The sequence below is a fragment of the Notolepis coatsorum genome, assembly GCF_963971535.1.
Source record: "Notolepis coatsorum genome assembly, chromosome: 1".
NCBI classification, from domain to species: Eukaryota; Metazoa; Chordata; class Actinopteri; order Aulopiformes; family Paralepididae; genus Notolepis; species Notolepis coatsorum.
The window spans coordinates 34,090,667-34,234,845 of NC_140165.1; the positions used below are offsets into that span (position 1 = coordinate 34,090,667).

General features: G+C 43.2%; 2 protein-coding genes across 2 annotated transcripts; one reads left to right on the forward strand and one right to left on the reverse strand.

Annotated features, from left to right (window-relative positions):
• The first annotated feature begins 4,773 nt into the window (after positions 1 to 4,773).
• igfbp2a (insulin-like growth factor binding protein 2a) lies at positions 4,774 to 90,604 on the forward strand. The gene is made up of 4 exons (XM_084335861.1): positions 4,774 to 5,239; positions 82,690 to 82,871; positions 89,107 to 89,247; positions 89,756 to 90,604. Exons 1-4 carry the CDS (start codon positions 4,831 to 4,833, stop codon positions 89,912 to 89,914), a joined length of 891 nt encoding a protein of 296 aa, XP_084191987.1. The 5' UTR covers positions 4,774 to 4,830; the 3' UTR covers positions 89,915 to 90,604.
• Positions 90,605 to 93,653: 3,049 nt separating this feature from the next.
• Positions 93,654 to 107,890, reverse strand: igfbp5a (insulin-like growth factor binding protein 5a). Its single transcript, XM_084327718.1, has 4 exons — positions 107,115 to 107,890; positions 99,697 to 99,908; positions 99,310 to 99,429; positions 93,654 to 97,920 (listed from the first exon to the last, which is right to left on the reverse strand). The coding sequence occupies exons 1-4, from the start codon at positions 107,449 to 107,451 to the stop codon at positions 97,783 to 97,785; spliced, it is 807 nt and encodes a 268-aa protein (XP_084183844.1). The 5' UTR covers positions 107,452 to 107,890; the 3' UTR covers positions 93,654 to 97,782.
• Positions 107,891 to 144,179: the final 36,289 nt, after the last annotated feature.

The window sequence follows — 144,179 nt, forward strand, 5'->3', positions numbered from 1 at the left end:
CCATAGGGGTGGGGTGGGGTTTAAAGGGACAGTTGGTATTTTTGGACATTAAGTTGTATGAAATACTTGCCAGTAGTGTAGTCGATGCAAAGCTATTAGCTTACGAGCTTTAGACAGGCAGCAAACATCAGAAATGGGGCCTTGAAACCAACACGTTTTAATCCACACCACAACATGCAGGCAAAAGGGTTACCTATTTCTAACGCAAAATCATTAATGGTCTCATTCTCCAAGGATTTACGACAAAAAGGGCTTTCTCTTAGGGAAATTTGAGACCTTTTCGGGACGATTTTGGGATTCACCAACCGTCCCAATAAAACATATATAATTAATATTATATTATAATATATTGTCTATATTCATGTCTTGCCCGAAAAGGTCTCAAATGGCCCTAAGAGAAAGCCCTTTTTGTCGTAAGTCTGTTGGAGAATGCGAATTGTCCTCCAGCATTTCATTGACAGACCTGTGAAACAGCTCCAGAGCGTAGTAGCTGCTTTTTACAAGATAGCGCTACTGTAAGTGATAGCAGAATCCGAAGTGCTGGAGGATGACGTTTTTGTGTTACAAAACAGGTAACCCTTTTGCCTGCGTGTCACAGTGTGGACTAAAACCAGAACCCCCAGCCCGCGGGACTCGTAAGGGAGGTAGGCTAATGGCTTTGCATCCACTAACAGTACCTGGCGGGTATTTCATACGACTTAATGTCCAAAAATACAAACTATCCCTTTAAATAACTGACCTTGGTGGGGATTGCATTGCACACATGGTCAGATACCACGGCCTGTTGGGCCTATTAGCCAGTGGCCATTCCCAGACACTGAGCAAACGCTCCCTCCACCACCGCCACCCCCAGGCTCGTATTTATAAAGATGTCGGTCCTTCCTCACCCTCTCCTTCTCCCCCCCGTCGCTGGTTTCACAAGATGACATATGAGGTTCTCTGAGCAAACACGCCTCAGGGCATCATCCCGTGTAACACACCCCGGAGATAGAAGGCTCGTTCAAGCGTGCCCCCCCCCCCCCCCACACACACAACACACCCCCAAGGTCAGCCGGGATGCCGATCGTGAATGGGTCCAAATAGCATCGAATCAAGGGGGGGGCACCCACAAAACAAAATAATCTGCCTTTTCTACCTGCTCCTCCGGCCCGGCTGCAGTATGGGGTTACACATGCCGCGTCTATTTCGGTGCCCTTGGATAAACACCGATTAGTCTACCGCACTGGACGGGGTTAATGGGAGCCTGTTCGTGTGTGTAAGCACGACACCTCAAGGCTTGGCCCTCACCGATCGATAGGAAACATTACCGCGCGCCAGCACAGTAACATTACTGTACGTACGCAAACCTGTCTGTAGCGGCCCGTCCACTTTTAATTGAGTGTCAATGGACATGTCAGCCGCTGGTGGGGAAGTCTCTCCGTGCGAGGAATGCTCTGAACATAGTACTTTTGTTTGTTTGTTTGTTTTATGCACTCCGGGAGGCGGGGTGGGTGGTGCTGATAAAAACAAACAGGCTACAGTAAGTATGTACAGTAATGCAGGCCTCTTCCAGCCATGGATAAGGATAATATGAGAGCCTCTTTTATCCCCCTATTGACTTTCATGATACTGGGATTACGACTTCCAAGTTTCACCTCTGTTTTTGTAATTGTTCTATACTATTAGTTATATTTTATGTTTTGGGATTTCTTTTTTTCTTTTTATACATAATTTCTTTTAAGTTTTTTTTTTATATAATTTGATATAGTGGAATATAGTGGCTTACAAACAATATTGAGAAATGGAGACACATCACTGTGGCCCTGTCCTGAGGGCAAGGGACAAAAGTCAGTCCAACTGACTTTATTTTACGTAATTTCAATCACTTATTCCCATTTATCATCACATTATAATTTCAAATAATATCAATAGAAATGTGGTTCTGCCAAATAATCTACTCACTGAGAGAAACTCACCGCTCATTCCTCGCTCCACAAACTGCAGCCAGGAGAGATGACACTGGTGTCAAGAGACAATCTCTGAGGGAGATCCACAAATCATGTTCAACAAAGATTCGGCTCAAACAAGGGACTAAACACGTTTTTCAACTATGCCACAATAATGTGGAACGCCCTACCCACAGCCGTAAAATAATGTGAATCCCTACCCTCCTTCAAAACCGCTCTCAAAGAGCACCTACGGGTGGCTGCAATTCGAAACTGACCCCGGTAAATGTCCAAACCAAAACCCACCCACCCACCCAACACCCTCCAGTTTCTTCCCCCTAGAATGTATTCTCTTTTAGAAACTCTGTCTCTTAAACTGTACTGTATATTTCAACAATTCCATAGGGGTGGGGTGGGGTTTAAAGGGACAGTTGGTATTTTTGGACATTAAATGTCATGATGAATTGAAAATGGGGGACCCTGATGTAAACAAGACGAAAGTATTTTTCTGGTCTGCATCCCCTTAACAATTGTGTGTATTGAGCCGTACTGTATTGTACCCATTCTGCAATCTGTTAATAAAGTTTTCAATCAATCAATCAGTCTTGCTCATGTTTGTCTATTCGCTGAAGCTTAATGATTATGAAGTAGTACGTGTTAGTGTTAGTCGTGTTAGCGTGTTAGTCAGCTTCAGGGCAACTTTGTGAATACGGAGGGTAATGTTTAAGTTTAAGTTTAAGTTTTTTTACCCAGGGACAGTGCACATGAACCCTTTCACTGCTACTCTACCGAAGGGTTAACCCTTTCACTGCGACACTACAGAAGCGTAACCCTTTCACTGCCACACGACAAAGGGTTAGCCACCGTCTGTAGTGAAAGGGGTTAACCTTCTGTAGTGTGGTTGTGAAAGGGTTAATCGACATCTTCAGTTTCCACATCAATGTAAATGTGCCAGAATTAGCTAATGAGCTAGTTTTCATCTGTAGTCCCTGCCTAACAGGCATGTCTTTATGGTGTGGGAGGAAAAGGAGTACCCGGAGGAAACCCATGCACACGAACATAGGGAGAACATGCAAACTCCACACAGAAAGGCCCCCTGCTGGGGTTGGAACCCAGGACCTTCATGCTGTGAGGCAGCAGTGCTAACCACTGTGCCACCGTGGTAGGGAGGGTGGTGGGACACAAAACGAATATAAATCAGTATGGAAAAATCTGCGATGTTAGAGATTCATTCCAGAGTCAGGCCGGATATGAAGTCATTTGAACTGAGCTGAGCCAGTCATGGCCCAAAACTGATCCGGATCCGCAAACCAAATCCGTGCCTGTATTGGCCTGTTTTTGCTAAAAATAGACTTGGAGCAGTTCTGTCGTGATAATTTTAATTTGATATTTGTGTCCTATTGATGATTCTCTGGAGCATATGCAGACAATCACATCCTTTGAGCAAACACAAAGTTCAAAAGTCAACACTACTGTAGATACTGTCACATACTGTAACATACAGCCAGGTATGATAAGAATGAATTAGAATTCATAATTTTCAGTGGTAATGATGATGATAACGATGATGATTGTGATGATGATAATGATGATGATGATGATGATGATGACGTAGCTGCTGATGATGATGCAATAAACTGTTTGCCATCTTTATAGACGGTTTCAACTTCATTAACATAAACATTCTAAATGAACTACATTTAATTTCCTTTCATCTATTGATATTAGCAAACACTGCAACTGGGAATAGACGTAGGTCCAAGCTGTTCCCTGGCAACGAAATTCAGCTGCAAACCATCCTTAGGCCTTAGTGTCATGCTGTGGCATGCTTTTATTAACCCTATAGGCCTACAATTCTGACTTGACCTTTCGATAGACCTCTTGGGAAGAGAGCAAGCAACGGTTATTCTAACACAGGCAGCCGCTCTACATGAAGACGGTTTGTATCAGACCTCCGCCATGAAGGCGTAAACCCACAGAGTTTGTTCACACCTAGCGTGTTGTTGGATACTTCGCTCTCCGCCACGACGTTCATTCGCTTGAAATGAAACGATCCCTTCACACACTGTTGGATTTATCCTACTTTTGCATTGGGACACATGTGCACGTATACACGCACCGGGTGCACTTTTGCCGTTATGCTTTCATGACATAACATTTTGTCAGTGAATATGAAGTTGCAGAGAAAACGTAGGTTGAAACACTATAGGTAATCAAAGCTCCGCCAGTGACCAGTGGTGTTTCGGGCCGGATAATGACTACCATGCCGACGTTATTTATAGTTTTAGTCATTTCTGTTGCTTTTTCATCATGCTAAATTATGACTTCTGTCAAGAATAACCTCACATCTGGTCATTCGTGCTGCAGAGCCCTTGTGCAGAGCTCTGCGTGTAGTTTGCAGCGACATATAAACACGAGGCATTTAGTGTGTACTTGGCATTAGGTGTAGCAGAGGCTTGGGTGGAACAACACTGCAGCGATGCCGTTGCCATGCTGGAGGCACACATAGCCCAAATATCTTGGTTATATATTCCCCCCCGGCTTGATTAATGGATGACTGAATTGGTTGTGAGGTGGTGATGGAATGCTCAGACCCCTGACAGCTTCACATATAGGGACCAATGGTTCTTGACCTTTGCAAACAACAAAACGCTGCCTAATAATGGGCTGAAGTCCTAATAAGAGGCAATCACAAGCCAAACAGGAGATGGTTGGATTTTTTTTTTTTTTTTTGAAAAATCTGTGAAGCACGTGCAATCTGTTCAGAAAGGTTGCATTCAGTCCGCAGACTAAATCTGACTATTTGTAGGACCCAGCAGACCACCCAGACCCAGGCGGCTTCACCTGTTCGCACACACACGTCTTCCCTGTGTTACCTGGGGGTTGCCTATGTGTACCATCGCTCATGGTACAGTACGGCAGCATGACCAGAAGTCTCATGCCGACAATGAACTCGTACGTGGGCTGTAGCTTGCTGCTCTTCTCCGCGGCGTTCGCCAGCGCCTCTCTCGCGGAGATGGTGTTCCGCTGCCCGAGTTGCACCGCGGAGCGTCAAGCCCTGTGCCCGAAGCTGCTCGAGACTTGCGCGGAGATAGTGCGCGAACCGGGCTGCGGGTGCTGCCCCGTGTGCGCCCGGCGAGACGGCGAGCTGTGCGGCGTGTACACGCCGAGATGCTCCAGTGGTCTGCGGTGTTACCCGAAGCCCGACTCCGAGCTGCCACTGGAGCAACTGGTCCAGGGCCAGGGGCTCTGCGGGCACAAAGTAGACACGGAGCCCACCGCCTGGAGCCTCGAGCACCGGGAACATACGAGCGGTCAGTTCCTTCCTGCAAACCTTTTCTATTAATTTTTAATAAGACTGTCTAGACTGCCAGTGGGTTACATTCAAGGGGTAGATGCATTTGTGGTTTACATGATGGGAGATGCATTGCACGGTCATAAGAGGGCAGTAAATTAGCCTAATTCCACCACACTCCTACGCAGAAAGTTGGACGACGTTTCACTGTCAAACATGTTTTGCAGGCTGTGACGTACAGGCGCAGGGACAGCTGCGTATAAGTGTGTAATTACTATTCCACTTAGTCCTGCAGACTGACGTTATATCTTTATATATACATTGTGATTAAAAGTGTGAAGTAAAGGCGACGTGATCTATATTCTATAGGCACATCAAATGTGTGGTGAGTGAGAGAATAGTCTGGCTACTTTGTTGAAACATGCACATTCACAACATTATTAAATTGGGACTCACTGACACATACTCTCTCTGATTGTAGTCATTTTACCTTCCACACACACGTCATTCACACTTTGTTACAGAGACATAGCCTGATGCTATCTGCACGTATCATATATGGGCTCAGTGCTCACTGATTTGCACAGGGTCATGAAAGAGGAGCTCTGGTGCAGGTTGTGAAACAGCTGCTCTTCTCTTTCTCCGTCTCGCTCACGCACCTCGTTGTAAAAAGCCTACAGCAGCCTGTAATAACGTCTGTGTTTACACGTGTGTGTGTCCCTCATCTTTGTCCTCCCCGTGAGCCGCCTTGTGACAACTGTAGATCTACTGGGAGTGTAAATGCTGCACAAAACAGCCCCAATGTTAATGTTGACATTCCGTCAGGACTCAGAGATGGGCCGGAGAGAGAGGTCTAGAGCCGTGGCTCTCAGTCTCCTTTGTGTCGAGGGCGAGGACCTCCGGATGGTTACACACCGGGCCCCGCAGACCCCCTGTTTGACGAGACATCGTCTCAGGGACCCCTATCTGATCAGATTGTTGTTGGACTATGTCCAGAATTCTCTAGCGGAGATACAGCAGTGGAGACAGTGAAACCTGTATGATCCCTCGTATATAGATTTTCCTCACTGGCCTATAACCTCTCGTGAATGAAATTTATAGCGATATTAAACTATTCCCACTTTGTCTGGTGGTGGGACCCCCCCTGCAGCCCCCCCCAAGGACCCTCTGGGGGCCCCACGTTGGGAACCGCAGAGGAATGCCTGAATTGATTGGCAACGTGGACTTTAGGCTTTGACCACGAGCTGCTGTAAAGAGAGGACGTCAGCGGGGGACTAGTATACAGGGTATAGTGAGTGACTGGATACATGCAGACTGAAAAATAGACTATTGCACTGGATCAACTTGTTTGTGTGTGTGTGTGTGTGTGTGTGTGTGTGTGTGTGTGTGTGTGTGTGTGTGTGTGTGTGTGTGTGTGTGTGTGTGTGTGTGTGTGTGTGTACAGACACTATCCATTGGAAGCTACAGTCCAACCGCAGGCCAGTCCACTCTAAGTCGGTGTTGTTGATATGAGGTCATTTTTTATTTGCGAATAACGATAAATAGTCCTAATATTAGAGACAGCGTGTAAACATAGTCAAAGAGCAATGCTCTGGAAGTAATCAATAGGATTCCTTTGACATAATCCCCATACTTTATCAGAGTTGACCATTTAAAGTTAACATAATGTTTGGCATCGCAACCCTCCGGCTGCGATTCCTAGAGAGCAGAGGAAGCAGTGCAAACGGTTTAAACAGGCCCAGCACATTTAGATTCCATTTGATCCGATTAGATTCAAATTTATTGTCATTATACAGCACACGTACAGTACAACAAAGATAAGTTTGGCATCCAACCAGAGTGCAAATGTAACAGTAAAGTGCAATAGTAATATACAATGTACAGGTGAATATACTCTATATATAAAATATATAAATTAGTACTAATGAGTAATAGTGCTAATCCGATATATACAGAGTTGTAGTATTAATATGTACAGTGATTCAGGTTTGAAGACACTATAATAGTAAGTCTACAGTACATCAGTACAGACAGATGTGGATATATACTGTATATATACGGTAAGAATAAATATATATATATGGTATATACAGCATTATTGTACATGCTATCATCATAACATTATATATATTAGGGCGGCTGGGTGGCGCAGCGGAGATTGCGCTCGTCACCAATGCAAGAGACTCCGGTCTCGAATCCGGGTGTCGGCAATGCCTCCGGCTTGGGCCGGCCGTCATACTGGCTCAATTGGCAGAGCCAGCGGGTGGAAGTCGATGGGTGGGGATTTGGACGTTGTGGACAGCGACTCCTACAGGTCGGTTGGGGGACGCCTGCACAGCAAAGACAGGAAGTGGCGGGGATAGCCTCCCACGCGTTACACCTCGCCAATGAGAGTCCGCGCTGGCAGGTGAAAAGATGTGACAGGCTGCCTCCTCGTGTACCGGAGGGGACACCTGATGCAAGGCTTCTATCCTCCCTACAACCGACCAGTGGGGGGCATAGTCGAGCAACGTTCAAGAAGAGGGGAGAATTGGAAACACGAAATTGGGATGGGAGAAAAATAGAAAATAAGGAGAAAAAGTGGATAAAAAAAAATTATATCTATTATATGCAGGTATATTCTGACAGATATAAGAGGCCCATGACTCGCACCTTGTGATGCATTCACGACAGGATAGCTTCCCTTTTTTTTTATCTACTTTTTCTCCCCCTTTTTTCTGTATTTTTCTCCCATCCCAATTTAGTCGTTATGCCAATTCCCTTCCTGGTCGTTGCGCGCATTTCCCCCCCACTTGCCGGCCTAGGGAGGGTTGATAGATACTATCGCATGTCTCCTCCGATACATGTGGAGTCAGCCAGACGCTTCTTTTCACCTGACAGCGAGGACTCTCACTGGGGGAGTGTAACGCGTGGGAGGATCACACTACCTCCCCCAGATCCCTTCCCAGGCGCCCCGGCCGACCTGTAGGAGTCGCTGTTGATAGCTTCCTTTTTTATCACGTAACTTCAACTATTTATGTACAGTATCTGTTTTAAATATGTGTCACTCAAAATGTTAACAAATTTAATATACATTTGAAATGTGATTCATTAGACTTAAAATAAAGAAGCGCATGTGTGAAAATTATTACAACTAATTTCCCAGCATTAATGAGGAGTTCCTACATACAGCATGTTTATTGGAAGGCATCAACATAAGACATGTTATTCAGTTTAACTAGTTGAACGTAACATTTTCTGTACTATGGACCGGAAATAACGATGCTGATATCTGTGTTTTGATTTTAGGATTCACTATGTCCAAATTACATCATCAGTTCTAGGGCAATATTCTAAAAACAGTTAGTGGGGGGTGACTTTCTGGAATGCCTTTTTGCTACCCCCCAACATGGTCAAGCTGTCAAGCATAGACAGAACGGTGAGTTTTGACACCAAAGAATGATCATTAGTCGTCCAATACCCAGCCCCCCCCCACCCGCCACCCCCCCCCCCTCACAGGCTCACACACACTGATTTGAAATCCAAACTGAACTAAACCACCTCCCAATACAGCTTAGCTATAGAGGTTCAACAAGCTGGGATTTTTAGTGACAGTTTGACCCAGTGATGTGTTCCAAATCTGAACGTAGTGATTGGTTTGCAGATACTTCGCTCAAATCGTCGATATTTGCTGAGTGGGGGGGGGGGGGTTGCTGTAATCGAAAACAGGTGTTCCAATCAGAACCACATCTGTTGGTTACATAAAACTCACTCAGCTGTTAGCTACATCAAAGGCTTTCACCAGGCTCTTGCTGACTGTTAGTGCAATGGTCTAGTTAGGGCCAGGCTTGGAAAAACGAGCTGGAGGAGGTACTGTATTGCTAACAGATTTGGATGGTTATGAGCAAGTTACAAAACTAACTTTTCAGTCAACCAGCCATTGTAGGGGAGAACGGGGGACGTTGTCACACTTTTTACTCTAGTGTGAATTGCTCATAAACAAAACATCTTTCAATAGTCATTCCTACATTAAATTGAAGCTTAAGATGTTGCCTTGAAATGTGTATCCCTCTCATTTTCCTACGTATTGTAACAAAGAGTTAATCACCTATCAAAGACACTCTTGACACATTGTGACAACCAACCCCATCATGGGGATGGTTGTCACACACTATGGGGTTGGTTGTCACCATGTGTTTTAAAACTTTGAATGGGAAAATCTTAAAAAGAAGACAATATTTAGATTTCAGATAATGATTGAAGAAGTGCGTCTTTAGTCGACGGTGAAAGATTGGATGGGTTTCGGCTGTCCTAACTGCGGTGGGTAGTTCATTCCACCATTGTGGGGCAAGGACTGAGAATAGACAAGAAGGCAGAACAAAATTTGAAAGTTTAATTGCATTGACAAGTTGACAAATACATAACTTAATGCATCTTAATGAATATAAACAGGAAACACATCGTTAGGCCATCCTATATAACAAAATAAGAACACAATAAATCGGCCTAACAATAATAGCCTACACAACATGTGACAACCAACCCCAAATAAAATGTGACAACCAACCCCAACTGGAATGTCTTGATAGCATCAAGGCTAACAGCCATCTAACAACTAGTTAGCTAGCTAACAACAATCTAAACTATAGCTATCCCTTCACACTTTTTAAGGGTAATAATTGTTTCATTATAAACCAATTGTGTAAAGCCTAGAAGAAAAATACTGAGGAGCGGAATATTTACAAATGGAATGAAAAACACAAAAAGTCCTCTCACCTCAAATTCAGCTGTTTCACTCCAAATATGACAAAAATTTAGGTGAACTCTGACCCCAATTCTGGACATTTAAATACCAAAGTATGGGAGACAGGATTGAAATATAATGAATGTGACAACCTACCCGTGTGACAACGTCCCCCGTTCTCCGTTAGTAGTGAATCCAGAATTTGACCAGCAATGATAATTTCTTAGTATCCAAACTGTTTTTACATTTTATATATGTCTTTGTCTTTATAGAATAGAATGGAATAGATTGACCGAATACAATCCACTGGGTAATCATGATACATACATTTTACATAAATGTGTTATAAATGTTGATTATCCATTTGTGTCGTGAGCCTGTTAGCTGTATCAGGTTATCATACAATGTGTTAATGTATTATAATTAAGGCTGTCAATCGATTAAAATATTATAATTATATATTATATCTAAATCTATCTTAAACAGATATTTTTCATGTTTTAATACTCTTATCAACATGAGAGTCAACAAATGCTTGCTTTATGCAGACATTTAACACAAAAGGATGAACCTCATGCATTGTAAATTTGCATTAAATTCAAAACAGAGTGATGCACAAAATAACTTAAAAGAAAATAATAATTCAAAACAATGAATAAAGTGTGTGCATGAAATAATAGGGGAAAGAAAACATTAGGAACGTGTTACATTCACCCACACAAGGGCTGAGGACTCACACCCCCGCACCCCCCCTCTCTCTCACACACACACACACACACACACACACACACACACACACACACACACACACACACACACACACACACACACACACACACACACACACACACACACACACACACACACACACACACACACACACACACACACACACACACACACACACACACACACACACACTCCCTCAGCTCTCATTCTCTCTTGCCCCTTCCTCATCTCTCTCACCCCCTCCCCGCCCCTCTCCCTCTCTCTCTCTCTCTCTCTCTCTCTCTCTCTCTCTCTCTCTCTCTCTCTCTCTCTCTCTCTCTCTCTCTCTCTCTCTCTCTCTCTCTCTCTCTCTCTCTCTCTCGCGTTAATAACACATTAACTTTGACAGCCTTAATTATAATGCATTAATGTGTTATAATGTGTAGGGAGGCAACTTCTCTGTGCTGCTGAATGAAGTCCATTCATAATACGTCTGCCTTTTCTGAAAGGTCATAATAAGTGAGATGTTTGGTTGTTTGGAATGAGAAAACCATGTAGACTCGAACCAATAATTTAATGGTTGAGTCAAAATGGTCCTCACTATTACGAACGTGACGCGATGACCGTTTAGACTCAAGAAGCCAACCTCACCACCATATGGATTTACTGTATAGGCTGGATCTGTTGAGACTGGCAATATCGGCAACTGTTTTTTCCCCCTGTCATCTTAAAGGAACATGCGCTTACTGTCTTCTTCAGAGTCAGACAAAAAGATAGATACCAATTTCCTCTCCAGTAGAAAGCTATCTGGCAGCAAGCCAGCCTAGCACAAATTAATGGAAGCGGATACAGACTACTAGGCTAGCTTAACGACAGTGGTGTTTTTTGTCCAACAGCTATAGGCTAGTGGTCCTCATCCGTTCTCATTAATTTGTGTTAAGCTAGGCTAGCATGCAGCTGGATAGTTTTCTACTGAACACACAGAGAGGAAACCTATCTTCTTGTTTAATTCAATTAAAGAAATCGTAACTACAATATTGTATCTACAATTACATTTAAAACATTGTTTGTTTTTCAACCATATCTGTTGACAATATAATTTCTTTATATATTGAAGGCTACATCCTGCTACCTTTTTCAGCCTCTTTATTTCAAGGCAATATTTACAAAAACTAAACTAAAACTAGTAATTTCCTATACAAACATGTTTCCTACTATTTATGCATAATAATCATCTGTTCTGTGCGCACGCGAGGGAACATGTATGCGCATGCACGCGCGGGAGCACGTGGCGTCATTTAAACAGAGTACAGGCAGTTCTGATATTACGACTGCACCCCTGGGTGCCACGATACCATAATATTGCAATTATTTTATTTTCTACGATGAGGTTCGATAGATACTGTGATTAGTGATGCACCGATGTGAAAATTGTGGCCGATACCGATAACCGATATTAATATTGCTGTTCTGGCCGATACCGATATTTACCGATGTCGATATCTCTGTATATAAAAACATTTTTTTATGATAATCAAATAGAGCTATTTTCCAAAACGCATAATTTTTTTTACTTTTGTAACTTATTTTCAGAAATGACTGATATTTTGAAACTATTTAAGGTCAAAACATGTAAAAAGAAGAAAAAAAAGATAATTTTTTTTTTTTTTTTTTTTTTTTTTTAATATCGGCCCTATCTTGATATCGGACCGATACCGATGTGTAAAAAAACGGCCATATCGGCCGATATTATATCGGCGGCCGATATATCGTGCATCACTAACTGTGATGTATTTCGATTAATCACTCTTTTTCATTTGACCACGACAAAAAGCAAAATAATATGGAAACTTTATGGCAATAAAATGTCTAAATCTCGTGCCAATTCTCCCTCCCCTGTCCTGATAGTTGCTCGCATATGCCCCCCACTGGCCGGTTGTAGGGAGGATAGAAGCCTTGCATCACATGTCCCCTCCGATACATGTGGAGGCAGCCTGTCACATCTTTTCACCTGCCAGCGCGGACTCTCATTTTGGCGAGGAGTAACGTTTAGGAGGCTCACACTGCCCCCGCCATTTTCCTGTATTTGCTGTGCAGGCGCCCCAACCGACCTGTAGTAGTCGCTGTTCACAACGACCAGACTACCACCCTTCGACTTCCCACACGCTAACTCTGCCAATTGAGTTAGTATGACGGCCGGCCCAAGCCGGAGGCAACGCCGACAGCCGGATTCGAACCCGGTGTCTCTTGCGTTGGCGACGAGCACACTGTCCGCTGCGCCACCCAGCCGCCCCCACCCCTATATTTCTGAAAGGACTTCAAGGTTCCTAGGATCATATCGTATAGTCATCATGTAAACGGCCATGTAAACCTTCAAGTAGTAATGGGGAAAAAAACACAAACACAAACCTTTATTTAATCAGGATAGTCATTAAAACCTGTTAAGCTGTAGCCCTATTTTCAGAAAATCCACCTAAAAGTACATGCCCAAGTAAATGGAAGAGTGCTCCACTTCTACAAGGACAATTTGCATGTTCTTGGTATCTTGGTTCTTGGAACATCTATGGACCTCAGGGAATGTATTCCCAGTGTCAGAAATATTGTGTCTGTTACTAGGCTTGAGTAAATAAACAAAGGAGAATATAAATTATAATTTTTCTTTGCATCTTTGACAGTGAATAACGTAAGGTTATGTATATAACCAAGTTCTATGGATACTGGTGACGCTCAGCGTCATCTGCACGCACTTCACTTCGTGCACGAGCACTGAATAAAAAATTCCACAATGTACCTTTACATCCCAACATTCGTCTGGCCACACCCCTATCCGCTTACCTTCATAAGCAGGTGTGTGGTCACCTACTCGCCTCCTTCCCAAACTTTCACCACAAGGCGAGATCAAGGGCCGCAGTGGCGTCCTGACGCTGAGCGTCACCAGTATTCATAGAACTTGGTTATATACATAACCTTACGTTCTATTTCATACTGGCTGCCGCTCAGCGTCATCTGCACTACAGGAGCTGAGCGGGAGCCTGAAGCTTGACAAATGTACCCCACTGAGGCCCCCCACAACCATCAGACCGGGGAGGACCGAGCCCCCCGACCCTCCCTAATGGAGGATACCCTCCCTATTGGAGGACGGGAGGGAGACGGATCCGACCGTGCGAAGAGGAACTCAAGCAACTCAGCGCACAGGGTGAGCAGATCGTGGCTTGACCCCACGACTACGCACACGCACAACCCGCATGCCACCAGGGAACGAACGGAAGGAACAACCCTCGTTACTGCCCCCAAAATCACGGAGTCAAGAGCAAACTCAACCCTGTGGCAAGGCCGTAGCAGCGGAGCGCGAAGGAAGACCCAGACCCACTGAAGGGACTGGATCCCCTGGAAAAAGGGGGCCCGGAGAGGTCAATGACGCCAGGCATCAAGACCCCACCAGGCGGTCACTTAGTGACACCGCCCCCCACATCGCCAGCGTATTCGGATAGGGCCCCCCAAGAGCGGGCCCTTTCCCCCCAATAGTACACCGCCTGGCACACTGACCCTGCAACACAGGCAGTCAGCATGGCCGTAAAGCACTCAAAAAAGGTTAACCAACGGAAGCAGGCAGCGCACCGGGGAAACCAGGCAGCAGGCTGTAGACCTGAGCCTGGAGCACTGCGGACGAGACAGGCGCCAAAGGGGTCAACTGAAAACAGCCCCCCCGGCGGAAGGGGCGTATGCTGGCGTTGTTGAGCACCATGACAAAGCCTCCATCAAAAAACCCCCACCCAGAGGGGTCGAGGCAGAGAAGGCTGACACGATTGGCAGACGTCATGAACGTGCAGGGGCACACTCAACCGGGTAACCCGGGAGTTGACTCTGCTCCAACACACCAGGGAATCAACCACCCTCTCGGTACACAGACGGTGGTTGTTCCTATAACCCCTCAAGAAAAAAGGGTTATCCCAGGCCTACGGTTTCAACAAAACATTACTTCGGACCGGGCCCGGCGGCTCGGGAAGCACACAGGGTTACCAGAGGAGGTCCAGAAGACCACCCCAACAGCCCCCTCTTCGCCATGCGTGAGAGAGGAGCGAAAGAAAGGAGAATCAGCCCCTTATGATAGTGCCAGGTACAACGTGTACCCAACAAAGGATCTCCATAACGCCTAGATCTGCATCCCCGGCGGACAACGGGTTAACTGACCTGGACCAGCGCGACCAGAACCAGTCCCGTGCCCTAACCACGCCGACATGCCCACTCCAGAAGAGGGGGTAGGTATGCGTGTCGATCTAAAACATGAAAAGAGGGCGCCACCCAGACGGTCCCATTTGTACCTCGCTCAGTGGCCCACCCCAAGGGCGTGAGACCCCTCTACCTATGTTCTGATCTATTCCGTTAACATCCCCCAGATATGAACGAAAATTCATCGAGACAACCTAGTAAACTGGCGCTCGGAAGAGACAAAACTCCATCCCAGTTGCCTTATAAAAACGCTGTTTTAATAACGAGCAACCAAGGCGTACTAGCCCCCTGCGTGATTCTTAACAGAAACACCCAGAGCCAGCACTATGTACACGTCGAGACCCAAACACATCAATGGATAGTCTAGCAAGACACATTGTTCCTCCAAGTCGCCTGGGAGAACGACACGGAGCCGTCGTGCTTCATGTTCTTTCCTCTTTTTATTTAATATAGTCAAGTTAGACCGCGCTCACAAGTTCTCACACTGGGTGCTGTAATCCCATAAAGTTCAGTATATCAAAGCAGGGTAGCCGGACCAGCACTCACAGGTTCAATGTTTTTTATTGGCAGCCTGAATCAAAAGCAGACATGTTTCGGACAATGTCCTTCATCAGTGGTATGGCTAGCCTATTTTTATTTAAAAAAGAAAGAAACACAGACTGACATGAATCCCACGTGACGCAGCTGAGAGTAATTTTTTTTTACATTTTTACATCCCGCCACCCTCGCCACAGGGAGGAGACGGAAATCCCCAGAGAGACTTCCCACGCGAGCTGTATAGATTGAAAAGAAATATTGCAACATTGAGCTATGTAACACTTGGGTCAGGGCTCTCCGAGGAGGAGGCACTGAACCAATACACACTCAATAATCGAATTGAATCGAATACACACACAATAGAGCAGAACTCCTTTTTTGAAGTTCTACTCACCTTGACAATCTGAGGAGGAGGCTCTGAACTCTGAGGAGGCTCCCTCACTGGGAAGGAGAGTCCGAACTCACAGAAGGCACTTCTCCCTTCATAGCATGCTACATGAAGCATCTAACAGCCTCACATAGCTCATGCGCTAACCTGCTACCTGAGTTTTACTAAGGAAAAACACAGAACAGAGAGGGCCCCTTTAAGAGCCCCGGTCCAGACTTACACATGTGCTTCTGTGGGCCAAACCTAACCCAGTTGTAGATCACAACGACACACACAACCCTTCATCACAACAAAAAATGGCAAAAGTACACTCTTACTATAGAGGAACGCCGTTTTTCATAACGAGAGAAGACAGAAGTCCTCGATTATGTATTGGCCACAGGCCTTGCTAAGCACACATGATAAGTGACCAACAACCTTTTCTTTAGGAAAAAATAGTTTCTCAAGCAGAAAGCACAACCCCAGCAATTAAGCTGAGGGTTACATCGTATCCCCACAAACACAGTGACACAATATATTGTAACCAAACATGTCTGAGAGGAGGGGGGGAAGCCCCAGGGAAACCGGGGGGGTCACCCCTCCCATCTTACCCTTGATACGACCAAGGCGAACAGGCACCTCTGTTAATGTGTGAACATGCTGTTCATTGTCATCACAGGCTGAGAAAAAAGATTCATTCCTCAATCACATGTCACTAAGCATAGCTTTACAGGTTAATAACCCTCTTAGTTGTGAGTTCACCAACCAAACCAGTTCATTTTTACACATGTAAAAAACAACGCCGATTTACTACAGAGAGAAGCTATACCAGTGACAAGACAATTCACACACAACACGCGTCGTATCCTCAATGTATTGCAGCAATACGTGTTTTGGAAACATCGTTATTACAAAACATTTAGAAAGGAAGAAAAGAAGAAGTGTTTAAAGTCCGGAGGACTCCTACCTTCACCCTGAACGCAGGCCAAGAGAACAGCAACACTGGTTAACGGGACACCGAGTTGAACCCAGCATCTCCTGCGCCGGTGACGAGGGTATGTCCGCAACGCCACCCAGCCGCCGTTCTCCATGTTGACGAAGTCCTCGCTGGCACTGGCACCCGGGTGTAGGGTCGACTAACATCCTCTGTCAAAGATGACGTCGTAGTCAGAGTGTTTAAGGCATGTTATAGTCACAGAACGTTTCAGCAGTGTAGCATTAAGCTAACAGCCGTCCGACTGATAGCAACAAGCTAACGTTTACTAGCCTGGTGAACACAACAAGCTAGCGCCGCAGCTAACAGCTGACTGGCTAACAACAGTAAGCCACAACTAGCACGCCAGCTAAGCAGCTATCACCTGAACTGTACACAACGACATAACAAGCCACACTTCAGACAGGCCGCTGTCCAAGTCCCTCCCCATCCTAAGAGGGAAAAGAAAAAGAAATGTCAAACACAGTTTTCAACATACAGCGGAGCCAGCACAATTCCCATCCGGGCTGCAGCCGACTTTGAGCATGGAACTCCCGATAAAGAAGATCTTATGACCACATTTCCTCGTTAGAGTGTACTTCCACATTTATGGATGGGGCCTGCACGGGACAGAGAAGCCTCCGCTCGTCCAGAGAATCCCGGGTTTTTCCCAGGTCTTGGTCGCGGCCCACTAGGTTGACCATCATGGGCGTCAGACCAAGATCCTCCGTCCGTTGCTTAAGAAGCCGAGCAGAGGACCCCAGTCCGGAGTCGGTGTTCGTAAAATTGTCAGCTAACCCCCATAGCATAAACAGACAACCAGAGCTCGCAAGCAAAACAATACTCACCCCACCCGGAAGCAAACCGATTTCTCACAACAGCCGGTCTGGACTACAGTCGGGCAGTACATCAGCGGCACGAGCCCCTAATACGAAAAAGCCGGTGGAGGTCAGAATGATCATCATCTTCCAGACACTCCAGTGACGAAGACAATATCGCCGTATTTTCTCGAAAATAGTGAGAGAGAAAATAAAGATATGATGTCAACGTATCTTCCCGTTCCAACTTTCTTCAGCTAACAACCTCGTCAAGTGTGGGATCTACCGAAGGCACTTCCTTGTGGTGAAAGTGAAGAAGGAGGCGAGTAGGTGACCACACACCTGCTTATGAAGGTAAGCGGATAGGGGTGTGGCCAGACGAATGTTGGGATGTAAAGGTACATTGTGGAATTTTTTATTCAGTGCTCGTGCACGAAGTGAAGTGCGTGCAGATGACGCTGAGCGGCAGCCAGTATGAAATAGAACACCATGCTAAAATTGCGGGTGATCAGATTTCGCTCACTGAGCTCATTCAGCACCTGCTTGAGATCAAGTGTACAAAAGATCTAAGCAAATGAATAAAGGGAAGATGATTAAACAGAAGGATTTGTAGATACAGTACTGAATTCTGCCATCCGGACACATGCTATTTGAATTATAATACATTTGAATATAGAATATAGAATATCAGACCTATAAATGACCTTATTATGGCCAAATCATACATCTATGGATAGGGCCAAATCTCATCTTTTCAATAGAGTTGTTCCGATACCAGTATCGGAAATAGCCTAAAATTGGTATCGGCGAGTACACGTAAAATCTATGCTCCGATCCCATATGACGTAATTTATCAACAACACGCGGTATCCTCCTGCTGAGAGTGAGCATTATAAAACAAACGTGTTTTTAATCGACCGTGAATTAAAGTGTCAATGCTGTTTGTCATTTTAACAGCAGATACTTTCTTAAATGCCATCGACAGAGTGGTGTTGACGGGGAGCTCTGATGTGTTCGCTTGCTGGTGTTAGCATTAGCTGAAGAGCTAGCTGAAAAGCTAGTTTTAGCTTAACGTTACCTTGGCTAAAGTTGGAGCTATTCATAATCCAGCAATAATGGCTGCAGACCTGCAAGCAAAGTACAGCAAGTTGGCAAAGGAGTATTCCAAGGTAAATCACCTTTTCCCCAGTAATGTTATTGTCTTTCCATCTAGCTCACGTTAACTGGCTAACTATATGAATTGAAAATGGGGGACCCTGATGGAAACAAGACAAACGTCTTTCTCAGGTCTGCATCCCCTTAACAATTGTATGTATTGAGCCGTACTGTATTGTACCCATTCTGCAATCTGTTAAATAAAGTTTTCATTCATTCATTCATTCATTCATTCATTCACCTAGCTCATGTTAACTGGCTAATCTAAGTGTCGTCACTGATCGACCTGTCCCACACATGCACGCAATTAATGACATGTTGTGGACAGCCATACTGGTGACAATGTTTAGCTTTTAGTGCCAAAGGATAAGAGTCTGAGGCGGAGTCTCAAAAGAGAATGTTGAATATCTATTGTGCATTAAAAATCACAACAGCGCCTCTGCTACTAGCTAACTGAACCAGTGCAACAACGTATAATGTCCGTGCGGAACCAATGTCCCAACAACCTTTCCGTGGGTGAACTCATTGAGCATAGTTGTCAATTAATGATACTAATACTACCGGTAATCTATACAATCACCTGTTGTTGAATAAATACCATTACTTTCTAGTTATTAGTAAAAAACAGTATATATAAAACAGTAGCTGTAAAAAAAATAAAAAAAAGTTTTATAATTTATATAATATAATATATATATATATTTTTTTAAATGTATGCACTGGTATCGGATCAGTATCGGTATCGGCCGATATCCAAAGCTTAGGTATCAGAATCGGATCGGGAAGGAAAAAATGGTATCGGAACATCTCTACTTTTCAATGGCAGTGTTAAATCTGGATTTAGTCATTTCCTCACGTGACTATAGGCTACTCACTTTATCCCGATGCAATGCACAGAGAATTCACATTATTCAGAGAATCTTTTTTAAAACATCGGTAAACAAACGTAGTGCTGAAAATATACACTTTGACTGCTGTTTTGATAGGGTTAGGGTCTTTACTCTTGGCTACATTTGAAAAAGAAACACAACATTAATTAATACAGTCTGTATTGATAAATTTTTTTACGACAAAAGCAGGATCCCCCAATTGGGGGACCCTACAGCTTAACAGGTTGGAAATACAGGCATGGAAACTTGCCTTTATTTATCCTCGAAGAAATTATTGAGGGCAGGCCCTCCTTCACATTGATGTCGAGACTGAAAAAGACACTGAATAATACATTTACAAAATAAACAATATATATATAAAAACAGTTGATAAAAAATAAAATGATCAAAATACAAAAATCTATTAAAACAGGTACAACCAACGACAGAATGGTTTAAAATCATGGAAGGAAAGGGTTACAGAGTTCGTTTAAGGTATTTTGTAGAGAGTTCCAAGTTGTCGGAGCAAAGAAACTACAGATCTTCCAAGCTCAGTATGAACTCGAGGGGCCTGCAGCGAGAGCCAGTCATTAGACCACATGTGGTCCAGTACGGTCCAGACGACCAGTCTAGCATAGATGTGATATAAGATGGCAGTTTCTCAGTAAGTTGTAGATAAACAAATACATATGTCTATCTCGTCTTTCAGACAGCGAAGACCACCCAACATCTTCATACAGGATGCAGTGATGAGTGCTATAAACATCACCAGTGATAAACCTAAGAGCAGAATGATGAACAGCATCCAAGGGCTTAAGAGTAGAGGCAGAGGCATTCCTATAAATCACATCACCAGTAATAAACCTATACGAGAAGAATGATAAACAGCATCCAAGGGCTTAAGAGTAGAGGCAGAGGCGTGCCTGTAAATAACATCACCATAATCCACCTTCAACAGCTTCAACAATCCTTTTCCAACAAAACATGGGAAAGTTAGTTATATTTCTATACATTTTTTTTTTAAATTGACAGCATGATATTTGAAAGTGAATTTGTCATCTCTTCAGATACCAAGGTATTTATATTCTGTAACTCTCCCAATACTGGAACCTTGTACAATGGAAATATGGAAGTATTTGCTACCAATACCTCTAGTTCTAGAGAATATAGACTTAGTTTTATTATGCATTCAATACAAGTTCAAGATCATTAAGTGCAGTTTGGAAAACGTTAAAGGAATGTTGCAGAATCTGCAATACAATACAACACAATAGAAATAGGAGGTATTCTATACTATCAAGTAACCTGTACTGTACTATACTTTAATGCAACAAGGTGTTCATTAACGCTATCGTTGTAGACAGATTTAAAAAGCCAGGAACACAGATGACTGACTGTAGATCAGTATACATGCAATAGATCAAATCATGACATGAAACTTTCAAATACTTAAAAGATGTTTATTTCTTTCAAACTTCAAAGGTCTACCGCGGCCACTTCAGAATGTTGTGCAATAATTATGGTTCAAAATAATTATGGTTCAAAAACAAATTAATGAAACGCAGGTGGGTAAAGTTTCACGTCATGGAGTAATTTCCTCCTCTCTTCTCTCTCTCTCTCTCTCTCTCTCTCTCTCTCTCTCTCTCTCTCTCTCTCTCTCTCTCTCTCTCTCTCTCTCTCTCTCTCTCTCTCTCTCTCTTCTGTGAATTCGAGAGGTTCATGACATTGGCAAACACGTTATTGTTGACAAATGACTGGAAACGAACTCCTTGCCTAACATTAGACATGCAGTCACTGGGAGAGAGTACGGCAGATGTACTTTATAACTGCCAGCTGCCGTAGTAGCCGACACTTGTGAATATATCATGGTAATAGCCGACACATGGAGCCCTTGGCTTGTGTTGTGATAATGTGAATATATAGCATGGTAATAATGGCCTACACATGTGTTGTGATGCATGTAAATTATAGCTTGGTAATAGCCCACACATGGAGCCTTTGGCTTGTGTTGTGATAATGTGAATATAAGGAAGTACACGCTCAGTGCACTGTATCTGAAAGGAATAAGCAAGCATTTATTATTATTATTATTATTATTATTATTATTATTATTATTATTATTATTATTATTATTATTATTATTATTATTATTATTATTATTATTATTATTATTATTATTATTATTAATATATTATTATTATTATTATTATTATTATTATTATTATTATTATTATTATTATTATTATTATTATTATTATTATTATTATTGTTGTTGTTGTTGTTGTTGTTGTTGTTGTTGTTGTTGTTGTTGTTGTTGTTGTTGTTGTTGTTGTTGTTATATATATATATTTTTTTAACAAACACATAAATATAAACATAACAACATAAAATTAGATATACAAGCATTAATTAACAGTGTACATCCAATGAAATTACCATTTAAATAAATGTATTATATAAGATATACACCTAATACTTGCTATCTAATACCCTACACACATATGCTCTCGCTCGCTCCCCCCCCCCCCCGGGGCCCCCCTTGGATAATCCATCTATTATCATTCGCTCCTAACCAGGCACTACCATTCATATGCTAGCTTTTATTCTCTCCACCACTTCTAACCACATTGTAATTTTGGATTCACTGAGACCCAAAATTCTTGCTGTAGATATTTCTAGATAAATCACTTCGAGATATGTAAGAATCCAGACCTTCCGGCAAATTTTTTCCAGTTGAAACCATCGTGATGCTATCAGCTTTTTAGCCGCTGTGATACCAGATAAAACCAATCTCTTTAGCTGTATAGGGACTGCAAACTCAAAAACATCATTCAACAGTAATACAGAGGGGTGTACAGGTATATTCAGAGTTAAGAGATTATTATTATTATTATTATTATTATTATTATTATTATTATTATTATTATTTATTATTATTATTATTATTATTATTATTATTATTATTATTATTATTATTATTATTATTATTATTATTATTATTATTATTATTATTATTATTATTATTATTATTATTATTATTATTATTATTATTATTATTATTATTATTATTTTTGGATCATTCCATTTGGGCTGTGGGGGGTCTGAAGGAGTCGACTGAAGGCTTCTTTTCAAAGCATGCAATTGGTCCACTGATGGATACATCTTGATATTTGTCTAGTGTGTTCATTAGATGGGTGAAATCCTCTTTCAGTGCCTCTGTGCCCGTTTTCTTAGGCAGTTAGCCTTGCTGGTATGAGCGCCATTAGCGTTAGCCACGCTTCTAGACATCTTTGCTTTTGGAAAGAATAAAAAAAAACAAAAAAAACATTGATATTCTTATTTTTTTATGCATTCGACTAAGAGGTTGGCAGTCGATTACTGCTCATTTAGATCGATTAGTCGACTATTCGAGTAGTCGGGGTCAGCCCTAGTCTCTATGTTATCATTGCATACATGTCTTGTCCCTTTTTAGGATAATATGACAAAGATACCTGTCCTATAAGATTCTCACAAGCTTGTGCCAGTGACCACAAATGAAATGTTACTTACTATGTGTTTGATGTTACTTACTATGTTATTTACTATGTACTTGATGATAAATATAATCACATCTGATAAAAACAGGGTATAGGTTTCTTGAGAATTTCCCCAATACTAAAATACTAAATATATAGTATCTCAATATAGGGCTGGGCGATATGACCAAAAACGTTATCGCGATAAAATTATAAAATTATTTTCATATAATTCGATATTGATAATTATCGTCCATATAATGTATGTCAAGTTTAATTAACTTCTTATGCTGCTGCGAATGTCTCAAGTCGAGTTGATGTCGTCATCAGTCCGCGCACGTTAGCAGTTAGCCGACAAGCGGAGTATCTCATGACAATGAATATGACACTAAAATACTCTCTTCCGCCACAATATATTGAAACGAACTGTATACCCCACACTACTATAAACGTGGCCTCAGAATTCAAAACACACACATACTCGGCACGTAAATATATAAAACATCGCCGTGCAAGCTAATTAGCCTAGCAAGCCTTGTTGTTGATAAGCGGTGTATTCCATGACAATGTGCTAAATATGACTAAAATACTCTCTTCCGCCACAATATATTGAAACGACGTCCACTGTATACCCCCACTACTATAAACATGGCCTCAGAATTCACACCACACACATACTCGGCATAGGGCTGGGCGATATAACGATAACGATAAATATCGCGATATATTTTAATAATCGATATCGAATATCGAAATTTAAAAAAAAGTCGAAAAATCGTTTTTTTTTTTTTTTTTTTACCTGCAACAGGGCAGTTTTAAAACCAGAGACAGTGGACAGACTTGTCTTTCTTGCCTGCAACTTAAAGTAATGGCTGTGCTTGTCCAAATGACAATACTGACCAAATTCAGATTTCTTTTTCTCTTGTCCATTTATTTTGTTTGCTTTCTAATTTAAAATACATTTTGAAACCGTCTGTACACAGTAGGCTATGTGTGCTAGCAGAACTAGACTCCAGTCACGAGTCACAGTGCACATGTGCGGTGGTTTGTCCACCAAAAAAGCGCCAAAAGATCGAAAATAAACTAGCAGAGCCAGAACTGTTCAACTCCTCTGGAGCCACAGCCAGCAGAGAAGCCGGTTTACTTTAGCTTTTAAACCAGCTGCAGCCTGAGAACTGGAGTGTGAGGGGATGTAACACTAAAGATGGCGGCAATGACAAAGAATTGCTGCAAAATAAACATACATCTGTTGTTAAAAAAAAAAAAAAATATATACTTATAACAATTAGATAATTATCGATATCGAGAAATAAAATAAAATTATCATATCGTTATCGCGATATGATTTTTTTCCATATCGCCCAGCCCTAACTCGGCACGTAAATATATAAAACATCGCCGTGCAAGCTAATTAGCCTAGCAAGCCTTGTTGTTGAGTGAGTCCTACCTCCTTCCGGGTCTAGTTCGCTCTCGGCCATCTCCTTCACTGATTGGTTGTTAGCTGTTGTGCGTAAGCACGTCATCACGTAACGTTGGTTGTGTTAGTGAGTGTGCTGAGCCGAGGCTGAACGGAGCCAAGCTTGGAAAATCGATATATCGAAACTTTGCGACCACGTTTCATGTTTATTTCGAGGAAATAATTTATCGCGATAGTTATCGTTATCGTTTTATCGCCCAGCCCTATCTCAATACATGTTTGTCTAATGACCCCAAACTAATAGGCTTAAGTATGTACTGCGGAATATAATGGTATATAATCAGATCAGCATATAAACGGTATGAAGTGAACATGGTATTCAAACCTGTGTCCAGAGGGAAATAAGATGGTTTGGTGTGATCACGGCACTGTGCTTAGAGTTAGCTATGTGGTTTCTGTCCGTTTTACAGTGATTCATCATGGCACCAGCCAAACATGTGGGCTGAGTAATATTTGTCAAAAGATCGATTTTTGAAATACAACGGAAAATGTGAAATCCTTTTCAGTCGGGTGGGACAAGGCCCAAATGAAAATACCATGTACTGCTTTTTCCTTTGTACCTGCAGGCGTCTCTAGTGTGTGTGTGTGTGTGTGTGTGTGTGTGTGTGTGTGTGTGTGTGTGTGTGTGTGTGTGTGTGTGTGTGTGTGTGTGTGTGTGTGTGTGTGTGCATGCGTGCGTGTGTGTGTGTGACTGATTGTAGAAGACCTCAGTAAGGCTCAATTTACTAGCAATGTGAGAGGATAGGACGGTCTGGCGACCAGGTGTTTCAGACTTCGGTGTTGTTAACTGACAACTGACACTGACATTGTTCTCCGACATAACATCCAAGGAAGAATTGTAAACACTCGCCCCTGCGGTAGTAATGCAACAGACACGGGACGCTACAGGTCTGACACCATGGATACCTTTGTACTGTTCCTCTTTTCAAACGAAGACAAAAAGGCCGGCCCACTGGCGGCCCAGGTTCACAAATCCCTCCGTTGAAGAATCTGCCAAAAGCAAAGCTCAGTCAGGCAACAAAGCTGAGGTAGTGTGTTATAACACAAGATAAGATATCCCTTTATTGATCCCCTTGGGGAAATTCAGGCATCATAGCAGCATTGGATTTGGGGGAGGGGAGGTACAGGTATGGGCAGGGTAATAGTAGAAAGATTATAGGCAATACGATTTTATCTGAATATAGAAATATGAGGAAAATAAAACAGTGTAAACAAAGGTGCAGATGAGGGTCTGTATGCCCTATCGGTTATATTATATGTTACAATAAATATAGTCAATAAAACATTTCAGTCTGAATACATACTATGAGTAAAAGTAAACAGTATACACAAGGTGCAGTATACACAAGGTACCCTAACTGGTATGATATACGTCATACGTGTTATAACTGTGTTAACAGGTTGTGTCCTGTTAAAACAACCTTTGACTACAAGCCTCTGTTATCTTCCTAGACCTAAGCTGATCATTCCTCTTGAATATTCCTCTCAGCCAGTGCTGCATGGGACTTGCTAGAAGCAGTAGGGCTCAACAGCCAAAGGCCTAGCTTTTGGTTTGTTATTTTCTTGGTTTAAAAAAGTTAAGTGTCCTTATGTTGTTTCGAGGAGTACGGAACACCCCTTGGGTCAATGGAGAGGGGAAAAAAGGTTCCATGTGCGAATCTGTCCTCTCGGATTAGACATCTGTGTGCACGGTTTATAAAGCGTGACCTTGGATATGTAAACCAAGCCCTTGGATTATGAATCCATGCCCACGGAGTTGTAAAGTGTGCCCTCAGATTTGCGAGGGCACAGTTTACAAATCCATGGGTATGGATTCATAGCATCACCATTTATATAAACTACAGTATAATATAGTCTACTCTCTACATTAAATGGTTGTCAAGCCCATTTGTATGCAAATGCTATTATAATTTATTGTATTGCTGTCTCTGTTCAGCTAGTAATGGATAACCTCCAACATTCCTTTGATACTCAGGACGCTCTCATTAATCTTAAACTGGTGCTGAATGCTGGTAACACTAAATCTATGCAATGTTCTAGATCCATTATTCAATCCATTATTATCTCTTTGTTTCTGGGTATTTTTCTCTATTATAATTGTTTACGTATATCTACTTTAAACTGATGCACTGTTGAGAGAGTCAGTGAATATAAATATCTTGGCATTTGGCTTGATGAAAAGCATACTTTTAAATACCACATAGCCTATCTCATTGGCAAACTGAGACAACAAAATGGGGTTATTTTACAGAAACAAATCCAGCTTCCTGGAATGATCTTCAACTCACACTAAAAATCAATACCCCATTATCCTCTGGACAATTTAAAAACATGATCACAAACCTCCCTACCTCAGTGTGTAACTGTTCCTAATTTAAAAACACGATCACAAACCTCCTTACCTCAGTGTGTAACTGTTCCTCATTTAAAAACATGATCACAGACCTCCCTACCTCTGTGTGTAACTGTTCCTAATTTAAAACATGATCACAGACCTCCCTACCTCAGTGTGTAACTGTTCCTAATTTAAAAACACGATCACAAACCTCCCTACCTCAGTGTGTAACTGTTCCTAATTTAAGAACATGATCACAAACCTCCCTACCTCTGTGTGTAACTGTTCCTCATTTAAAAACATGATCACAAACCTCCCTACCTCAGTGTGTAACTGTTCCTAATTTAAAAACACGATCACAAACCTCCCTACCTCAGTGTGTAACTGTTCCTAATTTAAGAACATGATCACAAACCTCCCTACCTCAGTGTGTAACTGTTCCTAATTTAAAAACACGATCACAAACCTCCTTACCTCAGTGTGTAACTGTTCCTCATTTAAAAACATGATCACAGACCTCCCTACCTCTGTGTGTAACTGTTCCTAATTTAAAACATGATCACAGACCTCCCTACCTCAGTGTGTAACTGTTCCTAATTTAAAAACACGATCACAAACCTCCCTACCTCAGTGTGTAACTGTTCCTAATTTAAGAACATGATCACAAACCTCCCTACCTCAGTGTGTAACTGTTCCTCATTTAAAAACATGATCACAGACCTCCCTACCTCAGTGTGTAACTGTTCCTCATTTAAAAACATGATCACAAACCTCTAGTGTTGTCACGATACTGGAATTTCTAACTTCGATACGATACCTTGAAAAGTATCGATATTCGACACCATTTTCGATACCACAGGGAAAAGAGTGAATTTCTTTATTATTTTTTTTTTTTTTTTTTTTTTTTTTAGCTTTTGTTGCTGGTCGATTCTCCTCACCTTCTCTCTGATATTATAAGAGAAGAGAAATATAACACTTTTAAAACCCTTTGTTTTAGGGCTGGACGATATATCAATTTTTTTTTATCTCCGATTTTTTTATTATCCGATAATACGATTTTAATCGATTTTTTTCTCTTGAAAACTACAAATCATTCAAATAACCTTTGTTTTTATTTGACAACAAAAATATCAAACTAAGATGAATTTCCCTATTGGGATTGAAGTGCAAACCTAACTTTCACCAATCTTCATTTAAAAAAAATTTAAAAAATTATATATATATAAAAGGTTACTCTTGATCAAACAAAGATGAATGTCCCTATTGGGATTAATAGTGCAATAACTTGCTTTTTCACCAAACTTCACTTAAAACAAATAAAAGGTGCCTCTTGATCATCAAACAAGAATGAATTTCCCTATTGGGATTAATAAAGTGCAAATCTAACTTTCACCAAACATCACTTTTTGTAACATAAAAGGTGACTCTTGAAATTACGGTATTACGGGAAATTAGTATTGAAACTGTTTTAAATATTCAGAATCGATATGTATCGAAAAATCGATATTTTTGACAACACTACAAACCTCCCTACCTCAGTATGTAACTGTTTGAACAACTTACTACTTGTAATCTCGATGGCATTATCGATGAGGGTAAAATCTCAATGTCCATTTTGAGAATAAATAAAGGTTTCAAATAAATAAAGGTTTCAATCAATAATCTGAGGGCACGGTTTATATACTGAGAGTACAGGTTGCCTGTACGTTAATGCCAAGCAAGCAGTGCAAAAATGCTTCCGCATTCGTCACCGCACGCTAGTGCGGTAAAGCGCCCTTCTTTTCAGACAAATGCTACCGTGCGTGCACCGGCGGCGGCGTGCTCGCTCAGGTGCGTGCGTGCGCCGGCGTGCTCGCGCGAGGTGCCCGCGCATGCGCATGAGATCCCGCCCGAGCGGAGCTCAATATATACAAGTCACCGCCCCTTATTCAGTATCTAGCAATAGCTCAATTGGCAAGGACACATGGCTGTGGATCCTATGGCTTGTTTGCTGGCGAGTTCGAATCCCATCGAAAATATTTTTTAACGTGATTTTTTTTTAACGTGTATTCTTTCGCCGGTTAAGGTTAGGCATGGTTAAGGTTAAGGTTAAGGTTAGGCATTGTTTCGGAGTTGGTTAAGGTTAGAACGGTTAAGTTTAGGCGCTGTTAAGGAGCTGGTTAAGGTTAGAGTTTGTCAAAGAGAATGGCAATATAATTTCTATGGTTAAGGTTAGGCATGGTTAAGGTTAAGGTTAAGGTTAGGCATTGTTTCGGAGTTGGTTAAGGTTAGAACGGTTAAGTTTAGGCGCTGTTAAGGAGCTGGTTAAGGTTAGAGTTTGTCAAAGAGAATGGCAATAGACAGCCTATTTCCGCGCGACCTGGGCGCTGGGCGGCGGAAAATGAAAGGCGCATTACTGCATGCCACTACGGTAAATTTTTGCACTGCTTGCTTGGCATAAAGCTACACGCGTACAGGTTTGCACATGGATCTTTCTTTTCTCACAGCTGAAGCAGCCTATTTCTTCTTTTTTCCAAATAAATTATTTTCATTTTCCATTTGTTTTAGTTTTTTAGTTTTGTTTTTGGAAACATATCCCATATGCTGCAACATTTTGACTGGTGAAAATAAAAAAAAATAAAACAAAAACCCAGCTGATGATGACAGATGATGACAGATGCCTCTGTGACTCCTTCTTTCACCACTTGGCCTCCCTGCAGTGTCATTACAGTCTGGATAGATGGCATCTGGTACTTTTTAAAGGCCCAATCAGTGATCCAAATGTAAAGAAACGGGTAACCCCATTGCCAAAAATTTGAATGGCAACGCATCTTTATCGTTCTCTAGTTGTTTGACTGAGCTTTTGATACAAGGACTAACGCTCGACAACAGGTACATATAATTTCCTTTTAATTGTGTGTTTTGTGGTTGTTAAAGGTTTGTTTTTCGTTGGAAAATATACCCCCCAAAAATAGGTCCATATTTACAATGGGTTAAGCTAAATCCAAATAGCATGTATTCCATCTACAGATCAAACTCGTTAAGAAGAATGCACTGTATGTGAATACAGCCCATATTGAAATGCTAAACAAAAAAAAGAGTCACTCATTGGGGCTTTAAAACTTAGGAATGAGAGTAGATGTCTAGGTGACCTGTGTTCTACATAAAAGAAGGATTGAACATCTGTTGAAATAGGCCAGCCAAACCTATTAAAACATGATTAAATGAGGGACAACTTGTTGATTCTGGACTATAGGGCCACGTAGATCTCCGCTTGTCTAGTCTTGCATTTCCAGACCTATCTCCACACTACAGTATGTTTATAGGGCTGCGCCAGCGCTGGAGAGAGGTCTGGCAGAACCAATTATAATTGTGCACTAGGGGGTGGAGGGACTTTCGGGGTTGTTTGTATCTCTCAAAACAAATCACAACTGTCTCTAGGGCATCACTAAGCCCAAAATAGACCTCTTAAGTATTGTCATCATTTTGAATAAAAAAAACTAAAACATTTCCAATCTTTGCCGATAATGTTTTTCTTTCCTGTTTACCAGTCATTTTGTCCTTTACAGTGCATTTTGGGGTGAGAGGTAAAGTAATTTCTACCGGACAATTATATGTTTTGCTAACTAGTCAATTACTGTATCCCTCCCGGGCAGCGTGTCGAACTGTCCTTGAGCAAGACACTCAACCCCTAATTGCCCCCGATGAGCAGGTCGGCACCTTGCATGGTTGCCTCTGCAGTTGGTGTGTGAACGTGTGAGTCAATGGGTAAAATGTGAGGAACAAATTGTAAAGCGCTTTGGATAAAAGTGCTATATAAATGCACCATTTACCATTTTTATTTACCATTTATCCTAGAGATGAAGCGATATTTGAAGAACTTGTTCAAGGTAAAGAGCCTGTGTAAACCACAGACGAAGCTAGTTTAATAACACATTCATTTTCCCATGGCTGTGGTAGATGGAGGAAACCTTCCTCCCTTATTTGGGCAGCAGAATGATGACACATGTGAGAGGTCTATGCACCCTGCAGAGGTCGGGAGGAGGAGGGGGGGGAATGTTTCTTTGTCAAAGTTTTCCATTATGAGATTGTAGCTTGTTGTTGGTTGAAAATGGTAAAACTAAAAACAACAACCTGGAAGGAGTTGGAGAATTCCGACTGAAATAGTCGATCAATGGGAGGCTTATTATGCATCGTCCACATGTTGTGAGTAAAACCACCAGTTACCTCTGTGTGACTGTGCGCATACGGTCCGTGCAACGGTCTGAACCCAGAGTCACGCATTTCCAAGATTTCCTACAGTAACAGCGTGGATGGATGGTGTCGCCGAGACTGTGTTGCAATGTGTTGCACTCTGTTCTTCGGAACGCATTTAATCGCAAGAACTACGAAGATCCTGACGTTCTCGGAGGCCATAAGCGCCTTGAATAGCACTGAAATCAGTGTTGAAATTGGCTTTAAGTCTTTTGGAGCTGATCATTATTCCATCCTCCTAAACATCCTTGATATCTATCGAACCATCCCTCTATCCTTCCATCCATCCATCCATCCATCCATCCATCCATCCATCCATCCATCCATCCATCCATCCATCCATCCATCCATCCATCCATCCATCCATCCATCCATCCATCCATCCATCCATCCATCCATCCATCCATCCATCCATCCATCCATCCATCCATCCATCCATCCATCCATCCCTTCCTACCTTTTCATACAAACTCCCTTCACCCTTAAAACTTGTGTTTTGTTCATGGATGTTAATTGTCACTTCTAAACTGGGTTCACATGGTGTTGAGTTGCATTTAGCTTAGCTGGACCTTCTCAAACGGAGTCTCCCCACCATGACATATATTTATATATATATATATATATATATATATATATATATATATATATATATATATATATATATATATATATATATATATATATATATATATATATATATATATTATAAATATATTATTTTCTTTGTCATTAAAGTTTTCTTTTATTGAAATAAGTACAAATAAACCTAATTATTATATTTAATTTAACCATATGACATAAAATTATCCTAGGCCCACACAATTGGAATATAATTATAGAATTCTATTATATTATTATTCCTATATATATTATTATAGTTACAATTTTAATAAAATAATAAATACAAAATACAAATATATCACTGTAATCCAGTATTGTCTGGAATAGTCCAGTATTTCAGACATCACAGTATTCCAGTATGAGCAAGAAAGTGGTCCCAACTAAGACATCTTGGAAGTTGTCACCACCATCATTGATTCTTGCCAACATTTGTTCATGTGATTTTATCTCCAACATAGAATCTACCCGTTGTTTATGATCTGGAGAGGCTCTGTTTGGTCTCCCAGCAGGCGTAGTCTTGGTGTCACAGTTACATTGGAAACCTGACCACTTTCCGACCATGTATTCTACCTTCTTCCAAAATTGACATTCCCAGATTCCTGTTTCTTTCTACCATTTCCACCATAATATCGGCCGCCAATATCAGTAAAATAGCTGGATCGGGTATCGTCAAAAAAAGTTTTATTTTTTTTATTTATTTTTTTATAAATATGAAATAAAATAAGAAATAACCATTCAGTACATTTATATCTATGTGTTAATTTGTTACATTTAGTTTCACTAAGTTAGGAAAGTAATGTTTTAAGTCAAGCCTGATGTTGCCTTGCACAAAAGAATGATCCCAGTCTCTTCCACACAGTGAGGCATACAGTTTATTAATTGAATGAATGAAGTTTATTTTCTGTCTTTGTTTACAACAAATCAAAAACACACTTGTGATCCTTTACAATTAAAAAATAAATAAAAAAAGTGTATACATTTTTTCTTTTTTAACTTTTGGGGGGGGGGGATTGGACAATGGGTATCGGATCGGTATCGGTATTGGCCCAAACCCAGGTATCGGTATCGGGACTGAAAAAGTCGGATCGGTGCATCCCTAACCTACAGTAGTAGGAGTCAGACAGAACCTCTGTATCAATGTATTTGTCTAGCTTTGTTGATATATTTCCCAGAATTAGATACAAGTTGTAACCAGGCTGTGCTGGCAAGTGCTGACGTGGGTGTATTCGCAATCTGGTCGGCTGCAAGGCTCATTCTTTCCATGTGCGGCTGTTTGGCAATTTGGTGGCTCGAAGAGAACCCTCTTGTGCCGAGATGGTGTGGTGGAGCTGGGGGGTGTCAATACAGATCTGCTAGCGCAGTACAATTTTGGTTTGCATTTTGGTATACAATTCTGGATGCACTTGCATCTCAGGTCACCAAATTACCAATCATAAATTAGATTAGATTGACAAAAATAGGGCCCCCTGTCTCATCGCTCATGTCACACCATAAATCATTCTGCCAAATGATCTTCAGATCTTTTACAAATATATTTTTGTAACATGTTAAAGACTTCATGGAACATGCGGCTTTATGTGACATAGTAGTACTTCCAAACATTTCTATCACTGGGTTCTTGTCTTGACTAAATTGGCCCTTAGTGATACAGTCTCTAATTTGCAAATACTTCCAAAAATTACCCTTTCTCTCCAAATCATAGCATTAGCCCAGGGAAATATATAAACATCCTATCAGAAACCAGGTCACTTATCTTACATATTCCTTTCACGAACCATTGTTTCCAGTAAACAGACCCCCCCAATACATGTAAATATGCTTATGCTTGTGGGTTGTGCCACAAAGATCCATAGGATAGTTTTAGGTATGACACGCACCTCACCTCAAACTGCTTTGGAATAGTACTGGGTTTGAAGAGCCATAATGTAGTCCATTGTGAAAGAATGTCCATAGGATTGAGAGGACTTACTAGCTCAACTCTGAGTCTGTTCCCCTCCAGTGCTTGGCTATACTGTAGATATTTAAAATGACAGATTATATAATCATACATTGGGGAGAGCCATTGATCCTAGGTCTCATCTTTGACAATTCTATCAAATTGCCAGCTGTGATGGTATATTAATAGGCAACATTATAGAAACACAATTAAACTGGGGAGCATCATCAGATACATTTTCTCCCATAAAGTAAGTTGACATTTTTCCCATTCATCCAAATTCCTCTTTATCTTCTGAAGTAGTGGCTCCATATATTTGAGAGCATTACTTAATCTGAGTTTAAGTTTGGATTTAACTCAATCCACAGGTGTTTCATACCTGTGGGAATCCATTTGAAATTAAATTAACACTAGATTGGCATGTATTTGATCACTAGATATTTGAGCTTTCAATTTGTGCCAATTTAGAATATGAGTCAATAGACTCAAGCAACACTGGCATAGAACTGCCAGAAAAGCTTGTACACAGCCGCCCCACCCCCCCTTGCACACCATTTACTCTTGCATCAGCCAGCGATTCCAGAACTATCGCAAAGAGCAAAGGGGAAGGAGCGCAACCCTGTCTAGTCCCCTTAGAAAGGCAGAACCATTTTAAAAAAGTGCCCTTTTGTAAGAACAGCAGCTCTCATGTACCAGGTAGGGTGTCTGTTTCAAATGCCCCCACATAAACATTTTGTAAGAGATGCAAGGATATATTTTCATTTGTTTTTATTGATAAAATATCAACAAGTAGCTATAATCTCTTCTATATATGAGCATCCAGCTTTTCTTTTTGCAAAAAGAGTAGACAGTTGAAGACACTTCTTCAGAGCTACAGTAGGCATGCAGGAGGATGTTAAAAAAACCTTGTTAACCTCTTAAGCCCAAGCGGACATCACGCCATAAATCCATCTCTACAGAATGTATGAATTAATGTTGCGTTCTATTTTCAAATGAGTAAAGACCCTAACCCTGTCAAAACAGTCAAAGTGTATATTTTCAGCACTACGTTTGTTTACCAATGGTTTAACCTGTTAAGCCTTAAGGTCCCCCTATAGGGGGACCCTGCTTTTCTTTATCATAAATCGATCAATAGAGACCGTATTAGATCCCCAATTATCAGATCATGGGGGATCATTGGAAAGCCACAATCATTGGCTACAACCCTGTGCAAAGATTTTCGAGATCGCCAAATGATTGACGGAGCTAGAGCCCCGGGAGTCGGGGGTGGTAATGTGTACTTTTGCGTACTTTGGGGCACGCCTCACATATCGGCATGTAACTCGAGAACCGCTGAACGGATTTTGTCACCTGAAAGGGCAATCGACAGGCAACAAATAGGGCTTTAATTCTATCTATATATTGTATTAAAAGAAATGCACACCCGAGCCACTAGAGGTCGGCAAAGAATCGTCCACATGTGGGCCCTTGGATGTTAAGAGGTCAATGTTTTTAAATATTTTTTTTGTAGCCAAGAGTAAAGACCATAACCCTATCAAAAACAGTAGTCAAAGTGTATATTTTCATTTTTACCGATGTTTTATACGATTTATCGGAAATACAAATTTATCGGAAAATGCTAATTATCGTAAAAACCGCAAGAAATTACTAAATCCAGATTCAACCCTGCCATTGGAAAGAGGAGCATTTTCCCTATCCATAGATGTATGATTTGGCCATAATAAGGTCAAGTTCAAGGTCAAATATGAATTTATAATTAAAGTCGATTATCATTAATTACTGTATCTACAAATCCTTCTGTTTAATCATCTTCCCGCGGTTCATTTGCTTATATTTTTTGTACACATGATCTCAATGAGGTGGTGAATGAGCTCAGTGAGCATTTTCTCCTACCCGTATCAATTTTTGATCATCATCATCAAAATCATAAATCATAATTAATCATAATTAATTTATTCATTACAATTGAATAATTACTAGTAACAGACACAATATTTCTGACACTGGAAATACATACCCCCAGGTCCCTAGATGTTCCTAGATACCAAGAACATGCAAATTTACCTTGCAGAAGTGGAGCAATATTCCATTTACTTAGGCATGTACCTTTAGGCGAAAACGGTCTACAGATTAACAGGTGTAATTAGTGAAATATTAGTTATAGAAATCTAGTCAGAAAAAGGTGAGTATTGATGCAAGGAAATGACGCCACCATTTTGTTTGTAGTCCTATGAGGAGAGGAGACCCAGGACTTTTGATGGACTTTCGAATAAATAAAAAAAACTACACTTCATTTCATTCACGATTTGTGAATCATGCCTGGTGATACTAAATCCAGATTGAACTCTGCCATTGGAAAGGGGAGATTTGGCCCGATCCATAGATGTGCGACTTGGCCATAATAAGGTAGTTTATAGGCCTGATATTCTATATTCTATAATCATATTTTCAAATTGCCCAATGTGTCCGGATGGCAGAATTCAGTACTGTCTCTACAAAATATCCTGTTTAATCATCTGCCCTTTATTCATTTGCTTAGATTCTTTGTACACGTGATCTCAAGAAGGTGCTGAATAAGCGCAGTGGCAATTCTTCATGTCTGGTCATTTTTAGCATGGTGTTATTCACTGTCAAAGATGTTTTTTGTGATATTCTCCTTTGGTTCATCACAATTTACTCAAGCCTAGTAACAGACACAATATTTCTGAGATCCATATATGTCCCTAGTTACCAAGAATATGCAAATGCCCTTGTATATATGCCCTTGTAGATGTGGAGCAATCTTCCATTTACTTTCGTATGTATTTTTAGGTGGATTTTCCGAAAATAGGGCAAGGGCCTAAGAGGTTAATCTCCTTTGATGAAGTTACTACCCCATTACCCCTTTTAATAATTGTAATTGTGTTAGCATTTTGTTGTTTCAATTGTCTAGCTAACAGTCTGCCAGGTTTCTCCCCATCTTCGTAAAAATTATCCTTCATCTAAACAAAGCCTACTTAACCTTTTTTGTTAATATGTTAATCCAGCTGCAATTTCAAGATGCAAAGGTTTTACTGTCTGAAATGGTGCCTTGCCAAGTCATTCTCCAAGTCACATCTCTCTGATTCAAATGTCTTCACTTGCATTTTCTAATTGCATTTTTCGGCTTCGGCTGGACCTTTCCCAGACCTTCCCTGGAGCTGGGTATTGGTCTCTTGCGTGTGCTTTGGTGGATTTTGGTTGGTCTTCCTCGTTGGGCTCCCTCGGTTCGCTGGCTGGTTTTTGGGGTTCCTTGCGTGGGGGGCACGCTGTGGCTTCTGCTGTGTTCCGGGGTGTCCCGGGGGTCCCGCTGTGATCTCGGACCGCCCCGATCCTGCGTGTCTTCTCATTTGGCCGCTGTTGTGTCTGTCTGCTTGAGTGTTTGCGGTCGTGTCTCCTTTGACGTGGCTGTGGGTCCTGGGGCATGTGGCCTTTAATTAATTCCCCTGTGGAGTTTGGGGGTGGGGGCATGGGATTTGCTGATTGTCCTCGTGGTGGCGGGGCCACTGGGACCGGGGGAGATGGGGCGGCCCGCAGGGGTGGCATTCCCGTCGCCGTCCATGGCTGTTTGTGTTTTCCTTCGGTCATGGCGTGCTCTATCTATAGGGTGTGTCTTAGATGGGGATGTGGTAGGGATTGATGTGTGGGGTGTTTGGGGGACTGACTGTTCCGGGGGGGTTCACATGCCTTCGAGCGCCATTGTACTATTGTACTAATTGTATGCCTATTCTTAAGTCTGCACATTTACATTGCACTACTTTTATTGTCTTCTATACCTATCCTTATGTCTGCAATGTAGGGCTGTCTTAAATACTTCGAAGCTTCGAAGCTTCGTTCGATGGCACAAGCTTCGAACATTAAAAAAAAAATCGAAGTTTAAAAAATAAAATAAAAAAATCAAATTTTTTTCTTTCAAATTTTTTATTTTATTTTTATTTTTACTTCGGTGTGTGTGTGTGTGTGTGTGTGTGTGTGCATGGGGCCATTGGGTGGGGCCGGGGGACAAATACACTGGAGGAAAGTAACCCAGCTCAGCACTGCCCAAATTATATCATCACTATTGCCTGTTTGAAGGATATCATCCTCAAACACATATACACCACCTACATGCCTATTCTCAGTCCTTGCCCCACAATGGTGGAATGAACTACCCACCCCAGTTAGGACAGCCGAATCCCATCCAATCTTTCGCCGTCGACTAAAGACGCACTTCTTCAACTATTATCTGAAATAAAATTTAAAAAATTAAATAAAAAAAATCTAACCCTAACTAACCTTACTGTCATGCACTTGTCCTAATAAACTAACCTACACTGTAACACGCAACACTTTGATGAATATTGTTACTCAGCTGATAGAGTTGTACCCTTCCTGATGACCTGTCGTACAGAACTTGTAAGTCGCTTTGGATAAAAGCGTCAGCTAAATGACTAAATGTAAATGTGAATGTAAATGCCTTGTAGAATTCCACACATAAGAAAGAAAGATACTGGGATGAATAAACAAAATAGGAAATAAAATGTAGAAATGCATGCAATACATAAATAAATATGAATCTCCATATATGAAATAGAACATTTAGATAAGGTGCTACTGAGATGTTTTGGTGAGTTCTTTGTTTTTTTGTGGAAGTAGCCCTTCTTAAAAATGCATGAATAATACTGATAATTGGTCTGTAGTGGAGTCTACAAGGTCTACATTGCCGGACCATGTAGAATCCGGACCTTGTAGACTGACATAATTCTGTGCATAGTTTAGTCTACACAGGCCATATTTCAAATAATCAAAATCTTACTTCATTCATCTTAAACATTCTTGATTTGGGGGATTGGTAGTTCCCATGAAATCTGAAGTTGTTCAAACGACAACAGCGATCCACCTTGAATTAAATCACACTGTGTTGGCTGCGTCACAGTCACGAAAGGGGCTACTTAATTCATTAATCCAATCCACTTTATTTATAGAGCACATTTAAAAACAACAAAGTTTACCAAAGTGCTGTACAAGTCCCACAATATAAGATAAAAAAAGAAGAAAAAAAACATAATTTTTTTTAATTAATGAATAAAAAAAAATTAATTCGAAGCTTCGAATTAAAATCGAAGCTCGGCCCCGAAGCTTCGAATTAAAATCGAAGCTCGGCCCCCGAAGCTTCGATTGCCAAAAAAAAATTCGAAGGTCAGCCCTACTGCAATGTATGCATGTTTTTTTATTCTGTAAATTTGTGTGCTGATTTTAGGCCTATGTTCATTTTATACAAATTGCTGTGGTGCACTCTGGACTGCGGCCCATGTTTGAAAAGTACTACAGTATATAGATAGTTATTCATATTTATTATTGTTATATTGTAGAAATGTATGCATTGAAATGTCTCGATGACATGAGGGTGACCTCAATGGTCTTTTCGAAAATAAATAAAGGTTGATGATTTTCTTTTTTGAAGAGTGGGCAATGCTTTTCCCCCTTATATACTGTATTGTATACCTCAGATGCTTCCCATACAGAAGCCATCCTCTGACAAAACATGGTATTGAGCCTCCAACGAATTATTTGTACAACATCAGTATTTAAATCAACATGTGACTCAATGTGTAAGGTTTATTAACCTTTATGGCTGATTAGTCCATTACATTTTTGTTATTAAGACCTCCACAACAGATTTAAAGAGTTTTCTCTGAATTATTGCATGTTTTACAGACTTATTGGTGAAATCAACTAATTGATTAGTCAAAATGGTCCTATGTCAGCTAAGAATATCTTTATAGTCGAGGAACAGCCCTCCTAAGATCCATACTGTATAGATGGGTTTCTCGTCCACGTTAGACTCAGTCTGCACGCCAATCAAGGAGGCAAAAAGGAACGTAATCTAAGTCGGAACAAGATTTAAACAATCAATCCATACCAAAGCTAGATGTGAAAGACTCACACTCACAGCCATGCTGATTTGGCTAAATGACATCCAGCCGTTTTCATTTTGCCATAGTTTCTCCATAGAGCCCTGTTGTACTTTTAGTCAGGGGAGTGCCATGGTTTCTCCATAGAGCCCCATTATACTTTTAGTCAGGGGAGTGCCATGGTTTCTCCATAGAGCTCCATTATACTTTTAGTCAGGGGAGTGCCATGGTTTCTCCATAGAGCCCTGTTGTACTTATAGTCAGGAGAGTACCATGGTTTCTCCATAGAGCCCTGTTGTACTTTTAGTCAGGAGAGTACCATGGTTTCTCCATAGAGCCCCGTTGTACTTTTAGTCAGGAGAGTGCCATGGTTTCTCCATAGAGTGCCGTTGTACTTTTAGTCAGGGGAGTGTCATGGTTTCTCCATAGAGCCCTGTTGTACTTTTAGTCAGGGGAGTGTCATGGTTTCTCCATAGAGCCCCGTTGTACTTTTAGTCAGGGGAGTGCCATGGTTTCTCCATAGAGCCCCGTTGTACTTTTAGTCAGGGGAGTGCCATGTTTTCTCCATAGAGCCCTGTTGTACCCAGCATCTCCTGCGTTAGGGGCGAGCGCCTTGCCCACTGCGCCACTTAGCCGCCCTGAAAACAATATGTTTATAACGTCTATATCAACTGAACTCAAGGGCTCTGCTAACATCTGGATTGCAGCTCTATTCCTGGGTGAAGGTTTACCACTCACCGTGCTCATATAAATCATACCTGAAATCACCAGCCAATTTCACATCACAATATTCGTTCTTTGTTTTGACGGTATAAAAGTATATGATGGTAATTTCTTATGCGATATGACACCTTTTTATGGCTTAATTTTATAATACAATTGTCGTGGTGCCATTTAATTTCAAATGGTCTATTTTATTTTTATTCTGTCGCAAGAAAAAAATTTAAATATTTTAAACCGTAATTAATAATGAATAATAAGTATAAATATGCCAAAACCTTCCTCTTTTTTTATTTGATTCCCACATCCATTTATGTTCCACGATAATATTAATATACCTGTTGTCCATAATTGCCATAAGTGAAAGTACACTGTGACTGCAATTTACCATCTGCCACCCATCCTGGCAGAACATGTACAGTAATAAAAAAAAATATTCAATAGGTTATTATCCAAGAAACTGGTAAGTCATAATGCAATAATCAAACAACATGAACAAATAAAACAAAACCCAGACATGTTGGCAGAGCAGGCCGTTTGACTATGGACTGGAGTACAATATACAGTGATGAGTGAGAGCTCTACCATGGGTAATGTACCTCAAAGCTCCACGATACACAGTATCCAACATATGAAGACAATGAACTGATGCATTCATATACAACAGATCACAATAATCAGGCACAAATGCTGATTATTCAATCCAGCTTTTGTCTTTGACATCAGGAGAAAAACAAAGACTTAAACACTTCAGTATGTATATGAAGCTTAAAATAGAAGTGATCATATAAATATAAAAAAATATTTGGGATTTGTTGACCTTGGCAAGTTTCTTTTCCAGCATTCAGGACAAGCTTCAGTTGATAGAGATGAAGATGAGCCTTCACTCAACATTGTGCAGGTACTCAAAAGCCTTATTGAGGGTCGATGCACAACAATAAAGAACAGTGTCATCTGCGTGAAAAGGTAAAGCTGAGTTTGGGAAAATTTCTCAAGCAGTTTATACAAACAGTAAATAAAAGTGGGCCCAGAACTAAACCCTGAACTAGACCCCTCACAAACTATCAGCACTTCAGATGTAGGACCCTCAGACTGGATAGCCTGCATGAGGTAACTGACAAACCAACTTACAGCATGATCAGGAAAAAAAAAGTGTTAACAAGCCACTGTATCGGAATATAATGATCCACCGTATCAAAAGCTTTAGATGAGTAAATAAAAGGGACACACAGTGTTGCTTATTATCTAAAGCTTTTGTGATGTCTTCTACAACCTTCACAGCAGCAGTAACGGCGCTATGATCTTTTTCTGAACCCTGACTGATAGCATTGTTATGCAAAACAGATAGAAAAAAAAATCCTGTGCCACCTGGCTCTTGATATAACATTGTTAGCTAACAAGGGGCATTCATCTGAACTTGCGGGGCTGTCCAGACGCAGCCCGCAGGACTGAAATAGCCGCAGCTAATCCCCCACCCCCAGCCTCTTCCAAAACACTGGTATCTGTGCCATCTCCCCCCAGGCAACGACTTCACCCGCACCTATGCCAAGAATCTCCGCGTGCCTCTATCGAGTTCCTGAATAAACTTCTCTCTGTCCTAACCCCGCCCACCCCCCCCCCCCCTCTCTCCCTCTCTTCCTCTGAACAAGGGTGAGCAAACAATGTCTGAGATGTTATTGAGCTGACTGTGACTGTGAAGAGGGGGGGGGGCTTTGCAGGGGACAGGGCTTCTCGTCTCTGGGCCTGGCTGGATACTTCTGTACAAGGCGACTGACTAAACATTCATGAAAATGTACATGTGAAAGGGTTAATGGACTAATCTAAGGACCGGCCCTAGTAGAGCCGGTGCTGCTCATACTGTAGGGCCCGCCTGGGACTGACTTAATTCTGACTCCATAGGGGCCCCGTCAGCTGGCCCAAATTGCACCTGGCATTTTTGTTGGAGGTCAGCTTAGTACACTGAAATCCCATAAAAACTTATGAACACAACCAAAAGCCTATTTTTAGCCCTTTTGTTATTCTCTCTAGAAATTACTAGTTGAATTAGAACACTGCAGACCGTCAAGAACGTGAAGCGAAGCTTTATGCACGCAATCTTGCACGCAATCATGTAGGGTAACGCTTAGTCCAACAAATAACTTAAAATGGTTCTAAAGCTGGATAATATTGTTAGGAATAAACTGAGAAGGTAGTCGGTAGAACAGACAGGCCTGTTTGACTGCCAAGTAAGATTTGTGTGGAGAAAAAAAGGAAGAATTAAACAAAGACCAGTGTTGCCAAGTTTAGGTTTAGTTTTATAGTGAGCTACACAAATATATAATGTTTTCTTTGCTATGGGTATTTTTAGCTTCCTTAGCCTATTGTTTATTCTTAGTATAGGTTTGATTTCAATGTTTTCTGTGTGTGTTTGTGTTCGTCCGTGCGTTTGTTTTGTTCAGCAAGGATTGATATTTATAGATTCATTCATTGTTAATTTGGCTTATGACTAGTGGATTGACAATTGGTGAATCGATAACCAAAGATGCATGAAGCCAGGGGTACGGGGTAACTGTACATTGGATTATCCACGAAACCTTACTTGGTCCCAAGAAGAGGGTCTCGTCTCATGTATTATTGGGTTAGGACATTTACTGTACATTGGAGGGGGTTGGGTTAGGACATTTACAGGGGACAGTTTCGAATTGCAGTCTCCCGTAGGTGCTCTTTGAGAGTGGTTTTGAAAGTGGGTAGTGATTCACATTTCTTTACAGCTGTGGGTAGGGCGTTCCACATTGATGTGGCATAATTGCAAAACGTGTTTTGCCCCTTGTTTGAGCCGAATCTGGGTTTCACATGATTTGTGGAGCTCCCTCTGGTGTTGTGGTCGTGGTATTCACTGACCTTTGGGAAGTAATTTGACATGTACATGGGTACCTTAGTCGTGTAGTGTATCTTGTAGATCAGGCCCATTGCAAGTTGCTGTACTCTGTCGTCTACTCTAAGCCATCCTAGGTTGTCAAAGTGGGCAGGGGTGAGGTGGGTTCTAGGAGTAAGGTCAAGCAGTAGTCTGACCAGTTTGTTTTGTGATGTTTGTAATTTTGGTTTTAGCGCCTTTGAGGTGCTTTGGTAGTGTACCATGAGGTGCAAGCATAGTCGTAGTACCCTTGAATGAGTGCTCCTGCCAGAGTCTTCAGGGTATTCTTGTTTACCAGAGAGGAGATCCGGTACAAGAATCTAGTTCGTTGGTTGACTTTTTTTTTTTATCACTGTAACTGAGGGGTACAATTCCCTGACTGTATTGAGAGTATGGTATATTAAACCACTACTTAGTTATGTACTTTAATTACTGGCCATACAGTACATGAATATATATGGTGAACACCCACACAAGGCATTGACACATACAGTTCTATTTGGAGGGTATTTATTATTATCAGCAAGCAACGTTAGGTTACAGATTGAGAATTATACTCGCGCTTGTAAGGCGAAGAACACGCGTAAAGTAGGTCAAGAGCGTAAGTCAATGAGAATAGTAAGATGGGTCTAACTGACGCCACCTGTGGCATAGCAATTACATAAGGCACACTAGTACCAGCTGGAGACACTGGGGGGTTCCCTCTGGGTGTAAGGCCGGCAGGGGTAGAGGAATGTTCGGGTACAAAGTCTGGGTCAACGAGGAATAAAGAGGCTCCAGCTACGGGAGTCGGTACATGTACTCCCTTGATCGGCAGACAAAGCAGCAGTTGTAATCCAAGATGCTCGAATAGCATTGACGACAGCCAGCCAGCCTCCTCCTAGAGGCGGGCTCGAGTGATGATCCTCACGGGGGTAAATCCCAAACGATAGTGGAATCCACGGTACTCTCCTCCAGCGGTAACGGTACCAAAGCAATATAATCCAACCAGAAAAGGTTCTGCAATCGCCGGTGTAGATTCTCCTGTGCACTATACTTCACATTAAACTAGGTTGAACTTGACGTTACTTCACTAAACTCTGACACTTTTACTATCCTATTCGCACATGTTCTAAGTGCTCTATTTAGACGCAAGGTTGCTCACTTCACTTGGTTGTTGACTCGTGGTGAAGGGTTTACTAGTAATGAACGAACTGCTGCTGTTTACACCTGCGCCGTATTTATACGTAAGGTGACAATCTAGTCCCAACCTGGTCACTCTGGTCCTGAATCACTGCACTGCCAAAGGCATGTTGTAACATGTCCCAAACTCGCCCACTGCACCTGTCTGAGTACGAGACTGCCTGGAGCCTGGGGGGGGTGTCCAATAGGAGAGCGCATATTACTCTGGTTTGTACGCAGGTAAAGGGATATTCCGTGTATATATACAAATAATATACAAGGATATCAAACGATATACAAATATTATACAAGGGATATCAAGCAATAAATATATATATTTGGTTTAATCTGACCCTTTGTAACAGCCGCCTCCTAATTAGTCCGCACCTAATTAGTTAAAGCGAAGACAGATTAATAGTCCTGTCAACTACTCAATGTCTGTTGTGGGGAGTAGGGCAATCTACAAAGTCAGTGGGTCATGATCGTCATCAAGGGAGTCAGGGAGCCTTGGCAACTCTATCAGCCTCGCCACGGGTCGGGTGTAGGTCCGTCCCTGGACAATAACTTCTGCCGCTCTGACCTTTCCGTCGGCACCAGTGATCACTTTGCTTACGCGGCCGGCCGGCCACGCAGCTCGGGGTAGTGACTGGTCTATGATCATAACGACTGTGTCCACTTGTAAGTTGTCCCTGTCCTTGACCCGCTTCTGACGGGCTGGAAGGGATGGTAGAGGGCTTAGGAGGAAGCGGGCCTGAGACTGGTTGATCTGTGCTTGGCTGTGTCTCCACATCCTCTGTCTGTTCCTCTTGTTCTGTCTGTACCCCGTCTGAGGAGGGGCCGGTTCCGGCCGCCCCATCAAGAAGTCGCCTGGGGTGCTGGGCTCGAGGTCAGCTACGTCGCTTGGAGCGCAGCTGAGGGGGGTGGAGTTCGGAACTCCCTCTTCTTTGGTCCACGGTTCTCTCACAGGCCTCTCTTCTAATGTCAATAGCCTCTCAACGGGCTGTACGAGAGAGTGGCCGGTGTCGCTCACCTTTGTGTGCAGGCAGCGTGTAAACGTGGGTTGACTGTCAAGTCCGTAGAGGGGGCCCTGGAGCGTCCACCCCAGTCGGGTCTGAACCGCGACTGGGCATCCTTTGGGTCCGATGTGGGCCGCCTCAATTGGGAGAATGAGGTCCGCGTGGTCGGAGCCTATGAGCAGGGTTGGTGTGGCGCCGTCGATAAGCGGTATAGGTAGTCTGCGTAGGTGCTCGTACTTCGCCATCAGCTGTGGGATGGGGTAGGTGTACTGTGACAGGCCTATGTCGTGGCTGGTGAAGACGTTGGTGATGCTATACTGCTTCTCGGGCTGCTCGACCGCTGCTATCGTGAAGGAGACATTTTCACCCTTTATGGTCTTCTGGTCTCTTCTAATGGTACGGATTGTCATTGTTCCTTTGGCACCCCGCAGACCCATCGTCTAGGACGGCGTAAATGTCCAGGACCTTGTCCTCGTAGCTCAGGAGCACTCTGACCACTTTGATGAGCACTCGGGGGGTCCCGCTATGCTTGGGGTCTATGTGGAGCACTCCTGTTGGTGGGTTGCCTTGGATCTTCTGCTGGTGGGCCCCGCACAGTGATGCGCGGTGAGCGGCGCCCGCCTGGGCCGCCTCACGCCACTGATCAACTTGGACGGGGTTCAGTGTCTTGTATTCGGCGCACTGTGCCAGCCAGTGTCCACCGTCGCAGTAGGTACAGACGATCTCCCGTTCCTCTCTGGCGGGGGAGTTGTGACTCGACGGTGGTGGCGCCGACTCGGGGTAGTACTGGTGGCACTGTCGGTCCCCGTGTCTGCTGCGACAGTCGGGACACCAGGGGGTGGTTTCAGGCCTGGTCTGTGGTGACACCGCCTCGGCCTGATACATCACCATGACGGGCCCACTTTGGTTTCCTGGCGGACGCTTGTTGATGTCGTGCAGGGCCTCCAGGTGGGCGCCGTCGCACTTGCTGCATTTCGTCTTTAATCGGCACTCAGCTGCCATATGGCTGCGCGCGCAGAGGAAGCAGCGGCGGTTGGCTTTGATCCACTGACTCACCTCGTCAGTGGTCAGCTTCTTGAAAGTGTCACATTGATACAGCCGATGTTCCTTTTCACAGTACTGGCATACAATCTTCCACTCCCCCTTGGTCGGGGGGTTGCTGTGGTTCTCGTGCTGCGGCACTGACTCGGCCTGGTGCATAACAGTCACTGACCGGCGGTTATCATTAGATCTCCGAGGTCCATCTCTTGGGCTTGGTCCACTCCACACGAACGTATCCAGTCGTAGGCTGCTGACTTCCCTCGCGAGGAAGGCGGCCAGGTCTAGGAGGGATGGCTCGGGACCGTCGGGATCACGGTGGTCTCTCTGCCGCCGAAAGCGCTCTTGGCGGGCTGGAGGGAGCTTCTCTAGTATTCGTTCCACATTAGAGTTAGCATATAGTTCATATCTCCCTTTCTCCTTTTGGGACCCCAGCATCCCTACCAGGGATTGTACCTTGATAGAGAGGTCATCCAATGCTCTATTGTCTTTGGCTGGGGGGAGGCGGTCGATATCTCTTATTTCTTGTATCACGTAGTCCCATATGCGTCCATAACGCTGGTCGAGGGCCACTAGAGCCGCGGAGTATGGGGTGCTTGAGTTGGAATATGCCAGCGCTATATTATGCGCTCTGGGCACCTTGAGGTGCTTGAGGAGGATGGCATATTTGTACGACTCATCGGGGACGTCGGACATCATAGTCTCCAAGCACATCCGTAATTCCGTGTACTGTGCTCTGTCCTTGTGCGTAAAGTCTGGGAACGTCGGTGTGCCAAGGTACGATACCATAAATGGCTGGCACATTGGTGAGCGTAGGGGAAGAGGCCTCCTGGGCGAGTCTCCCCGTACGTGTTGTCGTGGGTTGGTACTTGGTGGGTACCAGAGGCCGGGTACCCAGGTGCTGTTCCTCGGTGCTGACTGTACGTCAAACTCACCCGTGAGTTGGGTCAGGGGTTTGTAGTGCAGTGACTCGGGGCTGACGTCGGGGCTGTACTGGGCCTCCTGGTCCAGAGTACGTTGCTGCTGGTCGGGGCTGTACTGGGCCTCCTAGTCCAGAGTACGTTGCTGCTGGTGGGCTTGACATTCCTCCTCCTCCTCTTCCTCTTCTAGGTCCTGGAGTCTTCTAGTCAGTCTCTCGGCGACGTAGGCCGGTTCTTCCCGGTGGCTGGGTCTCGTATGGACCGGTCGGGGAGGGGGGTCGGAGACGTATACAGGATCCTCTTGTTGGCCGGGTCCCGGGTCGCTTTGTCGGGTAGGGGAAGGTGCCCTAGACCCTTGTCGTGATGATCTCCGGGAGCTCCGTGCGGAGAGAGGGGGTGTCGCCCTGGCAATCAATTGTTCTATCATCTGCGCCTGCAGCCGGTCGCGCTCTGCTTCGCGCTGGGCATGGGCGGCTTCGCGCTGGGCATGGGCGGCGTCGCGCTGTGCATTGGCGGCGTCGCGCTGTGCATTGGCGGCGTCGCGCTGTGCATCGGCGCGGCCTCTTTCAATGTTCTCTTCCGTCTGAAGGCGTCTCTCCTCCGTCTGAAGGCGTCTCTCCTCCAGTCTTATGCGGTCGTCTTCACTTCTTTGTTGCGCCTGGAAGCGCTCTCGTTCGGTTGCAGAGTGTTCGCGCTCACTAAGGGCTTGCGCTTGGAGTTGCGCGTGAAGGCGCTCTCGTTCCGCTGCAGATTGTTCGCGCTCGCTTGATTGTTGCGCCTGGAGGCGCTCTCGTTGTTCGCGCTCGCTCATCTGTTGTTGCGCCTGGAGGCGCTCTCGTTGTTCGCGCTCGCTTGTCTGTTGAGCCTGGAGGCGCTCGTGTTCCATGGCAGAGTTTTCGCGCTCACTAAGCGTCTTTGCTTGAAGCCGGTCGCGTTCACCCTGAAGTCGGTCTCTTTCGGTGGAGGCTGCCAGTGTGGCGATCAAGGCTTGCGCCAGTATCTGGTCCGCCTGGCTGGGGGATGACACTGACGGAGGTGATCGGCTTCTGACAGAGCTCGTTGGAGATCTGTTCTCCTGGCGCGCCCCGAGGTCCATCTCCTGGGCGCGCTTCTCTTCTCTTGGTTGTGTGTCGGGTTCTGTCCCTGGAGCGCTTTCTTTATCCTGGAGCGCTCCGGGGACTATCCCGGTGACGTTGTCTGGAGGTATAGTCATGTCATGTCCCCCCTGGTCCCCCCCGTGAGCTTGGTCAGTTTCGTTAGAACCCACTGGGGTCTCTACTGGCAGGGTCGCCTGGTCGGTAGGATTTGACATGCTTTGACTATCCGCTTTATCCGCATTTAACGTCTGTTTAAAGCTAGGTATTAGACCGACAGCGTATTCCTCCAGATAGGGAGGTGGCTGACGTTTGCGCTGCGGGCGTTCTAGCTTGGGAGAGCCGCTTGGGGAGTGTTCACCGCTGGCCATGGTTAATATCAATATTATATTAAATATTACACTGATACCCTCCGGCTCGAAGGACCAATTGTAACTGAGGGGTACAATTCCCTGACTGTATTGAGAGTATGGTATATTAAACCACTACTTAGTTATGTACTTTAATTACTGGCCATACAGTACATGAATATATATGGTGAACACCCACACAAGAACACGGCATTGACACATAAAGTTCTATTTGGAGGGTATTTATTATTATCAGCAAGCAACGTTAGGTTACAGATTGAGAATTATACTCGCGCTTGTAAGGCGAAGAACACACGTAAAGTAGGTCAAGAGCGTAAGTCAATGAGAATAGTAAGATGGGTCTAACTGACGCCACCTGTGGCATAGCAATTACATAAGGCACACTAGTACCAGCTGGAGACACTGGGGGGTTCCCTCCGGGTGTAAGGCCGGCAGGGGTAGAGGAATGTTCGGGTACAAAGTCTGGGTCAACGAGGAATAAAGAGGCTCCAGCTACGGGAGTCGGTACATGTACTCCCTTGATCGGCAGACAAAGCAGCAGTTGTAATCCAAGATGCTCGAATAGCATTGATGACAGCCAGCCAGCCTCCTCCTAGAGGCGGGCTCGAGTGATGATCCTCACGGGGGTAAATCCCAAACGATAGTGGAATCCGTGGTGTAGTGGTTAACACTGTCGCCTCACAGCAAGAAGGTCCAGGGTTCGAATCCCGCTTGGGGACCAGGGCCCTCATGCATCAACGTGGACTTTGAACTTGACCTACTTCCACACGTAAGCACGGAATGTAGAACTAGCGTACGCACAGGGAAGTCGGCATTCATCACACGTGCGTACGCAGGCTCTATGGTCCTCCGTGTTGATGAATACCACTTTGTTCTACCGTCAATGCTCGTGCATGATTATCCATATATGGTCATGAAAATGAGGAAACACCCCCCATGGGATGTGAAATAATGGACCGACCCGAGCGGGACTCCGAGAAACTCCACGGAGAATTCACTGCTGTCGAACCAAGAAGACACTATCGCGTATTATGATTTATGGGATAAATAAAAGGCGGACTTGTAAACGGTGATGTCAGATATCAACGGCTCCCTAAGACCATTGCTGCAATTCTGCCTGGACAGCTCAAAATACTAATAAAGACCGTTCGTTGACCACTGTTTGGCGTTGGTTGTGTTGTGTGTCATTATAACCGTGCTGTACAATATGAATGCCTTTATTAGTTGTGTTCGATTGGCTATATGATTTTTAGAGGCATCTATTTTGTTGTCGGCTAATAAAGACCGCGCTGGAATATGACTGCCTTTTCCCGTGTTGTTTGATTAATACCCACGGATTAAAGTTCTCCTCAATTCTATTCCAAATCGCGATGGATCTCCCGTCAATTTTCTACCTGCTGCATGATTTCTAGAGGCATACTACTACAATCTATTTTGATGTCAGTATTGGGTAGCCTATATAAACAATATAATACGAGAGCATATACAAGAACAATGAATCTCACTGCATGTATGATGTATCCTGCCTTTCAATACATGAACTTGAATTCCATCATATAGTCTGTCCACTATCTGCATGGTGTCATTGCAATGCGTTTTCTATTCTTTCTTGTACAGTAAAAAGGGGGAAGAACACTATATTCATATGACTTATTCTGCTTACAGCTTCGAAATTCCACTTGTTTTGTTTAACGTAAAGCCTTTTAAATATAATCAAAACGTTCCCGTGTTTCGGCGGTCTGTGCGCAAAATAATAACGAGTTGAGCTTTATGATTTATGATGAATTGAAAATGGGGGACCCTGATGTAAACAGGACGAAAGTTGGTCTGCATCCCCAATTAACAATTGTATGTACTGAGCTATACTGTACTGTACCCATTCTGCAATCTGTTAATAAACTTTCCAATCAATCAATCAATCAAGCTACGCGGAGCGCAGTCAGTCAGTAGCCTACACCCCGTATATTCCGATAACGCTATATAAAACCATGAATGAATGAATGAATGAGAACTTTATTAACAGATTGCAGAATGGGTACAGTACAGTACAGCTCAATACATACAATTGTTAAGGGGATGCAGACCAGAGAAAGACTTTCGTCTTGTTTACATCAGGGTCCCCCATTTTCAATTAATCGTAACATATATGACATGCTGCATTCATTCTGAGAGAAAGATCTATTATTCCAAATGCTATTTATAGGGTTTTGACCATAATTACACTACTGTTGCTATTTTACAATGAACTATAATGAACTACGGTTCATAGAACATCCAGTGTTATTATGCACAGAAGCTCATTTCCTTGTTGTAATAATATATTCTACCACTGGGCGCGAGGTACGCCAGGTCCGAAATGTGCGTAGATGTAAGCACGAAGTCAAGTTCAAGTTGAAGTTGATGAATCCCACTCTTTGCTTAGAAATGATCGTACGCACGGGTTACGCACAGATCTGTGCGTAGAACACGTTGATGCATGAGGGCCCAGGTTTCCATGATGCCAGTTACCCAGGTGGGGTATCTCCCAGGCCTTTCTGTGTGGAGTTTGCATGTTCTCCCCGTGCTCGCAAGGGTTTCCCCCCCCGATAAGATAAACCCAATGGAAAAACATGCACAACAACAAGATCGCTAACGCTGTGGCGTCCTTGACGAAGACGGACAGGAGCACTTGGATTGGTCCCCTGGCGCGGCTCACGTGGCGCCTGTCTGCTCCCGGCTGCCCTTGGGGGGGAAGGACGACGGGATGGGTTAATCGCAGATACGCATTGTATGCATGGTTCGCATGTGTGCCAAATGATGACCTCGGAGCAGGTCCTAAATTATTATTATTATTATTATTATATTATACTCTCCTCCAGCGGTAACGGTACCAAAGCAATATAATCCAACCAGAAAAGGTTCTGTAATCGCCGGTGTAGATTCTCCTGTGCACTATACTTCACATTAAACTAGGTTGAACTTGACGTTACTTCACTAAACTCTGACACTTTTACTATCCTATTCGCACATGTTCTAAGTGCTCTATTTAGACGCAAGGTTGCTCACTTCACTTGGTCGTTGACTCGTGGTGAAGGGTTTACTAGTAATGAACGAACTGCTGCTGTTTACACCTGCGCCGTATTTATACGTAAGGTGACAATCTAGTCCCAACCTGGTCACTCTGGTCCTGAATCACTGCACTGCCAAAGGCATGTTGTAACATGTCCCAAACTCGCCCACTGCACCTGTCTGAGTACGAGACTGCCTGGAGCCTGGGGGGGGTGTCCAATAGGAGAGCGCATATTACTCTGGTTTGTACGCAGGTAAAGGGATATTCCGTGTATATATACAAATAATATACAAGGGATATCAAACGATATACAAATTTTATACAAGGGATATCAAGCAATAAATATATATATTTGGTTTAATCTGACCCTTTGTAACAATCACATTGGATGCCATTTTGTCACAGGAAAGATTTGCCTCTAGGATGGAACCTAGGTATGTAATTTCATCTTTCCTTGTGACAATATTGTCACCCACTGTAATTGAGAAGCCGTCGGTCTTGCTGAGTTTGTTATTTGATCCGAAGAGAATGGACTCTGTTTTACCCAGGTGTAATGATAGTTTGTTATCAGCGAGCAAGTTGCAGTCACAAGCTGATGACATGTCATTTGCATAAATTAGGAACAGTAGCGGACCTAGGTAGCTTGTTTGTCTATTCAGTTTGAATTCAGTTGTGAAAATATAGCTCAGGAGTTATTCCCTTCTCTGACTCTTATAGAGCAAGTTACATATTTAGTTTAACATCCTTCAAAAGCCCAGGGGTAAGTTCAAGCCTGCCAACTCATAGAGGAAGCAATCGGCGCCGGCATAACCAGACCACTAACCACTTCAGCCTAACCTCTGGAGGTCAACACGTTGAGGGTTGAACATTCCCCAAACATGGAAATACAAAAAATACCACATTGTATGTTTATATATATATTTATTTTTATCTTTTTACAGTTTTATTCAAGTAGCCTACAATTAATGTATTTGATATTACGCTACCACATTTATAGTTAAATAGGGGCACAAATAAGAAATATAAGTTGCACTGTGATATCACAGTTATTATCTTTTCTACCTTCTACAGTTCTTTCTTTTCTACGTTGACTTTTTCTCAAGTCAACGTTTTGTTCACTCTTTCTACATCTGTATGTAAGTGTGTCTTGTTAAAAAAAGGGGGGGGGGGGTCACAGTAGTGCATTAGAAGTTGGGAGTAAAAGCGCACAGGAATGCTGATTATGTGGTGTGCCATCCCTCCATATTATTGTATGTACATATGACTAACCAGATAATTTAAGGGTTACTCCAGACATTTAAACAGGCTTGTCTGCTTTGTAGCAAACTGGGAGCTATTTCAGTCGGTCCAAAAACCACTTGAGCCGGCGTTTTGTTTTTCCGAAACATGCGAAACACGTCCTGGATCATACTCCAAACATTCAGTCACTCACTCACTCACTCACTCACTCACTCACTCACTCACTCACTCACTCACTCACTCACTCACTCACTCACTCACGGAGGCTCACGGGCATGCCGCTTTGCTTCGCATCTTATTATGACACTTTGTAGGAAGGAAGTATGACTTATTTGCATTTCTTAGCAATGCTAGTGGGAGTCAACAGGGTCCCAAACCATGTCCCCCAAAAAACAAGATATAAGTGTTATTTTGTTGTTAAAATAAGTGTTAAGTGTGTTTGGTCAGTAACTACCGCTCTGCAGTAAACATAAAATACATTTTCTGGTATCCCATTCCCACTTTATCCAATCAGGAGAGAGAACTCTGCAAAGTGGGGAGTGGGTAGCAGGACATACATGGCGGCTTGCCATGGTGGCAAACTTTATCTTTTTCCACCTAAATAGTTCACTAAAATATGTTTCATTTTTCATTTCACACTGGAAATAGGACATGCAATCTTAATTCCTATTTGATCTGCAATACCTAGTTGGACAGTTTGATCTGAATTTTGTGAGCCAGGCGCATCAACTGTGGGTGGTATAGGCTATAGTGTCGATGTGTCCTTGAGCAAGACACTTAACCCTATTGCTCCCGATGAGCAGGTTGGCACCTTGCATGGTTGCCTCCGCCGTCGGTGTGTGAATGTGTGAGTGAATGGGTAAAATGTGAGTAACAAATTGTAAAGCGCTTTATAAAAAAGCAGCTTGCATTCATAAACCTTCTTTTTTTCCACCTAAATGGTTCACTAAAATATGTTTCTGAGATACTTTTAGGTGAGAAATAGGATATGCAATTGCTGGTCTTAATTCATATTTGATTTCTAACCCTTAGTTTAACAGGAAGTTAACCACACCGATATCACTTACAGCACCTTTAAAGGGATAATTCACTTTGAGCAGTTTGAGCAGTCTTACCTCAATGTAAGTACAATTAAGCAACCACTGCTGTCCCTGTTGCTGTCAACAACACCACTACTCCCTGGTGTCAAGGTCCTCATTCACTTCCATTCATTTTGGGGACCTAGTGTAAATATCATACTTCTGAAGTATAAACAAACTGCTGCTGTGAAGATTTCAATAAAACATTAGACTCAAAGTTACATGTTTGTTTTGTCATTTAATGTGTCTTGAAAAATAAAAGCAAATCCGATAAATTTGTTGTCGGTTCAAGTATGCTGTTTATCTTTACCTTGTGTGGAATCTTTGGGGACTGGTTAACATGGTTACCTTCTGCCTTGCTGGAAGAAAGATTCTGTACATTCTGTCCAAAGTTGGTCAAACTTCACCTCAAGTGAGACACCTGGGAGGAACGGTGGTGTTGACAGCGGACGAGAGGGATAGCAGTGGTCGCTTGCTTACTTGTAGATGACTTTAGATAAGAGGCAAGACTGCAGATTTTTGACTAGTTCTACTTAAGTGAAATATCCCTTTAAAGCTGCAGTAGGCACCTTCTGAGAAATTAGTAAGAGTGAGTTTACCTGCCCAGCAGAAATGGAGCAAGCTCTGGGGGCGAAATTAGAGCCCGCCAAGCGCCATTGGCGGTCAGTTTTTACGTTTGGCGAGTGCCACTGAGAGGTCTGCCCGCCGTGTGGCGGGTACCAAATAGTCATGTAAAAATTTAAAATCTGCGGTGTGTTTTGGTTTTACGACAGTCGCAGTTTTTGGCAACCCCGTCTCTCATGGCGCGTCATCTCGTTGGCTTGTTTACCAACGTGACATCCGCTACACGCTCTTCTTCTGCTCTGTAGGGAGCTCAGCTAACGTTACGCCCACCTAGCTAACGCAGAGTAGCCAGCGAAATGCAATAACGTTAAATAACATTAATCACTGATACAGTATGTGGAACCATATAAAAAGGAGTAAGCCGGCCGGTAAAAAGACAACTCACCACGGAAGAAGTGGCAGCGAGAGCGAGCTCGGTCGTTAGCTCACGTTAGCTCTATATGTCCCAGTAAACTAAATAGTTCACTGAGGCGTTGTCTTAAGTAACGTTATCTAGCGGGCTAGCAGTAGCTACAGATAGCTCCTGATATCAATGTCTTATAACAAAATAATTGGCTGCAGATAAGGTAAGAAATATGCTTGGCGGGTAGATTCTTCCCATCTACCTGCCACTGGCCGGTGAGTCAAAAAGTTAATTTCGCTCCCTGTCTGCATCGCTTTTCAAGCCCATGCACGCGCAATAAAGGTTTTCCACAGACTTCCAGAGGCACCAGCAGTTTTAAGTTGAATACAAAAATATATATATATATATATATTTCCCAGCCTTTGATCGGAAAGTGGTTTTGCACAGTGTGGTTTTGATGAGGAACGCGATGATGGTCTTAGTTTTCCCGATGCAACCCCTGGGAACACCGTTTGGCAAAAACATTAGATTGGTTATTGATGCAGGGAGCCGGTGTTTTTGACCAAACAGATGTTCTTCGCCTGGCAAGTGGTGTTACCAGAGTCACATCGTAAAAAACAATAACCACCATCGCATTCCTCGTCAAAAAGTACACACAATACCTACTGCCGATCAGAGACTGGGATGTTTCTTCTTAAAAAAGAAAAAAAAAGTCAGCTGCTGGTGCCTCTGGGAGTCTGTAGAAAACCTTTGTTGCGCTTGCATGTGCTTGAAAAGTGATGCAGATCTTGCTACCTTTCTGCCGGGCAGGTAAACTCACTCTTGCTTACATTTCTCCCGAAGTTGCCAACTGCAGCTTTAACCCCCTCTGTGTAAAGTAATGATATAAAACAGCTATAGGAAGCCATTTCGAAGGTGTTACATGTGGCTTTTTAAATGACTTGGGTTTGGAACTCCGCTGACCTCTGCCAGGCATTCCAACAACCTCTTAACAATTTGGAATCTCCAAATCCAAAACACCAGTGCACTTTAGTTTGTAACGAATCAGACTGGCTTCTTAAAATGCGGCAGCGGGAGTATCCCTTTACCAGGACAAAGAGTTAGAATAATTCTATTGCGCTGCTTTGTTATCACAGGCATCTCTCTCTCTCTCTCTCTCTCTCTCTCTCTCTCTCTCTCTCTCTCTCTCTCTCTCTCTCTCTCTCTCTCTCTCTCTCTTCTCTCTCTCTCTCTCTGTCTTTCATTGTGCTTGAATGGTTTCCTCTCAGCATTTTCTCTCTCTCTCTCTCTGTCCCTCCACGTCTCTCTCTCCGAGGCTCGTCACGACCATAGCCGCCTTTTAAATGGCCACCGGTATGATACAAGCTTTCCAGCCTTCCCATTGGTTCATGTCCTAGTTTGCGTCCCCCCGCGGACCGTCTGCTTCCCTAGAGTTCGGGTCATGGCGCTGGAAGCTCGCTAGATGCCTGAGGGTTTGGAGGCTGTCAGGGTACTGTGCTACGTGCCAGAGCCTGTCCAAGACACGCTTTTAGATGGCTGTCTTGAGGGGGCCAGAAAACCTGGGAGGTATGCACTCTACTGAGTGTGCGTTTCAAGGAAAACAGGCCCGGTTTACCTTGTAATGGATGACCGACTGCAGTCACTCTATTTAGTAGCTTTCAGCAGCCCACCTAAAGAGGTAACGCTCGTACTTAACACCTCCAGGCAGAGTATGGAGAGTCGCATTGAGTGGAGCTGTGTGTTTGGTTGGGCCCTGGCGGTGTTATGCATTCCAATTCAATGGGTTATTCTAGAAAAACGAAATTATCTCGCCAGAATAGATTTGCGGGACTTTGTGCCGGATTGTTGCAGTGATATTGAGCCCTCCAGACAAAGAAACCGTAGGAGTCTGTTGGGAAAATCTCAAAAGTACACAACCTCGGGGCGCCCTCGTGGCGCATACCATAGTGCCTTGCGCACCTACGCGGCCGCCACGGGTTCGATCCCAGCTCCCGTCGGTATTTGTCGCATGTCTTCCCCACATCTCCTCCCGTTCGCCCTCTCCTCTGTCGGTCCTGCGTGGCCAATAAAGCTGTAAAAATGCGATTTTTTTTTAATAATTACAAAAAAAGTACACAACCTCACCCGTCTGTAACAATGAGTCTTACACGCATCGTCACTCACAACTTACAATCTTTAGACACTGAGATTTTAAAACATCACTCATCATCTCTAAACCTAAGACAAACTTGTGCTGGTCTTCACCTTATAAACTTTATAATTGTTCAAATTATAATTTGTAAATGTCTGTCATACTTACCAGAACTGTAATATTTTTTATCATTAGGGGCCAGTTGCATGGAGGTGGATTAAGGCTAGTCCTAGGTGAACCCTTTCACTGCCACATGACAAAGTGTTAACCCTTTCACAACCACACTACAGAAGGTTAACCCTTTCACTACCACACTACAGACGGTTAACCGTCTGTAGTGTGGTAGTGAAAGGTTAACCGTCTCTAGTGTGGTAGTGAAAGGTTAACCTTCTGTAGTGTGGTAGTGAAAGGGTTAAAGGGACATTTCTGTATTTTTCCTTTATGTGGTGTCTACATTTATAATAGGGACAACATTTTTGGTACTTGGTCCAGTATTGAGGGAGATACTGGCTCAAACAGAAGTCTCGCTCTGAAATCCTGCACAGCGTGAGTTGTTACTGGAAGAGTAGCATTACAATGGAAACGTGAGAGGGTGAGGAAGATCAGGAGTACAGAACACGATGCGTTATCTAAAAGATATAAAACAATGGTTTGTGTTTGCACATTATCGGAATTGTACCAAGAAAATGTCGAGCCACAATTCACACAGTTTTCATAGACTACCTTTGTTGGATAGGTACTAGGCCTGTCCCCGACTAAGGATTTGTATAGTCGACTTTGATTGGCCAAGATTTGCCGATAGTCAACTGGTAGTCGACTACCCCCCCCCCCCCTGTGGGGGGTGCTTAATGTCTGAAGGAGTTGACTGAAGGCTTCTTGTTTTCTGCGAAAGCATGCAATTAGTCCACTGATGGCTACATCTTGATATTTGTCTAGTGTGTTCATTAGACGGGTGGAATCCTCTTTCAGTGCCTCTGTGCCCATTTTCTTAGGCAGTTAGCCTCGCTGGTATGCGTGCCATTAGCGTTAGCCACACTTTTAGGCCCCTTTGCTTTTGGAAAGAATGATAATTTTTTTTAAACATTATATTATTATTATTTTTGCATTCGACTAAGAGGTTGGCAGTCGACTATGGCTCCTTTCGATCGATTAGTCGACTATTCGACTAGTCGAGGTCAGCCCTGATTGGAACACGCTGAAAGTGAGGCTAATTAACGCTACAAATGGATGAAAACACTCGTCCGTACACTGTGCCTTGCAGACCATCAGTTCTGTAGTGATCATTTTGACCCTGATGATTACCGCCTGTCGAAGAGAAGAAATACTACACCAAAGCGCCTTTTTATAAAGAAAAATACTGTTCCAAGAGTGGAGACACCTGCTGCAGACAGAGTGTGCTTAGCCAAAGTTATTGTGTTGACCTGGCATCAGTACACATGAAAGCTTGGCAAAAACAATCACTCAATAAGCCACTAGTATGTACAAAATATCAACTGAGTTATGACTGATTATATAATATCAATATAGATTTATTTCCCCTTCACTGCCGCAAATAGTAGAATGGATTAACAGAGACGGGAAGAAGCATGAACACAAAGGTCTATCTCTAGGGGTCCCAGGGATTCTGAGCCTTTCAGTGGCAAAATAGCTCTTTTAGTGGACACACTTTGACGTGCACATTTGCCCCATGTGATTAAATTGCAGCCTGTTTTGTGGCTGCTGGTTGAAGTGATCTCCCTCAATTCTGGACCAATTACAACAATTGTTGTCCCTATTATTAATTTAGACCCACGTGAAAAAGTAGGGTCCATACAGAAATTCCCCTTTAACAAGGACGAATCCGCATTAGAGGCCATGTAGACACATCCACACACACATACAGTACACATCCACATCCACACATACACATACACATACACACATACACATACACATACACACATACACATACACACATACACATACACATACACATACAGTACACATCCACATCCACACATACACATACACATACACACATACACACATACACATACACATACACACATACACATACACACATACACATACACATACACATACACATACACATACACATACACATACACATACACATACACATACACACATACACATACACATACACATACACATACACATACACATACACATACACATACACATACACATACACATACACACATACACATACACATACACATACACATACACATACACATACACATACACATACACATACACATACACATACACATACACATACACATACAGAAATGGGATCTGACGTCAGAAGAGACGATCCGGTCAGTGTTTCACTACACAGACTGGATTGTGTTCCGCGACACAGATAACATTAATGCCTACACGGAGACAGTGCTGGACTATGTTTGTACTAGGGTGAAAGAAACAATCCCCACTACCAAAATGAAAGTTTACCCAAATCAAAAACCCTGGGTAGACAAATCCGTCCGTGAAGCTCTGAGAGAGCGCACCAAAGCATACAATGACGGCCTAGTGGCAGGCAACATGAATGACCACAAGGTGGCGCGACACAACGTAAGGAGGACAGTGTCAGAGGCCAAACGGCGCTACAGGGATAAAATTGAACTCCAGTTTGAACAAGCTGACTCTAGAGCTATGTGGCAGGGGCTCAAAACGATGACAGACTACAAAGGCGCCTCCCTCAAACTGAACAATGACATCTCCTTAGCAAACGACCTCAATACCTTCTATGCGAGGTTTGATGCTGGTAATAACAACACCAGCTCACAAGCCTCGGCAATGGGGGGGGGGGGGGGTCGGCTGCTGATGGAGGCGCAGTGTTCAGGGTAACAGAGCATGAGGTGAGGCAGACCTTTAAAAAAGTGAATATCAGGAAGGCAGCAGGTCCGGACGGCATCCCCGGCCGCGTCCTAAAAGTCTGTGCCGACCAACTGGCCCCAGTATTCACTGACATATTTAACCTGTCCTTAGAACAGGCTGTCATCCCCACCTGCCTGAAGAAGTCCACTATTATCCCTGTACCCAAAAAATCCAAGCCTGCTTGCCTCAACGACTACCGCCCTGTAGCTCTCACCTCCATAGCCATGAAGTGCTTTGAGAAGCTAGTAAAGGGCTACATCTGCTCCTCCCTCCCCATCAACATGGACCCCCTGCAATTTGCATACCGCCCCAACAGGTCCACGGAGGACGCCATATCCCATGTGCTGCACACAGCAGCATCACACCTGGACAAGAGGCAGGGGAACTATGTGAGAATGCTATTCATCGACTACAGCTCGGCATTCAATACCATAGTCCCCTCCATACTCATAGCCAAGCTCAGGGACCTGGGCTTGGGCTATGACCTCTGCCAGTGGGTCTTGGACTTCCTGACTGGCAGACCCCAGGTGGTGAGAGCAGGCAACTGCACCTCCTCATCCATCACCCTCAACATAGGGGCCCCCCAGGGCTGTGTTCTGAGTCCCCTCCTCTACTCCCTGTACACACACGACTGTGTGGCTCAGCGGAGTAGCAATACAATCGTCAAATTTGCTGACGACACAGTGGTGGTGGGCCTGATCTCTGCCAACGACGAGAGGGCCTACCTGGAAGAGGTCAAGGTCCTGGCGGGATGGTGCCAGGAAAACAGCCTCTCCCTGAACGTCAGCAAAACAAAGGAGATGATTGTGGACTTCAGGAGGTCGGGGGTCAAGGACTACAGCCCCCTCAGCATCGACGGGGCACCGGTTGAGAGAGTCAACAGCTTCAAGTACCTCGGAGCCTACATATCCGAGGACTTGACATGGACCACACACATTAACAGTGTGGTGAAGAAGGCACGACAACGCCTCTACTTCCTCAGGCGCCTAAGGAAGTTCCAAGTCAGCCAGAAGATCCTTAAGAACTTCTACTCATGTACAATAGAGAGCATCTTGACCGGCAACATCACCTCCTGGTTTGGGAATAGCACTGCAAAAGACCGAAGCAGACTACAAAGAGTGACACGTTCAGCCGAACGCACAATTGGAGGGGGGCTCCCCACCCTCCAGAACATTTACTACAAGCGTTGCAAGGGCAAGGCTAAGAGAATCATTAAAGACTCCAGTCACCCGAACAACTGCCTCTTTGAACTGCTGCGGTCAGGCAAGCGATACCGGAGTCTCAAGGCGAGCACAGAAAGACTCAGAAGTAGCTTCTATCCCCAGGCCATCAGGCTGCTAAACGAACAATGAATGAACACTACACAACAACAACCACCAAACGCACATAGCACACACATCCACACGCACACACTCACTTTAAACAAACACACTGTAGCACCCACTCCACACACTTATAGCACACACCCACTTTAAACAAACACACTGTAGCACCCACTCCCCACACTTTATATTTATGGATGAAGGATTGCACTACAACTCGTACACCTTACTGTAAATTGTACCTAAAATTGTACCTCATCCCATTTCTGCTTTGCACTAGATAGTACTGTACATTAGTACACTGCATAGTATTGTGTATTGTATATTATATGGTAACTCAGAACATTGTACATATGTCTATAACGAACACTGTGACCTCATTTTCTTCTTCTAAATTCATGCTATATTATGTTATTATGTTATTTGATACTATCTTGTCTAGCACAGTCTCTGGAGCGTAACAGTAAGAAGCATTTTGTATGAAAGTATTCTGTACTTCTGTATGACAACTATTAAAGAACTTGAACATACACACACATGTATGAGTAAAATGAAAGTGTGCACTGACCTTGGGTTTTCAACATTTACACAATTATTTGATTCAATGGTGGGTTCTGTTTTGTTTTATGCTGCTGGAGTATGGGGTTTTGATGATGCACCTGAATGTAATGCGATCCAGAACCGGGCCATAAGATATTTTTTAGGAGTCCATAAATACACACCAAAAGGGGCTATAGAAGGGGACATGGGGTGGGATTCTTGCTTGGTCAAGCAAAAAGGTGAAATGGTGAGGTTATGGAACCGCCTGGTCCAGCTGCCAAATGGCAGGGTGACTAAAAAGATTTTTAATTGGGACAGAGCACACGGTCATCCCTGGTCAAGAGAGATGTCTATGATTTTTTCTTCTACTGACTTGAGTATGATTTTTATGAACAATTTGCAGTGTAAGGTTCACATAATTAAAACAAAATTATCAACAATCCATCAGGATAAGTGGAAGGTGGAGATTTTGAAAAAACCTAAACTTAGAAAATATATTGCAATTAAAAATGAGTATTTTACTGAACCTTATGTAATGTTAAACTTAAAGAGAAGACGGAGGTCTCTGTGTGCCCAGTTGAGGTCTGGCACCCTGCCATTGGCTGTGGAAGTGGGTAGATTCCAGGGTAAACCTGAGGAGGAGCGGTTGTGTGTTCTGTGTGATCTGGGAGTGGTGGAGGATGAATATCATTTTGTTTTTTATTGCCCTTTGTACACTACTTTGAGGAGAGCTTTATTTGCAAAAATTCAAATTATAAACCCAGATTTGTTTTGGCAGTCTGAGAGCTGTATGTTGAGTTGTTTTTTTGTGGAGGACATCTTTGGTTTTGCAGGATTTTTGGAGAAGGCATGGCACCTGAGACAAAACACACTGTATCCTATATAATTGTATTTGAATTCACCTTGTTTTTCTGTTTATTTACATTGAGTACAGCTTGTGTTATATTACGTTTTATTGTATTTTCTTGTATTTTCTTTTTTTATGGCCATCTTGGTCTGTGACATTTGTTAAGTAATGGGTAAAGTATATTGTTATATACTTATTGTTATGTGTCTTGTAAGCCCATATGGGCTGGGCATACATCTGTATGTAAGACACGAAAATAAAAATATCAAATCAAAAAAAATCACACATACACATACACACGCACACACCTTCACACACGTGTACTTGACCTCCATGCCACATTTCAGCCTACTAGGGTGAAAATTGCCGCCACAAATGATCAAGCTTTGGCCGTGTTACAGTACGTGAATCTGTGTAGAAGTTATGCTTATTTTTATTATAGGCCACTCCCATTGCCACACCCCCTTGTGCCATGCAATCAGCTGTTAATCATTTGGCTTATGACTAGGGATGTCCCGATCGCATTTTTTGCTCCCGATCCGATCCCGATCATGTGATTTTGAGTATCTGCCGATACCGATCTTTCCCGATCCGATCTTTCACATTAGTAACCGATTTGACGCATTTTTGTCCGAAACTGGCGAAGCGAGACAAGCCCCTCTGTTGCCTCAATAGCCCCTCGAGCATGGTGGCTCACATTACATTCACCCTGAGCCCCTGAGAATGTGCTTCATACGAGAAATATTCAAAGTTTCAATCTGTTTGCACATTAGTATACATTCACAGTGTTCGACTTACATAATGATTTGCTCCATTTTGGTCTGAAACGCAGACGATAATCCTCACAAAGCAAATGTTGACGTTATCCAGGCGAACGTTAACTTCATTCACGCGAGGCATTGCAATCAATACAGCTGTTTGGCAAAGCACGAGCCGCCTCCCCCATTCCTTTGTTGTTGTTTGTGGCTGTTTCTCAGGTGGCGTATTAGATTGCTCGTGTTGAACGCAGCTCTGTTCTTTCCTCCACGCGGAACGTCCGCCTTGCAAACATTGCAACTGGCTATTGGACTGGCTTCGGTTTCAATTTTAAAATGCTTCCAAACTTCTGACATTTTGTCTAGCTGCTCCGAGTCATCAGGTGGACATAACCTGCCGGTGTTGCGGGAGCGACGCGTTGTGAGCTTGTAGGTCTGCTATTTTCGGCATACGTCACTGTCGTGCGACGGTGTAAATAAAAGGAAACGCGTTTGTTTTGGCAAAATGTTCTGCTCTGTGCGACAATAAATAAATGAATGATGATATGTAATTTAAAACCAAAACTAAGGCCTCAGTATGAGTTTAAGACATGAACATGGTCATGTTGGTTGAATAAAATAAAATATATTTTTTTTTTACTCCAGATACATTTTTTTGATTCCGATCTTCTGAACATCATGTGATCGGCCTACTTATGACCAACCTTTCCACAAAATATTGTGCAAGTCTGTGAATCCATTTGGAAGTTATGCACCCTTTTTGCAAAAGGCCACTCCCATTGCCACACCCCCCTTTTAGCCAATTGGCATTGGCAACACACACACACACACGCACACAAACTTGGGCTCCCTGCCAAATTTCACTCTCCTTGGGGCGAAAGCTGTGGCCACTAGATTTCCGTGGACCAAACCAACCGACAGACAGACAGAGCTATAGCTGCTGGTCGCAGCAGGAAAGTTGCTTGCCGTGTGGATCTCCACAGGGCAACAATCCTCCATCTATGCTTAATCTGTGTCTGTGAGACCAGACCTACATTTTATTGCCAAATATACTGTAAATTAATTTACCACCAGGTCTCAGACTAAACAAATGGTCCCAATCCTATAATAAATTGAGTTGACCCATCCGTGCTCGTAAAATGAACAACACCCCAGATGACGGCTCATTGACCACTGGGATGTCTAAAGTTCTAACATGCTCCACATCTCCGTCTGTATCAGATGCCAGCGTTGGCCAAAGCCCCGCCAATACAATGCCCCACCAATACCCTGCCGATACAATGCCCTGCCGATACAATGCCCTGCCCTGCCGATACAATGCCCTGCCCCGCCAATACAATGCCCCGCCGATACCCTGCCGATACAATGCCCTGCCGATACCCTGCCGATACAATGCCCTGCCGATACAATGCCCTGCCGATACCCTGCCGATACAATGCCCTGCCGATACAATGCCCTGCTCCGCCGATACAATGCCCTGCCGATACCCTGCCGATACAATGCCCCGCCGATGCCCTGCCGATACAATGCCCCGACGATGCCCTGCCGATACAATGCCCTGCCCCGCTGATACAATGCCCTGCCGATACAATGCCCTGCCCCGCCGATACAATGCCCTGCCCCGCCGATACAATGCCCTGCCGATACAATGCCCTGCCCCGCCGATACAATGCCCTGCCGATACAATGCCCTGCCCTGCCGATACAATGCCCTGATACAATGCCCTGCCCCGCCGATACAATGCCCCGCCGATACAATGCGCTGCCCTGCCGATACAATGCCCTGATACAATGCCCTGCCCCGCCGATACAATGCCCTGATACAATGCCCTGCCCCGCCGATACAATGCCCCGCCGATACAATGCCCTGATACAATGCCCTGCCCCGCCGATACAATGCCCTGCCGATACAATGCGCTGCCCTGCCGATACAATGCCCTGATACAATGCGCTGCCCTGCCGATACAATGCCCTGATACAATGCCCTGATACAATGCCCTGCCGATACAATGCCCTGCCCCGCCGATACAATGCCCTGATACAATGCCCCGCCGATACAATGCCCTGATACAATGCCCTGCCGATACAATGCCCTGATACAATGCCCTGCCGATACAATGCCCTGATACAATGCCCTGCCGATACAATGCCCTGCCGATACAATGCCCTGCCGATACAATGCCCTGATACTATGCCCTGCCGATACAATGCCCTATCTCAGCCAGGCACCTGCCTCCCGCCACGGCACTAGCCGCCCGCCGCACAGCCAAGTCTTCCATTTGCTCAGTTGACCAGAATCTAGACAATCAGACATGGCACTTCTGACCTACGTGCCACCTGGGGAATTTGGCAGAGGGCTCATGTGGAGAAAGGGAAGCCGCCCGGCCAGGGGCCATTGTGTGCCGCGTCTTAATCCAGGCAGCAGACCGGACAGCCAAGCAGCAGCCTTGTTGTTAATGCTGATCTGGAGCCCACCGCAGTGGAGCAGGCTGTACCGCAGGGCAGGGTGCCCCCCTCAAAGTAGGGTCCTGACCCCTCAGTGTGTGTGTGTGTGTGTGTGTGTGTGTGTGTGTGTGTGTGTGTGTGTGTGTGTGTGTGTGTGTGTGTGTGTGTGTGTGTGTGTGTGTGTGTGTGTGTGTGTGTGTGTGTGTGTGTGTGTGTGTGTGTGTGTGTGTGTAAGAGACTGACAGCACTCAGGGGGTGTGTTTCTTTGTGTATATGTATAAGAAAGAGAGGGATAGGACTGTTTTTTAGTGTGTGTATGTGTATTTGTGCGGTGCGTGCATGTATGTGTGTGTGAGAGAGAGAGCACTCTGTTTTTGGTGTGTCTGTATGTGTATGTGTGTGCAACGTGTGTGTAAATACCTATAGGTGTGTGTGTGTCTCTAACCTCTCAGGTTTCCTCTGAAGAGAGGGAGTGATGGTGTTGCACTTGGATGCAGTGAGAATTATGTAAGAGATCAAAACAAAGGACTCCCCAGCCGCCAATCGGCCCGTGTGTGTGTGTGTGTGTGTGTGTGTGTGTGTGTGTGTGTGCGTGCGTAATGTGTTTGTGTGTCGATGGAGCACACGCACACACACACACACACACACACACACACACACACACACACACACACACACACACACACACACACACACACACACACACACACACACACACATACGCACACACACACACACACACACACACAAGTACACTAATTTCGTTCTTAACTAGCATTTCTTCTTATTTTGTTTTTACCTGGGATTCAGCAATGTTTTCTTATTTTTGCTTTTCTCTTAGGCAAGACCAAATTCTAAGAGTGGTCGAGACCACTCTTACCCAGATGAGAATAAAAAAAAAAAGCCTACCATTGTTCAATTGCCCCCAAATACGACTTTAAATATCCAGAACTTTTCAATAATAATAATAATTATTATTATTACTTATTGCATGCATTCTGTCTGAAATGGATTATATATTGCTGTTGGAACAGTTAGATGCACTGGCCGCCCAGGCCATACACATATAGAACGCATATTTAGAGTAGGGCTGGGCCATATATCGAGTATACTCGATGTATCGTGGCTTGTTCTACATGAGATGTAGTAAATTACTATATCGTGAACATCGAGTATATGTTGTAACGTCAGTTAGCCGCCGCAGCTAAAAACAAAATATCAACACGGGCCGACATGCTTTAGCGCAACACTTTCCTCTCATTTCATTATAGACACAGACCAGCGCGGACCTTCAATGGCGAGCAATTGTCATTTCATTAGACACAGACCAGCTCGGACCTTCAATGACATGCAATTGAATTGAATTGACCAACTGGCTAACGTTAGCCACTGTTAGCCGCTCAGCTAACGCTAAACTATCTAACTAACTAACGTGACTCCGTGAGACCAGTTCCATTAGTGAGGAAAGGGGGGGGGGTATATTGACGAGGCTTGACAACAGAGGTTCAAAGATAACTTCACATTTATTGGCAATTCGTTTCTTTATATCGCTTCCTCCAGGTTCCAACTGCCGATAGTTGATGATAAACATTTAATTTCATTACCTGAAATATTATAAAATCATTAAGTCTGCTATAAGCCATTATCCCTTTGTGTATGATTATTACTGTCTCACAGTAGTGTGTATATATAAAGTGTGTGTGTGTTTTTAGCTAAAGTGGATAGAAAACACAGTACTGTGCAAAAGTCTTAGGCACCCAAGAGTTTTTATATAAATTGTCTTACAGTAGATAATAATTTTTTTTATAAAAAAATATTAGTGTGTCAGTAGACTACTCTTAGTACATTTTTAGAAACTTTTAATTTAATAATTTTTTTAAGCATCTTCATGGTTTAATGCAAACATATGTTGCAAGGACTATTATAATCATCATATTGGCATGTCTGTATGCATCAAAGGGTTAAATCAAGCATTTTTAAGTGCTTTAGAGAAAATGTCAAAATATCGCGATATATATCGTGTATCGTGATATAGCCAAAAAATATTGCGATATCCTTTAGAGGCCATATCGCCCAGCCCTAATTTAGAGATGGTCTATATCAGTGGTTTCCAAACTTCTTGTTTATGCGGACCACTAGATTGTTATCAAGAACATTTGCAGGGCGGCCAAGTGGCGCAGTGGGCAAGGCGCTCACCACTAACGCAGGAGATGCTGGGTTCAAGGAGCCCAACTCTCTGCGTTGCTACCAGCTTGGCTGGTCGTTCATACTAACACAATTGGCAGTGTGTATGTCATGTACACACGCTGTGACCTGCTGGGGAGACTGAGAGCAGGGGACACAACCAGGCTGGATAAGCTGGTAAGGAAGGCCAGTAGCGTGGTTGGGGTGGAGCTGGACTCTAGCGACTAGCGGCCTCCAGGCTCCACAACAGGGGGCAGCGACTGCTGCCAGACATTGACCTAGGACTAATAGGAACCCAAGGAGGACAATAACACTACCTTAGGCATACTGCACCTTATGTGGATACTGCAATACTGTGAATAATGTATATTTCAGTTAGTTAGATAGTAAATTATAACACTACCTGATGCATACTGCACCTTATGTGACACTGTGAATACTGTGAATATATATTTCAGTTAGTTAGATAGTAAATTATATTGACCTATTTGTTTACACTGCTTGTGTTGTTTTTTACTACCTGTACCCCCCCCCCCCTTCCCCCATGCTGCTATGATGCCTCTCAGTATATTTTTACTGTATTTATTTACTGTATATTCTATTCAATTTTTATTCTATTTTACTCTACTCTTATCCTAGGCAACTTGATTTGATTTGTTTTATTATTCTAAGTCATGACCTGTCAGCGATTTGCAGTCAAATTTCGGGATAATAAAAGTATTTCTATTCTATTCTATTCTATTCTATTCTATTCTATTCTATTCTATTCTATTCTATTCTATTCTATTCTATGTATGTCATATATGTCCTGATTAATTGAAAATGGGGGACCCTGATGTAAACAAGATGAAAGTCTTTCTCTGGTCTGCATCCCCTTAACAATTGTGTGTATAGAGCTGTACTGTATTGTACCCATTCTGCAATCTGTTAATAAAGTTTTCAATCAATCAATCAAACCTTGGGCTACGCAGGCTCAATGGCTACCATACACTGGCACCCGGCACACATCACACTACACAATGGCTGAACGGCTCAGGAGACAGGGATTTATATCAGCCAATTAAGGGGAAGGGATGATTAGGTGGCCTTGATGTCAGAGACCTGATTGGGAATTTGGCCAGGAACGTCGGGGAACCCCCTACTCTGTACGATAGGCGTCCTGGGTTCTTTAACGACGAGATTCAGTCAAGACCTCTGTTTAGCGTCTCAGCCGAAGGACGGCACTCACAGCTGTATGGTATCACCGTAACAGGGGCATCCTTACTGACAAATCCAGTCCTTGCATGACGTGTCCCTCCCACGCAGACCCTCGCCGCTGAGAGATCGCTCTGTGCAGGTGAAAAGATGCGATGGCTGCCTCCTCGTGTACCGGAGGGGACACGTGATGCAAGGCTTTGTCCACATTGCGGCCGACCTGTGGGAGGCATGGCCTAACAACGTTTGAGACAGGGGAGGGGTAGAATTGGACAATACGAAATTGAGGAAGGGAGAAAAATAGAAAAATGGGGAGAAAACGTACATCAAAAATAAAATAAAGGTTTGAATTTAAATGAACCCTTAACCTCAACCCTTACCCAAAATGTAACCTAACCCTAATTCATATTAACCTTACTCTAACCCTTAACCTCAACCCTTAACATCAACCTCAACCCTTACCCTAACCGTAACCTAACCCTAATTAATCTTAACCTTACCCTAACCTTAACCTAACCCTAATTCGAACCTTAAAACTGCCTATTTTAAAGTGAGGACTGGTCAAAATGTCCTCACTTCCCCCCAACAGTCCTGACTCCTTATTTCCAACACTCAAAACCAGTGCTCACGAGTATTGTAATACAGTACACGCACACACACACACACACACACACACACACACACACACACACACACACACACACACACACACACACACACACACACACACACACACACACACACACACACACACACACACACACACACACACACACACACACACACACACACACACACACACACAAGTACACTAATGTACACATACGCTGATCCCCCCCCCCCCACACACACACACACACACACACACAGACACACACACCTGATTTCACTTGACCTTTGCCCTCTGCTGTCTTCAAAGAGAGAGCAGCCAGTGAGGAGCCCAGAGCAGAGTCAGCTGAGGCGCCAGCTCCTTGTTTTTGCTGCGTTTTTGGAATTTCCTTTCTTCCCTCTCCCTCCACTCCCAGGTCTTTTGTAATCGTATTCCATGACCGGACCCGATTGCAACTGTCAAATGTACCTCTCACAGCGTACAGAGAATGACCCACGCCCTTCCCCTCCTCATAAGCATATGTGTGTGTGTGTGTGTGTGTGTGTGTGTGTGTGTGTGTGTGTGTGTGTGCGTGCGTGCGTGCGTGCGTGCGTGCGCGCGCGTGTGTGTGTGTGCAGGTTCCAAGTCCCCACTTGCCAAAAAAAAGAAAAAAACATTTATACTTATATTTCAATATATATTATGAACAAATTCAATGTCTTTTTTGTTTTCTAATACAGTGTAGAATGATAGTCCCCTGTTCACCCTGAAAATGTGTACGCACGCACGCACACACACACACACACACACACACACACACACACACACACACACACACACACACACACACACACACACACACACACACACACACACACACACACACACACACACGCCACATCTCAACTCCACCCTCTTCGTTTCTTGGTTGTCTTGCGCAATGTTTTTGAACTCTTGTCTTACTGGCCAGCGAACCATTCTGATTATATTTCATCTGTTTCTCTTCTAGTACCCACCTCACACCACACCACACCATACCATGCCACGCCATACCATGCCACGCCACACCATACCACACCATACTATTACTATACCATGCCATACCCCTTCACTCAAAACACTGCTCTGTTATCAGAAATGTATTCGTTGGACTCTCTGTCCCTCTTGTATGGATTGTTCCAACTGTTTGCAGAGGGAGAGAGAGAGGTCTTGTTTAGTTGATGAGAGTTGATGTTTAACCTTAACCTTAACTTAAACCTTAACCTCAACCTCAAACCTTACCCTAACCTTAAGGCTTAACCTAACCTAACCCTAATGCTGACCCTGAAACTGCCGATTTTAAAGTGAGGGGGAGAGAGAGGTCTTAGAGAGTTGATGTTTAACCATTTATCTTTTCAGGCGTGCACCTTCTTCCCAGGCCTGGGAAGAGGCAGTCACTCTGTGTAGTTTAGGGGTGTTGTTGTTGCTGTTGTTGTTGTTGTTGTTGTTGTTGTTGTTGTTGTTGTTGTTGTTGTTGTTGTGGTTGTGGTGCTGGGTTCATACAGGAGTTTGTTGGGAGTTTTAACTGACCCAGGGGGCCTTGTTTGCACATGTTTCTTAAGCCCAGTCCAAAAATCCGAACTATCCCTTTAATCACGCGTTGCAACATGGCTTTTTCTTGGGTTAGGGTCACGCATATTTCCAAAAACAGATATCAGTCCAAAGAATAGAACACCTTGTATAACTGACTTGTAAAATAGTTAGTCAATATATTATGTCTATTATGCAAGAAACATGTTTAGATTTTTTGGAAACTGGGGTTTTTCCTCCTTTCCGTCCACACCGACTGTGTTCTAGAAAATCTCTCCGTCACAAAACACAAAACAAGGCAGCAGAGAGCTCTCCTGATGCCCTGTGCTGTCACGTTACCCATCAATCTATCAATCGGCATTGTGTCCGGCTGCCAGGAGTGAGAACGAGGAACGCTGAGCTCCAGCAAACTGTTGAGCCGATCAAATTAATCGAATTGATTATGAGGCAATATATATATTGGAAAAAAAAACTGCTGATATGAAATGCCAGAAGAAGAAACAGATCAACTGATTCACCTGTGTGAGCTGGACGGGGCCATTAGTCATGACGTTTTCCATAATCTCCGGTTTCACTCGTCCACACTAATACACTGTGTTTCTAAAACATGAATCTTCTCCAATTATTTGCTGAATATAGTAACTACGGTAAGTAGATATTGGTAAATGAGACCATGGTCCCCAAGACTATACTGTTTTCTTTAGTTCTTTTTTTTTCATCTTTTTACATCTGAAAGGTTATAGTCAAGTTAGACCGCGCTCACAAGTACTCACACTGGGTGCTGTAATCCCATAAAGTTCAGTATAACAAAGCAGGGTAGCCGGACCAGCACTCACAGGTTCAATGTTTTTTTAATTGGCAGCCTGAATCAAAGCAGACATGTTTCGGACTAATGTCCTTCTTCAGTGGTATGGCTAGCCATACCACTGAAGAAGGACATTAGTCCGAAACATGTCTGCTTTGATTCAGGCTGCCAATTAAAAAAACATTGAACCTGTGAGTGCTGGGCCCCGTTCCATGTACGTGGTTCAACTAAGTCGATCAACATGTCCATTATCCAGCTTCAGTTAACCCGATGTTCAAAGCCGGGATTTTCCTGTTTCACAAAGGAGGATTCAGTCTCGTTAACTCAAGCCAGACTTGAGAGTCAGGCTCAAGTCAGGCTAGATGCGCGCTCCCGTTTTAGGTGGAAAGCCAGCACGTATCGATGGCAGAGACCCTGATTCTCAACGGCATTGATTGATTAATTGATTTAAGACTTTATTGACAGATTGCAATAGGCTCAATCGCCTCGCCGACAAGTTAAATGCGTTATCTATAGGCTAATTCTAAGTCCCTCATTACCTCAATCAATCAGATTATATTTCTTTAAACTTGCCTGCTGGATTGAATAATCAAATGAGATCTTGCTAGCGAAAATTATTAGTTAACTGTTATACAGAATTACGATACGGCTCTCTTACCCATTGATTGATGTATAGTCAATCTTTTACTTATCTTCTCTGTGGTGTAACGGGTTTTTCTTTTGACTTTCACACGGACGACCGGGGTTCAAGGCCCTAGTCTTTTCCTTCTTTTTGCAATATAGGAATAATTCAATTTGGTGCACGTTGAGAGCTATATAAAGAATGACATCCTCAATGCATGTAGATTTATAATATTTTAACTTAAAACCAGGCTACTTTGGCGTATAATCATTAATATTATATTCAAAATAATCATATTGGAAACACGGGGATTTGAACCCCGGTCGCTGAATTGGCAGCCATGAGCACTACCGCTGGGCCACTGGGCCAGATGGGATAAATTCATTGTTTATACATTAATGAACGAGAGACCCGTGTTTAGAATATCCGTTGTTTTGAATGAAGTTTATCTCTTTATCCTCATTCATTAATGTGACGTCAACGGCTCATTCAATTTCTCAAATCCGTCAAACAGCGCATCTCATCAGACATCTTAATCCCAGTTACAATTAAAATAACCACATCATGTGTACATCGCACGAGCGAGCGCCACCGTCGCCACGGTATATATAACGTGCATTATTTAGGACAAAGTGAATTTAATATCAGCATTTTGGGTCTATTTTACATTTCAAAAGCCCCCTCTGGAAGAATGGAGCACAAAAACGTAATTCAGAATGGTATAATGCAGATCGTAGACTGTGGGAATAGTTTCAGGAAACGGGCTGTCACTTCTTTGCGGGGGCGTGGCGATAGTTCAGGCTAACTTGAACTTGAACTCTGCTTTCGAGCAGGCTCAAACTTTTGGATATGTTGTCATGGTGATTTGGGAAATCCACGTACATGAAATCGGAAAGTCAGGCTAACACAGTTATCCAGCTAAAGTTATCCGGCTAACTCGGTTATCCCGGTACATGGAACGGGGCCCTGGTCCGGCTACCCTGCTTTGTTATACATCTGAAAGGTGCACTGATAAAAAGAGCCAAGATAAAATGTATTATCTCCGCAGGGGAAATGTTCATGGTCACAGAGCAAAATGAAGAAAAAGACAAAACAAAAAACAATAACGCACACACACACTACAATAACACACATAGAATTGATCAAATGTTAAAAATGTAAATGACACAGACGCGAGCCAAAACGTCCTGGCATCTTATGACAGGCACCAACCCTCTCTCTCAGCAGCCCGCTTGCTGTGGGGACATAAGACCTGTGGAGCCTGGCTGTATTTGGCCCAATTTATTTTATATCCAGATATATTTTAAGAAAATTGCTTTATAGTTTTAAAATTGCAGGAAGGGAGCACTGTGGTTCAGTTACGAAGACCAGAGCATCACCGGCATAAAGCATAAGCTTGTGGGCAGTACTGCCTATCTTAATACCGGGAAAGTCAGGGTCTCTGCGGATAGCTACTGCCAGCAGTTCCAGTGCCAGCACAAAGAGTAAAGGGCTCGACGGGCAGCCTTTGTACATGCCTCTATGTAGCTCGAACATTTGTGAAATAACACCATTTGTTATAACTGAGGCCCTGGGCTTGGTATATAGGAGCTTCATCCAGCTAATAAACTTTGAGCTGAAACCAAATGCCTCCAGGGTGTAGAACAAATATTGCCACTGCACCCTGTCGAAGGCCTTCTCTGCATCCAGAGAGAGGCTGCTGAAAGGGATGACTAATGATAATAATGTGTCTTCTAATATTGTCAGTGTAGCTATGAGCTCTAATAAAACCAACTTGTTCAGGGTGAATCAGGCTAGTTATCACCTTGTCGAGCCGCACTGCTAAAATCTTGGAAATAATTCTACTATCTCACTCAATCAGGCTAATTGTTCTGTAATTTTTGCATTCCAGCAGATCCTTGCCAGTCTTTAACATCTTAAGCCCGAGCGGACCGGTACGAGAATGACATCATGCCATAAATCCATCTCTGAAGAATGTATGAATTAATGTTGCCTTTCTTTTCAAATGTAGCCAAGAGTAAATACCCTAACCCTGTCAAAACAGCAGTCAACGTGTATATTTTCAGCACTACGTTTGTTTACCAATGATTTTAAGTGCTATTAGTGAAATATTATATATAGTTTATAGAAATCTCAGAGCATCGAGTTGGAAAAAGGCGAGGATTGACATGAGGATTTGGAGCAACCTAACTTGAGTGTAGTCTTTTGAGAGAAGAGACCTTTTCGATGGGCTTTCGAATTAAAAAAAATTACACTTCCCAGCTCATGCCAGCCACATGTCAATCATCGGACTTCTTTTTCAGTTGTTTTTTTCCCTCTTTATTTTCGGGATCATATCTCACAGGTGGAACACACCTGAACGTTATTGCCATAAATTAGAACGCAGTTCGTTTCTCTACCTTTCTGTGAACGTCTAGCAAAAAAACAGCATTGCAATCTGATGAAAAATGGCGGAGAATCTTACATTATAAAAAAGTAACTGTACTTACAGTAGATTTCATTCACGGTTTTTGCCGCCTGGTGATACTAAATCCAGATTGAACTCGGCCATTGGAAAGGGGAGATTTGGCCCGATCCATAGATGTGCGACTTAATTTATAGGCCTGATATTCTATATTCTATAATCATATTTCAAATTGCATGTGTCCAGATGGCAGAATTCAGTACTGTATCTACACAACCTTCTGTTTAATCATCTTCCCTTTATTCCCTTAATTTTTCATGTCTGGTCAATTTGAGCATGGTGTTATTCACTGTCAAAGATGGAAAAAAATATTTTATTCTCCTTTGGTTCATTACCGTTTTCTCAAGCCTAGTAACAGACACAATATTTCTGACACTGGGAATACATTCCCTGAGATCCATAGATGTCCCTAGATACCAAGAACATGCAAATGGACCTTGTAGAAGTGGTGCAATCTTCCATTTACTTCGGTATGTATTTTTAGGCGATTTTTCTGAAAATAGGGCTCAGGTTTAAAAGGTTAATATTAGAGAAATATATGCCTCAGGCTACCCTCATCTAAAGCCTCAAGGGCAAACCTCACCCTCAGCATACAGTTTGTAGAACTCTGCAATGAGGCGCAATTGCCTGCACCTTGGGCTTTACCAGACGGGAGATGTTTAATAACCTCTATGATCCTGAGTGATCGGCATATCCATCAAATCCAACAAAGTGGGGAAACAAGAATTCCTGTAACTCTTGCTTGTCCATATGTGATTCAGACGAGAATAGACTGGCATACAAATCCTTAAATATCTTGTTTATGTCAGTGGAATCAGACTATTAAATAACTATTCTCTGTTCTAACCACTGGAATTGTGATCCGTGCTTCCCTCTGCTTAATATAGATAGCCAGCATTTTTCCTGCTTCATCACCGTATTCACTGTTTTGTTCTGGCTCTAAACAGGGCAAATTCCATTCTGTTGGTTAGAATAGTATTAAATTCATATTCTGGTCAAAGTGGTCAGATTTGAAGGGGACATATTTTGTTTTCTCCAAGTCTAGTTGTTTTGTTTTTTTTCTATTAAACAAGGCATGTTTTATTATATAGTCTCTTGTTAGGAGTTGGGAAGGTGTGTTGGACCCAGGTGCAGTGCAGAATGGATAGACGAGAGGCAGGTGTTGTTTCTCAAACAAAAGGCTTCTTATTTATTGTTTGACATCCAGGGCATACTTGCCGACAACGGCGCACAAACAAAACTGGGAGAATGCTTCGTCTCCAAAAGAGGGAAAAATGTTGTGTGGAGAAAACCAGTCTCCAAAACACGTTATTGTACCGAAACATAAACTGAGCTATATCAAGAAAAAGGGAAAAGCAAAGGGAAGACAATGCTGTCTTCAAAACATATTACTAATTGACATACGTCGGGCGACGGCGCTACATAAGCACAGTGACACACGGTAAGAGTACAAAAGCAAAAGGCACGACAAGACAGTATATTGACGATATCACGATATATTATTCAAGGTGAACAAACGTATCCTCCGTGGCAAGGAGCGATAAGGCTTTGGTAGAATGCCTCATAGTACTCACGGTAAGGTTCAGTGATCGACTGACAACCTGACTAGCAAGCAGGAAGAACATATAAAGGCAACTCAACTATAGACACCTGGCCCTATTCCCCGTACCTGGTTCAACTAAGTCGATCAAAAGTCCCATTATCCAGATTCAATTAACCAGATGTTTGAATCCGGGATTTCCCTGTTCCTCGAAGGTGGATTCAGTCTTGTTCATTCGAACCAGACTTGATACTCAGGATCAGTGCGCGCGGCCGCTTCAGTTGAAAAGACAGCAGGTGTCGATCGCAGAAATCCTGATTTTCTAACGGCATTGATTGATTTAAAACTTTATTAACAAGATTGCAGAATGGGTACAATACAGTACGAGAGCTGGGAATGAATATTGGAAAGATTTGTGCAAAAATATCAATAAAAAAATGGTATAATGGGATCAAATAGCACCTACGGGAGGCTGCAATTCGAAACTGGCCCCCGTAAATGTCCAAACACCCCCTCCCACCCACCCCCTCCCAATGTACAGTTTCCTCCCCCTCGTATATATAATTTCTGTTAGGATCTCTGTTTAACAGTACTGTATATTTGCATATCTTGTATGTCACAAATGTAACAGTACTGTATATCTGTATGTCATGTATGTCATAAATGTCATGATATATCTGTATTATCTGTATGTCATGTATGTCATAAATGTCATTATGAATTGAAAATGGGGGACCCTGATGTAAAACTTTTCGATCTGTTGCCATAGTGACTTAGAAAATCCGACGTCGGGGAACGGAAATGTCTGGCTTAAGTCAAGCTATGCTGAACATTATCCGGCTAACTCAGTTAGCCAGGTACGGGGAACAGGGCAGGTACCAATTAGGGAAATCAGGGCAGAAAGACAGGTAATTACCATTGGGCAACGCCAGGGCTTTTGCTCCCAGATGAGAGCAAAACCCCAAACGTTACAGTCTCTGGTGAATGCAAATGTAAAGATTAGGGATGTCCGATATTATCGGCCGATATTGGCATAAAAATGTGATATCGGAAAATATCGGTATCGGTTTTCAAAATAAATTATTATTTATTTAACCTTTATTTACCCAGGCAAGCAAGTAAGAACAAATTATTATTTTATTTATTGTCAAAGTATGCATAATGTTGTGTTAATTACACGACAAGAGATCTGTAATGTTAATTACCTGAAATTATTCAGTTTTGGGGGGGGGACCCTGCATATATCGGTATCGGTTGATTAAGAGTTGGACAATATCGGTATATCGGTATCGGTAAAAAAGCCAATATCGAGCATCCCTAGTAAAGATTTATCTGAGCCAGTGACTCTGACTCCTTGAAGCCTGTGTCAAATAAAAAGTATTGCGACCTGTGGGACCTGGCATTGTTTTTGAGGCACACGGGAATGGTCAGAGAGGAGAATACTACCGATAGAGCTAGATACTATTGAAGAGATCACAGAATTAGAGGCAAACATTTGATCTATTCTAGACATAGTATTATGAGATGGGAAGTAGAAATCGTTGTCCCTAATAGGTGGATTAAATAAACACCACACATCTACCAGTCCAGACGCCTTGTACATTTCATGTATGACAGAAACTGATCTGACTGCTTTGGACGGGTGCTGCGATCCAATAAATAATATGCTATCCGTGACCTGATTACAGTCGCCCCCATTATTGCTGGGTAGCTTACACTCAAGCTGAACAACAATGTGGGCTCATCAGTGTTAGGGGCATACTGTATACCTCAGCTAATATTGATTTATGACCCTGGATCATAGATAAAAGCAGTACAATTCGTCCTGCATCATCACTAATCCCTGATACATTTAAACTAATTGTTTATTGATTAAAATCCCCCCCAACCCCTGCTTCAGCTGTTACCAGAAGCAGACACATGGCCTGCCAAATTCCACCAATGTAATGATTGTATTCCTTTTGATTGGATCCACTGGATGGAGACATGTCATTGTATTTAAAGGGCTTCCATGATCAGCCCTGGTCATCATGAGATTTGTCTAAAACAAGTGATGGGTAGAAATTGATATAAAATTAGAAGTTCACCATCATGTGAGTGACGGGATGTGACAAAAAAAAATAAGAATACGTATTTGGGGAAACTGCAAACAGTTGCCACCACTAGGTGTACCAACTAAACAAAAAATTATTCAGCCTGTTGAGGCAGCCACTAAATTAAGCTACCTGAATGATACAGAGCTGCAGTATATTGTAATGAACATCTTTAAGGTAGGCTAATGGTACATTTCCAGATTGTCAAGATTCTACTATGATAACAGTTAAACCTATTTAAGTGTAGTAACACAAAATTGCCCCCTAAAAAGAGAAACTACGGTTATTATTGCTTCATAATAGGGACCTGCATAACGGTTATTTTGAGAGCTGTCATTACCCGGATGAAAACCGGTTAGCTCTGTTTTTTCCTTTTCTCTTTTACTTAACATGGTCTGCCTTGCGCACAATCTGCCCATTTTACATTATAATTCTCATAATGTTAACTCCAAAAATACAGTACGCCTGCAAACTGTAATTTACTCATCATTAGTAGCAACACTTGTAAAACTGACTAAAACTCATGTCCACAGTACAGTATAGACCCCGTCTTCATTTTAAAAACTAAAACTAAACGCACCAAGCAATTATAACATGGACGTACATGGCCTCTTTTTCTCACAATTGGTAATGTAAAGATCACGAGTTATAACTTCTTGGCCATATAACAACAAAAAAGCAACACGTGCTGTCTGTCTACTGAGCGTGGTTGTTATTAATTTCAGGAATGCTATCCGACCTTGAGCACTGTGCAATTCGCTTCGTCTCTCTGTCTGTCCAGTTTGTTGTACGCGACCGGCCCCACTATCTGAAGTCGCCCACCCCTGTCACCTACATGTAGATAACCGGGCCCTAACCTTGTTGTATTGATACGTCTTAGCTGAGATCCTTCTACATCTACCACGGTATAAATGCATGTGAAATGTGTCTGTCCAGACACATTCGGTGCAAAAGACTAAACACCACGTTGCAGGCCATAGGTATTTAATTTAACATACATACTTATCCTGTTATAATCATAACAAATTGATTGATTGATTGAATTGATTGATTGAAAACTGTATTAACAGATTGTAGAATGGGTACAATACAGTACGGCTCAATACACACAATTGTTAAGGGGATGCAGACCAGAGAAAGACTTTAGAAAACTCTCTCGTTGTTAATTTTATGGCATTGAGCATTCTCTCTTCCGTCTCCAATGTCTCTTTCAGTAGGGCATACATGCGGGATATATCCCTGACTATTTTATCGGTGGGCGTAGTCTGTTATGTGTTCGCTGAGTTATTGATGAGAGCATAATTGTCCCGTTGGAATCTTCAGCTGCTACGTTATTAGCTTTGCCATGTTGGCAAGGATTGTTTGGGTTGAGGTTGTTAGCCGTCTCTTTTGTTTGATGGGTAGGCATCCTGGATAATAGCGGCATCACTGTACTTATAATGAGATACTTTATAGTTCCTTCTTTTCTTTTATCAGGATAATTAGCTGATTGATTGCAGGTCCACCTGTCTAGGCTGCCATGTCTGTTGCCCATTTATTTTCAATATATCTAGGCATGCCATATAACCTCTGAATAGCCCAGGTTGTATAGTTTCTGAATGTTATCCCTGAATCCATGAATAGCTTGTGGTTATAAGTAAACTTTTCATGAGGGGGGGGGGGGGGTTCTTAGGGGTCTGGTGATGCCACTGGTTTGTGTAAAACAATTTTTACTTTCACTGTTGCATTTTCTTGACCTTTGATAATGCACAGTCAGATCATATCAACGTAGTGTCAATCTCCACACCTACTGGAAGTATTATTTGGGTATCTGTAGGTGGAGACTCCACAGCCTCACCACTGACTATAGTGAGTGGGACCTCTGAAAAAAATCTATCGCAATATCTTTGGTTTTCATAACATTAACACAGAGAACATTTGTGTCACACCATTGCATGCATTTATCTGTCTCCTTCCCAAAGTCCATGAGGGAGGTGAGATTAGACTTTTTATTATATAACAAGTATGAGCTGGGACAGCGGCTCTACATACAATGTATACAATATAGGGGACAACACACAGCCCTGTAGGCGCCTGTGCTTGTGGATGGATCCTAGTTTAAATGAGTTAATTCCATATCAACACTCAGAGTTACAGACCCACAGTTGACTACTTCCCCAATGTCTTCGCTTATTGAGCCACGTACAGTATCTGTGTGATATCTAATGAAGGAAACCTTTTGTTGTTGTTGTTAAAAGCAAAAAAAAAGTATTCTTCTCTACACCTCCAACCACATATCGATCAAGTTTTGTTTTTATTCAAGTTCAGGTTCAGGTGAAGTTCATGGGAGAGCAGCCCTTTTAAATGTTTTACCCATCAATTACCTTGGAAGGTTTTCGCATCATTTAGGTCGGCCTATCTTACACAGACATTATAAAAGAGAGCAGAAAGAACCTGTAACATAGACATTTGAGTGGTTTCAGCAGACTATCTCTGTCAGATGATGTCTACCCATCTGTGTAAACATCTCTTCGCTGCAAGAAAAGACAATTTTAGCAAGAGATTTTGATCTTGTCTTCAGACTTGTATAGCTTATTTCAAGACAATGTTTTAATTGCACTGGCAGATAATTCTGTCTGTTCAGCTGTTGACAATATGGCTAATTCAGAGAAGTAATCACTAAAAAAGAAAAAAAACAACTGAAGGAAAAAAACAACTTGTTTGGAGTAAGAGTGAGTTTACCTGTCCGGCAGCATCACTTTTCAAGCACATGCACACGCAACAAAGGTTTTCAACAGACTCCCAAAGGCAGCAGCAGCTTTAAAGGGAAACTCCAACATTTTGGGAAATTAGCTTATTTGCCATCTACCCTGGAGTTAGACAAGAAGATACATACCTTTTTTCTTCTCTGTGCATGCAGTAGGAGTAGGAAGACATGCACCGTTAGCCTAGCTTAGCGTCAGTCACTGGAAGTAGGTTCCTCCATTAGCCTAGTTCCCAACGTCTTCCTACTCCTACTGCATGCACAGAGAAGAAAAGGGTATGCATCTTCTTGTCTAACTCCAGGGTAGATGGCAAATAAGCAAATTTCCCAAAATGTTGGAGTTTTCCTTTAAGCAAAAAATATATATTTCCCAGCCTCTGATTGGTTATTGATGCAGGGACTAGTTGTTGTTTTTGGCCATTCATATGATTTTGGTCTGCCAAGTGGTATTACTGGCACACATCGGAAATACAGTACACACAAAACCATCTGCCGATTGAGGTTGAGAAATATTTGATATTATCTTTTGAGAAATTCAGTTTAAAGCTGCTGATGCCTCTGGGAGTCTGTTGAAACCCTTTGTTGCGCTTGCATGGACTTGAAAAGTGATGCAGAGCATGCTCTATTTCTGCTGGGCAGGTAAACTCACCATTTCTCCAAAGTTGCCTACTGCAGCGCTAGTTACGCAATACAAGCGGTGAATTCCCAGAAGCTTGTCTCTGTTGTTATGCAGTGTTGTCTGTTGAACGTCATAACTGATTGTCCAACCACATCACCCCCCCGTACAGGCGAGGCTGTGGACGCTCTGCCCGACCAGGGCCTGACGGAGATCCCAGCCATCCGTAAAACGGTCAAAGACAGCGGCTGGCTGGGGCCAAAAGAGAGTGCCGTGCGCCAACACCGCCAAGAGATGAAGACGAAGATGAAGACCAACAAGGTGGAGGAGGTCAAACCGGCCCGGCCCAAGCAGGTGAGAGGCCCTGGGGTAAACTATGGTTTGCTTTCTCAAACTATGGGTCGGAGAGGGCCCCCAAATGGGTTCGCAGTAGGGATGTCCCGATCAAATAGTTTGCTCCCGATCCGATCCCGATCATGTGATTTTGAGTATCTACTGATACCGATCTTTCCCGATCCGATAAAAAAAATTAAATTATTACAAAAAAATATATATATATATATATATTTTTCTATTTTTTTTATCCCAATTTCTCACATTACATTCACCCTGAATGTTGAAGTTATCCAGGTGAAAAGTTAACTTCATTCAAGCGAGGCATTGCAACCAGAGTAATCTAAAAACTCCGCCTCCAACCTGCTGCTTCATGAGAGCAATGGCGCCATCGTCTGTAAAAATCAGGTGACTGACATAAATCATTTGATGTATAATTAAATCAAAGGAAATGCGTTTGTTTTGGCAAAATTCTTCTGCTCTGTGTGACAATAAATAAATGAATGATGATATGCAATTTAAAACCAAAACTAAGGCCTCAGTATGAGTTTAAGACGTGAACATGGTCATGTTTGTTGAATAAAAAAATAAATAAAAAAAATCCAGATTTTTTTTTTTTTTTTTTTATCCCGATATTCTGAAAATCACGTGATCGGATCGGGACATCCCTAGTTTGCAGTCCTTCTTCTGACGGGTCCTTCACATGACAACAGCAGTAATATGTTTGTGATATATTGTAGTGAGCCTGGGTCCCACGTAGGGCTGCTTTCTTTTACTGGTTCAGTTTTGGAACCAGTTCCAAGTCCCTCCTCTCTGTTCTACAACTTCTCCCTCACCCCCAGTCGCGTCTATACTTTCCGTAGCCGCATTTCTGCAGGACGCTCTCTGATTGGCCGACGCCAGTTTCTACACTGGTTAGGCTTAGGCACTCTTTCGAAGTAGGTTAAGGTTAGAGTTTGTCTTAGAGCATGGTGATAGAACGCCAGGTAGTTTGCAGGCTGTTCAACGCGGAAATGGGCAAATGGTATTTGGAGTTACTTTCAACATTGCTGAACGAATATGTTATTACTAAATTATTTAAGAAAAAGATTCAATATGGGAGTTGAAATGGATCGGGATTTGATTATGAGATTCATTACTGAATTCAGATTCGATGAACTGCTTTCAAACCCCAACCGTAATCCTGTGATGCGGGGTATAAAAATAAACATGAATCTTATTTGAGTCCCTGACTTGAGAAGCTTAAGAGAACCATCCTGTAGGTACAATCTGTGGGTACAATATGTAGGTACAATGAAGTCATACTGTAGGTACAGTCTGTGGGGCAAATTCACAAAGAATGGATTGCGGCAACTAATAGGACCCTGCGCCTGCTATGCGCCTGCTATGTGCTCCGTCTTAAGGACCTATTCACTAAAGATATTGTGCGAATGATATACTAGCGCAAACACGCCCATACGGTGTGCAATTTTCTCCTGATATCTGGCAGCACAGTAGGCTCGCGGAGCATACGGTGTGCAATTTGCTCCTGATATGGTAAAATAGTACACGTAAATACTGCCCATGCAACAGTATGCATGTCCTAGGACAATGGCAGACAGAAAGTCCTTGCGGATTAATAGCTCTTTGTTTCTATAACAGATAGACATAACAGTATTTTTCACCAGTTGTATTTAGTTTATTTTGTAATGTATAGAGCTTTTTTAATTATTATTTTCCTGACACAATTGCACCCTTTGTTTTTGTCACTATCTTTTGTCATTGCATTTGTTTGTCATGTCATACCAAAATAAATGAGTGTGAGCAGACCTGTCCATGGTGCTGAATCTTTAGGCTTAGGAATATTTTTAGAGTGAGAAATTGAGTTGTATTTAATGTTTTCTTTTCTCATATACTGCAGAATAAACGTTTCATTGACCGTGTTTCCAGAGTCTACTCCTCATGGACCTGACGAAACGTTACCAATTCAACGTTTATTCTGGAGCATATGAGTCTGCGGGTTCTATTCTCTTTATTGTGATTATTACCTAACGACCCACCGGAGACGCTGGCCATGACACCCCTTATAAATGCGCTTAGTTACCACCAACTCTCTGAAGACGTAAATAACTTAACTTTAACTGCGTGTGGCAAGTTTGCCGATCTTTGTCAATTGGAGTGTTTTTGCAATGAGGCTAATTTGCATAGAAACAAATGCAAAACACCACTTTCCGACAACGGCCTTGACCGGGGCTTGAACCGGTGATCTTCCGATCATGAGTCCGGAGCTCTATTCATCGGACAGTATGTAGGTACAGTCTATGTACAATCTGTAGGTACAATGAAGTCATACTGTAGGTATAGTCTGTCATCACCATCACACTTACCACTGTCATCACCATCACACTTACATTTACCACTGTCATCACCATCACACTTACATTTACCACTGTCATCACCATCACACTTACATTTTTCCAATGTCATCACATTTAGATATATATATATTTTTTTGCATTTATTGCTTTTTACTACCGGGCAGTCCGGTAGAGAGAGAGAGAGAGAGAGGAAGAACAGGAGACAGAGCGGGTGGGAGGGTCCGGGAATCGAACCCGGGTCAGCCGCTTCGCGACGCAGCGCGTTACATGGTTCGCCACTTGGGCGCCCATCACACTCACATTTACTGTAGATGATTTATAGCCTATAATACTTCCAGAAGAGAGTAGCCCAGACAGATATCACATGAATTGACTTAAAATCAACCAGTCACGAAGTTTAGGAGGGTCTAACTGTGTGACCAGATGTGTGCTCAGACACAGAACTTATTTCACAATGACAGGTCTGGGGAATTTCTAAGAATTTGTGATGAACTCAGGAGCAGGACAGCGCTGCCTCTCTCTGGTACAGATGTTTGGTTGCTGTGCTGTTTTAGAAACGTTAGTGTTTTGGATGTAGTATTTGGAGAACTTTTAAAAAGTTCTAGTTTAAAAAAAAATATATATATATATCATAAATTAGGAAAATGTACAAGGAAAGGGTTACTACTAAATGTCATGTTATTCCTATGCCCTGAGAGTTGTCTATCTTAGTGAAGAATCTATATATTTTTTATTATATTTTCTTCTTGAATGAATGAATGAATGAATGAATGAATGAATGAATTAATGAATGAATGAATGAATGAATGAATGACTTTATTTAACAGATTGCAGAATGGGTACAATACAGTACGGCTCAATACACACAATTGTTAAGGGGATCCAGACCAGAGAAAGACGTTTGTCTTGTTTACATCAGGGTCCCACATTTTCAATTCATAGTTCTCTCTCAACAACCTACCTTCAATATTTAATTGAAGATTATTTTATCTTATATTATCTTATCTTATCTGATTGTAATGTCCCCCATAGCTAGAGACATACTATAATGCTAATGGAAATAACTGAAAAGGTGATTTGAGCATATTATGTATTATGAATATGTACATGATAATTTTCTGAGGATAATGGAACGCTATAGGATTCAGAATGGGTAGCACTACCATGGCAGAAAGTTGATGTTAAACGTTCATACAGACATTCTGTGAACCCATAGAGTCAGAGACCAATTCATAGCAGAAGGAGCAGGTCCAACACAGGTCAAAAAGCCCCACAGAAACACTGGAGAGTGTCTCTGTTAAGTTAAGAGTTCGCTCGGTATCCTCGAATAACTCCAGAACACAGTCCCTCGGAAAATGCAGATTTTCTCTGGGGAACTCCAACTTTACACCTCACACGGGCCAAGTTTGACCCCAGCGGGCACTGGCTCGGCTAAAATATTCAGACCATTAAGGGTTTGTGCCACAGCCAAGGTGTTAGAAAGCCCAGGCAATGCCTGTCCTACTTACAGTAAAGTGTGTATTGAGTCATGGATGAAACCATTAGCTGAATCACTCAGGGATTTATGCAAAAGTGGGTGGGGTGTCGGGCAGAGATATACAGAATAAATTATGTGCAGAAGCGATGTGCGTACCACCTCTGTGAGAACCTTATTTAACCAGCCGGTTTGACCGAGAACACGATCCTGTTGACACCCCCGGGAGGGGCTGGGAGTAGCTGGAAGGAGAGACGGGGTTAGAGACTCGTTCGCACCTGGGCGCCACTGCCCAGTACAACCACAGTCTTCTACTGTTGGCCGCTGAGCTTGGCCTGAGGCGGGGATTAAGAGCCTTGCTGCCGAAGCCGACTTGGGGTTTCAAAATCGGCAGCCTCCCTCTCCACACGCTTGGTGCTCTCAAACGGCCGCCGACTGCTGGACTAATCTGCAGTGCGTTACTTGAGGGGTCAGCGGTAGAGAGACACCCGCGCACTGATACCCCTGGGCTAAGAAGCCTCAAGAACACAGTCCACGTTCTGAGATCAATGCAAAAATATCACCTTTTTATTAAGATGTCTGTGCTGTCACAAAAAAGAAATATGCGTTTCGGTCCTTGACTGTCATCAGTCACTGGAAGATTTGTCTCATACTGTATACAGACACACAGAAGTTAACCCTTTGATGCCCTCAGTGTTACCACAGCCCCAGTATAAGTGTTCCCCGTCACCCAATGCATTAGCTTTCACCGAACACTCCTACGCAGAGCTGTCTCTACGCCTGCACGTCCTGTTGAACAGCTCTGCTCCAAGAGAGGCACTGTAATTAATCCGGACATCCGCAAACAAATTAGTTTGAAGAAAAATGCGGCTATAACTTTGAATTGGGTGCATACAGAGTAACATTTATGAGTTATGCTGTGATGCATTTGTCAGAAAGGTAAAACTGAAAAGAAAAATCTGCGTAAGGAAACCATACCGTTATGGCTGTGTTTATCGTCGTTTCCATGGACACAATGAATAAACAAGGCTGCACAGACGCTGTGAAACTCGTTTATTTAACTTTTTTTTTCAAAAGAATGTCGGTTCTTATCTATAAAAGAGACAAGAAATATTGGCGGAACAATAATATAATATTACTTATTATATTAAGGGAAAATAATCGGACTAAGGCACCGGTCATCTTTGGGTGGAGATGTTTGACATCGAAATGCGAGTGGAATGCCGTCCAACTCTCTGTGCACAGGAGAACGCCTTCACCCCCGCACGGGGTCATCAAAATCATCTTCTTTAACGATTATCTCGCAAAATCCACGCTCTCTCTCTCTTTCTCTCCCTCCACAGTTTCCCTCTTTGTAACAAGGACATGACTCAAGCCTAAACATGGCAATAACAGCAGGAGGTCAAACACAAACGTTGAGGTAACATTGAGGTCACTGGCAAGAATGATTCTTCATTACTGGCAAGCAACATGATTCATTTGCCCATTACTGAAAGGCTTTTAGTTTTATTGTGTGTGTGTGTGTGTGTGTGCGTGTGTGTGTGTGTGTGTGTGTGTGTGTGTGTGTGTGTGTGTGTGTGTGTGTGTGTGTGTGTGTGTGTGTGTGTGTGTGTGTGTGTGTGTGTGTGTGTGTGTAGGTGTGTGTGTGTGTGTGTGTGTGTGTGTGTGTGTGTGTGTGTGTGTGTGGTGTGTGTGTGTGTGTGTGTGTGTGTGTGTGTGTGTGTGTGTGTTTTATGTAGAACTTTATAAACGTCATTAAATATTATGCTGAATAAGAGCACATCTTGTTTCTGGATCAGAGGCGATTTACTGACTCAGGGCATCTACCGCACTGCGATATTTCAAAAACTACATTTCACTCAACTGCTTGACGTGTTTTGACACATTTTGTCACGCAGTCGTCCGTGGCGACGTCACCACTTTCAGTCGGCAAGCTGACTGGGAAGCCTTCTTTTGTCATGGGTTACATTTGTAGTCAGGCTACCGTGTGCCCACTGTGTTTTACCAGAGGAAATTGGTGAAGGGTCAAATGATACTGTAGAGGTGGGTGAATGTGAATCAGTGGCCCCCAAATATATGAGAGTGCGAAGTACCCCCATTGTATGATTTTGTCTCTGGGGCCCCACCTGAGAAGATATGATGTTGTTAGTTTGAAAACATTGCTCCTCTGAAGAAGTAAATCTGAGTTATATGGTTCTTAGTCTGAGGTGCTCGACTGTCCAAGGCTGTAGCCGAGGAGATGACAGTGGGTAGGAAGTGAAACCTATGATCAGAATAGACACTACTTGTTGGGCTAACTTCTAGTGAGTGAAATAGTGAAATTAAACTGTTCCTCATTTTCCTGGGGGACCCCCCCCCCTCAAGGACCCTGTGTTGAGAACCACTGGATCATGTGACCGGTGTTGTTGTTTTTGTTGTTGTGCAGAGCCAGTGCCAGCAGGAGTTGGACCAGGTGTTGGAGCGGATATCTAAGATGCCCTTCAGAGATAACCGAGGCCCTCTGGAGGACCTGTACGCGTTGCACATCCCCAACTGTGACAAGAGGGGGCAGTATAACCTCAAACAGGTGATCACAAGCAATGAGGGAACTAGGCTGGTCAATATAGAGCACTTGATTTTACCTTAGTATATATATACAAAATACATTTAACATGTACTGTATGTTTACATATATTAACATGAACATCTAACAACTTCATAAAAGGATAAAGTATTCAAGTCGGCCATTGATTCCTGCAAATAAAAGGTTCATAAAAGCACACATTTCAATCTACCTGCAGAACATAACTGTACTGATGTATAGAATGATAATATAATATAATGTCCCTTTGACAATTAAATTCCTAACAGAAATGAAATCTTAAGTGGCTATTTCTTTCCTTTATTTAAGTCTCTGAGACCCGTTGAAGACCCTTGTCTTCTTCGGTGGCGCAGAGATACGTCAGATTCACTGAAATACCTCTTGCTGTATTTGTGCACTGAACTAGTACGACTGTAGAAGTGTGTTTTGGTCACAGGGCGACACCCAGTCTGAAAGGTACGGAAGGTTAACAAATGCTGCATTTGCGTTGCAGTGCAAGATGTCCCTTCATGGCCAGAGGGGTGAGTGCTGGTGTGTCAACCCTCACACCGGTCGGCCGATCCCCTCCGCCCCCACCGTGAGGGGGGACCCCAACTGTACCCAGTACATCGGAGGACCAGAGATGGAGCCCCCCGCCATGCCCCAAATCTAGAACGAGCCCCCGCCCAGGTCGTGAGAGAGAGAGAGAGAGAGAGAGAGAGAGAGAGAGAGAGAGAGAGAGAGAAAGAAAGAAGAAAAAAACTAATGTATTTGGAACATTCGAGTAAGCTATACGGTATCTATGTTTGTATGTGTCTGTAGTTTGTTGGATGACAGATTCTCAGTGACTTTTCAAGATTTAACCACCACAGTGTCTTGGCTTCGCATTAGAATGTAAGAACAAGTGAATAGTATTCATAGAGAAAGAGACTGAGATCAAAGATTAGTTTGCATTCACCCTTTGTTTCCCATAGGTAACCATTGATATTTCCATAGATATAGACGCGAAAAGCGGTGACGAATGGCGCCGCTTAACCAGTTGTGAATTTCAGCTCTGTGCAAATATCGGTTTTCTTTATTGTCAGTGTTTTGTACTTTATACGTCTTTAAAAAAAAGTGGAAACCTTCGGAAGTGTTTGGTGTTCTAGTTATAGTATTTCCATGTCCGAGCATTCACACTACTGTTACGCTTTCACGCTGTAGCCTTTCAATAGCCATGTCTTAAATACACAGTATTAAAACAGTATAGCACACGTCAATAAGGTTATCATACATTCAATATCATCAAGGAATTTGGCTTGTACTGCCTTGTGATTGATTGTTATAGAATAGAGTGTCCTATTAAAAAGGATAATAACACCTCTTTGTGCTCGTGTGTCAGTTTATTCATAGGGGTGTAACGATTCGACCCCACAACGATTCGATTCGATTACGATTATTCAGGCAACGATTCAATGCATCATGAAATCTCTTCATTTGACCACGATTCGATCCGATTAGATTAATTTCCGAATAATTTTCTATCAGTTAATTCCCCCCAAAGATTTGAATACACAAATGTGGCCGGGTGGAACTGATTCACTCAGCATAAATGGACTATAGGTCAATAAAAACAATACAAAAAAAATAAAAACATAATTTTTTTTAAAAAGAATTACATTTTTTTTAATTTCGATTCATTTCGATTATAATCGATTCTAACATATTCAAATCGATGCATCGATTCTAACACATTAGAATCGATGCATTTTGATTAATCAATGCATCATTACACCCCTATTTATTCATATTACATATTGCAGAGCTACAGCTGCTGACAGCACACATATAGTAAACTAACAGTGCTCCTAGCTAGTGGTGGAAGAAGTAACCAGTTCCTTTACTTAAGTAAAAGTAATACCCAGATAAAATAGTATGGTGAAAGTCATCCATTCAAAATTCGACTTAAGTAAAAGTATAGAAGTATTTAACATTGAGGGCGGTTAGGTGGTCGAGCGGAGATTGCGTTCGTCACCAGCCCCGGAGCTGTGAGCTTGGTTCGCCTGTTCGAATCCAGCTCACAGCTCCGGGGTTGTCACCAGCTTGGCTGGCCGTCTGCACTGATACAATTGGCTGTATCAGAGGGTGGGAGAAGCTGGCGGGGTGGGTCCGGGTCGTTGTAAACAGCGACTCCTACAGTTCGGTCGGGGCGCCTGCTAAGCGCGGATTGGACGTGAGGGGGATAGTGTGGTCCTCCCACACGCTACGCCCTCTCAATGAGAATCCGCGCTGCCAGGTGAAAAGAAGCGGTGATTGGCTGGACGTGTGTCGGAGGAAGCACGTGGTAGCCTCCACTCTCCCAAATGATCTGACTGTGGGGGGTAAAGCGCAGCGACCAGGAAGGGACTGGGAATTGGCATACGACTAACATTGGGATGGGAGAAAATCGGAGGAAAATGGAGGGGGAAAAAGACCAATAAAAAAAGAAGTATTTAACATTGAATGTACTTAAGTATCAAAAGTTAAAGTACACAGGCTTGTACATGATCTTCATCAATCTTTGCCATGTTTTCTATGCAAAAATAAATTCTTCAAAGTTACTTGTAACTGATTCAGATAAATGTAATTGTAAAAAGTACAATATTTCCTTTGAAATGTAGCAAAAGTACAACGTTAAAATGTGTACATGAGTACAAATACTAAGCTACTTTCCACCACTACTCCTAGGCAGTAAACTCTTAACTCCTAGACACAGCACTGTACAACTGCAACTCTCCACAACATCATTAGAAAAGTATTTTCCTAAGCCTAACATCACTTTTCAATCGTTGTTGTTGCGGCTATTAAATGTAGATCTGCCCCCATGTTTGATGTTATTCGGTCCTCCTTATCTACCTCACAATGAAATATATCTGCCCCGATGTTTGATGTTATTCGGTCCTCCTAATCTACCTCACAATGAAATATATCTGCCCCCATGTTTGATGTTATTCGGTCCTCCTAATCTACCTCACAATGAAATATATCTGCCCCCATGTTTGATGTTATTCGGTCCTCCTAATCTACCTCACAATGCAACACAGCTAGCTTAGGTTTAGTGTGTTAAGCCATATTTGATCTTTGTAGCTAGCGTTAGTACAGAGGCAGACCACTTCACTGAAAGGTTGCTGGGTCGTTCTCTAGCACACCAACAGGAGAGTATATTCCAGCAGAGTGGGTGACTGATCCACGCCGCGGCTCAACATCTCTGCCAAAACACCCTTGAGCAAGACACTGAACTGGCAAACTGTCCCAGGGTGCACTGCACTGTCTGCAACACTTTGCTCTGACCGCTCTGGTTAAATGCATCCGTGTATAATGTGTATTATAGACCGTACAAAATAATACGCAGAAAGACGCATTTCAATGACCTTGTGTAACTGGTGACAACAAAGAGATCTTTATTGTTTATTCAAATATAATTGGAGGCTGTCTTTGATTTGCTTTCAGATCATGTTAAACACACAAAGAAAAACAGTAAACGATGACCTCATGCCTATAGATATGTAAAATGAGCTTTTTAGTGCATACATGTTAAGGTAAGACTGTACATTCTCACAAACCTTCAAGATATCCGTCATCAATATTATATCAAGCGTGGCATTGGCTGATCATGCACTTGACAGTTCTTCCTGGAGAGGAAACGCCTACTGTATGTATTCCTGAAGGCGGGGCATATGAAGTGCCCTCTACCACTGGGACAGCAGGTAACATGACAGCTTTATTCACAAGCTTTGTATTCATTACATATATACAAAGTTCTATAACGATCCGCCGCAGATTCTGAGGGGATAAGTCAAAACTAATTATTACATGAATAGTATAAAATTACCCTTTTCTCTCTGAAGTCTCCTTTCAAATCCTCCAGTTCAGGAAAGATCAGCACATTGACCTGACGGGTTAACAGTGATAGCAATGTGTTTTATTGGTGACCAGTGGTGGCAGCTTCGAGTGTTCATCAAGCGTTCCCAGAAAACCACAGAAGAAGGCGCCATTACCGGAAAAGAAGGATTTGAAAGGAGACATGGGAGAGAAAAGGGTAATTTGATACTGTATTTCAGCAGCAGCTTGTGTTTTCACCCCACCAGCCTTTGTCGAGACTCTGAGCTTTCTGTTGATCCAAAACACAATGTGAACTTTCAATAATTAGTCAGGATGAGTGTTGACTTAACCCTCAGCATTTGCACCGGTTCGTTATTGAGCTCTGTATAATGCATACAAAGCTTGTCAATAGAGCTAGTAACATGACAGCAAACAGGAATAATGTTTGGGTCACAGAAGAAAGGACGAGATAGTGGCATTGTAGCCTGTGTCTGGTGCAATGATTGCATTCAATTTGCTTTGGCAATGGACTGTGCATTGTGCCTAGAAAGAAAATGAAACACACAAACACATTTTCACATGTCGTACTGGAACTTTTATTTAAATAAATGATTTGCCATTACAAAAAAGAAGTCATTGAAGAGTACATGTATCAATTAGCCTACACGCCTAATAAATATCACACTGTAATGTTCACATTGATCTAGGGTTGTGCCGCGGGACGATGACTTCCTGGATCCACAACGGAGCTATTGCCAATCGCACAATGTCCAGGCGGTTCTGGGGAGAGTTTGAGCCCAACACAACTGACTGGCGTTCAGGCACCAACCTGTGGCGTTTAGCTACACAGCCTTTGTGTTCAATGTTGTTGGGAAATATAGGCCTAATTTAATTGGAAGAAAGAAAGAAAAAACATTTTAAATGTGCGGCGTGAACGACTCTACTGTTGGACTTCTTTGCCTTCCTTGGGACTGAACACGAAAAAAATGTAGGCGTTAGGTGTAGATGTTTAATATCTGCTACTGCTGTGTCTGATTTGTGACTGGGGTCCGAGCGTATGTTGTGTCGAAGGGACATAGAGCAGACAGCTTGTTCATTCATAGAGCATACAGCTAATGATACAGTATTAACAACTTGTTAATTCATAGAGCATACAGCTAATTATACAGTATTAACAACTTGTTAATTCATAGCATATTATCGATCGATTGATACGCGTAGCACAGGTCAATTGTGATAACGTATGAAGGCATGTTGTCTATTTTATGATTATTGTTTTATTGTTGTCAATTCTCTGCTGTCTATATGCCAATTGTATGCTCATTCTATGCCTGTCTATTTTATGTCCATTTATGTCTACATTACTAATGTGAAGCACTTTGGGCTACAATTCTTGTATGAAAGGTGCTATACAAATAAAGTGTATTATTATTATTATTATTATTATTATTATTATTATTATTATTATTATTATTATTATTATTATTATTATTATAATTATCATTATTATTATTATTATTATTATTATTATTATAATTATCATTAAGCATCTGCCAATGCTGTATTCATATACATTTTAACATAGGTGTTTCATAGAGATTCGCCAGCTTTCACCCTCATAATTGGCATAAATGTCTGTTTGCGCCACCGCGAAAATGGCACTGGCAACATTGCATTTATATTTGCAATAGTTTAACAATCTCAATGTAAAATAACCTAATATTTTGACTCATTTTCAATAAGATAAAACACTAGAGCATTTATAATGCTATAAAAGCATACAGACCTAGTCTATCTTGATTAGGTTTGACAGTTTTGGAATTGACAGTGCTGAGTTTCATTCCACCAAGTCGCTCTAATGCTGTTGCAGGGGATGTCTCTCAACCACCATATCTCTCTCACCTCCTCCAGCCCAAGTCTCTCTTGCGGTTGCAACGTTTTGACAATCCAGCCAGATCACACAAACAAGTGCTGAGCTACATTAACAATGCAGGTTGAAACCTTGCAGTGGTCGCCCCTTGGTGTAAACCCACTCCTAAGTAAAATACCCACCACTTCACCACCGGAACTGGATCCTTTTCAGGTGGTGGAATGGATAAGACTGTGGTGTTTAACATACGTGGTCACATGGTGCTGGTGCATGGTCACATGGAGGGTTTGTGGTTCAAGGCTGTGCCTGCTTGTACCTAGTGACCACTGTTACGCGACGACCCGGCAAACTGATATTAGTCAACACAATCCACAGGAGAAATCATGTTTTGTTAGACAACAATAACAATAGCCATATAATCGAGTGTGCTGCTCTAAGCCATACATATTTGCCTACATAATATAATAACACAAAACAATAGCATTTGTTATATGTCGTGGCTGAGTTTGTTTGCTTTGAAAGATGGAGAGAGGGAGGGGGAAAAAGAGACGGAGGAGAAATGTGAGGGATAGCATCGGCTATTGGCAATCTCACAGGGTGACGATAGGACGATCTGAATATATGGAGCACATCGCCCAACTCTACATTGATCTTTGCTGTTTTTCTTTTTGTTTTTTTTTGTTTTTGCAATTCTGAAATATTCAACATTTCATTGTCTTTATATATGTCCTACAAGCAATAGGATGAGAGTGAAAATAAAAGGTGTTTTGTTGTGAAGAATAGGCTAATATGCCCCTGTCAGTGATGACGTGGCAATAACATAAGCACACGATGTGCATGCATTAGAAATGGTGTTACATTTTGTATTTGTTATGTTAAAGTAATCTAGAATTGTATGATTAGAACAAAAAAGTAGTACTTCAAGCCTAAAGAAAAAAAAAACATAATTTTATGCAGATGATACAATGTTTTAAATTTTTTCGTGTGTTACTGTTTTGCCACTGTACTCTCTGTAATGCTCAACCGGAGAGTCATTCTAATCCCTTGTCAAAAGCCAAAATAAAAGCCAACCAAAATCTGCGTCCACGCCGTGCTCTGGTCCGATCTGCAGAACCCGCCGTTTGCTCAACAGCACAATAGGTCTGCATGCAAATTAGGATTCAAAAGTGGTTTGGGGACAGAAGGCACTTGAATTTCCATGCGAACTCAAAGACCTCGGCTCTCTCCAGCAAGAGAGACGGTGCACACGGTGGCAGAGATTTGCCTGTGCCCGGTGGGTCCTCGACGACCACGGGTTAAAAGGTAAACAACGCTTGTCCTTTGCGTACCGATTTGCGTGGGAGCTGCGGACGGTGCGCCGGCCTCTGTAGGAATACGCACGTGTTTCTCTTAGCGAGGGAGGACGAGGATTTTTCAGCCGCTTTTTTTTCATCGATTTGGAATTGAACTCTAAGGGCATGCGTGGGACATACTGTACCGTGCACATGCACACACGCACACACATGCATTCGCACGTGCAGCGCTTGATTTTTAAACAGCGGGATCTCGGGACACGTAAAAGGCGATTTCCACTGCACTCAAGATGATAGAAAGTATCAAATAATCACCATTATACAGTACAATATACCATTGAAGTCACTGAGGTTCTCTTGTTTTATCTGGACTGATTGTTATTATTAGGATAATATCTCTGAGCCAGACACTCAACAGATGGCAATATCTAGATGGAGTCTGAAAATTGCCCACCGAGTGTGTTTAGGGTCCATGAATCCCTCTCTTTGTAACAGGCTAAATGGTCCCTGTGACACAGAAAGACTATCGCCCCCAAATAACTATGATCGTTTGTGGGTTTTCAAAAGAGGGTTCAATGCTTCCCTCGAACACAATCTCGGTTTATCAACGGTACATCTCGGTTTCGATGAGAACCGTCATACGCGGCTCATCCGGAGATGGCAGGATAAGCCTTTGAGGGTGTACGAGATGGAGTTCATTTGAACGGAACATTCTATTGATGACACAACAGTGGCTATACTGGTCATTGAAACCGATGGGAGTTCTAGAATTCCTTGATAGAATTCCAGAGAAAACGTTCCAAACAAGCACATGAGCTGGGAACTGGGTGTGGGTGCTCTGGAGGGACACACATGTAGACAAAGAGAGAGAGAGAGCCGAGTCATCATTCCCATGAGGTTGGGAAAGCAACCCCCCCTTTGGTCAGCTCCTTGTAAAGAGTTACGATCAACGTCACAAACATAAGATAGTAAAACACTTTGTTGTTTAAGCCACACTCACTATATATTTCTTGGCTTATATTTTGTGTGGAGTGGAATTACCAATAATGGAGCTTGCCAACCCTCGATGCACAACATGATAGCAATATATCACATACAAATATATATATATATATCTATATATGTCTTTGTATCTATAATTATCTATGGAAATATAGAGATGGTTTTTTGTTGTCGTTTCAAAAATGGCTACATAGATAGGGAGCCAAAGTTGTCAAGAAAGACCACTGCAGCTTTCTCAAGGACTCTCGAAAAAGGCAGACATCTTTCAGCTAATGAAACAGGCAGTTGAGCTACAGTACAGGCATCCATTTTGTTAGCGTACGTGTATCACGTCCAGAAATATCTTTGAAACTTTTTTTTCTTTGGCTCCCCATAAAACCATTGCTGTACCAGACCTGACCGCACACAAACACACACACATACATTGGTACCATTATCTTCCTGATTGGCTTAGCGTGCTATCTTGATTGGCAGGTTGAAGAAGTGAAAGAGGAGAGAGGGGTGGCGTGAGAACTGAGGCCGTCTCCAGTTCGCCTCTCATTCGTTGGTGTTGCTGTTGCTGTCCAGGTCTTTGCACTGGAGGTCTCCCCCGCTGTAGTCGGTCCCGGGGACTTTAACCCCGAAGCGGTCCACGCACCAGCAGATCCCTCTCTTCCGTCCACGCGAAGGCTTACACTGCGGACGGACAGGAACAAAGTATTTAAGACTTCAGGCAACACTGTTGCGGCTGATAAAACCGTATTGCACATTGCATTTTACACACTGCTAACAATTTGCACATTGCTCACTGCACATCACACAAACATTTTTGGAACTGTACATAGCCATTTTGTTTGTTATTTTATTCTTATTCTATGCCAATTTTATTGTATTTATATTATTGGAAGCTGCTATGGTCGAGGGACCACAAACAATAGAATTTCACTCTTTCTTTGCTGTAAGGTACAATAAAGGAATCTGAATCTGAAAACAGGGGCCCCTTTTATAGTTCCACTTCCTATGTACATGTGATGCGGTATCCAGGAAGGGATATATTAGCCTATATATATATATATATATATATATATATATATATATATGTAAATGGTGCATTTATATTGCGCTTTTATCCAAAGTGCTTTACAATTTGTTCCTCACATTTTACCCATTCAAGGTGCCAACCTGCTCATCGGAAGCAATTAGGGGTTAAGTGTCTAGCTCAAGGACACTTCTACATGCTGCCCGGGAGGAGCAGGAATCGAACCGGGAACCTCCGGATTACCAGACGACTGCTCTACCTCCCGAGCCACTGTCGCCCCTATATATATATACATTTTTTATTGAAAAACAGTATGCTATTTGTTACTTCCCTAAGTATCTCTGTTACAGGGAGAATGAGCTAGCTAAGCGGTTTTATCCACATGGATGTATTATTTATCTGGTTTGGGAATATCCACACACAAGTTTAGCAACCCGGAAGTGGAACAGTGAAAGTGGGTGGGGCAAAATAAGTTGACCACGATGGACCAATATTTGGACCAATCGGTGGCTGTGTTTATATGCACACCGATATCCCACTAATATTCAATATTTGGGTATTCTGTTTATGTGTTTAACGATATTACAGTAACCCGGATAAGATGTTGGTCATCAGGATATTAAATGCACATAAACATCTACTCCTGTCTTAAGACGTGAACTATTGAGCTAGTATGAGCTAGTATCTGTAATACTGTGTGCATGGATGTAGTCATTGTTAAAGGGGCACTTTACAAAAAGACACCCATTTATTTTGCACATAACCTCACACATTATCCCCATAGGCTCGAGTTTGAATATCTCCTCCTGTGTTGTCACCAGAGGACACTGAATCCTTGTGTTGTGTTAATTACAGCTCGGTGAGATGATGTAGATGGAAGAAATAGAGATACAGATTGCAATAGAGATCTTCGTTTCACAAAATGAATGTGTGCAAAACAGTTTAGAACCTTGGGATGTGTGTGACTGACATTATGTGAAACAAGATGCGTTTTCTTTTTGGTGAAGTGCCCCTTTAAGTGAATGAATGGCATTGTGTGTCTGTACCTGCTTGCGTTTGAAGAAGCCTTTCTTGTCACAGTTAGGAATGTAGAGAGACAGAGCCAAGACCCGAGAAGTATCCTTCATGCTCTGAATGAGGTTATCCAGTCTCCTCCGACAGGGTCCCTGCACACACATGCGCACACATACACACAAACACATGCGCACACACATACATTCAGAGAAACATACATGTTAGATTACGTACAGTGTGTGTGTGTGTGCTTCCTTGTCCTGGAACATGCATGTGTTTTGTGTAAGATAAGATAAGATAAGATGTTCCTTTATTGATCCCCTTGGGGAAATTCGGGGAAATGTATGTGTGTGTGTGTGTGTGCATGTGTGTGCGTGTGTGTGTGTGTAAAATGACGCATAAACACGGGTTGAACTTACAAACTCAGGCTGCAGCTTATCCACGGCTGCAGGGGAGTAGTCCAGAGCGCTGGCAGGACCCAGCCTGGCCAGCTGCTTCTTGCGGTCCTTGGCCTGCTTCATGGCCTGGGCCTTGCGGCTGCTGATGTGGTCTCTGCCATATATGGGCACCTTGGTCTGTGGCAGCAATGCGTCTGGCACCGCCAACATGGCCCCGTCGGGAGCCTCGCCATCTGGGATGGAGAGTTGAGAGAGAGAGAGAGAGAGAGAGAGAGAGAGAGAGAGAGAGAGAGAGAGAGAGAGAGAGAAGAGATTAGATGGTGAGTATGTACTGTATACAGTATGTACAGTTGAGAGTATGACAAGCCTGGTCAAAACAATCCTTTAAGATTATGTCCTTTGGGTGGATGGGGGGGGTTTATGGTGTACTGTATATACCAATAAAAGTGTTACATTCCCTCTCTTGAGAAACGTTAATCCCAAAATGTCCTTGGAAAGAAGGATTTGGATGTTTCGGGGCTAATGAGGAGGCGGTGATGTAAGCACTTCCTGGCCTCCTACAAGGAAACTATAAAAGAAGGAAGGGTCATCACATCACTGTGTAGCAGCAAGTGAACGCCCATTGGTGCCAAGTGTGGAAACTTTCAGTTCGGCCGACATTGAGTTGAATGGGATCAGCGTCTCGTCATTTTAAACAGGTTATTACCTCGGATATCAGAATCGTCGTCGTTTTGTTGCATTATTAACTAGCTAACGTTTGATATATTGGTTGATGTATATTTCCTCAGATAGCTGGTATATTTGACAGGCTTCAATAGAACTAGCACCAAAGTCTGGCACCAAGCAGAGCATAAAACGCTGGTATTCTGATGTCATGACCCTTCCTTCTTTTATAGTTTCCTTGGCCTGCTATCAACCACAGCAGATGCTAGATCCCATGGCTATGAAGGACTTTTTATTTTACATTTGTTTTAAACCCGTAAGTAGTGACAGTGGTTAAGGTTAGGGTTAAGGTAAGGGATACAGTATGTTCACAAACAACCTTTTAAGGTGAAAATTATGACAACTTGCAGTTTCGTAGCTTGGCCCCCGAAAAGGGACGACCCCCAATAAAAGACAGATGACCCTGTGTGACGTAGCGCCTGAAAGCTTGCTCTCCTTGGCTATGTCACTGGCTCTCTGTACAGACAGCAGACCTGAGAGCCATGAAATGAACAGAGCAGGATGCAAGATGGCTTCTACCAGTAAAAGTAGAGGAGGCTTATTTGACTGAACGACAGATTTGTAATGTTTAGGGTCTCCGAAACTATTGACATTTTAAACTCAGGGCTGTTCTTTTTAAGGGATTTGTGTTATATTAATTACCACAAAATGATGTAGATAGAAAAAAGTAGCAATAGACAGCGGCTACGTGGTGCAGTGGGCAAGGCGCTCAAAACGAATACTGGAGACGCTGGGTTTGCCTGTTCGAGCCCAGCGCTCCACATTTATTTCAGTTTAGCTGGTCGTCCGTACTAATACACATTGGCAGTATTAGGGGGTGGGAAACTGATGGGTGGGGATCGGGCGTTGTGGACAGCGACTCCTACAGGTCGGTTGGTGCGCCTGCGCAGTAGAATCAGGAAGCGATGGGGGCGGCGCCCCTCCAAAGCCCAGACCCCTGACGCTGAAAGATCGCGCCGCGCAGGTGAAAAGATGCGACTGCTGTTACCTCGAGTATCGGAGGGGACTCGTGCTATGTATGGCTTCGTCCACATTGCAGCCGGCTTGTGGGAGGCAAGAAACAGAGTTCGAGACAGGGGAGGGTTGAATTGGATGATACGAAATTGGGATGGGAGAAAAATAGAAAATGGGAGAAAAAAGTGGATAAAAAAAAGAAAAAAGTAGCAATAGGGAGGTGTAGTGGTTACGTCATTGCTGTTTCCGGCCGGTCCACCTCGCTTGAAATTGCAACGTATTTCCCCCTTGCCCACTTCTAAATTGTCTAACAAATAAAGCATGGACATTTATTTGCATGGTGTACCTTTCTGTGCGTATTCATCCACTAAGCTCAACATGAAAATATTCGCAATTAATCGTAAAATAATTACGTAACATTTTATTTCAACCAAAAAATGCTTAAACAATAATGTTAGTGATAGAAGGGAACTCATTTTGTGCAAAAATGGAAAGATTGCCAATGTTCATGAGGCAGAATTGTTAGAATAGCCGATAATCCATTTTCCCAAAAGTGACATCAGACTACACCTCCCTATACCTTGTCTTATAGGGACTGCTACCTTATCATTTCATTGAGCTGTGATTAACACACACAGCACAAGGATTCAATGTCCCCGATGACATCACTGGTGGCCATATTCAAACTCATTTAACTCAATAACTGTCCAACTAAATTAATGTGTGCAAAACTGTTTACAGGTTTTGGATGTGTTTGAGATTATGTGCAAAATGCATACATCTTTAAAGCTAGTACAACTTGAAGAAACTACACACAGGACAGCAATGGCACATGTAGGAAAGGCGATATGACACGATGATCTTTGTGAAGTTAGTGGCCACTGGCCAATTTTAGACTGGATGTGTTGACATACATGACAACTAGTGTAATTTGTGGCAACTTCAGTTGTCAGTTTAGGGTATATCTGGGCGCCCAAAACGAGAAATTGGCTCTTGCCCGGACAGCCATGCTCCAGAAAACATGCTATTATTCTTGTCACGCCAGGAGCCACCAGATGCAGACCCTCAAGCCATTTTGGGTCTCAGGCCTATAGTTAAAGGGGCACTTCACCAAAAATAATGCTGATTTACTTTACACATAATATCATACACATCCAAAAACTCTAAACAGTTTGGCGTTGTTTTGTTTGTGGAGAAGTGTCCCTTTAACAAACCGTTGATATGGTCACGTCTGTCACCGCGCGTGCCATCTGAGAAACAGCTCTCGAATGATCAAAGGGTCCTAGAAACCCCAGCGGCCGGCCCCTCCCTCCCTCGCCATTCCCTCGAACCGCTACGATGACTAAGTGTGTCGGTCAGACTTAGTGGTATAAGCGCCTAGAAGTTTCCCCCCAAAACCAACCTTGGCCCGAAAAAGCGTCTTAGAACCGCCATCGTCTCAGATAATCTTGATTGTTTTTTGTCGCTTGCCGAGATTAACTTTTTGTTTGCGTTAATGATGCATTGGGGAAAAGCCCCCCCCCCCCCCACACCCGGCCGGATGAGATCACTGAATCTAAAATCTACACCGACCCTCCCTTTACCCCCAACCGCCACCATCACCATCATCGACCGCCCCTGCACTCCCTTCCACCCTCTGTCTGCTAAGCTAGGCTAAGCTTGCGCGCCGTGAAACGAGGTCAGCGAGTTTGTAGATGTGATGTGCAAATCTCCCGAGTCCTCCCCCGCCCCGTCCCAATTCTCAATCTGAAGATGATGATGATGATGATGATGATGATGATGATGATGATGATGATGACGACAATGGTGATGTCATCCGCCCCCGACTGACGAGGGCCCACGCTGGTTCTTGGAGAGAAAAAAATAAGGTAGAGATTCCCTCATCCTCTGCTTTTCTGCTTGACAGGCTTTTCTCCAGAATGGGCAGCAGAGAGAAGGGGGGGGGGGGGGGTAAGCAGTCAGTATAAGTCCAATCAAGTCCTCACTTGCTAATCCTCGCGCTCGTCTAATCTCACTACTGCTGACTGATCGTGTCTTCCTCTCATTTTTCTTTTTTCTTTTTTTTACCCCCGTGTGACGTGTGTGTCAGGATGACCCAGGGGAATTTGATCCGTGAGTAGATTGGGCTGTGACGAAAACAACTCCTCATCATCCCTCGTGTGCTCTTCCTCCTGCCCCAATCCCCCCCAACCCCCCTGCTGAGTAACTCCTTAGCCAGCACTATTTCTGTGTCTGTTTATTCTCTGCCTCCTCTCTCTGACACATCAATGCATCACACAAAATCCAAATACAAGCGTAACAATAAGCACACAACCAACAACATGTATTAATGCACGTGTGTGTGTGTGTGTGTACGTGCATGCATGTGTGTATGTGTGTGTGTATATGTTCACACACTTCTGCATGCATTTATGTTTGTGTGCGTGTGGCTGTGTGCTTATTGTTTGTCTGTATGTGCATGTGCATGCTTGTCTGTCTGTGTGCGTATGTGTGTGTGTGTGTGTGTGTGTGTGTGTGTGTGTGTGTATGTGCATGCATATGTGTTTGTGTGTGTGTATGTGTGTGTGTGTGTATGTGTGTGTGTGTGTGTGTGTGTGTGTGTGTGTGTGTATATGTTCACACGCTTCTGCATGCATTCGTGTTTGTGTGGCCGTGTGCTTATTGTCTGTCTGTCTGTCTGTCTGTCTGTCTGTCTGTCTGTCTGTCTGTCTGTCTGTCTGTGCGTGCGTGCGTGCGTCTGTCTGTCTGTCTGTCTGTCTGTCTGTCTGTCTGTCTGTCTGTCTGTCTGTCTGTCTGTCTGTCTGTCTGTCTGTCTGTCTGTCTGTCTGTCTGTCTGTCTGTCTGTCTGTCTGTCTGTCTGTCTGTCTGTGCGTGCGTGCGTGCGTGCGTCTGTCTGTCTGTCTGTCTGTCTGTCTGTCTGTCTGTCTGTCTGTCTGTCTGTCTGTCTGTCTGTCTGTCTGTCTGTCTGTCTGTCTGTCTGTCTGTCTGTCTGTCTGTCTGTCTGTCTGTCTGTCTGTGTGCGTGCGTGCGTGCGTGCGTGCGTGTGTGTGTGTGTGTGTGTGTGTGTGTGTATATGTTCACATGCTTCTGCATGCATTTGTGTTTGTGTGAGTGTGGCTGTGTGCTTATTCTTTGTCTGTATGTGCATGCCTGTCTGTCTGTGTGCGTGTGTGTGTATGTGCATGCATATGTGTTTGTGTGTGTGTGTGTGTGTGTGTATGTGCATGCATATGTGTTTGTGTGTGTGTGTGTGTGTGTGTGTGTGTGTGTGTGTGTGTGTGTGTGTGTGTTTATGCACGTGCACACGGGCAGCAGGAAATGAGAAGTAAATCCAGCTGCAGCCTGGCAGACAGAGACGAGGGAACAGAGACCCTGCACTCTGCTGCCAGCGTTCTGCTGAATCACTGCAAGCCTTGGACCTGCTTAACAGAGGGAGGGAGGGAGGGAGGGAGGGAGGGAGGGAGGGAGGGAGGGAGGGAGGGAGGGAGGGAGGGAGGGAGGGAGGGAGGGAGGGAGGGGAGCGATGAGAGATAGATGGAGGAAGAGATGAGGGAGGGGAGAGAGAGAGATGAGAGAGAGAGAGAGGGAGAAAGAAAGAAAGAGATGAAGGAGGGAGAGAATAAAGAGGAGGGAGGGAGGGAGGGAGGGAGGGAGGGAGGGAGGGAGGGAGGAAGGGAAACGAGGAAAGAAGAGAAGAACGGAATGAGAGGCAGGAGAGAATGGAGGGAGGGACAAAAGAGAAGGGAGGTTAAATCCGCGATACAGGGAGAGGTGAGGAGGGAGGAGAGAAGGAGCAAAAGGGCTTGAGATGTAAAGGGAGACGGAGAGAGATGGAGAGAGAGAGAGAGAGAGAGAGAGAGAGAGAGAAAAGGAGAGCGGGGGAGAGGGTGGAATATTTAGGATGGAGAGAGATTAAAGAGGAAGTGAGGAGGCAGATGAAATGATAGAGAAGGATGATGATGGTGTGAGGAGCCCCGGCCTGCAGCACAACTCCACCATAATCCACGTCTAGAGAGGAAGAGGAAGGTTCTCTCTCACACCATTGTCTCAAGTTACGGGCGTCGGGCCGGCGGTAAGAAAAAGCTAGCGTTTCACACAAAGCGGGGCGCAGACAACGCCTGACTAATACGCTCCCGGCAGACAGTGACTGTCCCTAAAAATGCCATTCAGAGCAGCCGAGGAGCCTCATCACGGCACCGCCGTCTATAATCTTCTTCTCGCCGTTTCATGTAGGGAAACCCCGGGGCGATGGACCACTCACACGCGCGAAGAAAAGGCTCCTTCAAACACACTGATTTACTGTCCAAAGGGGGCTTTTAAAGAACAAGATGACAGGCTGATCGACACCCGCACAGCAATTGTTGACAGGGTTCACGAGGTCACAGGGCAGTGGGGGGGGGGGGGGGGGGGGGGGGGGGGGGGGGGGGTCCTGGCTGTGACTCATAATGACAGGTGTCAACCTTTCTTAAAGAAGGCTGTGGACTGACCCACGCCAACCTCCCCCCCCCCCCCCCCCCAGGCTGTGGGCTGTATTTGCACGAAGGGCCATTGTAGTACAGGCTAACAGTCTATTGTAATTTCTTGCATAAGATGTAACAAGATAGGGGCACATGTGATTTTAGAGGGGTTGTGAAAAGCTATGGGGACATGGTTTAGTACACAGTTCAGGAATCCCCACTGGCTCCCGGTTTTAATGTGCAGCATTAAATCTGCCAAGGCCTGGTCTAGTCGTGTTCACACAACCATATTTCCAGTTAGGGATACACAACATGAATTGTGTTTCAGTAAACTGTAAAGTATAGGGACATACCTGAGTCCAATGCATGTAGGCCAATAACTGAGTCATAATGGACATGCATGTAGACCAATAACTGAGTCATATGGACATGCATGTAGGCTAATAACTGAGATCATAATGACATGCAGGTTGGCTAACAACTTAGTCTATGGACAGGTAGGCTAATGACTAAATAATCATATGGACAGGTAGGCTAATGATTGAGTCATATGGACATGCAGGTAGGCTAATAACTGAGATTATAATGACATGCAGGTAGCTGGCTAATAACTGAGATCATAATGACATGCAGGTAGGCTAATAACTGAGTCATATGTACATGCAGGTAGGCTAATAGCTGAGATCATAATAGCATGCAGGTAGCTGGCTAATAACTGAGATCATAATGACATGCAGGTAGGCTAATAACTGAGTCATATGTACATGCAGGTATAGGCTAGTAACTGAGTCATATGGACATGCAGGTAGGCTAATAACTGAGTCATTATGGACATGCAGGTATAGGCTAATAACTGAGTCATATGGACATGCAGGTAGGCTAATAACTGAGTCATTTGGACATGCAGGTAGGCTAATAACTGAGTCATATGGAAATGCAGGTATGTTAATAACTGAGTCATTATGGACATGCAGGTAGGCTAATAACTGAGTCATATGGAAATGCAGGTAGGCTAATAACTGAGTCATATGTACATGCAGGTAGGCTAATAACTGAGTCATATGGACATGCAGGTAGGCTAATAACTGAGTCATATGGACATGCAGGTAGACTAATAACTGAGTCATATGGACATGCAGGTAGGCTAATAACTGAGTCATATGGACATGCAGGTAGGCTAATAACTGAGTCATTATGGCCATGCAGGTAGACTAATAACTGAGTCATATGGACATGCAGGTAGGCTAATAACTGAGTCATTATGGCCATGCAGGTAGGCTATCTGCGGTTAGAACTGCATCTTACCTCCTTGATGCAGGATTTTGAACAACTTCTCGTTCCTGCACACCCCCCTGCCGTGCAGCAGCGCGTGCAGCGGCTTCTCCTCCCCGTTCTTCGGCAGGCAGCGGAGCCCGCGCGTGCACGGCCCGGTGTACACACCGCAAGACTGGCCCTCGTCGAGCGCGCACGTCAGGCAGCAGCCGCAGCCCGGCTCCTTCACCAGCTGGCAGCCCACGGGCACCGGCGGGCACATCGAGAGCGCCTTCTGGTCGCACGGCTCGCACGGCACGTAGGAGCCCCGGCAGCTGTGGGCGATGCTCATCACAAGTGTCACCAAGAGTGAAGGAAAACTCGGCAGCATGTTGTTTTCTATATTTTAATAATTGTCACTGAAATCGTACTGTTGTTATCACGTAAATATGTTATGCTCCGTCCCTTCTTTTCACTATAGCTGCGAGACCAAACACTAGCGCGTCTTGGAGGAGTTGGTATTACGCGTGATGTGTCCTCCTCATCCACAGGTGCCTTTGCGCGCTCCAAGTCCTCGGTGCCGCTGCGTCCGATGCTCGCAATCCACAGCAAATAGCCTTTTCTTGTCGCAAACAAGTCACGGTGGAAATAATACTATAACGATAACAGAATAAATACCCCGGGACTATTCCTTGAGGGGTGCCCCGGTGTCCATTACGCAGCGCAAGAGCCGTATATTCTCCCAAAAAAAACAACGATCTCCTCGTTCAGTCGATCTCTCCGAGGGCTATCCTACCCGCACGGTTTCTGTGCAGAATGTAATAATCTGTGGCTTTGAGCTGGCCTTTTAAAAAAAAACTGCCAGAGGCGAAGCCTATAACGATGGGTATGTCAAACAACGTTTAAGGGGGAGGCGCACTTGTCAACTCCGGGCGCAGGGATGCTGATTTCAGGGCGGGTGCTGGCACGACTGCAGAGGCGAGGCGATGCTGAAGGCAAATGGATCAAGAAAAAAATATTCTCCACTCCGTGATCCAGATCCACTGAGAGGTGTTTGAAGATGATCTACACGTTTTTCTTTTCTTATCACATATGCCGTGCACGGGCTGCACAGACATATTCATTATCAGGCTCCATTTCATAGACTATAATGCTCATGTATCATGTATCATGTTTTAAGGTAATGTCCTTATCAAACGACTTAATTGATATGTCTGTCACAGAGAACATGTTCTCTCAATCCTCTCCCTCTACAAGAACAATAAAGGCGCCATGGTTCTGTCAAGTATAATGCATCTTCCTTCCTATAAGTATCTGAGTTGACCCGTTGGGTCTTAGTGCTGCACCACACCCACCATTCCCGGCTATGCCAAGTCTGTCGAGCAGATACACCCCTCTAACAGTATAACATGTCATCTCGGCCTATGTCCAATTTCTAATACCATTTCAGAACCATTTCAGAACCATTGCAGTGCCATTGCAGTGCTCAGTTCGAACACGTGATCTTATGTATCCACACGAAGGCCTATATACGCAGTATCTGCACCGGAGGCCCCAAAGATCAAGGCTCCCAACAATTAGAGGTGCCCCAGGGGCACCCCAGTATAATCAGGATAATTACAGAGTTGTAGCACAATAATTAATAGGGCTGCCAGTGGTGGAAGAAGTGTCAAATACCATGATAGAAATAGTACCCTGGTACAATTAAAAAGTCCCCCATTCAAAGTTCGACTCAAGTAAAAATGTATCTGGTCTCAGTATTTGGTCTCAAATGTACTTATTTCAAATGGAAGTATTAAACATAGAGGTACTTGTTCCAATAGCGTGTCTTGAGATTCCCGTACAAAGACGTATTCCATCCCCAATGGATTAATCTCTTCATCTTGGGGAATGCACTTTATAATGTTCTTCCATGTGCCCCCAGGACAGCCCAGTTAGTATTTGTGAGCACACACCACTCTCTCCAGACATTTTATTTTTATATTATCTTTTTATCGCTTTTTGTCCAACCCCTACGGCTGTCATGTCCTTAGACGCAATGAAGGCCTTTGACAGATTGGAGTGGTCATATTTGTGGGCAGTCCTTAGAAGGATGGGGTTGGGTGAGGGGTTCATTCACATGATCAAAGTTCTCTACACAGGTCCTTCGGCCATGATCTTAACAGGGAAACTCTGCTCACCACTCTGCTCTGTCTCGCGCTCTTCTAGACAGGGTTGTCCTCTTAGTCCCGGACTCTTTGCTTTATCACTCGAACCTCTAGCTCAGTACATAAGACAATCCCGGATTATATCCCCTGTGTCAATTAAGGGCACACATCACCATATCAGTTTAGATGATGTACTCCTATTTATGCAGAACCCCGCCGTCTCTCTACCTCATCTTCTCCAAGTAATAGATGATTTTGGCAGTCTATCTGGATTTAAGATCAACTGGCCAAAGTCAGCCTTCCTTCCACTCAACGAGACTGCGAAGGCAACCATCCTCCCAGCAAACATACTCATGGTAGAGCACTTTAAATGTCTTGGGATTGAAATATTCCCAACTATTAACCAGACAGTAAAGTATAACTACTCCAGCTTGGGTGACAGGATTACGAATGATTTTAACAGGTGGTCCAAATAAAAAAACTCATTACAGGCCCGTGCCTCAATAATTAAGATGAATGTTTTACCCAGAATTAATTTGATCAGCTCCATTCTACCGTTATCTCCCCCTGTTGGTTACTGGCAAAAACTGCACTCTGCTGCATATAAATTCGTCTGGAACAACAAACGCCCACGCTTAAAGAGATCCACTGCACAGAGGAGTAAACTCGACGGGGGTTTAGCATTTCCAGACTTCAAGTATTATTTTCAAGCTTACTCTTTGAGACCTCTGATCACTTGGTTTGACGCTCAAGCAGCCGTGTCCTGGCGACCATTGGAGGAGAAGATGGTGTCCCCACATAGACTTCAAGATATCGTGTATACCAACATTTCAATTAAGCAATGCAAGTTACGATTTAGCCCTCTGATCACACATGTGATCCAGATTTGGCGTGACACACAGAAAGCACGCACTAAATGGCATAAATGGCACACGCATTCCCCCCTATTCAATATCAATTTGCTCCTTATTGGACAACGACCCATTAGATACCCTAGATGGGAAGGGAAAGGCATCCATACATTGGGGGATATCTTTGATGACTCTGGTCTCCGATCTTTCCAGGATCTATCCATCGGATATGATCTCCCCGGAAACTCCCTTTTCTTTTATTTACAAATGAGAGCAGCTCTGAAGGCTCATGGCGTTCCATGGGACGCTCCACTAGAGCGACACCGGTTTCATAAATTATTTTATGACAGGGAGACATCGAGAGGCTTCGTCTCTGACTTTTATCTGCACTTACTTATGTCCTCATATAAGGACCTACCCCTAGATACGATTTGGAGAAAGGATATCCCTGAGTTGGATATAGATTTTGATTGGGATGCAGTCTGGGAAAATATTAGGCTATCATCACGCAACCCAGATCACCAACAGATTCATCAAAACTTTGTTCATAGGACTTATTTGACCCCCAGGCGATTGAACCTAATGGGTCTCAGACCTGACTCTCGATGTACCTTGTGTCCAAACGGTGCCATTATGTACCTTGTGTCCAACGGTGCCATTGGAACATATATGCATAGTACTGTACTGGGAGTACCCTCCTGTTGAGATCTTCTGGGAAAATGTTACCTCTCAGTTATCAGAGATTTCTCTCTGACCATACCGTCCTTGCCTTCTGTGTTATTGTTAAATGATGTTTCTCAATTGCCGACCTCTGTACATGTAAAGAGACTCATTTTGGCCAGCCTTACGGCTGCCAAAAAGTTGATTGCCTCACGCTGGATACAACCAGATAAGTTATGTCCGAAGGTATGGATTCTCACCTATCTTGATGTTATTTATGTGGAGATTTCCACTGCATGTGTCATAGGTGTTAATGAAGCCAATATCGCAATCTGGTTGGCTGTGGTGGAAAAGCTAAAAGAACGCATATGACTTTGGAAAGGTATTATATGAATGTCTCACGTTGGGGTCCTGGGGCGAGAGGGGGGGGGGGGGGAACGAGCGAGTGTTCATGTATGTTGGTGTTTTTTGTTTTTGTTTATATTTATTATTTTTCATTCTTTGGTGTCCTATGTATATTTTCTGATCCCCTTCTGATCTGGGTCTGGTGGTCGTGGGCTCGGACTGGGGGGGCCGTGGTTCGGGGTCTCTGCGGTTCGAGGCACTAAAGAGGCGTGGTGCTTTGGCTCGCGGGGGCCGAGCTGTGGGTCCTCCGGGTTGTGGCTTGCGGCTGCCGGGTCTGGAGATGGAGGGGACTCAGGAGGCTCATTATAGTCCATGTGTCTATTTTCCTTTATAATTGTCTCTTATTTTAAGTCTGTTGGAATATTGAATTTTTATATTATGTCTTGTCATTATTATTATTATTATTGTTGTATTATTGTTATTGTTGTGTTATGTCAAAAATTAACTGAATAAAAAATTTGATAAAAAAAATTATATTTAATCTGGGTCTGCTCCATAGACAATGAATGGGTCTCCCCAATTTATGAGGCCATAAAATGTTCTCTTACACCCACATTGGGCTTATATTCTAGCATTGCTAGAAGGTCTGAACCAGGATTAAAATCGAATTTGAGTGTAGGGGCTCACACAAACAGTATGGAAAAACAACGAAGTTCAAGGCTCTTCATATATAAAAAAGCTTAGTTCACGTTTGAACAATAAAAAACTGGAACAGTATGTCTTCATAATGTCAGAGCCCCATTCATTGTCTATATGGAGCAGCCCCAGGTTTTATATGAATGAATGAAAACTTTATTTAACAGATTGCAGAATGGGTACAATACAGTACGGCTCAATACACACAATTGTTAAGGGGATGCAGACCAGAGAAAGACGTTTGTCTTGTTTACATCAGGGTCCCCCATTTTCAATTCATAGTGGTGACATCACGGATTGGAGGGCTTTTAGCTTTAGGAGAGAGTAGCGCATGTTCACAAATACTGTCTGAACTGTCCTGGGACACAGGAAGAACATATGTGAATTATTAAAATGGGTGGCTTTCCCCTTTAAACCAAAGAGGTTGGTGGTCCATTTATAATTACCCTCACAGCGTTTGCTTTGGCTGGTTCAAAGGATATGATTTATTGATTGCATGTCTTGCACCCAAAACCTTTAATTAAAAGTAACTTGTGCTTGCAGGTTTTATTGATACAGTGGAGTAATAGTATGAAGTCCCCCAAAATACTATTTACTTTAATACTTAAGAAAATACACAAGTAAAGTACAAACACCTCTACATTGTATGAAATTGAAATACAGTAGGCTACTTGAGTAAAAGTACTTACTTTGAACCCTATCCAATAATGGGCTATGTAATGCAATCAATTAATCAGATGTAGACCTAAACCCTGTTTAATATCAACCCAAGCTTTGTGTTAACTGTCTGACATTGTGTATTTATGTTGGCAAAGCGTACAGCTGAAAGCACCATTTAGGGACGGGTTTTGGCCAGAACATGTCTCCAATGTGTCTTTGTAGATTGTATATAAATAAAACGGATGGGGTTTGGGGTTCTTGGGTGGGTGTGGTGTGGTGGCTTCCTGGTGCTTGTTCCCCCGATTGGTTAGCGAGGCTAGTAAGGGTGTTATCCAATCCAATATTTCCATCATACTGTAGATCATTCCTTTGTGAGGGATGAGTAAAATCCTTGAATTAAGCATGTGACCATGTGAACTATATAATATATTATACTACTAAACTATATAATCGTTTTTTCCCCCCAAAAATACTTTCACCCGGGTCAAAATGGTTCTGTCTTGTGAATTTGAAAATGATATGTGTTCTGCATACTTCCTAATATAAACACCCCCTTGGGGGGGGTTCTTTGGTTGTTTTTGTGTTGCAAATCTTTAAGTCGTTGCACAATCGCTATCCTCCTCGACAGTATGCCATCATAGTTTTCCCAGAGAGTCAGTCACAGAGACTTCCACGTGCCAAGTCACAAGATAGAACTGTGGTTATTCTTTTTTATGACTACAAATCACAATATTGAACCGTGGTTATTCTTTATGACTACAAGTCCCAAGATAGAACTGTGGATCTTCCTTATGGCTATAAATCACAAGATAGAACTGTGGTTCATCTTACATTTACATTTTACATTTAGTCATTTAGCTTACGCTTTTATCCAAAGCGACTTACAAGTTCTGTACGACAAGTCATCAGGAAGGGTACAACTCTATCAGCTGAGTAACAATGTTCATCAAAGTGTTGAGTGCTACAGTGTAGGTTAGTTTATTAGGACAAGTGCATGACAGTAAGGTTAGTTAGGGTTAGATTATTTTAAAATTATTTATTATTTCAGATAATGGTTGAAGAAGTGCGTCTTTAGTCGACAGCGAAAGATTGGACGGGTTTCGGCTGTCCTAACTGGGGTGGGTAGTTCATTCCACCATTGTGGGGCAAGGACTGAGAAAAGGCAGGTTCTCCTTGATGACCCTCCCGGAGCTCGGATAGGAGTGGGTCTGAGACGGCCAGAAGATGCAGAGCATAGGAGTCTTGAGGGTGTGTAGTTAGAGACCATTGACCGGAGGTAGGCGGGAGCGGTTCCCTTTGCCGCACGGTATGCCAGGTCGAGGGCCTTGAAGCGGATTCGTGCAGCAATGGGGAGCCAGTGCAGGTCCCTAAGAAGTGGGGTGATATGGGCCGACTTCGGTAGGTTTGAGATCAGGTTGGCCGCTGCGTTCTGAATGAGTTGAAGAGGCTTGGTGGCAGTGGCCGGGAGGCCAGCAAGCAGTGCGTTGCAGTAGTCGAGGCGGGAGATGACTGTTGATTGGACGAGGAGTTGGGTGGCTTCTTTTGTCAGGAAGGGGCGGATCCTTCTGACGTTGCTCAGGGGGAATCTGCAGGTTCTGGTTGTCGCTGTGATGTGAGCAGAGAAGTTCAACTGATCGTCGAGGACAACACCAAGGTTCTTGGCGGTCGGGGACGTGGTCACAGCTGCATTCTCGACTGTGATGGAAAGGTCGGTCAGGGGGAGGATTTGGCCGGCAGGTGGAGCAATTCTGTTTAGCTTAGGTTCAGTTTGAGGTGGTTGGTCGTCATCCAGGCGGAGATGTCGGACAGACAGGCCGAGATCCGCTCAGAGACATGGATATCTGAGGGAGGGAAGGAGAGGAAGAGTTGAGTATCATCGGCATAACAATGATACGAGAAGGCATGAGACGTGATAATGTTACCCAGTGATTTAGTGTAGAGGGAGAAGAGAAGGGGTCCTAGGACCGAGCCCTGGGGGACACCCGTCCGCAGGGGGCGGGTGGCCGACAGGGTCCCTCTCCATGACACTTGGTAGGAGCGGTCATTGAGGTATGATGTCAGCCATGTCAGCGCAGAGCCAGCCACTCCCATTCCTGCGAGGGCCGCAAGGAGGATTTGATGGTTGACTGTGTCGAAGGCTGCAGATAGATCTAGGAGAATCAGGACAGAGGAGAGGCCTTTCGCTTTTGCCAAGTGAAGTGCCTCTGTGACCACAATGAGGGCCGTTTCTGTGGTACCCCAGTAAGGAGACGCAACACAAGGCCACAGACAGGGTAGGTGAGGGTGCAGTGACACAAAACCAAGGAAACAATTTGCAAAATAATACTATTTATTTTTACAAACACAAAAAAAACTCAGCAACACAGAGAGCAAGGAGGACTACCTAGTGGCACCAAATGAAATACCAAAAGGAAATGAAAACCCACCCCCCCCTTACAGGCTCTGGCGCCCAAAAGTACAGGTGGTGGTGCTCACTCTAAAGCTGGTGTCTTTAACATCAGGTCACCTACATGATGCAAAATGTAGACCCATGGTATCTTCCTGTCCTCAATGTCCCTGTGTGCGAAACAAAAGACTAATACACAAGAAAAAAGGAATCACCATAGGCTGGGTGACAAGGGAACAAATATACAAGGGATTAATACAGAAATGTACTACAAACACCAAAAGACACAAGGATTCCAATAAAGAACTATTCACCAAAGGTCCTACTCAAAAGCACACAGCTCTACAATTACAATAATGCTCCAAAAGCCACAGTTCTACAATAAGGCTGAACACAAAAGATATCTCCTAAACTAACTAACAGCACAAAGTGCCAGAGCCTTCACCAGCTCTATTACCACACAAACAGAGAGAGCTCTACCAACAAAAGCACAGAGACATAGTTACCACCAACACACAGACAGAGCTCTGGCTAACACTGCACACAATGGGACATATGAAGTGAGAGAGAAGGTTGATTGCTGACAAGCCTCAGCTGCTGCTGCACTGGGGTGAGTTGCTGATTGACCAGCTGCTGCTGCAACTGGGACTGGGAGACACCTGAGAATGGGGATATGTAGACACAAGAGGGAGACAAAAGAACACAACAAACAAAACATGCCTATATATACACAACAGATATTATACATTACTCCCTCTATACATATACATAAGGACACCGTCCGTAACAAGTGGCCAGTCCGGAAGCCTGACTGATGTCTAGGAGGTCATTCTGTAAGAGATAAGCAGTAAGTTGGTTGGATACAGCACGTTCAAGTGTTTTAGAAAGGAAGGAGAGAAGAGAGACAGGACGATAGTTGCCTATGACAGTGGGGTTCAGGGTTGGTTTTTATGAGCGGTGTGACTCTGGCTTGTTTTAGGGAGGTGGGGACCACCCCCGAGTTGAGGGAGGAGTTGATGGTTGCAGTTAGGAATGGGAGGATGTCTGGTGCTGTGGTCTGGAGGAGTGGGGAGGGTAGCTGGTCCAGCTGGCATGTAGTCGGACGGTTTGACGTTACCAGTGTCAGGGTCTCGGCTTCTGTAATGGGAGAGAAAGATGACAGAGTGAAGGATGAGGTTCTCGATTCAGTATTTGGAATGGGTGGGGGTTGAGAGAAGGGGCTGCGGGTGTTCTCCACTTCACACCGTAATTGTATACAAGTCAGAAGATATAACTGTGATTCCTCTTTATGACTACAAGTCACAACTTCAAGATAGTACTGTGTTGTTTTTTTCTTTATGACTACATGAGGTCAGAGAAATGGCTCACACTGCTGGAGAGAACAAGAGAGCCATTACTCAGTTTGATGACTGGCCGATAAACTATGTCAAGGAAGAGCGCAGATGATAAGCATTTACTTTCCACTTCTCGCTAAATGTATGGCCCATTTCACACCGCAAGCGTGACCCCGCACCCACAAGAGTGTCATGATAATGTCCCGTTTTCGGTTCGGCAACTATTTCAGCAACTATAAAGGCGTCATCGAGGTCAACAGGGCTAAAAATCAGGCCTCAGTTTACAGCGTGTTAATACAATTACGGTGTGAATTAAGTGACTTTCATTCATCATTGTACATCCCACATCCGACAGGCACAAGTTCAAGTTTCAAGTCTTTATTAGTTGTCATACAGAAGTACAGAATACTTTTATACAAAATGCTTCTTTCTGTTACGCTCCAGAGACTGTGCTAGACAAAAATAGATAAGTATAAAATAAGTATAGCAAGTATAAAATAGAAGTCAAGTACTTGGACAAAAGTGTTCAGTATATACATATACAATGCAGAGTAGAAGTAACTGAGTTACAATACAATATACTATACAGTGCAAAGCAGAAATGGGATGAGGTACAATTTAGGTACAATTTACAGTAAGGTGTAATGAGGTATGGGTTGTAGTGCAAATTCTTTACCAATAAATATAAAGAGGCGTTGCTGTGCCTTCTTCACAACACTGTCAATGTGTGTGGTCCATGTCAAGTCCTCGGATATGTGGACTCCGAGGTACTTGAAACTGTTCACTCTCTCAACCGGTGCCCTGTCGATGCTGAGGGGGCTGTAGTCCCTGACCCCCGACCTCCTGAAGTCCACAATCATCTCTTTTGTTTTGCTGACGTTCAGGGAGAGGCAGTTCTCCTGACACCACTGCGACAGATTCTCTACCTCTTCCAGGTAGGCCTCTCGTCGTTGGCAGAGATCAGGCCCACCACTACTGTGTCATCAGCAAATTTGACGATTGTGTTGTTGTTCCGCTGTGCCACACAGTCATGTGTGTACAGGGAGTAGAGGAGGGGACTCAGAACACAGCCCTGGGGGGCCCCTATGTTGAGCGTGATGGATGAGGAGGTGCAGTTGCCTGCTCTCACCACCTGGGGTCTACCCGTCAGGAAGTCCAAGACCCACTGACACACAAAAGGGCAATGTCAGCATTAATGTGCTCATTCCCTCCAGCATCCCCCTGGCCTCTTCTGACGTCAATGATGTGCTTTTAATATTTGATGGATGGATATTACTTTTACACTGCTAATGCCAATTCAGAATACTAAGCTTTAATCCTCTGAGACCCGCGAGATTGCGGGACTGTGGAGGGCTCAGTTTTAAAGCTAGAGTGAGGATATCATATGCCATATGGAACTAGACAACCTAAGGTAGCCATTAGTATGCCATGCTAGCTTGTCGGGAAGGGGGCTAAATGATGCTCCCAAGTTAGGAAAAATTCTGGCAAGGGAAAAACTGTCATGGCCATATTCAAAAGGGACCATAGACCTCTCACCTCAAGATATCTGACGACAATGGGTTCTATGAGCAGCTACCAGTCCCTCCTTTACATACTTTATGCTAATCCCATGCGGTTTTGTACAAGAACCATGCAGTTCTTTGTATGCAGTACAAATGTGTTATTTTCGCCTATTCAATTTTTTTTGTATTTGACCATTTCTGCATACTGGGGTCCCTAAACAGTATTGGAAATGCATGAATTGTGACTGGAAATCGGAGATTCTTGTGGATCCAATGAGCCGAATAGAGGCCTTGCACAGAATGTTTGTGTAGTTCTCCTTCTTTCAGGATGGTTGCCAATGCCATTGGTAACCACGTTCAAAAGGAAAGGAAAAGAGTATCACACTTTCTGTGCAGTGGTAGAGTAGGTAACACATTGGGAAAGCACAGTGTTACTATTCTACTTCTTTAGAATAGATCCAGTAACACATTACGCCATTATGTAATTATTGTGTTTTTGTTGATATATTTGCCATTGATCAACATAATAGCAACCATTGCTATGTTACAAGCAGCCATCCTGGAAGAAAGAAGACGACATGAACATTTCATGCAAGGCCTCTCTTGTATTTAGTTTAGTTTAGTTTAATTTATTTGACAATTATTAAAATACATTACATGTTACAACAAGTCATGCATCCTAAAATTATCACGGGTAGCACAAAAAAGCCACAGACTTATTTCCATTGTGGTCCTTGGTCTCAGCAGCACATATTATTTACATAAACATATATTACACATATTATCATCAGCCTACAGTATATTGCTAAAAATACAATTAAAAAGTAAAATACAACATTATTAATAAAATATGTACAAAATGTACAGATCTCCTACACTAAAACAGGAAGTCTCCTGAGTTACTCTGGGGCACTTTCTAGGAGCCATTTCCTAACGTTCACCTTGAAACTACACAGGTTCAAGCCCTGTTTGGTGGTCAAAGGCAACTCATTCCATGTGATGATGTGTTAGTCCTATTGTTGTGAGACCCTTTTTTAAACTTGACCTCACAGTATAAAATGACCGATTGTGATCTTTAGGATAATCACAGCCTCATGTAACTTTACAACCTCAAACCAGAGACCTGGGGCATTCAGAGGCTGCATGGCTCTCCTAGGTTTATTGACCATGTGTGTGTCGTGTGTGTGTGTGGGGGGGGGGGGGGGGGGGGGGCTTCTGAGCAATGTCCACAATAAAATCGCTTGCAATCCAGTCCTCCAAAAGGTCTTGAGACATAACGAGCACGGGAATGGCCATCATACACACTTAAATCATAATGTTCTAAGCCCTTATACACTCATTATACAACCTTCTAATGGGCACCTAACCAAAACACAATATTTATTATTGTGTAATAATAACAAATAATAATAAATTAAACAATAACATATATATTTAGCTGCATCTCAGATTAATCTTCAGGTCCTGCAGCCTTCAGATGACGTCACCACTTCTATGTGGCATCTACTGTTGGCCTGCTATCGTCCCCCTAAGCCTAAGGGGAGATAACATGGGTCTATGTGGGTCTCAGAGGGTTAAAAGGGGAATCCCACCCATTTTAAAATTCACATAATGTTCCTCCTGTCCAGTCAGTAGTTGAACACACACCGCTCTCCCCTGAAGCTAGAGATCAGAGAGAATACCCTCCAATCAGTGATGTCACTGGGATGTAAAATCTGGGGCTGCTCTATGGACAATGAACTGGGCTCTGACTTTAAGGCCATACGATGTTTGTGTGAGCTCTTACTCCCAACGTTTTAGTTCCGGTTCAGACCTTAACAACACTAGAATATAAACCTCACTGAGTGTAAAACACAAAACATTTGCTCAACGTCAGACCTTGGCTCAATATACTTTTCCATTGTAGATATATCTAGTATTAATTTGGTGCAGATTGATCACTTCCATACTGTAGGTTTCTGGTGTAGGCCTATCTGAAAATGGCAACACTACCCTGTTGGACTATAATGTTCTCTCAAAGTGAAACACTTCTTCCTTATCTCACTGTGCTAGACTATGGTACAACGAGGCAACTTTAAAGGGGACTTAGTCCCTTTCAAGTTAACATAGATCTTTGAGGTCCCCTAAAAATATGTCTTTTAAGTTTCTTTGCTAAAAGAAAACACTCTCTGAACACGCTGTTTCTGTGCCTGTAATGAGCGAGCCGATCCTGTACCGTCTAGCAGTGATGCACGATGCTGTACCGTCTAGCAGTGATGCACAATCCTGTACCGTCTAGCAGTGATGCACGATGCTGTACCGTCTAGCAGTGATGCACAATCCTGTACCGTCTAGCAGTGATGCACGATCCTGTACCGTCTAGCAGTGATGCACGATGCTGTACCGTCTAGCAGTGATGCACAATCCTGTACCGTCTAGCAGTGATGCACGATCCTGTACCGTCTAGCAGTGATGCACGATCCTGTACCGTCTAGCAGTGATGCACGATGATGTACCGTCTAGCAGTGGTGCACGATACTGTACCGTCTAGCAGTGATCTCACTTACCGTCTAGCAGAATTCAGATCAAACTCTCAGGCTAGACATTGCAGATCAAATAGCAATAGCGTAGCAATTCTTAACGATTTAAGATTCATGCATCATCAAGATCTCTTCACACACACACACGCACGCATGCACGCACGCACGCACGCACGCACACACACACACATACACACACACACACACACACACACACACACACACACACACACACACACACACACATACGTATGAGGTCTTACTAACCCCGGTCTTACTAACACACACGCACGCACGCACACACACACACATACACACACACACACACACACACACACACACACACACACACACACACACACACACACACACACACACACACACACACACACACACACACACACACACACACACACACACACACACACACACATACGTATGAGGTCTTACTAACCCCGGTCTTACTAACACACACGCACGCACGCACACACACACACATACACACACACACACACACACACACACACACACACACACACACACACACACACACACACACACACACACACACACACACACACACACACACACACACACACACACACACACACACACACACACACACACACACACACACACGCACACACACACACACATACGTATGAGGTCTTACTAACCCCGGCGATTGTGGCTGCAATTCTGAATGGCTCGTTTCAAGAGAGAGAGTTCTTGCCACAGCTGAACTGCAGACAAGGCACATATTTAACATGTTCTCAGTTTTGGGACAACCCCTCATTCTGTAAAAACAATGCAAAACACAGGATTATCACAATACAAAGTATGTATCAATCCCTCTGTGTAATTAAAGCTGAAGACGAGTTGTTTTGCTTTCACTTCTGACCTGTTAACAAGGCTCTTTTTATTAGACTTTAGTATTGGGGGGAAATACAAAAATGACGTTGCGGTATCGGCAACGGCGAATCTGATGTCGGTGGGTCATCTTTGTCCCGCTTGGCCCACCATCGTCTGGGGGTGAACCAGTGTCTCTTTGCCTCTGTTTGAGTTTCAGTCCCTCTCTCATCTCACTGCAGCAACAGCCCCTCCTCCCTCTGTGAAACCCCGGCTTGTTGACCCCCCCCCGCGCCCCCACCTCACCTTCTGACCTTTGCTCGTCTTTGCTCTTGACCTCGGGCGTCACGCGACGTCACACCTATTCGAAAGACGAGCGTCATTCGCTCTCCTTCACACTCCTCTCTGTCTTACCCCCCCTCCCTCCATCTGGGAGGAAAGAAAGAGAGGCATTCAGGCCGGAAAACCTGCAAGACATCAGTTCTGTCTCTCACCCAAAGACCCAAAGACATCTGTCTCTCATCCAAAGACCCAAAGACTTGATGGTCCACAGCAGGTAGGCAGGCACAACATGTAATCCATCGCAGGGAAAAAGGTACATAATGTACGTTATGTTATAACCATAAGTAATATACACATTTTGTATCAGCACAATTCCAAAACAAACACCACAACCAGGAGTCCAGCCAACAAGGATTATGGTCACGGGCGAGTGCTCTCACCACTAGACTAAATGATAAATACACAGCAACATAATTATGGTTACAGTTATGGTTAGTTTTAATGTTTGCCTAATGGTTATGGTTAAGATATAAAGTTACGTTAACGTTTACAGTGTGGTTAAGGTTAGGGTTAGGGTTCGACAGTGATGGTTAGTTTAAGGTAACAGTGTGGTTAAGGTTAGGGTTAGGGTTCGACGGTGATGGTTAGTTTAAGGTAACAGTGTAGTTAAGGTTATGGTTAGGGTTCGACGGTGATGGTTAGTTTAAGGTAACAGTGTGGTTAAGGTTATGGTTAGGGTTCGATGTGATGGTTAGTTTAAGGTAACAGTGTGGTTAAGGTTATGGTTAGGGTTCGATGTGATGGTTAGTTTAAGGTAACAGTGTGGTTAAGGTTAGGGTTAGGGTTCGACGGTGATGGTTAGTTTAAGGTAACAGTGTGGTTAAGGTTAGGGTTAGGGTTCGACGGTGATGGTTAGTTTAAGGTAACAGTGTGGTTAAGGTTAGGGTTCGACGGTGATGGTTAGTTTAAGGTAACAGTGTGGTTAAGGTTAGGGTTAGGGTTTGGGCGAGGTTATCAGAAAAGTGTCTTGGTAGTCTTGCCTCCCATGTGAGTGCCCTGGGTTTGTTCCCCAGCAGGGGAGCTCAATCTTAATATTTTTTGGAATATGTAATGTACATGTATATATTATTTGTTATAAACATTTTGGTAAATACGTCAATATATTACTTACTGTATGGCCTTATATGTACCTTTTTCCTGTGGTCTATTAATACGTTATTTACATATTTGAAGCGTGATCGGGCTGCGACTGCAGTCAGGCACCATGCAAGAAAACAAGCTCAGTGGTGAGCACCGCACAGCGCCCATAAAACTGTTGTGTCTGTCAGGCAGGGGGCTCTTGCGTAGATGGTTCTCGTGTCAGTTGGTGCACATGGGCCGTGTGATACACAGCTGGTTGGGATGTGGAGCCATCGCGGGTAGAGGGAGAGTAGCGGCCGACAGCGGACCCTGGACAGAATACCTTTCTCTGCTCTCGATGCCACGTCTGTGAGTGAGCGGGTTCCACATATTGTTATTCGAGTTATTAGATTGACATTTAGATTAGATTGAAATTTGTCATCATTGCACAGCACAAGTACAGTACAACGTAAAACATTTGTCATCTAACCAGTGATTAAATGTGATATATATAACAAGGTCCTGTCCATTTATTCGTATTATTCTTTTCCACGGGCTGCGCCCCGGACCGATGTAAAAATTGTCTGGGGGGCGCATTATAAATGAAAATATCATATCATATCATCATATCAAGGTACTGAGTGATATATGCTAAACTGTACAAACAGGTATAAATGGTAGTAGGCCATAATGAACAGTGGTATAACTAGTAAGAGTGGTGTGTGATAAATACAGATATAGATATGATAATATATATTATATACTATACAGGTATAGTGTATACATGTAAGTGAACATGGATATATTATGCTGATATAGCCAAGCAGTTGTAGATACATATACTGTATATACACAGTATTATAGTATTATTGTACATGGCTATCAAACAGGTATGTAAACAGTAATATATGGGTAGACTATAGGTTGAGGTAGGTCGTTTTTGATGATTACAGTACAAGGCAGTTGTAAACAGTGGAAGGCAGACGTTTTAAATTGAGTATAGGCAACAGAGCCTAGAGTATAGGCAGTTGGATTCAGAGTTGATGCAGTGTGGAGTATGAGAGAGAGAGAGAGAGAGAGAGAGAGAGAGAGAGAGAGAGAGAGAGAGAGAGAGAGAGAGAGAGAGAGAGAGAGAGAGAGAGAGAGAGAGAGAGAGAGAGAGAGAGAGAGAGAGAGAGAGAGAGAGAGAGAGAGGGTTTATGCAACTTATATAACTTGCATTAAAACGGCCACCTCCAGTCGCCATTACGTCATTCCCCTGAACCCATTGTGAGGCCTTTGTGTCGGGGCAGAAGCGAGGAACGCTGCGCCTATAGGCTGGCGAAAAGCGGGTGCATTTGGAACACGGCCACGGACGAAGAGGAGAGTTTGAGAGCAAATTAAAACATGGTTCTGACAGATGCCAGATGATGTCATGATCTCTACTGACACTCCCCACCCCGCAGTGCTGGCGCAGGTCCAACTACTACAGCAGGGGAGGGGGGAGGGAGAGCTGGAGAGACAGAGAGAGAGAGAGAGAGAGAGAGAGAGAGAGAGAGAGAGAGAGAGAGAGAGAGAGAGAGAGAGAGAGAGAGAGAGAGAGAGAATACCTGTATATCTCAAGCGGTTCGTGACAGCGTACCACCCACTGTAGCTCGGGTCTGGGGGCCTCTAGGCCCCCGAGGCTACAAGGAACTGCGCAGACACAGTGAGGCAGACAAACAGACAGACAGACAGACAGACAGACAGACAGACAGAGACAGACAGACAGACAGACAGACAGACAGACAGACAGACAGACAGACAGACAGACAGACAGACAGACAGACAGACAGACAGACAGACAGACAGACAGACAGACAGACAGACAGACAGTCTTATCAGTCCTCCATCCTTCCCCTTGCTAGACGCAACAATCCTTCTTTCTTTCTTTCTTTCTTTCTTTCTTTCTTTCTTTCTTTCTTCTTTCTTTCTTTCTTTCTTTCTTTCTTTCTTTCTCTTTCTTTCTTTCTTTCTTTCTTTCTTTCTTTCTTTCTTTCCTTCTCTCTCTACCTCTCACTTACGGACCGTCTTCTTTTCCATAAAATGTCCTACTTTCTTTCACAGAAAATGTAATTATGTTGTTCTGTTCCCTCACTACCACCTCTCACAACTACCTATACTTGCTCACCCCTCAACATATATTTAAGATAAGATAAGATAAGATAAGATAAGAAATTCCTTTATTAATGCCCTTGGGGAAATTCAGGAGTCATAGCAGGAGGTACGGGTACAGGCAGGATAATAGAAAGTACAATAAAATATAGAAAATAAAAGTAGAGGTGAGGAACAAGATAAATTATGAATCATGAATTTGAGACATATGTTACTCTATCAATAATAATAACAACACACTGAGAGGCGAGACATATGTTACTCTATCAATAATAATAACAACACACTGAGAGGCAAGACATATGTTACTCTATCAATAATAATAACAACACACTGAGAGGCAAGACATATGTTACTCTATCAATAATAATTATAATAACAAAACACTGACAGGTGAAACACATGTTACTCTATCAATAATAATAATAATAATAACAAAACACTGACAGGCGAGACATTATTATTATCAATAATAAAACACTGTACAGTTCAGTAAGTTAAGAATCAAAACAGTCCTCCAGTGCTCCAGCACTTAGCTAGGTCAGTCCTCGCTCGCGGTTGTGGAGCCTCATGGTTATTGGCAGGAACGACTGACCAAGGCGATTTGTGGTGTGTCATGTCAGGGGGGGATTAGTTGATGGCTGAACGTGCTCCTCGTCTTTTTATTTTTTTATTTTATTTTTTATTTTTTTGTTCTCACTTTTTCTGTATTTTTGCTCCCATCCCAATTTAGTCATTATACCAATTCCCTTCCTGGTCGTTGCGCGCATTGCCCCACTGTCGGCCTAGGGAGGGTGTAGAACTATCACATGCCTCCTCCGATTTCACCTGACAGCGAGGATTCTCACTGGGGGAATGTAATGCGTGCGGAGGTTCACGCTATTTCCCCCCGATTTCCCTCCCTGCTAAACAGGCGCCCCGACTGACTAGTAGGAACCGCAGTTTACAACGACCAAGACACATACCCCGCCGGCTTCCCACCCGCTAACACTGCCAATTGTGTTAGTAGGGACGACTAACCAAGCCGGAAGTACTGCTGACAGCTGGATTCGATCCCAGAGTCTCTGCCGTGGTAGCCGAGTGCATTCTCCACTGCGCTACCCAGCCGTGCTCCTCATCTTAGCTAGCTCCTCATAGAGGGGGTGGGAGGGGTTCTCCAGGATAGCGTCCAGCTCCTTTCTCGTTAGAGTCTCTTGAATTGATGTTACACCCCCCCCCCGGCTACTACAGACTGGTAGAATGTCTTGAATTGATGTTACACCCCCCCCGGCTACTACAAGATGTAGAATGCCTGTGGCGTCGAAGGACCTTAGTCTCCTCAGGAAGAAACACTGCTCTGTCCTTCCTGTAGAGGGCCTCATTCAGTTTATTGTTCAAGTTCCTGGAGTACAATTGAACAATAAAATGGACTGAGCAGGATTGTAGGTCTCCACCATCTCCACCTCCTCCCTTGGGTAGTATTGTGAGTTGGGGGCCTCTTCTTGCTTCGCCATGGTCCAGCTGCATCACCCCAAGCTTCTCCGCTAGTCCCAAAAGCTGGATGGTGTTGAAGGCACTGGAGAAATCACTCCGCCGCACCGATGTTTGCCCGGTATGCAAACTGCAGGGGGTTCCAGGGAGTCAATCACCAGGGCTTGAGGTGCTGCAGGGACCAGCCTCTCAAAGGTCTTCGTGTGACAGCAGAGCGACGGCCTGTAGTCGTTGAGGGCACTTGGGCGTCCTTCTTGGGCACCGGGACAATGCAGGAGGTCTTCCAGATCCGGGGAACCGTCTTCAGCCTCAGGCAGAAGCGCACACATTGAGCACCCTGGGTTGGTGTTGTCTGTCTCTGGCCTTGTTCCATAGAGTTTGAGCTATAGGCTATTGCTGCAGTTGTTCTGGAAGACAATGGAACTCTTACTGTATATTCACCACTGCCTTGAGACATAAAGGCTGTGAATAAAGCAACCTCAGCACAAAGTGATCAGATCAGCAAGGGCTCATCTTTGAGAAGCACCACTATTATAAGAGACAATAGTATAAGAGACATAGTAGAGACACTAGTATAAGAGACAATAGTATAAGAGACACTAGTATAAGAGACACTAGTCTAAGAGACACTAGTCTAGAGACACTAGTATAAGAGACACTAGTCTAAGAGACACTAGTTAAGAGACACTAGTCTAAGAGACACTAGTCTAAGAGACACTAGTATAAGAGACACTAGTCTAAGAGACACTAGTCTAAGAGACACTAGTCTAAGAGACACATAGTCTAAGAGACACTAGTATAAGAGCCACTAGTCTAAGAGACACTAGTCTAAGAGACACTAGTATAAGAGCCACTAGTCTAAGAGACACTAGTCTAAGAGACACTAGTCTAAGAGACACTAGTATAAGAGCCACTAGTCTAAGAGACACTAGTCAAAGAGACACTAGTAAAAGAGACACTAGTCTAAGAGAAAAAGTATAAGAGACACTAGTATAAGAGTTAATAGACAATAGTATAAGAGACACTAGTATAAGAGACACTAGCTAAGAGACACTAGTCTAAGAGACACTAGTATAAGAGACACTAGTCTAAGAGACACTAGTCTAAGAGACACTAGTATAAGAGACACTAGTCTAAGAGACACTAGTCTAAGAGACACTAGTATAAGAGACACTAGTATAAGAGACACTAGTCTAAGAGACACTAGTCTAAGAGACACTAGTCTAAGAGACACTAGTATAAGAGCCACTAGTCTAAGAGACAATAGTCTAAGAGACACTAGTATAAGAGCCACTAGTCTAAGAGACACTAGTCTAAGAGACCAGTATAAGAGACACTAGTCTAAGAGACACTAGTCTAAGAGACACTAGTATAAGAGACACTAGTCTAAGAGACACTAGTATAAGAGACACTAGTATAAGAGACACTAGTCTAAGAGACACTAGTATAAGAGACACTAGTATAAGAGACACATAGTATAAGAGACACTAGTATAAGAGACACTAGTCTAGAGACACTAGTTAAGAGACACTAGTATAAGAGACACTAGTATAAGAGACACTAGTATAAGAGACACTAGTCTAAGAGACACTAGTCTAAGAGACACTAGTATAAGAGACACTAGTCTAGAGACACTAGAGAGACACTAGTCTAAGAGACACTAGAGAGACACTAGTTAAGAGACACTCAGTCTAAGAGACACTAGTCTAAGAGACACTAGTATAAGAGACACTAGTCTAAGAGACACTATCTAGAGACACTAGTCTAAGAGACACTAGTATAAGAGACACTAGTCTAAGAGACACTAGTATAAGAGACACTAGTATAAGAGACACTAGTCTAAGAGACACTAGTATAAGAACACTAGTCTAAGAGACACTAGTATAAGAGACACTAGTATAAGAGACACTATCTAAGAGACACTAGTCTAATAGACACTAGTATAAGAGACACTAGTATAAGAGACACTAGTATAAGAGACACTAGTCTAAGAGACACTAGTATAAGAGACACTAAGTCCTAAGAGACACTAGTATAAGAGACACTAGTCTAAGAGACACTAGTATAAGAGACACTAGTCTAAGAGACACTAGTATAAGAGACACTAGTATAAGAGACACTAGTATAAGAGACACTAGTATAAGAGACACTAGTATAAGAGACACTAGTATAAGAGACACTAGTCTAAGAGACACTAGTATAAGAGACACTAGTCTAAGAGACATTAGTATAAGAGACACTAGTATAAGAGACACTAGTATAAGAGACACTAGTATAAGAGACACTAGTCTAAGAGACACTAGTATAAGAGACACTAGTATAAGAGACACTAGTCTAAGAGACACTAGTCTAAGAGACACTAGTCTAAGAGACATTAGTATAAAAGACACTAGTATAAGAGACACTAGTATAAGAGACACTAGTATAAGAGACACTAGTCTAAGAGACACTAGTCATAAGAGACACTAGTCTAAGAGACACTAGTATAAGAGCACTAGTCTAAGAGACACTAGTCTAAGAGACACTAGTATAAGAGCCACTAGTCTAAGAGACACTAGTCAAGAGACACTAGTATAAGAGACACTAGTCAAAGAGACACTAGTCTAAGAGACACTAGTATAAGAGACACTAGTATAAGAGACACTAGTATAAGAGACACTAGTCTAAGAGACACTAGTATAGAGACACTAGTCTAAGAGACACTAGTCTAAGAGACACTAGTATAAGAGACACTAGTATAAGAGACACTAGTATAAGAGACACTAGTCTAAGAGACACTAGTATAAGAGACACTAGTATAAGAGACACTAGTATAAGAGACACTAGTCTAAGAGACACTAGTCTAAGAGACACTAGTCTAAGAGACACTAGTCTAAGAGACACTAGTATAAGAGACACTAGTCTAAGAGACACTAGAGAGACACTAGTCTAAGAGACACTAGAGAGACACTAGTCTAAGAGACACTAGTATAAGAGACTCAAGTCTAAGAGACACTAGTATAAGAGACACTAGTCTAAGAGACACTAGTATAAGAGACACTAGTCTAAGAGACACTAGTATAAGAGACACTAGTCTAAGAGACACTAGTATAAGAGACACTAGTATAAGAGACACTAGTCTAAGAGACACTAGTAGAAGAGACACTAGTCTAAGAGGACACTAGTATAAGAGACACTAGTATAAGAGACACTAGTCTAAGAGACACTAGTCTAATAGACACTAGTATAAGAGACACTAGTATAAGAGACACTAGTATAAGAGACACTGTCTAAGAGACACTAGTATAAGAGACACTAGTCTAAGAGACACTAGTATAAGAGACACTAGTCTAAGAGACACTAGTATAAGAGACACTAGTCTAAGAGACACTAGTATAAGAGACACTAGTATAAGAGACACTAGTATAAGAGACACTAGTATAAGAGACACTAGTATAAGAGACACTAGTATAAGAGACACTAGTCTAAGAGACACTAGTATAAGAGACACTAGTCTAAGAGACATTAGTATAAGAGAACTAGTATAAGAGACACTAGTATAAGAGACACATAGTCTAAGAGACACTAGTATAAGAGACACTAGTATAAGAGACACTAGTCTAAGAGACACTAGTCTAAGAGACACTAGTATAAGAGACACTAGTCTAAGAGACACTAGTATAAGAGACACTAGTCTAAGAGACACTAGTCTAAGAGACACTAGTCTAAGAGACACTAGTATAAGAGACACTAGTCTAAGAGACACTAGTATAAGAGACACAGTATAAGACACTAGTCTAAGAGACACTAGTATAAGAGACACTAGTCTAAGAGACACTAGTCTAAGAGACACTAGTCTAAGAGACACTAGTCTAAGAGACACTAGTATAAGAGACAAGTATAAGAGACACTAGTATAAGAGACACTAGTCTAAGACACTAGTATAAGAGACACTAGTATAAGAGACACTAGTCTAAGAGACACTAGTATAAGAGACACTAGTCTAAGAGACACTAGTATAAGAGACACTAGTATAAGAGACACTAGTATAAGAGACACTAGTCTAAGAGACACTAGTATAAGAGACACTAGTATAAGAGACACTAGTATAAGAGACACTAGTATAAGAGACACTAGTATAAGAGACACTAGTCTAAGAGACACTAGTCTAAGGACACTAGTATAAGAGACACTAGTATAAGAGACACTAGTATAAGAGACACTAGCCTAAGAGACACTAGTCTAAGAGACACTAGTCTAAGAGACACTAGTATAAGAGACACTAGTATAAGAGACACTAGTATAAGAGACACTAGTATAAGAGACACTAATATAAGAGACACTAGTATAAGAGACACTAGTATAAGAGACACTAGTCTAAGATACACTAGTCTAAGAGACACTAGTATAAGAGACACTAGTCTAAGAGACACTAGTATAAGAGACACTAGTATAAGAGACACTAGTCTAAGAGACACTAGTCTAAGACACTAGTATAAGAGACACTAGTCTAAGAGACACTAGTCTAAGAGACACTAGTCTAAGACACTAGTCTAAGAGACACTAGTATAAGAGACACTAGTATAAGAGACACTAGTATAAGAGACACTAGTATAAGAGACACTAGTCTAAGAGACACTAGTCTAAGAGACACTAGTATAGAGACACTAGTATAAGAGACACTAGTATAAGAGACACTAGTCTAAGAGACACTAGTATAAGATAATAACTAGAATAAGGAGACACTAGTCTAAGAGACACTAGTATAAGAGACACTAGTATAAGAGACACTAGTCTAAGAGACATTAGTCTAAGAGACACTAGTCTAAGAGACACTAGTCTAAGAGACACTAGTATAAGAGACACTAGTATAAGAGACACTAGTATAAGAGACACTAGTATAAGAGACACGTAGTATAAGAGACACTAGTCTAAGAGACACTAGTCTAAGAGACACTAGTCTAAGAGACACTAGTCTAAGAGACACTAGTCTAAGAGACACTAGTATAAGAGACACTAGTATAAGAGACACTAGTCTAAAGGACACTAGTCTAAGAGACACTAGTATCAGAGACACTAGAATAAGAGACACTAGTATAAGAGACACTAGTCTAAGAGACACTAGTATAAGAGACACTAGTCTAAGAGACACTAGTCTAAGATACACTAGTATAAGAGACACTAGAATAAGAGACACTAGTCTAAGAGACACTAGTCTAAGAGACATTAGTATAAGAGACACTAGTATAAGAGACACTAGTATAAGAGACACTAGTATAAGAGACACTAGAATAAGAGACACTAGTCTAAGAGACACTAGTCTAAGAGACACTAGTATAAGAGACACTAGTATAGGAGACACTAGTATAAGAGACACTAGTATAAGAACACTAGAGACATAGTATAAGAGACACTAGAATAAGAGACACTAGTCTAAGAGACACTAGTATAAGAGACACTAGTATAAGAGACACTAGTATAAGAGACACTAGATAAAGACACTAGTCTAAGAGACACTAGTATAAGAGACACTAGTCTAAGAGACACTAGAGACACTAGTATAAGAGACACTAGTATAAGAGACACTAGTATAAGAGACATTAGTATAAGAGACACTAGTCTAAGAGACACTAGTCTAAGAGACACTAGTATAAGAGACACTAGTCTAAGAGACACTAGTCTAAGAGACACTAGTCTAAGAGACACTAGTATAAGAACACTAGTCTAAGAGCACTAGTATAAGAGACACTAGTATAAGAGACATTAGTATAAGAGACACTAGTATAAGAGACACTAGTATAAGAGACACTAGTCTAAGAGACACTAGTCTAAGAGACATAGTATAAGAGACACTAGTATAAGAGACACTAGTATAGAGACACTAGTATAAGAGACACTAGTCTAAGAGACACTAGTATAAGAGACACTAGTATAAGAGACACTAGTATAAGAGACACTAGTATAAGAGACACTAGTATAAGAGACACTAGTATAAGAGACACTAGCTAAGAGACACTAGTATAAGAGACACTATATAAGAGACACTAGTATACTAGAGACACTAGTAGAGACACTAGTATAAGAGACACTAGTATAAGAGACACTAGTCTAAGAGACACTAGTCTAAGAGACACTAGTCTAAGAGACACTAGTATAAGAGACCACTAGTCTAAGAGACACTAGTCTAAGAGACACTAGTATAAGAGACCACTAGTCTAAGAGACACTAGTATAAGAGACACTAGAATAAGAGACACTATAAAGAGACACTAGTCTAAGTTAACTAGTCTAAGAGACACTAGTATAAGAGACACTAGTATAAGAGACACTAGTATAAGAGACACTAGTCTAAGAGACACTAGTCTAAGAGACACTAGTATAAGAGTCACTAGTATAAGAGACACTAGTATAAGAGACACTAGTCTAAGAGACACTAGTATAAGAGACACTAGTATAAGAGACACTAGTCTAAGAGACACTAGTATAAGAGACATTAGTATAAGAGACACTATTATAAGAGACACTAGTATAAGAGACACTAGTCTAAGAGACACTAGTATAAGAGACACTAGTCTAAGAGACACTAGTATAAGAGACACTAGTCTAAGAGACAATAGTATAAGAGACACTAGTCTAAGAGACACTAGTCTAAGAGACACCTAGTATAAGAGACACTAGTATAAGAGACACTAGTATAAGAGACACTAGTCTAGAGACACTAGTCTAAGAGACACTAGTCTAAGAGACACTAGTATAAGAGACACTAGTCTAAGAGACACTAGTCTAAGAGACACTAGTCTAAGAGACACTAGTCTAAGAGAAACTAGTATAAGAGACACTAGTATAAGAGACATCAGTCTAAGAGAAACTAGTATAAGAGACACTAGTCTAAGAGAAACTAGTATAAGAGACACTAGTATGTGTACAGTACATCCAGAGAATCTTCAACAGACCTGGTGTGAACCATGAAGATAGGTAACATCTGCACACTGAATATTGCTGCTGTGTCCTTTACCAGAATTTCTCAAAATCAAACTGTAACAACTTCTTCACCCACAGCCTTCTTTATTAAACACTACTTTGTGACCTCTTCCAGAATCTCACGAGGATGTGTTTGAAATGGGTCTGTGCCCCCCCCACCTCCCTGTACCACAATGCCAAACAAAGAACGACTATCAAATATCAACGATGCTAATAATCTTTGACATCGTCAATCCTACACGCATCGGCGTTACAGGGAGAATTGGACGGGGGAACATGTAGTTGTTGAAATGGTGGTGGTCAGCACACTGAGCGGGTTAGTGGATGACTGGCCCGTATGACTGATGATGATGTGTCCATATGACACAGTCAGAGCTTACTGTAAGCAACAAAGCCAAGTTAACCACTTCGAAATGTGCTGAGGCAGCACCAATAGAGCCGTGCTGCCCCTCCCCACCCCCCATCCCCCAACCCCCCCCCACCCCCACCCCACCCCCCCCTCCTGGTTCTCAGAAATACTTGGCCTGTGTCTCCGACTCTCCGTGGAACTGGAGTTTAAATTGCAAGCAAGCAGTGTGTGTATGTGTGTGTGTGTGTGTGAACTGTGTGGTGTGTGTGTGTGTGTGTGTGTGTGTGTGTGTGTGTGTGTGTGTGTGTGTGTGTGTGTGTGTGTGTGTGTGTGTGTGTGTGTGTGTGTGTGTGTGTGTGTGTGTGTGTGTGTGGTGTGACTGTTTGTGTGTGTGTGTGTGTGACTGTGTGTGTGTGTGTGTGTGTGTGTGTGTGTGTGTGTGTGTGTGTGTGTGTGTGTGTGTGTGTGTGTGTGTGTGTGTGTGTGTGTGTGTGTGTGTGTGTGGTGTGTGTGTGTGTGTGTGTGTGTGTGTGAGGAGCGATCAAGTCAAGTCAAGTTGTCTTTCAGTGATACTGCCTTCAGAGAGAGAGAGAGAGAGAAGAGAGAGAGAGAGAGAGAGAGAGAGAGAGAGAGGAGAGGCGAGAGAGAGAGAAAAGGGCCATTTATCATTCAGTGTAATTTCCCAACATCTTTGTCTCTGTTTATGTGTTCAAATAGGTATTTGTTTACATGTCTAATGCATTTGTTGACACAAGAATGCATTTGTCACTGACACAACACATGCATATGTAATAAACTAGGTCTTATACATCAAACATTTATATACAGAAGGGGTAACAACAGTTACTAGGTCTTATACATCAAATATTTATATACAGAATGGGGTAACAACAGTTACTACTCCTACCTCTGTAGTTACTATATTGAGAACTTTAAAAATGGCTTTGTTTGAGTTCTTTTGGTGATTTGGGGAAGTATGCGGTTACCTTGGCATCAGCCATTGGCAGTCAACCATCAAACCAATAATTCATGCAATGGTCAGTATTCACTGTGTAGGTGTAGTTTTATATAGGGATGCTAGGGACATGTAGTTTTATATAGGGATGCTAGGGACATGTAGTTTTATATAGGGAATGCTAGGGACATGTAGTTTTATATAGGGATGCTAGGGACATGTAGTTTTATATAGGGATGCTAGGGACATGTCCCCACCGAAGCCATGGAGACTCGAATTGTGAAAACTGTAATTTCAATATTATAATTCACAACATTGCGGTCTTGCAAAACAGTGCCTTTTTATCCGCTTTGCGAACGTGTAGGTTGACAGCTGCATCAAGAACCTACTAGCAAGCTGTCCTATTATCTGCAACATCCAAGAAGGTAAACCTTCTGTAGTGTGGTAGTGAAAAGTTAACCTTCTGTAGTGTGGTAGTGAAAGGTTTAACCGTCTGTGGTAGTGAAAAGTTTAACCTTCTATAGTGTGGTAGTGAAAAGGTTAACCTTCTGTAGTGTGGTAGTGAAAGGTTTAACCGTCTATAGTGTGGTAGTGAAAAGTTTAACTCTCTATAGTGTGGTAGTGAAAGGGTTAACCTTCTGTAGTGTGGTAGTGAAAGGTTAACCGTATGTAGTGTGGTAATGAAAGGTTAACCTTCTGTAGTGTGGTAGTGAAAGGTTAACCGTCTGTAGTGTGGTAGTGAAAGGGTTAACATTCTGTAGTGTGGTAGTGAAAGGTTAACCCTTTGTAGTATGGTAGTGAAAGGGTTAATCTCTGAAATCCTTTTTCTTTTGGTGAGGTTTTCTGGGGACCCAATTGGCTATCAATATGCAGCAAATGCACATGTAGGTCAAAATCAGTTCAGGAGTTTAATTAAAGAATCAGGATAATCTGATGCTCTTTGTAGCTCAAGAAACAGTATTTTACGCACAAATTAGTGGCAAAATGTATTTCTGCTTGCGCACATTGTGCACTACACACAGTGCAAGTGAGTCCACAGGAACAAGTGTTCCTACCAAAGCTCAAATCAAACCTACGCCCCTGATACACCGTCACACACATTCCTCCCGGCCTTGTACAATACTACAATGACTACTAAATAAGTTGCTCTCTCCAATAGTAGCGTTGGTAATTACTTTCATCAGATTCCGATGACTTCCCAGTGCCGGGCCCGTGAGACAGCTGCTTCATGTTGTGGTGGGGTTAAGGGAAAATGTTTGGGCAAATTCACCAAATCTCAATTGCGTTCAAAAGCACTCAAGTACTTTTTCCATGGGGTTGTAATTCCCCTAACAAATCTGTATTTATTTATTTTAAGAAGTACTTCTAGACCTCCTCCTAGCTCTAGCACCATATGGACATTAACGACTTGACGAGGCACTGTTTTAAAAAAAGAAAAATACAGAAACATTTGTTGTTGTTGGTGCTCTTCGATAGCGGTTTCTCTGGTTCACCAACTTGTTAGCATGACAGGGCGGTTTTATTTCCATGACACAGCTGACAAGGAAAGAAAATCCCCCCGTTAAGAAGAGCAGTCACCGAGAAGAACCAAATTAGACCCCGGGGTAGTAAAATGTTTGGTAACTCGAAACCGCAAGTTCGACAACGAGAGGGAACCGTGCTCCATGAGTCGCGGAGAAACGCGAGGGCCGGGAGACGGGAAAAGGGATGAGGAGAAAGAGAGAGAGAGAGAGAAAGAAAAGGAGGCTCCGCAGGTTTCCAGGAGGTTGGTGAGGGAAAGGATTTAGAGGAAGCAGTGCGTGAGATGGCAGATCGACGAAGGCCTTGTCAGCACATCTGTGTGGCCCTGGCAACGGTAAGATCCCAACGCGGACCAAGGCGCCTCATTGAATCCAGATGTTGGGAAACGCACGCACGCGCATGTGTGCCCACGTCATGACAGTCCCACTCTGAGAAACAAGTGTCTCTTATTGATTCAGGGGCTTTTTAGATGGTCTGTCCGTGAATATCAGCCAGCCGTTTGTAAAGCGTACTGTACTTTCCAACAAGGCGTTTCTTGGAGACAAAGTGTGGCGGGGAGGTTTTTTTTGGGTTGGAGTTTGGAGCATGGAAAGTATGCAGGCATGTAAGGCCAACTGAGCCATAATCAGATTTAACTGCACATCATAGTTTAAGAAAGGAGCTAATAGCCTAATAGAAATGGATTACTTGGACATCTGGGACCTCTGATCAGTGGTGGAAGAAGTTCTGTTTCTTTAGAAATATGCGGCAAAAAAAAGGGAGGGGTTTGGTGGTTACACAAAAATCTTACCATAACACCTGCAAAGTGCAAAGTTGGAACTCACCAAAACATTTCTTGGAAAAGGTACACAAACAACATCATTCCTGCATCCCTAATCACTCATTCACAATTATGCTTTCTCCGTATTCGCAGTCTCAGCCGCCGTCTTGAGTTACAGTAATGTGGGAAAATATGCACGACGATGCTGGCAGGCGGAGGTCCTCCGAGGAATCCATATGATTTACTGTTTCAAAAACATCGGCTGTCGTTTTTTTTTTAAGTTTGTGGTCACACTCGTCCTCGGATTTGCCGGTTCTCCCATTTGGCGTCAGCGCACGACGCCATGACTGATGGTGAGGTCTGGTGAGGGGTATTCCCAGAATGGCTCCTGCCCCGCCCCGCACCCCACGCCCCCACACACCCCCCCTTTGTGGTTTGAGGTCAATATGTCTTGCAAAGGATTAAACCAACTGCACCATCTGTGTCAACGGGTCTGAGATCAAGGACCAGAGAAGTGTGTTTCCTCCAATAAAATGGCCTCATTAATGTGAGAAACATGACTTGTTTATGACAACACAGGGACTGGGATTAGATGATTCACATGCACACCTGCGTAAATATGGACTTTCATCCGCACACACACACACACACACACACACACACACACACACACACATGCACATACACACATGCATGTGCACACTCACACACACACATGCTTGCACACACACATACACACACAAACACACACACACACACACGCACACTCACACACACACATGGTTGCACACATACACACACACACAAACACACACACACACACACACACACACACACACACACACACACACACACATGTATACAAACACACATGCATGCACGCACACATACACACACAAACACACACACACACACACACATGCACACTCACACACACATGGTTGCACACATACACACACACACACACAAACACACACACACACACACACACACATGTATACAAACACACATGCATGCACGCACGCACGCACACACACACACACACACACACACACACACACACACACACACACACACATGCACATACACACATGCATGTGCACACTCACACACACACATGCTTGCACACACACATACACACACAAACACACACACACACACACACACACACACACACATGCACACACACACACACACACACACACACACACACACACACACACACACACACACACACACACACACACACACACACACACACACACACACACACACACACAGGGACGTGCACAGGACTTTAGAGGGGCAGGTGCTCAAAGGCTGAAAAGGGCACTACACTTGTGTGTATATATTAACCGAGCGCACGCAAGCACGATTTTTAAGGGCCCTTTTCGGGCGGGGGGCCCCCTTTTTATGCTTTTTGGGGGGTTTTGGTGATCAAATATTGAATATTGAACTATAATAATCAGTGCAGGAGCTCACTTATCCTTGAAAGACACTTTTATCACTGACTTAAAAGGCCCATACATCTCCATAAATGTTCAGGTTCGAGCCAGAGCCGCAGTTCAGAACCGACAGAGTGGAGATGACAGGAAGATAACATGAAGGCGCCACGGGTGGACAGCGATCACCGAGAGCAGAAACAGAGCAAAAGAGCGGCAATGCGTCGGAATGTTACCGCTGCAACAGAAGAGGGCATTCGGCGGGGGATTGTCGCTACAAGGACTTCCAGTGTCGGTTTTGCAAGACGACTGGGCATCTGGAGAGGGCTTGCAAGAAGAGGGCCCAATCCAACGGACCAGATCAGCGAGGGAGAGCAACGCGCGCGGCCCAGCAAAGAGGCGGGCGAGGAGGAGGAGTCAACATGATCACAGAGACTGAACAGGCAGAGTACGGGTCCGGTTCAGAGGAACAGACTCACATGGGACTACATACAGTCCGACCTAACATGGATTATGAGTATGAGAAACCATACAATGTGTTTGTGAAATGTAATGATCAGAAAATATGTATGGATACAGGTGGATACAGGTGCCGCGTTATCAGTCATATCAGAGAGTATGTAGGCCTACCATGCCAAGTTCAAAAATGTAACATTACTTCCATGTATGACTAAGTTGAAAATGTACACAGATGAGCCATTAGAGCTAATGGGGAAGATAATGGTCACAGTTGAGTGTGGGGAACAGAAGTTGCAGTTACTCTTAGTGGTAGCCAGGGGGCGGGGTCCAGCACTCATTGGTCGTAATTGGATAAGACCATTAAACCTAGACTGGTCTAAGGTCAACAGGATAGGGGTCCAGTAGAGTCCCTGTGTCAGACATATACTGTACGCAGGTATTTGGCAATGGTTTGGGTAAAGTGACAGGGGTTAAGGCTAAAATGTATGTGTCCCCAAATGCAAAACCTAGGTTTTGCAAAGCCAGGTCGGTTCCCTATGCTTTGCGGGAAGCCGTAAACAAACAGCTAGATGACTTGGTGAAGCAAGGGGTTATTTTTCCAGTGCCACACAGTAAGTGGGCAGCACCCATAGTGAATATACCAAAGAAAGACAACACAGTTCGCATATGTGGGGACTACAAAGAAACAGTAAATCCATTTCTGGATGTAGATCAATATCCTCTTCCCAAAACACAAGACCTATTTGCCAAGTTAGCAGGAGGGAAACATTTTACAAAGCTAGATTTGACACAGGCATATCAGCAGATGGAGTTAGAGGAGGAGAGCAAGCAATACTTAACAATCAACATACCAAAAGGGTTGTACAGATACAATCGCTTGCCATATGGTGTAGCCAGCGCTCCAGCCATATTTCAACAAACAATGGATCAAGTGCTGCAGGGGTTAGATGGTGTAGTCTGTTTTCTAGACGACATATTGGTGACAGGCAATGACACAGACAGTCATATGAAAAACCTAGAAAGGGTACTGCAGAGGTTGGATCAATATGGGCTGAGAGTAAACAAGGGAAAGTGTGCTTTCTTTCAGGACTGTGTATGCTATTTGGGCCATCGCATAGATGCACAGGGGTTACACCCCCTTCAGGAGAAAACGGAGGCCATCGAGAAGGCCCCCGTGCCCAAAAACACCACAGAGTTGAGGGCGTTTCTGTCTTTGTTAACCTACTATGGAAAATTCATGCCTTCTTTATCTACTCAGATAAAACCTATGACAGAACTACTACAGAAAGGACAGGAATGGGTACGGCCTCTTATTAACGAAGATACAACATTATCCAGAACATAAAACAAACCTGTCCTCAAATGTATTCAAAATGCTTACCTCTCTCTCTCTCTCTCTCTCTCTCTCTCTCTCTCTCTCTCTCTCTCTCTCTCTCTCTCTCTCTCTCTCTCTCTCTCTCTCTCTCTCTCTCTCTCTCTCTTCTTTTCATCAAGCTAATGAGCAGGACATGTGCCTGGATGTCTGTTCCCTTCCTCTGCAGGCAGACTCTCCCCTTGCAGCCACAGCCTCGATTAACACCCGCGAATCGCTGCACCGCTTCCAACTAGGTGTAGCCGCCGGCTACCGGTTCTGAATGTACCAGGAACGTATACCCAGCGGCAAAGTAAATCCTGTATGTGATCTGGTTAGGTTTTGTCCTGTCTCGAATGGGGTGAATGGGGTTGAAGATATTTTGGATCATTCATTCAAGAGCCGGTGTTCACACACGCCGCGGCATCCTTCTATCAAGCAATAAATGTGTCAGTTTGATGGCTCATAAAATAACACCTCTAATTTAATCTTATAGTATTGCTGACTATAGCATGGTATTATATTGGGGGTGATCACCTGGCCTGAATCACCTGCATGAATGTACCTGAAACCCCAGTCTTTCAGACAGACACAGAGATAGGAAGGAAATAAGTGCAGTATTTAAGTAACATTTTTAGGTAGATGTACTTTACTTGCATATTCGATTTTACTCCTACATTTCAAAGGAGATATCCTACTTTTTTTTTTTTTTTTTTTTTTTACTTAAAGAGGAATGCCTGTTGTAACTTAATAGGTTAAACAATAATCGATATTAACATATATGAAATATAACTCATTAATCATGTAACATGGCCTATTATGTGTATGCATGTGAATGAATGTTGGTGGTGGTCGGAGGGGCCGTAGGCGTTGATTATTCGCCACGCTTCCGTGAGTCTGCCTCAGGGCAGCTCTGGCTGCAATTGTAGCTTACCACCACCGGTATTGATTGATTGATTGAAAACTTTATTAACAGATTGCAGAATGGGTACAGTACAGTACAGCTCAATACATACAATTGTTAAGGGGATGCAGACCAGAGAAAGACTTTCGTCTTGTTTACATCAGGGTCCCCCATTTTCAATTAATCGTAACATATATGACATACATGACATAGATTCAAGAGATTCAAGATTCAAGAGTTTTAATTGTCACGGCATACAGGTATACAATGAAATGCGGCTGGTCTTGCCCGCGACGATGTGCAATACAGTGGTACAACATATAATAGAATCCAATAAAAATACAGTGGTACAACATATTAATAGAATCCAATAAAACAGTGCAATAAACAGGCACATGGTGTGCCATCTCGGTATCTGTACATTAGTATTTACAGAGCATATAGGACATGCTAGTTAGCTTTAGTAGTGCAATACACTGTTCCTGATGTTATACTACTTTAAGTGGCCTTTCCTCTGGCCATAAGTGTGCGTGTGTGCGGCATGAGTGTTAAAGTGGCTGCTAGTGTGTGAGCGTGCTCAGCGTGCGTGTCGTGTATGTACTTGTGTGTGGATAGTTCAGTTTCTGTGTCTCTCAATGTTCATTGTTCAAGGCTCTGATGGCCTGGGGGAAGAAGCTTAGCCTAAGCCTCTCCGTCTTAGTCTCTAGAATTCGCAGGCGTCTGCCTGACCTCAGCAGCTGGAACAGGCTGTTATTGGGGTGGTGGGGGTCTTTCATTATCCTGCAGGCTCTGGATCTGCACCTCTTGTCGTATAGAGCCTGCAGGGGAGGTAGCGCAATACCCGTGGTACGCTCGGCTGAGCGCACCACTCTCTGTAGGGCCTTCTTGTCCTGTGCCGTGCTGTTCCCATACCAGGCAGTGATGTTTCCGGTCAAGATGCTCTCTACAGCTCCTGAGTAGAAGGACTGGAGTATCTTCCCCGATACTCTGAACTTCCTTAACTGTCTCAGGTGGTAGAGGCGCTGCTTCGCTTTCTTTACTACTGTGGCTATGTGTGTTGACCATGTCAGGTCCTCTGAGATGTGGACCCCCAGGTACTTGAAGCTGCTCACCCTGTCCACGGTAGCCCCGTTAATCCTCAGTGGTGTGTGTGTCTCCCGCTGTCCTCTCCTATAATCCACGATCAGCTCCTTGGTTTTACCAATGTTCAGGAGCAGGCTGTTGTCCTGGCACCAACGTTCCAGTACCTCAACCTCCTCCCGGTAGGCCTTCTCGTCGTTGTCCGAGATCAGCCCCACCACCACCGTGTCGTCGGCGAACTTCACAATGGAGTTGGAGCTGAACTTGGCCACACAGTCGTGTGTGTAGAGTGAGTACAGCAGGGGGCTTAGAACACAGCCCTGGGGGGACCCGATGCTCAGGGTGATGGTGTTGGAGGTCTGACCCCCCACCCTGACCGCCTGGGGTCTTTCACTCAGAAAGTCCAGTACCCAGGCGCTCAGGGCGGAGCTCAGGCCTAGCTCGATCAGCTTGTCCACCAGTCTGGTGGGGACTATGGTGTTGAACGCTGAGCTGTAGTCAATGAACAACAGTCTCACATAGCCCCCCTTCTGACGGTCAAGGTGGGAGAGAGTGCTGTGCAGTACCTGGGAGACCGCGTCATCAGTGGACCTGTTTGTCCTGTATGCAAACAGATACAGATAGACAGTACTGCTACATCTATACATTTATGACATACCAGATTTGCAATTACAGTACTGTTTGTGATACAAAAAGAGTCCAGAAAGAAAAAGTATATACATTTGACGTAGAAACTGTACATTGGATTGGGTAGGTGGGGGGGGACTGTACATTGGTGGTGGTTGGGTGGGTGGGGGGGGGGGTAGGAGTGTGGGGGGGGGGGGGGGGGGGGTTGGGTAGGAGGGGTGGGTGGGGGACACTGTACAACTGTACAAACAAAACTGTACATTGGATTATTGACAAGACCATACTTGGTCATTTACTGTACATTGGAGGGGGTAGTGTTCGGACATTTACAGGGGCCAGTTTCGAGTTGCAGTCTCCCTTAGGTGTTTTTTGAGTGTTTTTGAAAGTGGGTAGTGATTCACATTCCTTTACAGCTTTGGGTAGGGCGTTCCACATTGATGTGGCATAATTGCGAAACGTGTTTAGTCCCTTGTTTGAGCCGAATCTGGGTTTAACATGATTTGTGGAGCTCCCTCTGGTGTTGTGATCGTGGTATTCACTGACCTTTGGGAAGTATTTTGACATGTACATGGGTACCTTGGTCGTGTAGTGTATCTTGTAGACCAGGCCCATTGCAAGTTGCTGTACTCTGTCGTCTACTCTAAGCCATCCTAGGTTGTCAAAGTATGACTGTGTATGAACGAATAATGGACTCTGTGAAGCGCTCTGGGTCAGTGAAGAGCGCTATATAAATCCAAGTCATTATTATTATTATTATTATTAAGTTGCAACATTCTCCCCCCCGATGAACTGCTTGTTCATCCTAGACCTCTAAACAATTTAATAACTGAATAGGTCTCCTCAACAAAGTCCCTGAGGTAGTGCGAACTGAGCACGACCTCACAAGAATGCCACCCATTTCAAGAATTCACATAATGTTCTTCTTGTGTCCCCGGACAGTTCAGTCAGTAGGTTACTTTTGAACATACTCCACTCTCTCCCAGAGCTAGACAAGAGAGAGAACCCTCTCTGAAACTCTCCAAACTGAGATGTACAATTGGAAGCTGCTCCATAGACAATACATGAGGCTCAGATTTTATGAGGCCCTAAAATGTTTATGCAAGCTCTTACTATTTTGTACTTTTTTTTATATTATATTCTATTTGTATTTATATTTTATATTGTATCTATAGTGTATAGATACTGGACTGTATAGGACTCTGTGAAGCTCTGTATCCCCCCCCCCCCCCATGCTGCTTTGACACCCGAATTTCCCCAAGGGGATTAAGTAAAGGATAATCTTATCTTATCTTATTTTACACCCAAATCAGGTTTTACTTCTGGTTGAGACCTTCTAGCAATGCTAGAATATACATCCACATTGTGGGTGGAAGAGCTCACACAAACATTGAATTGCCTCATGGAGTCAGAACCCCATTCATTGTCAGTGACATCACCGATCACTCTCTCTGATTGTACATCCCAGTGACGTCACCGATCACTCTCTCTGAGTGTACATGATCCCAGTGACATCACCGATCACTCTCTCTGATTGTACATGATCCCAGTAACATCACCGATCACTCCCTCTGATTGTACATCCCAGTGACATCACCGATCACTCCCTCTGATTGTACATCCCAGTGACATCACCGATCACTCCCTCTGATTGTACATCCCAGTGACATCACCGATCACTCTCTCTGATTGTACAGTGCATCCCAGTGACATCACCGATCACTCTCTCTGATTGTACAGTACATCCCAGTGACATCACCGA

Bases quoted from the DNA above. Each gene is read 5' to 3' on its own strand.
- igfbp2a (XM_084335861.1), top strand. From the start codon at position 4,831: ATGGTACAGTACGGCAGCATGACCAGAAGTCTCATGCCGACAATGAAC. The intron at 82,872-89,106 runs GTGAGAGGCCCT...GTTGTTGTGCAG, and splicing joins AACCGGCCCGGCCCAAGCAG to AGCCAGTGCCAGCAGGAGTT. The intron at 89,248-89,755 runs GTGATCACAAGC...TTTGCGTTGCAG, and splicing joins GGCAGTATAACCTCAAACAG to TGCAAGATGTCCCTTCATGG.
- igfbp5a (XM_084327718.1), bottom strand. From the start codon at position 107,451: ATGCTGCCGAGTTTTCCTTCACTCTTGGTGACACTTGTGATGAGCATC. The intron at 99,430-99,696 runs GTAAGTTCAACC...ATGTGTGTGCAG, and splicing joins ATAAGCTGCAGCCTGAGTTT to GGACCCTGTCGGAGGAGACT. The intron at 97,921-99,309 runs GTACAGACACAC...GTCCGTCCGCAG, and splicing joins GCTTCTTCAAACGCAAGCAG to TGTAAGCCTTCGCGTGGACG.